Source organism: Urocampus carinirostris, chromosome 18 (genome assembly GCF_059441175.1).
Source record: "Urocampus carinirostris isolate Australia breed hairy pipefish chromosome 18, RoL_Ucar_1.0, whole genome shotgun sequence".
NCBI classification, from domain to species: domain Eukaryota; kingdom Metazoa; phylum Chordata; class Actinopteri; order Syngnathiformes; family Syngnathidae; genus Urocampus; species Urocampus carinirostris.
Window position 1 is genome coordinate 31,356,837 of NC_142366.1, and position 144,179 is coordinate 31,501,015.

At 38.6% G+C, this 144,179-nt stretch overlaps 5 protein-coding genes across 8 annotated transcripts; 1 reads left to right on the forward strand and 4 right to left on the reverse strand.

The window, feature by feature from the left end:
• Positions 1-2,350: 2,350 nt before the first annotated feature.
• Positions 2,351-21,209, reverse strand: LOC148348814 (copine-3-like). Its single transcript, XM_088322667.1, has 16 exons — positions 21,149-21,209; positions 18,271-18,454; positions 16,329-16,511; positions 13,797-13,871; positions 13,647-13,718; positions 13,497-13,577; positions 10,909-10,998; positions 8,513-8,611; positions 8,358-8,444; positions 8,224-8,283; positions 8,024-8,157; positions 6,170-6,224; positions 6,051-6,102; positions 5,064-5,197; positions 4,748-4,984; positions 2,351-2,924 (listed from the first exon to the last, which is right to left on the reverse strand). The coding sequence occupies exons 2-16, from the start codon at positions 18,427-18,429 to the stop codon at positions 2,814-2,816; spliced, it is 1,629 nt and encodes a 542-aa protein (XP_088178793.1). The 5' UTR covers positions 18,430-18,454; positions 21,149-21,209; the 3' UTR covers positions 2,351-2,813.
• On the reverse strand, positions 21,160-39,267 carry LOC148348815 (copine-3-like). Of its 3 annotated transcripts, XM_088322669.1 has the most exons (16): positions 39,187-39,267; positions 38,773-38,933; positions 37,419-37,598; positions 37,270-37,344; positions 36,012-36,083; positions 34,291-34,368; positions 34,137-34,226; positions 32,116-32,214; positions 30,645-30,728; positions 30,519-30,578; positions 30,319-30,452; positions 28,224-28,278; positions 28,093-28,144; positions 27,892-28,025; positions 26,369-26,602; positions 24,127-24,252 (listed from the first exon to the last, which is right to left on the reverse strand). In XM_088322669.1, the coding sequence occupies exons 2-16, from the start codon at positions 38,926-38,928 to the stop codon at positions 24,145-24,147; spliced, it is 1,611 nt and encodes a 536-aa protein (XP_088178795.1). In that variant the 5' UTR covers positions 38,929-38,933; positions 39,187-39,267; the 3' UTR covers positions 24,127-24,144. The 3 variants fall into 3 exon arrangements, with proteins under 3 accessions (XP_088178796.1, XP_088178795.1, XP_088178794.1); XM_088322670.1 differs by lacking the exon at positions 24,127-24,252 and adding an exon at positions 21,160-21,254 and having other exon boundaries at positions 38,773-39,267; XM_088322668.1 differs by having other exon boundaries at positions 38,773-39,267.
• Positions 39,268-42,257: 2,990 nt separating this feature from the next.
• LOC148348816 (dual specificity calcium/calmodulin-dependent 3',5'-cyclic nucleotide phosphodiesterase 1C-like) lies at positions 42,258-66,263 on the reverse strand. Its single transcript, XM_088322302.1, has 16 exons — positions 66,041-66,263; positions 63,473-63,526; positions 62,135-62,288; positions 60,328-60,441; positions 59,001-59,177; positions 58,797-58,863; positions 56,500-56,616; positions 55,268-55,408; positions 52,588-52,688; positions 50,656-50,784; positions 49,897-49,998; positions 47,296-47,416; positions 45,102-45,183; positions 43,815-43,932; positions 42,486-42,628; positions 42,258-42,421 (listed from the first exon to the last, which is right to left on the reverse strand). The coding sequence occupies exons 1-16, from the start codon at positions 66,117-66,119 to the stop codon at positions 42,258-42,260; spliced, it is 1,863 nt and encodes a 620-aa protein (XP_088178428.1). The 5' UTR covers positions 66,120-66,263.
• A 1,485-nt stretch (positions 66,264-67,748) lies between these two features.
• LOC148348817 (uncharacterized) lies at positions 67,749-73,416 on the forward strand. Its single transcript, XM_088322715.1, has 5 exons — positions 67,749-67,866; positions 69,661-69,769; positions 70,165-70,284; positions 71,739-71,817; positions 73,233-73,416. Exons 1-5 carry the CDS (start codon positions 67,754-67,756, stop codon positions 73,322-73,324), a joined length of 513 nt encoding a protein of 170 aa, XP_088178841.1. The 5' UTR covers positions 67,749-67,753; the 3' UTR covers positions 73,325-73,416.
• Positions 73,417-77,174: 3,758 nt separating this feature from the next.
• On the reverse strand, positions 77,175-88,543 carry rsu1 (Ras suppressor protein 1). Of its 2 annotated transcripts, none has more exons than XM_088322617.1 (9): positions 88,452-88,543; positions 88,274-88,387; positions 86,006-86,056; positions 84,407-84,527; positions 81,984-82,102; positions 80,554-80,636; positions 79,342-79,456; positions 78,652-78,784; positions 77,175-77,616 (listed from the first exon to the last, which is right to left on the reverse strand). In XM_088322617.1, exons 2-9 carry the CDS (start codon positions 88,380-88,382, stop codon positions 77,514-77,516), a joined length of 834 nt encoding a protein of 277 aa, XP_088178743.1. In that variant the 5' UTR covers positions 88,383-88,387; positions 88,452-88,543; the 3' UTR covers positions 77,175-77,513. The 2 variants fall into 2 exon arrangements, with proteins under 2 accessions (XP_088178743.1, XP_088178744.1); XM_088322618.1 differs by having other exon boundaries at positions 88,274-88,384; positions 88,452-88,540.
• Between the last annotated feature and the right edge of the window lie 55,636 nt (positions 88,544-144,179).

The following is a 144,179-nucleotide window of genomic DNA, read 5'->3' on the forward strand; positions in this document are numbered from 1 at the left end:
ACAAACGCGTGGATTATAATCTCCGCATCCGACTGAGACAGCATAGGGCAAGTTTTAGCAATGTTGCGAAGATTGAAAAAAGCTGTTCTAGTAATATTCTTCACGTGTGTTTGAAAGGACGGATTGGGGTCCAATATGACACTTTCATTTTTGACTGAGTCACTCTGGGTGATATTCCATTTGTCAATGTTCAGACGTTTTTGAGAACAAGTCTCGGCATTTTGATGGACCAATAACTAACATTTCGGTCTTTTCAGAGTTAAGGCGCAAGAAGTTGAGTGACATCCATTCTTTTATCTCAGTGAGGCAGGCCTCCAAATTTCCACAGTTTAGTGTGGCAGATTTCTCCATTGGAAGATATAGTTCAGTGTCATCTGCGTAGCAATGAAAACATTTTATTACACTTGCGAATTATGTCACCTGATGGAAGCAGGTAAATGCTGAAAAGAAGGGGGCCAAGTACTGAACCCTGCGGAACACCACAAATGTAAGTTTTATTGCATATTCCGAATATAATTGTTCCAGTATTTTTCAGTTATACATAATTAAAGAAGAAAATCAACGTTAATATAAATACTATTTTCTGGAGAAACAATACCATAACAACCACCAAAGTTCTACAATAAAGTGTTAAATGTGTGTGGCGGTAAATAAAATACCTTACAGGTCTGATTCGAAAAATGGAATCTTAAAATGAGATCGGCGTTAACGTGAACAACTATAACGCAGTGTGCAGAACTGCTGTGTAAACAACCTGACAGTACTTGTGTTTCAGTTACATTTTCCAAACAATGTAAGGCTTTGATCGTGCAATGATAGTTGGTCAGTTGGTTGGATCCCTTACCCACACGGGTCGTAGGGGCAGCAATTCCTGTGGTGTGTCCTGGGCAAGTACAGCCTGCTGGCGCCCATCCCTCTCCAGGCCAACATTTGTTCCCACCCGGTCTCGAACCGGGGACGTATTCAAATTTAATTTTCTACTATGAAAGCCGAGTGCAAATCACAGTGGTCAAAAGTCCAGAAACTCCCCTTATCTAAACAATGCTGAAATAAATAAAAACTTATGTGGTTAGTTATAGAAGCATAAACGCAATTCTGAACTAAATGTACGACACTTCTGATTAGCTTTGTGATTTGTGATGTATATTTGTAATGTTGTTGACAATTTTATAATAAAAACAGGTTCTCCCTCTAATTCTGCAGAGACGAAAACAAAGGGATCTGATGGAGTACGGGACAACACTGGCAGAAAGACCCCAACTGGTAATATATAGGAGGTAGATATTTTGAGGTGAGTGTAAAGCGTATGCCGTTGTGTAGTTGGACAATATTGGGCTCTCACAAAGGTGTGAGGGACGGCCAAATCAATATTCTTATTTCCTGAAATGGCGAGACACAATTAACTTCACCCATCCTTAAGAATGGAGTTCAGATACTGAAGAAAACGGACATGAATGATCTGCCTGCCGACAACGACGGAGGGAGCGAAAGTAAAAGCGAAGAAGGATACCACACGGACCAGCGCTTCCGAGCATGTTCCTGACCAATGCCAGATCCATCGTTCCCAAATATAGTGAATTTGAGCTGCGGATCGCCACTAACAGCTTCGTCCGTAATTGCAGTATTTTTGTCACCACGGAGTCTTGGCTTCCCCGACGCCGCAGTCCAACTAGCAGGATGCACGCTACGCCGGCACGACCGAGACGGAGACTCCGGTAAAAACAGGGGTAGGGGACTATGCGCTGTAATAACAGCAGAATCATTGACACACACTTTCTAGCAGTATTGGGTAGACCCTTCTATCTACCGAGAGAGCTTACTGTGGTCATTGTGATTGCCGTTTACGTTCCACCGGATGCTAACGTTAGAATAGCGCTAAATCTCCTGCTCGCTGCTATCAATAAACAGCAGCTCGCACACCCCGACGAAGCTTTGATCGTCGCCGGCGACTTTAATTAGGCATGCTTAAGGACTTTACTTCCCAAATTCATTCAATACGTGGACTGTGCAACCAGGGGGAAAAAACACTGGACCGCGTGTACAGTAACATCAAACATGCGAACATAGCTTCCCCCCTCCCTCCACCTAGCTGGATCCAACCATCTCTGTCTGTCCCTCACCCCCTCATACACCCCCTTCCGGAGAAAAACAAAGCCTGCAACAAGGACAATACAAACATCTTCTTTGTTCCATTATCTTCTTTGCTCTCTTCTATCCTCACTGTAAAATGTGAAACTGGAGTGCCACGTCCAATTTCGTTGTCACAATATGTTCAACCCATTTTATAACAATGATAATAAAGGTATATTCTATTCTATTCTATTTTACTTTTAGAGATGCGAGCTGAGGATTCACTTTTGCAAAAGTTAGACTTTTAGTTATTCAACCACAAAACAAATGTCAGTCATGTTATTCTACGAGAACATTATTAAACACATTGGCAAAATTCATAGTTTGACACATGAAACAGACAAGACATACCGTTTCATAGTTAAGTCTTCTGTTTTAGAGGACAGGACAAGGAGGCTTTTCGGTGTCTTCTATAGAATCAACCTTCCTACTAAGAATCTGTAGTTCCTGAAATGGAACATTGGAACATTGACCAGTCATAGATGGAACATTGACCAGTCATAGATGGTGATTGATCGATGGTGAAACTGTCCTAATGGACACCAGCGTACACCTTAAAACATTAATAGAGGCACGTGGTTTTTCTGACAAAAGATCATAAAATAAGACTCAATTGGCACTTCATTTTAAAAGAAAATAAAGAGTGCTTTTTGTGGCATCAGTCTGATTGGTTGTGCTAGTTTTCAAGGAGGCCCGGGATTATTGGGGGGCTTGAGGTCAAATGAGTTGAAGAAGGAGGCAACTTGGTCAGGTAACTCAGCCAGCACGCTTTGGGCGAGAGCAGCAGGTCCTGCCTGAAATCACAAAGTGAAAGCATAAAGACTTGCCCGGATGGTAAAAATAACAAAATTATATCGCCGTTAATGTGGACAGGAAGCCCCCGTGATCTGCCAAAAAAATAGGCTTCCATTCCATTTGGAAAAATGACTTTTTCCAGCCCTGGCTTGCAGCAATAATAGACCCGCATAACGGATCGCAGCCGCATGGGTGCTGTTCATTTTAGGACCCCACCCAAAGTAATAGTCCACTCAGGATAATGGATCATGGCCAAAACCCTGCATTTTTTTAAGGCGGGCCACAATGGCACGCTTTTGCTGCCGAACCATAATAAAGGGAAAAAATGGGTTGGCGCCACAGCCTTGCATTTCATTTTAGGCTGGTCAGAACGGAATGCTTCGCGACAAAAGTGGCTTCTGCCGGGGGCAGCAATATTAGATTGTGAATGATGAATATTGCGCCGGCCTGGTGCTGTTCAATGTAGGCGAAAAGCACGGAAAAACAGGGCTGCCATGCATTATACAAGTTTGTTCATTGGACCCCCGCTATCAGAAATAGTTGATAGGGGATAATGGATCATGGCCAAAACAGTGCAGTTCATTTAAGGCGGACCACGCTTTAGCTGCTCGAAACACCCACCCACCCCCCTCAAAAAAGCGCTTTGGCAGACCATGTTCTCAGCAAGCTGACCAGAGATAATGTATTGCAGCCAAAACCTTGCGTTTCATTTTAGGCTGTCCAGAAAAGTGGCTTCTGATGGTCGCCGCTTGCAGAAATATTGGTAAGGGCGTAATGGATCAGGTTGCACAAGTACAGTTCCGTTTGGGCGGATAATTAACACAAAAGAGATGCCATGCTCGACAATAGTACGCACTGAGGGTGCTCACTCGTAGCAATAGGCAATCAGGTGTAATGGATGGCAACCGCACAAATGTAGTTTTTGAACGGAGGGAACAGCAACAAAATGCCACCCAGTCTGACAAAAGTGGGTGCTGCTGGTACTCACTTAACTGATATGCAATTGGGTATAACGGATCGCAGCCGCACAAGTGTAGTTCACTTTTGAGTGGAGGGAACAACCACAAAATGCCGCCCAGTCTGACAAAATTGGGTGCTGCTGGTACTCGCTCAAGCGATATGCAATTGGGTATAACGGATCGCAGCCGCACAAGTGTAGTTCACTTTTAAATGGAGGGAACAGCAACAAAATGCCGCCCAGTCCGACAAAAGTGGGTGCTGCGGGTACTCGCTCAAGGGATATGAAATTGGGTATAACGGATTGCAGCCGCACAAGTGTAGTTCACTTTTAAACGGAGGGAACAGCAACAAAATGCCACCCAGTCTGACAAAAGTGGGTGCTGCTGGTACTCACTTAACTGATATGCAATTGGGTATAACGGATCGCAGCCGCACAAGTGTAGTTCACTTTTGAGTGGAGGGAACAGCAACAAAATGCCGCCCAGTCCGACAAAAGTGGGTGCTTGCCGGTACTCGCTCAAGCGATATGCAATTGGGTATAACGGATTGCAGCCGCACAAGTGTAGTTCACTTTTAAACAGGGGGGGACAGCAAAAAAGCGCTGTCAGGCCAGACAAAAGTGCACTATGCCGGTCCCCAGACCCACCGATACGCAACTGGTGACTGCTTGCAGCGATATGATATTGGGTATAATGGATCGCGGCATCATGACTGCAGTTCACTTTTTGGTGGATGGAATGGCCAAAAAAGGCTGACAGGTCAGAGAAAAATCCACTCTGCCGGCTCCTGCTTGCAGCAATATGCCATTCAGGATAATGTACTGCAGCCGCTAAATAGCGAGGGATTACAGTATAGCACTCACATTTTGGAACTGCCTGAAAGGAACAAACTGGACGATATCCCTCATGGCGGTCTCGCCCGAAGCCGAGCGCAGCAGCCCGTCGTCCGCGTCCAAGAACTCCATGGCGCCGAAGTCGGCCTTGCCCACTCCCACGATGATTACCGACATGGGCAAGCGCGAGGCTTTGACGATAGCGTCTCGGGTCTGGTCCATATCGGTGATCACGCCGTCCGTGATGATGAGGAGCACAAAGTATTGCTGGAGAACGACCGGGCGAAATTGAAATCACTCAAAAAGTTCTGTGAGCAAATTTCAAAGAATATAGAAGGAAACTCACAGAAGCAACCCGTTGCTGTAAGGCCTGGCGGGCAAATTGTGCGGTGTGGTTGATGACCGGGGAGAAGTTTGTAGGGCCATAGAGTTTCACTTGCGGCAAACACTGCTGGTAAGCCTGGATGACCCCTGCGATGCCTTCATGACACATACAAATATGAAGTGAAACTGACTCCGGAGCAAATTAGTACGGGAAATATGGCACTAAAATGGCATTTGCTATTGAAATATTTTAATGTTCTACCACTATACAAATTACCTATCTAGGAATTAAACAATGCAATTTATCTTCATAATACCATTAACAATAAGGATAACCTTTATACACCTAAAAGGTTTCCTTTGTTTTTTGATGTAATTTATGGTCTAAAAGATAGATAGATATCTAGATAGATAGTTGTCTAGATCCCTAGATAGTTGTCTAGATAGATGTATAGATAGATAGATATCTAGATAGTTGTCTAGATAGATAGATGTCTGGATAGATGTCTAGATAGGTAGATGTCTAGATAGGTAGATGTCTAGATAGATAGATGTCTAGATAGATAGATGTCTAGATAGATAGATAGATAAATATAGATAGATAGATGTCTAGATAGATAGATGTCTAGATAGATGTCTAGATAGATAGATAGATAGATAGATAGATAGATAGATAGATAGATAGATAGATAGATAGATAGATAGATAGATAGATAGATAGATAGATAGATAGATAGATAGATAGATAGATAGATAGATAGATAGATGGACGTGTTGATATAGATGAAAATAAATATAAATATAACTGATGAAAATATCACAAGAATATTATTCCCAAAATGTTCTTGTAATGCTGTTTTTTTATTCTAAATGTATGAAAAGAAAGCTGCTATTTTCTGCTGTGTTGAATTGTATTTTATTATTACTATTTTCAAGAAATATATTAACGGGTTCTGGAGAAAAAACGTTCGAACACCACTTTTTTTTTTACAATAATAAAATGAATTACCTTCACAAAACGGATTTGAAGGGTTGAAGTTAACCGCAAACTCGTGGCTGACCTGCAAAAAAAGGAATTTCATTTATCTGGTGTGACCTAGTGGGATATTGCAACCATGCTTTTCTCACCTGCCACGTAGGAGGAATTTGCGCTCCGAACCCCAACACGGGAAACATCTTATCACTAAAGATGTAAGGGAAATTATAGTTTGATTACAGTTTGAATGTGCCTTTGTATGATTTCATCCTCACAAGTGGCTAAAAGAAGATAAAGATTATATCCAGGTGCTGTTTGTATTCTTGTAACAATTGTATTCTTTTGGGGCCCGTTCACTATTAATCAAGATGGCCTTCGCTTTGGTGCTAGGAGGTGCCGGGAAGCCTGCTCAAGAGTTTTCCTCGCTACATTCCTTTCTTGTCTTTTCCTTACTGCTCATTTATTATGCTCACACGCCATCTAGCGTTTAAACAATCATTTAAACAATGTAATATCACCCAGAATGGCTCAGTTCTCCATTCGGGCCACGGTCCTGTGGAATGCTCTTCCCACTAAGATTCAATCTGCAACCTCAGTGGAACTGTTTAAAGCTAGGCTTAAAACACACTTCTATTCTATAGCATATGAATAACCTATATTTCATGTTGACAATACCTGTGTATTATTTGTGCAGTCCATTCTCAAAGGTTTCTTCATCTTCCTCATGTTGAGGTTTTTGAGTTTTTCCTTGCCCTCATGTAGGTTTTAGATCAGGGGATGGTGTCAAAATAGTCTGTGGTTTGCAATAGTCTGTGTAGCCCTTTGAGACTCTTAGTGATTAAGGGCGTCACACCTGACTTGACTTGTTTTCTGTCTAAACCAATCAGATTATTTTCCCGTATGCATGTGACTTTGCTTAAGCCAATCAGATGTGTTGTTCCACTCCTGAGCTTTCCAATAAATGAGTCTTTAGCCATAAGCGAAGTATGATTCCTTCCTGAGCCGATTTTGGAAGCACGCACCTCAGATGGAAGGGGCTATCAAAAACCTAAATTTCCGACTCAGAGTGTTTTCTTTTCTTCATCCGAATAATAAGTTTTAACCTTGATAAAGAGAAATACAACAGCAGTTTCAGTAAACAAATTGCACCGCATCCTTTCTTCTTCTATCAATCTATCTACCTTGGTCATATCCCTCAAGAGGTGTGACCGACAGCAAGACAAACACGTATACAAAAACAAGGAAAGAAAAAGAGGAAAAATTAGCAAAAACACAAAAAAATTGACCACGGCCAACCCAAATGCCCAAACAAGTTAAGCACCTCGGCACCCAAGTTGGTTACGCTTTCGTCCCTCCAGATGAACACCAGAAAGCGGCCATGTCACTCGGGTCAGGGTGACACAACACACTCTTTTGTTCAACAGCTTTCACTGGTTTACCCCTGCCGTATCATACAGGTGCCCAGCCCATCCCTTACAAGGCGTCCAAACATCCCACTATCCTTTCACAATCATTCCTATCACCAACAAGAGCTCTAGCTTCCATTATATTTAGACCTCTTTCCTGCAGAGCACTCATAACACCATCCATCCACGTCAATCACGGCCTTCCTCTTGGTCTCCTTCCATTTACTTCTGCTCTGTAGATCCTCTTCAACATTTGCTCCTCATCCATCCTCTCCATGTGTCCAAACCATCCGAGTACTCTCTTATCCACACGCTTGCTAGGTTCCACTACTACTCCAGTTCTGTTTCTCACAATTTCATTTCTCAATCTATCCAATCTTGTCACTCCTAACATCCATACTCATAATCTTGTTGCTCATCACTCTCCTCAGAGCACCCAAAGCCTTGCTTCCTTGATTCACGGCAAGGCAAAGAAAGGGGGGGCGGGAGATCGAAAGGTCTCGCAAACCCTAGTTGTAGGGTCACTAAATGTGAGAGGATGTGGAAGTAAAGCGACCGAGTGGAAAAAAGAGGAGATCGGAAGGATGCCCTCCTTCTTACCTGTCATAATCTTGGATGACATTCCCCACTGCCGTGATAGCCGAAAGGTACTCGTTATAGCCGTGAGGGTGGATGTAATGAAGGGAAGTCGGAGAGGTCGGATTCCCGTTGGAGCCCGTGAAGTCGATGGCGATCTGATTACAGTAAATAAAAATTAGAAGGATGCTATTGGAGCGACAAAGATGCAAAATCGAACTCACGGTGAAGTTAAACTGACAGCCGCCGAAAATGTAATCGAGGAACGTGTACTCCTTTACAATCTGCGAGAGTTGGTCACAAGGTGCAAAAATCACTCACAAAAATAAAGATAAGAGCAGATTTTGAAAACACAGACCTTGCATTGTTTGATGACGATAATACCAGAGTTTTTGTAGCTTTTCTTACTCTGCTTCTTCTTCCTATTGATGCATTCAAACTCAGCCTGAGGAGGGATAATGGAAAACATGAAACTGAAATCCACAATGTCGGGGGTGTGAGCGCCTAGCTTACCGCGTACGTTTGAGTCGCCTGCTGGATTTGGCTCAGCGTGGCCTGAAAGGATCCGATCAAGTTATGGGAGCCGTTGTTCTTGTAGTCAAAGCAATCGATCTACAAAAAAAAAGAAAAAAAACTGCTGGCATCGATATTTAAAAAATAAAATAAAATAAAAAATAAAGATGTCGCCAGTAAAGGATTTTATACGATTGACTACAAGTTACATGTATTCCATTTAATGTAATAAAGATATTTACTGACTGTGCTTTAATTCAATGTACAATAAATGGTCAGGGCAGGCTGTGTGAAATGATGTTTTGTCTAGGAGACTCATGATAACAGGACGCGTGGGTGAGCTGACGCAGAACGACCAGGCGCTGTTGTGGGAGAACCAGACATTTTAGCCCGCCCATGGGAGGAGCCGAAACGCTATCATGCGGGGAGAAGATGACCAATAAGAGAACGCTAAAGTTAGCTACAGATGACACATAGCCAATAGGAGAATAGTAGGATGTCTTTGCTTTGTTTATTGAAATGTATAAATGATCCTTGGCAATTCGGATGGGGGCCGTCTCCTGTTTAATGCACTTAGATCGGCTGTTAGAAAGGATAAACAACCCGCCCCCATGTGGAAATGCCGGCTCCTGGTCATTTTCTCCCTCAAAACGAGCGCGCATAATTGTAGGTCGTGTTTGGTTAATGGAGTCAGATAACTAATTCGAACATTTTGGTAAGCGGTACATTTTGATAGTTTAAATACCAACACCAGCTACTACGTTAAAAGGAAACTGATGCTACTGTTATTTACTTTAAAGTCATTCACTGCTGGCCAAATAAAATACATATCACGGGCACTCGTTGAGTTCAGTGCTTTATAAAACAAATACAGTAATCCCTTTTTTCCTGCAGTTAATAGGGACCAGTTCAACAGCAGGGCCCTACATATTTCACTGGTTTACCCCTGCCGCATCATACAGGTGCCCTGCCCATTTCCTTTCTTGTGTCCCGTTTCATCTGGAGGGACAAAAGCATGACCGACTTGGGTGCCGAGGTTCTTCACTTGTTTGGGTGTTTGGGCATTTGGGTTGGCCATGGTCCAAAACATTCTGTGTGTGATTTTTTTTTGCTACTTTTTTCCCTTTTTTATTTTATTTGTTTTTTTATGTGTCTGTCTCTGTCTATCGAGGAATATGACCAGGGTAGATGGGTAGATAGATAGATAATAGGGACCAGAACCCCAGCAATAGGCAAAAAAAACTGCAAAGTAATCACCCCTCCAGACCCATTTTTAGCAGGTGACCTGTCAGCCCCCACTCACAGCAATTGTCGACAGGGGATAATGGCTTATTGTTCATTTTAGGCAAAAAGAACTGAAAAGAAAGAGCTGTCACACTATTTATCTACATACCAAGGCCATATCCCCCTAGTTTGATGTGGCTAGAGTCAAGAACACACTCATATTCACCGAATATTCACTATGTGGGGTCTAAATCGACTTCTTACATGTTGAGGGAGAGCTATTTTAAAAATTGGCAAACGCTAAAAAAGATACACCAGGCATTCGACTTTTTACAACTGCAGTTGGAGAGGGGGGGGGCCATGAGAGGAGGAATTTACCCGCGCCCGTCTCCTGGCCCCGCTCCTTAACTCTGGGGGCCCTTGCCCCACCAAACCGTATTTTATTTAAGTAGAACAAAGACAAAGAAAGAAACGCCCCTTTGGGCGGTACCAATATTTTAAACAGAAACGTGATACCATCTGGTTAGAAATACACACTTTTGAGGAAATAGTTTAAGCCCACTTTACAACTCCACTTCGCTCTTCCCAGCATGACACTGAACATTAAGCCCACAGCACAACAAGGGGTGAGTTGCTGTGCCGTGCAACCCTTCATCAGGAGAGCCGACACACATGACACAAATTCTCTCGCTGGGCCCCCGCTCTCGACAATAGTCAACAGGGAATAATGGATCGCAGTTGAAACAGTGCAGTTCATTTTAGGCGGTACAATGGCAGGCTTAAGCAATCTGAAAAAAAAAGATGTGATCTGCCGGGCCCTGTTCTCAGCAATAGTCGACGTGGGATAATGGATCATGGCCACGAGGTCCCATTTTGTTTCCCGCCAGCCGGGAAGGCAGACCCCCTGACAAAAGTGCCTTCCAATCGCATCTATATGCGTTTGGGGATAATGTATAGCGGCTGAACAAGTACAGTTCCATTTTTGGTGGTCAGAACAGCAACAAAGCCGCAAGGCCTGACGATAATGCACACTACTGGTCCCCGATTGGGGATAATGGAATATTTTTGGATCAGAAATGCACTGAGGTTGTGAAGGTAGAGAGGGGTTACAGTGAAAATTTGATATTGCCTGGAAACTTTTGCCAGAAAACCTCAGCCAGCACCAGTCATACCTTGATAGATTTCTCCACATCACCTCCACAAAGTGCCTGAATTGGGATCTGACAAGGTTTCCAGACTGGATTCAGGTTGTATTTCACCACCTAATCAAACACACAATTAGTACAAAAGTCTTAAAAAAAACATTATAAAAACTAATGGAAAATCAAATTAACCACCGACTATTTTTTAATTATTTAGACGTCTTTTTGTCCCAAAAAAAAAAATCACATTTATATATTTTGTGATATAAAACCTGGAAAACTGTCGGTCATTATTTGGAAAATACCATATTATACAATTAAGAAAAACTGTGAAAATAATATCCATATTGTGGGCCACAGCATTACCTAAATTGTATTTAGCAATACAATATAGCAGGGGTCGGCAACCTATGACACGCGTGCCAGAAGTGGCACGTGAAGGGTTAATGCGAGATTACGGCAAAATAATCCTGATTATTTTTTCAAAATGCGCATTTTTACCTGAAATTTAAACATTTCCAGTTGTGCGCCGTGTTGTTTAGAGGCTTTACGGTAGCGCCCCTCCACTTCTGCTCCGTGTGCGACTCGCAGAAGAGAAATCCGTGTTTTGACCCAGCCGCAGAAACACCGGCGCGCGATAAATGAATGAATAATGACAGCTCCTTCAGCGAAAAAATCTCGTTCTTTGACTGACGACTGGGGGCTTGTTCAAAAAATAACTGTGCTGTTTGTGCATTATGCCTCGAGAGCGTCGTACTTCGCGCATCAAGTGTTAAACGTCATGACGAGATGAAACATGAACATAATTTCAAGGATTAGTCTGACATGGCGTAGACATTAAAACACGCTGTGTCCAGGTACGGCAAACAAACACAGACCCTAAAAACCTTTGTCACTGTTAAAAACACCACCGCTGAAGCAAGTTATCACATTGCTCACTGCATAGCAAAGCACGGAAAAACATTTATATCTGAGACCAAATCAGTTGTCATTTCTGTTGCACTTATTTTCAAGTAGCCTTCTGCCTTGTTGCTGTTATTTCAAGTTTTGATATTTTCTGCAAGAAGATATCATTGATGAATGGTATGGTAGCTGTCCATATCAATTGTTTTTGACTGTAATTCATTGTTGATAAAGAATGGTTGATTCAGGTTGATTCTTGTGGTAAAAAGTTGAAGTCATGGATATCTACAGGCCTCTCCACATGTTGCTCACTTTATTTTTTTAGTTTATTGATGAACAAGAATAGTGGAAGATAAATTGGTCAGTTATACGATTTCAATGTCTATCCATGTTGTATACTCGGACTGGTGTAAAATGACAGCTCTGTTGGATATAAAAAAAAAAATCGTTGTGCGAGTCATTAATCTCGCAGTGTTTGACCTTGTTTGACCTGTGAAAAGTGATGGGTCCCGGGGACTCGCATGCTCAAAAATCTATGGGTCCCAACAGAGATCAATGGGTCCCCAAAATTTAGTGTTAAATGTAAATCTGCGACAAATATATAAATAAATATATACATCTATATATTCATTCAGTTTTAATCATCACACTTAATTGATAATACAAAGCAGTTATCACTTCGATTTTTCAGTTCACAAAAATATTGTACATTATACAAAATAATATTGCTGATATGTTAGTCTATATATTCATGCAGTTTTAATCACTTCAGATTTTTCAGTTCATATATTCTTGGTAATGCCTTCTCAAGGTCCAATTGCAGCAACGGAATTTCCATAGCTAATTTGTGGTTTTCATTGTCGTCATGCCGATCCAATGTGCTTTTCTGAAAGTTCTATTGCGAAATTATTTATGCAATTCAGTTTTTTTGTCACGCTGGGTGCACGCATCACAGAACATGTAGCCCCAATTATCATCCTCCTCATAGCGTAACCAGGAATAAAATTGAGTCCATTTTGGCAGAAAAGTCCTTTTCTTGCTAGGAGTATTCTTTTGTTTATGTTCTTTTGTCGAATCGTTTGCTTCAAAACACGTGTTTTCCTTGCCTTTGCGGTCTTCCGAAGAATTTCTCTGCCGTTTTTTCGTTCCGGAATTATTGTCGTTACCACTTTCTGTGTTATTTTTCGACTTATTACCGACACTCAAAAAATTACCATTTTTTTGTTGATTTGCACCTAATACCAACTGTTTTTACGGAGGCATACTTCTCTCTTACTCGACAACCACCAAAACAATGACGTCATCTCGAAGCAACGAGATCTTGTTTGCCGAGATCGGCGCGAGACCAAAACAACAATGGCGGATCTGCCTGACGAAAAGTTTGGAGTGCGGTAAATCTTTGTTCAAAAAAAGTAATCGGGTAATAATGACAATTTGGTGTCAAAAAATCCCGGGGACCCGCGTTAATTTGACTCAACGTGTCCCCAGCAAAAATGATGCGTCTCGGACGCAGGGACGCGGGCAAACGAGAACACTGATCTTGATGTGGCACACTGATTTACAAGGAAATTTGGAAGTGGCACTCCTCACCGAAAAGGTTGCTGACCCCTGCAATATAGGAACTAAAATGCAACCATTGTTAATTTATCCCCCCCCAAAAATCAACAGATTAATCAAAAATAACTCTAATATGAGGCTAACTCTACCCCGTATACCTCTGTCCTGTGAGCTAACCGCCATCCAGTTTCCGTCTCCTTGTAGAATTCCAGAAATGGGTCGGACTTGCCAAAAAAGCTCTGAGGTTTTCAAGCAAACACGTTACTTATGGTTTCATTTTTGGGATGTTCAATTTGGAAAAAGCATACCATCTTGTCCAGTTTGCGAGCTGCCATTTCAAAGCGCACCACTCTGTTGTCTGTTCTTTCTTCTGCGTGGATCTGTTCATAGATTGATTGTGTTGATTGATAAGAATAATTTTCCTATTTAACACCCCTTCTCCGAAAAGGAATATTTACAGTCATGGTTCCAGCTCCAGCGGGTCTCTTATCTTTCATGACAAGCCGTTTGGTGTGATTCCTCGAAGACACGACCTATGGGGAAAGAATAGAATGATGCATTTTCTTCAAGTGTATAATAATTCACTGCTTGAGGTTGTGGTCGTTTAGCAGTGTCTGAAACTCATGAGAAAAAGTTAGCGGACACCGGGGCAGGCAAAGCTGAAAAGTTGCCTGCCCAGCCACAATGTTGCCTGCCCCAATTTTCACAACTTTCTTTTCTCTCCATTTTCCAACATTCATTTCTGGTACTGTGAATAAAAATAGTGTGACGATGAAATACAATCCGAACACAATAAGCCGACTCGTCGCAAAAAGAAAAAAAAAAACATTGTTGCCAAGTAATAAGGATTGATAATCAGAATATATAACAGAACAATTTAAAATTAAGTTTATTATAAATCTACTTATAACATTGCATGTATATGACGTGGCTGTTTTCCATCTTCCATCAGTATGTACCTGTATTGACTCATCTTCATTCATGCAATGTTTGCGTCGTCTGCTACAAGCCACGTGAACTCCTCTTTCCACGATGCTTTTAATGTACGTTTACGTTTCGTAGCGTCATAAATTGTGTTCGCTTCTTTTGAATCTTCTGGGGTTGAGGTTTCGGCTTGATTCCTAACCACTTTTCCATTTTTCCTGTGTTCTCTGTGCGTCTACTTTGGAAAATGATATGTAAATGCACGACCTTATTACGCTTCGGAGAGTCCGGAAGCACGAAGTTATTCGATGCAGGCTTCCCATTGGCTGCAGAGTACGCAAATTGCCGAACGAAACGAAATTTTCAAACCAAACAAAGATTTTTGAATCGGAATAATACAAACGTTTGTTTGAAAAAAAATCCTTCATTTTATTTTCTTTGGTTTTTTTTTTTCTTTTTCTTGAAAAAGTTGTGGGCCACCCGGGTGGAGACGTTTTGTCAAAGTCAAAGTTGTTCGCCCGTCGTAAAAGATGCTTGCCCCGGAGCAGACGTTATTTCAGACACTGTCGTTTACAATGGAAATGAAGCGTATAAATTTGAAGAAGACACAGTGTGGAAGCCTGGAGGATAGCACTTCTCAAGATTTGCAAGCTTATTTCCATATTTTGGATAAATTCCAGCCAGCAACAAAATATAAAAGTGACTGAAAAGAGGAAATATCAGGTGTTGGTCAGAGCTGCTGTAAGTGGCAGGCATGAAAATGGGTCAGGGTGGGAAGGGTCTGGAGGAAATACCTTATTTATTTGTGTATAACGCGCACCCCTAATTTTTTAAAGAATATCAGCGTAAAATTTTGTTTGTCCTTTATTCCGCTCAAACTAAGCAATAAAAGTGACAAACTTTATTGAATACACGCAGCCATAATTCTAAAAATGTATTGACTATGAACACCATACCAACCATAAAATGTATAATTTATTCATTTCATGTCCCATCAAAGTCCGATTTGTTATAATAAACACCAAAGAATTGTACCCCTAGGCGTGCTTTATATCTTTCAGGACGACTTTCTTTTCTCTCCATTCTCCAACATTCATTTCTGGTACTGTGAATAAAAATAGCGTGACAATGAAATAAAATCTAATGGTCATTACACACTAATAAATACAGTAACTCCTGCCCGCGCAAACTACACTGGTTTTAATCCAGTCTGGGAAATGTCACGATATCCCTCTCCCAACCTCAAAACATTTTCTTTGCGGATCCATACAATTCAATTTTGCCTTAAAAATGGTGAATTTCTCCTAAAGGTGAGAGATATTTATGCCTGAAGTGTATAACATTGGCAGCCAGTGGAAGAAGCAACTAAAAGACCAGTAAAAGATTGCAAGAGCTTGAATTTGTCCAGTGTCTGATCCCCGCCAAGTGGCTAACATGAGTGGCTAGAGAAGGAAACAGTGAAAAAGGGTCAAAGATGACAAATGATATACGCCTGATAAATGGGACTCAGCGTGGAAGCCAGGTGAAACTGAAGAGCGGAGCAGCTAACAATAAACCAAAACCTGCAGCCAAGAGACTTACAGTGGCTAGAGAAGGAAATAATGGAAAACCGTTGTGAATGTCCGAATGATGAGAGTCGACGACTTTCACATGCAGGGCTCAGAGGTGGAAGGTAAGTGGCTGTTGAGTGCTAAAATCACCACAAACTGCCTTCGCAAAATCGTTATTCGTTCCTCCGTAGAAGCAAGATGGTAAAATGTATTTAATAGGGAAGATAAAGGGGTAGGGGAAAATAAGCATCTACTTCTGACTACCCCTTTTCAAACATGTTAAGTGACATTGTTTTTGTCCTATTTTTATTTTAATGTTCGAAATAAAAGTTTTCAAACAGGTTAGTTTCTTTAAAGGTTGTCCCTTGTTGTCATTACCAGTTTCTAAGCCGGTGACTCAAAAAAGAAAATCTACTTTACTTTTTACTCATCGTTTGAATAATTTTATTGAATCGAATGACGTATTTTAGGCCACCACACACGGGGGCTTTAATGCCAACGTTTGTAGAATCTCACCTGTCCCAATGTGCATTCCAGTTCCCCCAAGAAGTCAGCATCTCGCAGACTGCAGTTGTCGTTGTCGTCGATGTCAAATACTTCGAATTTCAACTTTTGCACCGTCTCAAAGTGGTAGTCGATGACGAATTCCTTGGAAAACTTCGGGTTCAGGCAGTTCATGATTCTCTCGGTGCGACCGATCTGGAACGAATAATGGATTTCGAGCGCCTCTTTTCACGGTTTCATGCAACGGGAATCAACACCGGAATAATTTTTATCTGAATATACATCAAGCTGCAGAATCCACTCTTTGGCGGCCATTTTGCTTCTTATTGACAACTGAAAATGAAATGTATATATATATATATATATATATATATATTATAATATATTGTATATATAAAATAATATAATAATATAATTTATAAATGTATAACACCCTATATATATATATATATATATATATATATATATATATATATATATATATACATATATATATATAGACATTTATAAATATATAATATCTTATAGATGTCTAGATAGATGTCTAGATGTCTAGAGGGAGACAGAGAGAGACAGAGAGAGACAGAGAGGGACAGGGAGAGACAGAGCGAGAGGGACAGCAAGAGAGAGAGTGAGAGAGAGCGAGAGAGAGAGAGAGAGAGAGAGAGAGAGAGAGAGAGAGAGAGAGAGAGAGAGAGAGAGAGAGAGCGAGAGAGACAGCGAGAGACAGATAGATAGAGAGAAAGAGAGAGATAGATATTGTAGGACAAAAGGGAAAACGGCAGTTTGTTCTGAACATGGATTAAGCTCTGTATTTTAAATAATAGTTTCATTTTTTAATGTATTAGTTAGAAAACATGAGCGCAATTATCAGCAAAATCTTGCGTCAAAAATAAATACAATGATTATTTTTGACAATACTTTTTGCTAAAAAGGGAAAAATAATACCTGTAATTAGCCGAATATTCTAATACCTGATACGTTTGCTTAGTGTAAATATGGTAATTATGTTATGAGTGGAAATGTTAAAGAGCAAAATAGGAAAAATAATACCTCAATTGTTTAAGAAGTTGCCCTTGGATGCGAGACAATAAGTACCGTAAATTCCGGACTATAAGCCGCTACTTTTTCCCCAAACGTTCAACCCTGCGGCTTATTCAGTGATGCAGCCAATTTATGTCATTTTTCTAACGGCCGCCAGCGGCGCTCGAGTGTTGCTACCATTAACTGCCCTGTCACAGGCAGAGTTTGGGATGAAAGCTATATTATTATTGTTAAAGCTTTGAAAACTCTCTCGGTGTACCGTCTTTCTTTGTAAATATGTGTAACCATGTATAATATGTATTTGCAACTGTATATTTTTGTAATGTATTTATTCGTAGTTATTTTGGACACTTATTCTGATAAGTCTTGCACTGATCAATTAAAAAGAAGGGGCGTAACAGACGCGGGGGATGACGGGAAGTGGGGACCGGTAAAGGTGAGTGTTTGTGGACACGGCAGACAATAGTGGATCTATATTTTTCCCACCCTTACCTTGGGAATATACACTTTTTTTCCTTGGATTACTTTTAACGGGACCCGGACTCTGCAGGTCTGCATCAAATCTTAACTACTGGTATCATTTTCCGTTAATTTGCCGGCTGTGGTTTATGAACTGTGTACTTTATGTTCGGTTAAAATCGCGGGACTCAAAGTAGGGGTTTGGGTTAATTTTGTGATTGTGTTACATGTTTTAAAGTGGGCGCGTGCGGCTTATATACAGGTGCAGCTTGTGTAAGTACAAAGGCGATTATCCTCTTAAAATGTGGTGGGTGCGGCTTATAATCAGGTGCGCTCTATAGTCCGGAATTTACGGTAACTGGGGTAAGAAGACAATTAACACTTAGTTACATTTGCCGTTTGTGATATATTTATGACTTAAGATTTATGACGGTAGAAACAATTGACTGACCTCCACCCAGGAGCTCCCAGACGTGCTCATGTACATCACGCACTGGGGGTCGGACTTGGACAGGACATCCATGTCCAGCAGATTCTCGCAGGAGATGCTCAAGGCCACCCTGGTGACACAATCCGGGACCCCGGACCCGGGGATTCTGACTCCTGCCATCGTGATGGATTCGCACGCACGAGACCTGAAAGAGGATGAGAACGAGGAAAGAAGTTAAAGCTGGGAATGGCCTATTGAATTAGGGTGCAGGAATACAGCTTTGGAAAATACCAGTGTCTGAAACTCGTGAGAAAAAGTTACTGGACACCAGGGCAGACAACTCTGAAAGGTTGCCTGCCTAGCCATAAAATGCCTGCCCCATTTTTCACAACTTTCCTTTCTCTCCATTTTCCAACATTCATTTCTGGTACTGTGAATAAAAATAGTGTAACAACGAAATAAAATCCAAACACAATAAGACGACTGACTCATCACAAAAAGAAACAAAAAAACATTGTTAGATAGATAGATAGATAGATAGATAGATAGATATAGATAGATAGATAGATAGATAGATAGATAGATAGATAGATAGATAGATAGATAGATAGATAGATAGATAGATAGATAGATAGATAGATAGATAGATAGATAGATAGATAGATAGATAGATAGATAGATAGATAGATAGATAGATAGATAGATAGATAGATAGATACTTTGTTCATCCCCGAAGGGAAATTCACATTTCCAGCAGCATCCCTGAGCTGAGAACAATCGAGAACAATCGAAAATAACACGGGAACTGTTGTTGCCAAATAATAAGGATTGATAATCAGAATATATAATTTAAAATGAAGTTTATTATAAATCTACTTATAACATTCATTGCAAGTATATGACATCGCTGTTTTCCATCTGCCATCAGTATGTACCTATATTCACTCGTCTTCATTCATGCAATCTTTAAGTTGGGTCGTCTGCTACAAGCCACGTGAACTCCTCTTCCACGATGCTCTTAAAGTACGTTTACGTTTCGTAGCGTCATCAATTTTGTGAGCTTCTTTTGAATCTTTCTTCTGGGGCTGAGGTATTGGCTAGATTCCTAACCACTTCTACATTTTTTTGTGTTCTCTGTGCGTCTACTATGCAAAACGACCTTATAAGGCTCGGGAAAGTCCGGAAGCACGAAGTTAGTCGATGCAGGCTTCTGATTGGCTGCCGAGTATGCAAATTGCCAAACAAACTGAAATTTCCAAATTGAACGAAGATTTCGAAATCCTATTAGTCGGCATCATATTTTTACATTTTTGACCCAAAGAGCCATAATAGTCAAGTCATGTTTATTTGTATAGCCATTAATGAAAAGGAGTCTCAAAGGGCAGCACAGACCACAGATTATTGCAAACCACAGACTATTATGACACTACCCCCTGATCTAAAACATACATGAGGGCAAGGGAAAAACTCAAAAACCTCAAGTCAAGTCAAGTCATGTTTACTTGTTCGGCCTTTAATCACAAGGACTCTCAAAAGGCTGCACAGACCACAGATTATTGCAAACCACAGACTATTATGACACCATCCCCTGATCTAAAACCTACATGGGGGCAAGGAAAAACTCAAAACCTCAGCATGAGGAAAATGAAGAAACCTTGAGAAGGGACCACACACGATGTAATCTTAAGAGAACCTACGTGAATTGTATTGATCCGAAATTTTTTGAGGTGGGGAAGAGGATATTGTGAGAGTTCCCAGACTGTTTAGTGTGTTTGAATTTGAATCAGTTAAATTCACGCCTCCATGAGTACTGTATTTATTCTGTTTAACGCGTATTAAATAATAGCAAATTATTTTGATTTTTTTTCGGGGTTAGAGAGTCATACCACATATCTTAAGACAAAGTTCAACATAAAAATAATATATTATTATTTAATCAATATATGTCTAACGTATGTCTTATTTTAATATATTTATGCTATATTGTGTTGCATTATTTTAATATTTAGTAGAACATTTTTATCAGATCATTGTACACATTGTATTCATTCATTGACTTCTTTGGGCAGAAATTTTAAATATTGGCAAATAAGAAAAATGAAAAAGAGAGAAAGAGAAAACGAGAGAAAGAAGTGTGCTCTATGTGCAGAGATCCGCCCACCCTATAGCTCACCCAACCAAATTATATGTATTGCACCTAACCATTGATTTTTCAGTGCAGCTTTGGCTTTCTCCGTGCCTGATCTACAAGTTTATATCCCCACCATACGGCATTTCACCAGTACAATGTCGTATCCCGGAGATCTACAGTAGCTCAATATTTAGTTTGGGGGCTTTGCCCTAGGCGACAACAAACCTAGCTACGCCACTGAGAATGGTATACTTTGAACCTGGACTAAATTCCATTTTTTTTGTCATTTTAGTGTACTTTTTGGCCTCTTTAAGTTAATGACTGTCGTACTTTCTGTGTCCGGTTTAGCCAAAATAGATATATTACATGTGAATAAACGAAATGTAACGACCGTTATTGTCAACTTTTCCTCAGTGTTATCTTAATTCGGCTATCACGTGACATTGCGAAAGCAGCTTTTGGAATCTCTGAGCTCATAATTCCAACTTTTTATGTAATATAATATACTTTTTACATAGTACATAAACAATATTAACAAGTTTTAGTAAAAAGGCACTGAAGTATTTAACTAAGAAAATGTAACTTTCCCTCGTGTGAAGTCAACTCGTTTCCCGTCTCGACAGTTGGGCTCACCCTTCGACGGGGATATATACAACGGGGACATTTTAGCAACATAGGTTGAGTTCTTTTAAGAAACACAATATTTAGTGCGACATAAAAATCCATAACTTATGGAATATTAATATAGTTTTTCGACTGTTAACTCACGTTAAAAAGCAGCGGCGAAGAAAAAAAGCTTCAGTCGTCGTGGGCGGTGCCCTCGGTGCGCTCGTTTTTCATCCCAGGGTGGTTTTACTCCACTTACATCGTTTCACTACACAGCAGGGAAAAAAATCCACTAGGAAAAATATTGACGAACAAACGCACCATAATTATTACACAAACAAACAAACAAACAAATAGTAAGAAGTCAACATTTCTAAGAAAGGACGTTGGTGTATTTAAAATAAGTGTAATTATTTAATGATATTTTAAAAATAAGAATAAAGTCAAGAAGTTCAAGCTTATATCAAATCTTATCAAATTACTCCAGCACCGCTAAAAAAGATCCGGTTAGAAAAATAAAATCGTAAAATAAAATATTTAAAGATAATTTCGTTTCCTGTTTTGTTTATTTTAAATGTGTTGGAATAGAATAGAATGATCTTTATTGTCATGATGCAATAGTACAGAACAACAAAATTATTTGATTTATCTTAAATGGGTTGTGTTGGTCTATATTTCTTTATTTATTTTCCTATTTTACAACTCATTTTCTAAAATTGAAGCACCGAAACAATAGTTGAAAGACTGAAAACGTGTATACTGTATTATAAAATAATAAAAACATTTAAAATGAGAAAAAAATGAAAAATCTTTAATAGCATATTCTTATATTGCATATTTCTTTATATTTATTGAACAAGAATATGAAATTGTATATATACAGAAATTATATACTATCAGGGTTGGGTAGGGTTACTTGAACTTGATTACTTTCAATTACTTTTGGATTACTCCAATACCAAATATGCTAATGAAAGACAAAAGCAACTAAATATGAATAAAATGATGACTCACAACACGTGGTAAGCTTTCTCTCCTGGCTTTGATCTCTTTGATCTCCGGCAAAACGAACATAAAATGCGACAGAAACCAAATGAAAATAAATCCAAACAGCTTGCCAACATCATTTTTGCCGTTCCATGTATTCCGTTACTCCCCAAGCCTGCACAAAATTTAGTCATTTTATTCGTATTTAGTTTATTTGGTCTTTTATTAGCATATTTGGTATTCTAGTAATCCTAAAGTAATTGAAAGTAATCAAGTTAAAGTTAGAATGTGTGTGTCGTGCCCCATTCTGACTGGAGGGCGATGACCTATCACCCTTCTCCCAAGCTTCAAAGGACTATTGGGAAATTTGCATCAACACGGCGCGGACCAATCAGCCAGAGGCTTGATCATGGGACGGGAACAGTTCATCGCTATGTGTCATAAAAGGGGCAACCCGGAAGCCCCCGTCGCTCTCTCCTACACACGATTGTAATTGGCAAGGAAGAAAGATGTGTTCAACCCTTTGATCCCGGTAAATAAATAAATATGTGGACTATACTCGGCTCAATCACTTCTCCGACTTCTGGGCATGCTCCAACTGTAAGGGTTTGGACAAGAAACGTGAAGTGTCTTCGGAGTTCAGATTTCAGTTTAAGAAATGTGAAAACCTTAGAATACAAACAGTTTGTGGTTGTGATGTTTCATGACACAATGAATATGCTTAGTTTATGAAAACCGGTTTTCAAAACTGTTGAGAACTGTACCTTGACTTATCAAAAAAATAAGATCAGGAGGTGGAGCGCTCGTCTAGGGATTAAGACACATGTGTCAAACATCCGGCCCAGGGGCCGGATTAGGCCCGCCTAGGGTATTAATCCGGCCCGCCAGACGTCACTGAGAGAAGCGAGAGAGAAATGAGCTGCAGTTTTAAATATGTCCGCCAGGTGTCGTCAAAGCCAGGTGGGACTAAAGCTCTATCTCTTTCGATCTCTCTGTTTCTTTTTTTTTTGTTATTTCAGTCCTTCTTTTTTAAATCTTTTTTTTTTCTTACTTTCTTACATTATCTTTCCATTTCTTCCACTCTCTCGCTTTCCCTTACTTTTTCACACTCACTCTTTCTCTCTTTGACTCTCTCCCTTTCACTTCTAATTGTTCTTTGTTCCTTTCTCTTCCTCTCTTTTTTCTATATTATGCTTTCTATACATCTCCCCTTTTCTTTCTCTTTCCCTCTCTCTTTCTCTCTCTCTATTTTTCTCTCTCTTTTTGATTATTTCAGTCCATCTGTCTTTTTTTTCTCTTTTTTTCTGTCTCTCTTACCTTTTCTTTCCTTTTCTTTCACTCTCTTGCTTTCCCTTTCTTTTTCACACTCACTCTTTTTCTCTATCTCTCTGACTCTCTCTCTTTCACTTCAATTTTTTTCTGTTTCTTTCTCTTCCCCTCTTTTTTCTATATTAGGCTTTCTCTATTCCTCTCCCCTTTCTTTTTCTTTCTCTCTCTCTGACTCTCTCCCTCTCTTTTTATTATATCAGTCCTATCTTTTTTTTCTCTTTCTTTCTTACCTTCTCTTTCCATTTCTTTCACTCTCTCGCTTTCCCTTTCTTTTACAGACTCACTCTTTTTCTCTCTCTCTCTTTGACTCTCTCCATTTCATTTCTAATTTTTCTGTTTGTTTCTCTCTTCCTCTCTTTTTTTCTATATTATGCTCAATCACTGTCTCTCTTTGTCTCTCTCTCTCTCTCTCTCTCTCTCTCTCTCTCCCTTGTTTTCTTTATCTTTCTCTCTTTCTCTTTGTCTCCCTCTCCCTTTCTTTTATATATACTAGGGTGGCCCCCGTGACATTTATTTCCTAGCATGTGGCCCTCAGCTAAAATGAGTTTGACACCCCTGGATTAAGAGGTCGCAGGTTCGATTCCCGGCTCCTCCGTGTTATATGTCAAAATGTCCTTGGACAAGACACTGAATCCCTAATTCCCCCAATAAGCAGGTTGGCGAGTTGCATGGCTGCACGGCCGCTATTGGTGTGTGAGTTTGTGAGAACGGGTAAGTGTGAAGCGCATTGTAAAGCGCTTTGGGAGGTCTTCAGTGACTTGAAAAGCGCTATAGAAATGCAGACCATTTTTTGCACATGCAAGAGAGAAGCATCATAGGCAAAATAATGATAAATAGAAGCTTTATTCACTGTTTACATTCGGAGGCTTCAACTTGTACGAATTAAAAAAGGACGAGACTTGCTCGGGCAGCTCGGCCAGGACGCTGTGCGTGAGAGCCACGCTGTTCCCCTGCGAAGACATTTCATCCTTTTCTTAATTTGTGCTTTGAATTCAGCTCAAATGTGTACAGCTGGTTCAAAATACGGCAGCGAGACCTTTGGCTTAGAAGGTTTGAGCATATACCCCAATTTTAGTTAACCGTGTCATGTTTACGATGTGACTTTAAGGTTCTGTTGCTATTCAGAGTTTGCATGGATTTGCCCCCTCTTCTTATCTTTCTGATTTAGTCATACCCGAAACAGAAAATCCGGGTCTACTTGTGCCCTTTTTTATCCTCCAAAATCCTGCAATTAGAACCATATACAGGGTAGGATATCGGGATCATACTCATATTTCATTCCTGCAGTCCAAATTATTAAAATTGGATGATTTAGTAAAATGTTTCACTTTACAATTGTTATTTAAGGTCAACAAAAACAGTGCCAGAAAACATCGAAGAATTATTCACCCGGAAAGAGGGGAGTTATAACTCAAGGGGCTGTAGTAAATTCAAAATCCCAAAGGTGAGAACCACCAGGAAAAGTGTGTGTGTGTCTGTGTGTGGAGTCAAACTTTGGAACAATTTACAAGACGAGTTCAAACGTTTGCTTTATTCCGATTTTCGAAATCTTTGTTCGGTTTGGAAATTTTGGAATTTGGCTTCTTTTGGAAATTTGCATACTCCGCAGCCAATCAGAAGCCTGCATCAAATAACTTCCGGACTTTCCCGAGCGTTATAAGATAATTTTTCAAAGTAGACGCACAGAGAACACAAGAAAAATGGATAAGTGGTTAGGAATCTAGCCAAAACCTCAGCCCCATAAGAAAAATTCAAAAGAAGTGAACATAATTTATGACGCTACAAAATGTAAACTTGCATTAAAAGCATCGTGGAAAGAGGAGTTCACGTGGCTTGGAGCAGACCACCCAACGCAAACATTGCATGAATGAAGATGAGTCAATACAGGTACATACTGATGGCAGATGGAAAATAGCGATGTGATATACATGCAATGAATGTTATAAGTAGATTTATAATAAACTTCATTTTAAAGTGTGGTTCTGTTATATATTCTGATTATCAATCCTTAATACTTTGCAACACTGTTGGTTTCTTTTTTTGTTTTTTTTGCGATGAGTTGTCTTATTTTGTTTTAAGTTGTGAAAAATGGGGCAGGCAACTTTATGGCTTGTGTCCGCTAACTTTTTCTCATGAGTTTAAGACATTGGTAATCTACTGCCACCTACTGATATGGATGAATGTTACAGTTAATTGGCTGATCAATGGAAGAAAGATATGCTATTTTGCAAAAATAAAATTAAAGCAATTTCCTGCAACAAACTAAATAAAGGGCTCATGGCACAATGCTTGAAAGACATTGCTCTAGCATCATCTATTGCAGCTTGGTCATCCTGGAAGGGGGATTACCTCATGTGCGGTCCCTTCTCAAGGTTTTTTTATTTTCCTCATGTTGAGGATTTTGGGTTTTTCCTTGCCCTCATGTAGGTTTTAGGTCAGGGGATGGTGTCAAAATAGTCTGTGGTTTGCAATAGTCTGTGGTCTGTACAGCCCTTTGAGACTTTGTGATTAAGGGCGTCACAAATAAACAAGACTTGACTCGACTTGAGGTTTTTGAGTTTTTCCTTGCCTGCATGTAGGTTTTAGATCAGGGGATGGTGTAGTAATAGTCTGTGGTTTGCAATAGTCTGTGGTCTGTGCAGCCCTTCGAGACTCTTTGTGATTAAGGGCCAAACAAGTAATGATGGCTTGACTTGACTTGAGGTTTTTGAGTTTTTTCTTGCACGCATGTAGGTTTTAGATCAGGGGATGACTTTTTATGATAAAGCACAATACTAATACTGTAAATGTGTTGAGGATTTGGGGTTTTTCCTTGACCTCATGTAGGTTTTAGATCAGGGGATGGTGTCATTATAGTCTGTAGTATGCAATAGTGTGTGGTCTGTGCAGCCCTTTGAGACTCTTTGTGATTAAGGGCCAAACAAGTAATGATGACTTGACTTAAATTGACTTGAGGTTTTTGAGTTTTTTCTTGCCCGCATGTAGGTTTTAGATCAGGGAATGACTTTTTATGGTAAAGCGCAATACTAATACTGTAAATGTGACATGACTTCACTGGCTACTCACGCAGAAACTCCTGAAAGGCACAAACTGCACAATGTCTCGTGCAGCAGCTTCCCCGGTCGGAGAAAGCAGAAGTTTGTCGTCGCTGTCCAGGAACTCCATTTCGCGGAAGTCGGCCCCGCCCACGCCGACGATGATGATGGACATGGGCAAACGGGACGCTTCCACGATGGCGGTTCGGGTCAGGTCCATGTCTGTGATGACGCCATCCGTGATGATAAGCAGCACAAAGTATTGCTGAACAAGAGAACGAAAACATCGGGAAATGTATCGGTGAGCTTTTGGGGATTTTCAGATACTGTAATTTCCGCACTAGAAGGTGCACCAGATTATAAGGCTGTCCCGTTTTTGCTCCAGTCTGTCTCCGGCTACGACCTGTTTTGATCCCGACCACGTCTGCTCTCCCGACCTGGCTAATGACCTGTTTTTGATCCCGACTACGTCTACTCTCCCGTCCCGGCTTATGACTCGTTTCCGACCCAGACCACACCTTGCTCTTCCAGTCCTGGCTACCGACCAGTTTTTCTGTCCCTGACACTGCCATCGCTCGCTACGGAAGATCCACATCTGTGTTCGGATCACTATCAGAGTACGAGAGCGACTTGCTTCCCGCGTCCAGCAAACATCGGTTCGCGGGGTCTGCCCTTCCTCTTTCTTTCGATAAAATTGTGAGAAAACGTTACGCGATTGGGTCTACCCTGTGTGCTGGTCATGACATTAACTGTATATTACCTATCTTAGCCTACTATCAAAATGACTATACAGTATATTGGATCCTGTGGAGAATGATGTACTATGTGACTAATCTGTTGTAGGATACCGCCTCAAGTTGAACGTCAATACACTATTATTGAAATCCAGTATGTTCCATTGCAAAGAGAAAAAAAATGCTTTTTTTTGCATCCAACGTTATGCAATTGCAAACAACCATCCATGTCCTTAGCAGTCTGGTAGTTTGTTGGGTCTAAAAACAACCATTTACATGTGGGAGAGCTATAAAAATTGGCTAACGCTAGAAAATACACCAGGCATGAGGCTTTTTGAGTTTTCTTTACAACTGCAGTTGGAGAAAGAACGAAAGTCAGAAGAGCAAGGATTTTACCTGCTTTCAGCTCGCTAGCCCAACTCTTTCTGAAAACCTCCCCCCTTCTGCGCTGTGTTTTATTGAAGTCACACGGGTGGAAAAGTACTGAGACAAAGACAAAAGACCACAGACCATCCCCCCTGGACACGTAAACAAAGACAGGAAGACTCGGTAACGCCAAAAGGCAACAAGAAACTCATTTAGAAATACACACCTTTGAGCAAATACCTTTAAGCCTACTTTACATCGTTAGGATTGGGTGCTGTTTCCATTGCTATCCGATTCGATCTCAGTTGCCACCATTGTAATGCAACTGTGGTCAGCAATTTTATCAACTGATCAATAGCTGCATGAATATGTTAACTTATTTCCAATTTTATATTATATATGGAGCTTTTTGGTGCGCCTAGTAGTCTGGAAAATAAGAAATTAAGGTACTTACTGCAGCTTTATTCTGGTAAAGGCTTTGCCGGGCGAAGTGGGCGACATGGTTGATAATTGGAGAGAAGTTGGTTGGGCCCCAAAGCTTCAACTGGGGCAGACATTGCTGATAAGCTTGAACCACGCCCTCGATCCCTGTAATTACACTTACTCACCTCTAGGAGCAGCACCATTTCGTGTGTTTTGAATGCACTTAACTTACCGTCACAAAACGGGTTTGAGGGATTAAAATTGATAGGGAACTCATGGGAAACCTGTGTGCATAATAGAAAATAAGGAAATATATTCCTGAGAGTACGTCTAAATAGTTGATCGAATCCATAAACCAACAACCTTCCATTCTAAAGGGATCTGGGCTCCAAATCCAAAGGCTGGGAACTTCTTGTTGCTACAGGGAAATTAACGCAAAAAATATCAATCATTAAAAAGCTAGTTTTAGAGAAATATTCAGTTTAGAAAGATGTATCCCAACAAAGATGTTTTATCACATTAAATTAGAGCAATTCGATAATCTTTGAATTTCTGATTCTTGATTGTTTTTGGGTTGTTTTAGGTTGTGTTTTCTTTTTAAATCTTATTAGTTTACCTTTTTTATTTATTATAGTTACTTAAAATCAGAAAAAAATCACAAATCAAAATGGTTCAAATTATTTGACATATTTTATACACTTGTTTTAAGAATTTGTCATGAACCAGGACAGGATCAGGACCCAAACGCGTGACGTTATCACACAAGGCTTTTATTTTACGGGTAATAGGGAGTCATGCACGTTAGGCAGCGGTCTGGCGTGGAAAGACAGGAAGCCAGAGGCCGACGAGATGGATTCCAATTGCCCGAGTTGATATCAGACAAATGGGGTCGATAGCGGACAGGACGGGACACAGACAGGATAGATAATGAAACAGGATATCGAAAATAAACAGGACAAACAAGACGGGAACGAAAACAGGAGAGAATAATAAACAGGACAAAAATGGACGGGAACGAAACTGGAAACTGAAATTAAACAGGACAAAAATAAACAGGAACGATACCGGACTGGAAACAGGAAAACAGGACAGAGTCAGAACCCACGTCTTGCGGGGCAGAGGTTCCTTGACGGACTGACAAATGGAAAGTGACAGGACTGGGTTTAAATAGCAGGGAAGCCAATCTATCAACGAGCCGCAGCTGGCAGCACACGGGCAGGCCCAATTGGGCCCCATGGCAACCATGACAGAAATGTTATCCCTCGTTTATTGGAGTTTGCTAAGGACCAAACCCCCCCCTCCCCAAGATATGAGAAAATCCAAGGGCCCCTGATCATTTTACCATGTGCCTGCTGGCCCCAGGTTGCGGCAATAGTCGACCGGGGATAGTTGATCCTGGCCGCACAAGTGTAGTTCATTTTGGTCGGGGAGAACGGAAAAAAAACACAAAAAATTGCTATCCGGGTCCACCTCTGAGCAATAGGGGATACAGCGGTTAATCATATCGAGTTAATTTTAAGCGGACCACAATGGCATGCTTTTGCAGCTCAAACCGAACAAAAAAGCACTTTGCTCTCAGAAATAGTCCACTGGGGATAATGGATCGCTGCCACAACCATGCATTTCATTCTTGGCTGGCCAGAACGGTAAGCCTCCTAACAAAAGTGGTACTATATATAATATTGATATATTATCAAAATCTAATGCATTAAAGGGACGGTGTGTATTATTTGACCTCTAGATGTCACATGTGCAGTATATATATATATATATATATATATATATATACATGTTCATGGATTTTGATTTCGATATAAGACAGTGTATTTTTTACCACTAGCTTGCGCTAAATAATACACACTATCCACTTATGTCACGGTTGCCATGGCGCTCAATTGGCCCCGCCCGTGGGGCCCCAGCTGCAGCTTGTTGACAGATTGGCTCCCTGTCAGTATTAAAACTCTGTCCTGTCAGTCCCATTTGGTCGGTCCTTCTGCGAATCTCCGTATTTACACGGCAAGCCCTTTTTCGCCTGTCCTGTGTTTATCTTCCGCTACGATCTGTTTCGATCAACACGTCTGCTCTCCCGTCCTGAATTACGACCTGTTTTGATATCGACCGCGTTTGATCTCCCGTCCCGGATAACGATCTGTTTTTTATCTCGACCACATCCACTCTCCTCTCCTGGCTTTCGACTTGTTTCTGATCTCGACCACGTTTTTGCTCTTCTATCCCGGCTACTGACCCGTTTTTTCCGACACCGCCATCGCTCGCCACGGAAGTCCCACTTCCGCGTCTGAGCAACCACCTCCCCGCGACCAGCGATCTATGGATCGCGAGTGCACTCCTTTCCCTTCTTCCCAATAAAACTGTGAGAAACGTTACGCGAGTGGGTCCTGTTTCCGTTCTGGTCCTGACAACTTAAGCCTTAAAAGCACTGGTTCGATGAGCAGCGGACCTGTCGTAGTCTTGAATGACGTTGCCCACTGCCCAGATTGCCGACAAGTATTCATTATATCCCTCGGGGTTGATATAATGGAGGGAACTGGGTAAATTGGGATCACCGTTGGAACCAGTGAAGTCAATGGCAATCTGGAGGTGGAGGACATCAACACCAGCATGACTGCAGCCATGATAGAATTACATTGTTTATCTTACGGTAAAATGAAGTTGGCACCCTCCCATGATATAATCCAGGAAGGTGTATTCCTTCTCCACCTGAAGAGGAGCATCGTCTTAGAATTCAATCAATTTAAGAAAAAAAGTGTCATTAAATGAAATCACCTGACAGCGCTTAATGTAAATCACCCCAGAGTTTTTATAATCTTTCTTCTTTAGCTTCTTTGGGTTCATGCAACTGAACTCAACCTGTCGAGAAAGGAAAAAAGGTACTTAAACCCGAGCGAGAGTCAGAATATTGTTTGACAAGTAAACCATACTTCCTTTCACATTGAAGGATTTTATACATTTGACTATAAAAGATTTTATACGATTGACTACAAGTTACATTAATTGAGCGCAATGAAAATTTTCACTGAGTGGGCTTCAGGTCACGCTGTTCCAAATGCGGAATGTTTCAGCTGGGGAATTTTGATAACAGGACTCTGACGAAGGACGGCAGGCATTGTTTTGATAAACGTTCTGCTGTTTTGAGTTTTTCCAGACATCGAGGCGAGGGGGTGGACCCCAAGTGGGGGCTTCCTTGACACGCCCATGGGAAGAGCCGGCACACCAGCTTGCGGAAAAAACGTGGGCCGAGAGAGAAGAGGCTTGACAGAGACTCAAGCGACACTAATTCGGCCATATTCGATGGAGTTTACTTAGTTAAATTGTTCAAGAAATTAAATTTGCCCCCGTGTGAAAATGTCGGCTTTTCTTGTTCATCTTTTCCATCAAGAAACGAGCGCTGTTGGAATTATTACTTTATCAATACACACTTACATTAGTAATCCGACTCCAATTTCTGACCTTCCCCAAACGCCACTCATCCAACAATACGCGCGCTCGTTCTGCAATAGAAAGGTATCAGGAAGCCGGAATTTCACACACGAGTGGATTTATTCCTAACACACAAATCTAATACAAGCAACTGGGTCTCGGGTCCCTCTCAATACAATCTTGTGCGTCTCTGTTCCCACCAGCAGGCGCACTTCCCATCTGAGTAGCCCAGCATTAATTTATACTATACAATATGCAACTAGCACAGCAACAATACATTCTAGCATAATTCTATTGGCTATGTGTATACTGCATTTGTCCTTAGCTCGCTCTAATTGTTTTTTCCTCCCCAGCAGGATAACGTGCAGGCCTCTGAGTCATCAACCTGTTCGGGTAGTCACCGTTTTGTTCTAGAACGGTTTGTTCTAATTCTTGCACCACACAGCCTGTTTTATCCGTCACGCGCTCATGCAGATAAGCAGCATCCTTTGATTCTCTTTAATGCTTGTATTTTGTTAGGTGAATGTAGGTTGTATTTGGTTCATGGAGTCAGATAACTAATTCGAACAATTTGGTAAACTGTACATTTTAATATTTCATTCCTAACAACATCATACTCTCAGAAGCACTACTATACTTTCACAGTAATACTCTCTCACACACACAATTATACTCTCATATAGTGTATAGTGGTGTTTTTGCATAGGTATGACTGTGTCTGTATGAGAGTATAGTTGTGCATTCGTGAGAGCAAGTATGATTTACTTCTCAAATAACTTCTCATGGACGAGAGCATAGTAACTAAAATGTTCCTCACAGGTGAGACGTGTGTTGCGGTCTGCATCTCGGCCAGCGTGGTCTTAAAACCTCCGATGAAACTGTGGGAGCCGTTGACGTGATGGTCATAACAGTCAACCTGAGCACAAAAATATTTCTTGAGCCCATGAGAATGAGAAAATGTTAGATTGGGTTCATCCAGTGCTTCTCAATGATTTTCTGTCGCGCCCCCCTCCTCGAAGAAGAAATCCTATCAAGCCCTCCCAAGAGTAGTGAGAACAGTCTGTTTGATGTTCATTGTTTTACGATGAATTGCCCCTCGATATGTTAAACTCCCCTACCCCAAATACTCTGTGACTGAATTGTTTGTAATCAAATAGAGGATCTGCTGAGGTTCTGATCAGATGGGAATCAGGCCCTGAACCGATTACATCTCCTCATGAGCTTAACGTTTAGGTCTGTTGTTTTATTCTCAGAAGTCAGTTGATAGACCTTACATGGGCTTAACACGTCACCTCTGTCCATGGCAAATCTTTCGGCATGTTTTGCTGGAAAAAAAAAATCAAGTTTCTGGAACATTTTTTGGGCTATTTACCTCATCCCTCTTTGCCTGTCTAGTCATTCATGTGAAATATTTTTTCTTGGGGTCACTTAAGTGCCCACTTAACTTCTTGTCAACACCTCATACTCAATGCACTTACTCTGTGGTATATGATATGAGAGTGCCAATGCTCCCTAGTGTAGTGGAGCTGCAATTGCACTTGATTCTGGGAAATGTTTTAAAAAAAAAAGGTTATTCATGGTCAAGCGCACCCGTGCCCACCTTGACAGACCCCAACGCCTCCACTTCTTGAGAACCACTGGGTTAATCTATAATATGTAAGATCAAAAAATACATTTCAAATACCGTAAAAAAAATATGACATTGTCTATCTAGCAAGGCAATTTTTGTACTTCCTGCCAATTCGATAGATGTCTAGATAGATAGATGTCAAGATAGATGTTTAGATAGATAACTAGATGTCTAGATGTCTAGATAGATAGATAGATGTCTAGATAGATGGATAGATAGATAGATGTCTAGATAGATAGATCCTAGATAGATAGATAGATATCTAGATGGATAGATGTCTAGATGGATAGATCTCTAGATAGATATATAGAGATAGATAGATGTCTAGATAGATAGATGTCTAGATAGATAGATAGATGTCTAGATGGATAGATGTCTAGATAGACAGATAGAGATAGATAGATAGATGTCTAGATAGATATATGTCTAGATAGATGTCTATATAGATAGATGTCTAGATAGATAGATAGATGTCTAGATAGATAGATAGATGTCTAGATAGATAGATAGATGTCTAGATAGACAGATAGATGTCTAGAAAGATAGATGTCTAGATAGATAGATGTCTCGATAGATGACTAGATAGATAGATAGATGTCTAGATAGATAGATGTCGAGATAGATAGTGGGATGTCTAGATAGATAACTAGATGTCTAGATAGATAGATAGATAGATAAATGTCAAGATAGATAGATGTCTAGAGAGATGCCTAGAGATAGATAGATAGATAGATGTCTAGAGATAGATGTCTAGAGATAAATGTCTAGTAGATAGAGATGTCTACATAGATAGATAGATGTCTAGTTAGATAGATAGAGATGTCTAGATAGATAGATACTTTATTCATCCCCGTAGGGGAATTCAAGGAGTTAGTAAACAATTTATGAGTTAAAAACTTGAGGATCTCTGGAAAAAAAATGATATTACACGGACAAAGTAAATGCAATACAAAGTTAGGGAAGAAATAAAAAGGAAAGAAGGCAGACCTTCACGTGATGACGCCGTGCAAAGACATTGACATTGCTCATCCAGGCTGGGCTGCTTGCGTTAAGTGAGGGAGCGTTGCCAGATGAAGAGAAATATTAGTAACGTTAGTCGCTTGCGTGATATTTCAAATGGAACATCCTGGCATTTTTCTGGAAGGGCGGGTGCAAGAAAGGGATGCGGTTGATAAACCTCACGACATCAATCACGCCATGGATTTTACCTTAATGGTGGTTTCGGGATTTCCTCCGCAGAGAGCTCGCAAAGATATGCGAAAAGGTCTCCAGGTAGGGTTGAGGTTATTATTTATCACCTATTTCAAAAATCATCTCGAATATCATATTTTAAAGGGATAAAGAGCTCTTCGACTTTTGTACCTCGGTCCGATGCGCCAGCTGCCATCCGGTGTCCGTCTGCTTGAAGAATTCCAGAAAAGGATCCGACCACCACAGAAACTGAAACACATATTGGTAGAAAAAGCCTCTTGTCGTATTAGATAGATGGATAGATAGGTAGATAGATGGATAGATACATAGATAGATACATATATAGATGTCTAGATAGATAGATGTCTAGATGCATAAATACATAGATAGATACATAGATAGATAGATGTCTAGATAGATAAATGTCTGGATAGATAAATGTCTAGATAGATAGATAGAGATAGATGTCTAGATAGATATATAGAGATAGATAGAGATAGATGTCTGGATATATATATAGAGATAGATCGAGAGATGTCTAAATAGATTTACAGATATATAGACGTCTAGATACATAGATGTCTAGATACATAAATACATAGATATATAGATAGATAGATAGAGATAGATGTCTAGATAAATAAATGTCTAGATAAATAGATGGAGATAGATGTCTAGATATATATATAGAGATAGATAAATATCTAGATAGATAGAGATAGATGTCTGTATATATATATATAGAGATAGATAGAGAGATGTCTAAATAGATTTACAGATATATAGACGTCTAGATACATAGATAGATGTCTAGATAGATAGAGGTCTAGATAGATAAATGTCTAGATAGATATAGATGTCGAGATAAAAAAATGTCCAGATAAATAGAGATAGATGTCTGGATATATATATAGAGATAGATCGAGAGATGTCTAAATAGATTTACAGATATATAGACGTCTAGATACATAGATGTCTAGATACATAAATACATAGATATATAGATAGATAGATAGAGATAGATGTCTAGATAAATAAATGTCTAGATAAATAGATGGAGATAGATGTCTAGATATATATATAGAGATAGATAAATATCTAGATAGATAGAGATAGATGTCTGTATATATATATATATAGAGATAGATAGAGAGATGTCTAAATAGATTTACAGATATATAGACGTCTAGATACATAGATAGATGTCTAGATAGATAGAGGTCTAGATAGATAAATGTCTAGATAGATATAGATGTCGAGATAAAAAAATGTCCAGATAAATAGAGATAGATGTCTAGATAGACAAATGTCTAGATAGATAGATAGAGATAGATGTCTAGATAGATATATACAGATAGATAAAAATCTAGATGGATATAGATGGATAGAGATAGATGTCTGGATATGTATATAGAGATAGATAGAGAGATGTCTAAATAGATTTATAGATATATAGATACATAGATGTCTACATAGAGAGATAGAGAGATGTCTAGATACATAGATAGATGTCTAGATAGATATATTGATATATAGATATATAGATGTTGAGATAGATATATAGATAGAGATATAGAGAAATAGAGAGATGGATACTTTATTCATCCCAGTAGGGAAATTCACACTTCCAGCAATATCCTTGTGTTGAAATATAAAATAAAATAAAGACATAGAATACAAAAATACCCAATATAACGTGTTGCGATGGAGTATTTAAACAGTGCTACAGAAAATACACACTATAATAAAAATAGGGTAACATGCAAATGTGGGGGTGGGGTTTAATGTGAGCTCCCACGGGTGGAGTTAAATAGCGTCATGGCAGGAGGAAGAAATGATCTGTTTTACGGCACGTGCTCTGTGTTTACATAACGCGATAATAATACGGGTACCTTTTTGTCAAGCCTACGGGCAGAAACCTCAAAGTTGGCCACTCTGGTGTCAGATATTTCCTCAGCGGAGATCTAGAATAGATAAAAAATAGGAATACAAAGTCAAAAAAGTTATAAATGAGAAACCCCATGAACTTGATCTGAGTTGATATAAAAATTTAATCATTATTTTTTTACATCAACAGGGTTATTTTTGGTGTTTTTTATTCAGCCTTTTGGACACTTTGCCCTTGGCTTTCTGTGAGATTTTTAGCCCACCCCATTTCCGACATGGCGACGGTGAATAAAAGAAGGAAAGTTGACTGTGAGGGCTGCCGCTTCCTGGACATGGAAATTGGAGTATTTTTTCACCAAAATCCGAAACAACTGTGTCTGCCTGATTTGCCAAAAGACTATGGCTGTTCTCAAAGAATATAATATCAAGAGGGCAGCACGGCGTTGAAGTGGTTTGCGCGTGTGCGGCAGATTTCTGAGGTCATGAGATCGAACCTCCTGTGTGGAGTTTGCATGGTCTACCCGTGCTTGCGTGGGTTTCCTCCGGGCGCTCCAGTTTCCTCCAACATTCCAAAAACATGCATGTCAGGTTGATTGTCCCTAGGTGTAGATGAGCAAGTGAGTTGTCTGTCTGTGTATGCCCTGCGACTGGGCATGATACTGGGTACATGATAGATAGATGTCTAGATAGATAGATAGATGTCTAGATAGATGTCTAGATAGATGTCTAGATAGATGTCTAGATAGATAGATAGATGTCTAGATAGATAGATAGATATATGTCTAGATAGGTAGATAGATAGTTAGATAGATAGATATATGTCTAGATAGATGTCTAGATGTATAGATGTCTAGATAGATAGATAGATACTTTATTCATCCCTGTAGGGAAATTCAAGGAGTTAGTAAACAATTTATTAGTTAAAAACTTCAGGTGACTTGTCTGTCTTTGTATGCCCTGTGACTGGCTGGCAACCAGTTCAGGGTGTCCCCTGCCCACTGCCTGACGATAGCTGGGATGGGCTACAGCACCCCCGCGACCCTACTGAGGATAAGCGGAACACGCTGACTGCAAAAAGCTAAATGGAACCGAACGTTGTGAAAAGGTGAAGCAACTGGAAGCTGTTTAACAACAGAGGTCGCAACGCTAATCGCCAAGTACCGTAAACCTTTCACGGAAGATGAATTTATTAAAGAATGCCAGGCTAAAAAGTCGTCCCTCGCACATAGTTGGCTTACCAAAGTCCGGACACCTCTGACTTACCGTGATAGTGCCACGACCTGCAGGCCTCCCATCTTTTAACACTAACGGCCGAGTCATCTCCTTGTTGGAAACGATCTATGCACATAAATCGCAACATGGCGTGATGACAAAAATGAAAAACATGACCCGAACGTGTCACGATCGCTCACCTGGCCTAGCGTGCATTCTAGCTCCCCGAGAAAATCATCGTCCCCAAGGTCGTAGGTGTCGTTGTCAATGTCATAGACGCAAAACTTGACCCGCTGCACCGTCTCGAAGTGATAGTCCATGACGAATTTCTTGGCAAACTTTGGATTCAGGCAGTTGAGGATCATCTCTGTTCGACCAAACTAAGGCACCGGAGAAGAAGACATAGATAGATAGATAAATAGATAGATGTCTAGATAGATAGATAGATAGGTAGATGTCTAGATAGATAGATAGATAGATATAGATAGATATAGATAAATGTCAAGATAGATAGATGTCTAGAGAGATGCCTAGAGATAGATAGATAGATGTCTAGAGATAGATGTCTAGAGATAAATGTCTAGATAGATAGAGAGATGTCTATATAGATAGATGTCTAGTTAGATAGATATATAGATGCCTAGATAGAGATGTCTAGATAGATAGATGTCTAGATAGAGATAGATCGGTAGATAGATGTCTAGATAGATAGATGTCTAGAGATGGATGTCTAGATAAATGTCTAGATAGAGATAGATAGATGTCTCGATAGATAGATGTCTAGAGAAAGATGTCTAGATAGATGTCAAGATGTCTAGATAGATGTCTAGTGATAGATGACAAGATAGATGTCTAGATAGATGGATAGATGTCTAGATAGAGATGCATAGATAGATAGATGTCTAGATAGAGATAGATAGGTAGATAGATAGATGTCTAGAGATGGATGTCTAGATAAATGTCTAGAGATAGATAGATAGATAGATGTCTCGATAGATAGATGTCTAGAGAAAGATGTCTAGATAGATGTCTAGAGATAGATGTCTAGATAGATGTCTAGTGATAGATGACAAGATAGATGTCTAGATAGATAGATAGATGTCTAGATAGAGGTCTAGAGAGATCCCTAGAGATAGATAGATAGATAGATAGATAGATAGATAGATAGATAGATAGATGTCTAGAGATAGATGTCTAGATACATAGATAGATGTCTCGATAGATAGATGTCTAGAGAAAGATGTCTAGAGATAGATGTCTAGATAGATGTCTAGTGATAGATGACAAGATAGATGTCTAGATAGATAGATAGATGTCTAGATAGAGGTCTAGAGAGATGCCTAGAGATAGATAGATAGATGTCTAAGATAGATGTCTAGATAGATGTCTAGATAGATGTCTAGATAGAGATAGATGGATAGATGTCTAGATAGATAGATGTCTAGATAGATAGGTAGATATCTAGATAGATAGATGTCTAGATAGATGTCGAGAGAGAAGAAGACATCACCAACTCGCGTTTGTTCGAAAACAATTGCCCTCGTTTCTTTGCACCTCGTGCCATCTCGAGCCAGTGGAGTTGATGTATAAGGCGCAGAGAGGGTCCGACTTGGAGAAGACGTCCATGTCCATGAGGTTCTCGCAGGAGATGGTGAGCTCCACCCTGCTCGGCCAGTAGGAGGTGCCAGTGGGGGCAGTCGCGGTTGCCATGACAACTCAGGAATGTGACATAAAACGTCAACAGCGGATATTTGGAAGAATTTATTAAATTGACACACTGGAACTAAGGTTGATTGGACTGAACTAGTTTATGAAACTAGTACAACTACAGTTTTATTTTGAAAAAACATTAGCTTGCGGGTAAATTGACACCAACGACAGCTGAGTGAATTTGGCAATATTTCACCAAACTCGCAGTCGAGGCATTAAAAAGTACATTCTTAACAAGTTCAAAATTTATGTACTTACTTATTTTTAACAACTTTTATGGATGTTGTCGGAAAAAAAGCCTTGTTTTGGGGGATACCAAGTCAAACACGACTGGGCTGGGAGAAGCTAGGCAAGAAGAAAGTGGGCGGGGCCACGCAAATAGTGTTTGACTAATTTTTTAATCATACTTAAAAAAAACTGCTGGTTTAATATCAGGATTTATGTTCTCAATTTTAATGTACTAAAACCTTTTAACAAAATAAATGAATAATAACTAAATATCGATGAAGTCACTTGACGGAACTAATTGTACGAAGGCGGATCTATTGATAACACTGTTTCGCACCGGTTACAATTTATCGAAGGAATACTATTTCGCGTGCCGTTTGCGATCCTAGAACTGGAAAACTGAGGCCAATGACAGCAACTATATTGTTAAAAGTTCCACATAAAACCAATTTACACTATAAACGAAATATGTTAGGAGGCTGACACTGTGTGAGTGGAATACTGTGGGGCGTTTATGGCGGAACTAACTGTAAACTATGTTTTGCACCGGTTGCTATTTGTTGACGGAACAGTACAAACCTGCAGTTTGCACGGATATCCTCCATTCATTATCTGCACCGCTTATCCTCAGTAGGATCGCGGGGGTGCTTGAGCCCCTCCCAGCCGAGGATATTGTGCTAAAAATTGTACATTAACATTCCCAAAAAATGATAAACATCGCTACATTAGTATTAATATGAAGATAGTTGTTTTACTTCATCTCCATAAACAAAATTACATTCAACTTTATTGCCAGTGTGAGATTTTTTTTAACCAAAATAACAAAGAACACAAATGTGCCAGTAGGTTAAGACAGAAGCAGATGAATAATAATCATAAGCCTTATTCACTGCTTACATTATGTATATATAAAAAATTAAGATGACGACAATAATAAAGTAAAGATTGAAATTGGACATGAACACGTTGTAAGACAACATCATTGCCTCTTAGATAATCTAGACTAACAATGTAATATAATCAAAGGATTATACTGTGTTTTGAGTTGGTGACAAAAAACTAAACATGGTTTACAAAATTCATTACTAATTATGCCCTGTCTGTGTCATTCCTTGCCTGTGATTGGTCTGTTGCCACATGTGGATGCCTGTGAGATACCATTGTGCGAAGTTGCTGCCACCTTGTGGGTGTTTTGGAGAACTACTTTGATTCAATCTGCACAACAGTCGGAGAGTTACGGTAATTTAAAGAGCACTTGAAAAATGGGGGCGCCGGCGCCCCCGTGGTAATAACAGTGTTAGACCTGAGGAAGAGTATGGATACTGTGTGAGAAGTGAATCATACTTGCGATCACATAAAACAAGATACACTCTTGCGCATACCCAACTATACTCTTATGCAGACAGTCATACGCATGCACAAATATTACTATACTCACTCATACACGCTATTACACTCTCTCACACATACTGAAATACTCTTATACACAACCTACTATACTTACTGACAGACACACGGACAGACACACGGACGGACACAGACAGACGGACACAGACAGACGGACACAGACAGACACGGAGGGACAGACACGGAGGGACAGACACGGACACGGACGCACACACGGAAGGACGGACACCGACGGACGGACACACGGAAGGACGGACAGAGACAGACGGACACAGACAGACACGGACGGACAGACACGGACACACAGAAGGATGGACACCGACAGACGGACACACGGAAGGACGGACACCGACAGAGGGACACAGACAGACGGACACAGACGGACACGGGACACGTACGGACACACAGAAGGACGGACACCGCTGGACGGACACACGGAAGGACGGACACCGACGGACGGACACACGGAAGGACGGACACAGACAGACACGGACGGACAGACACGGACACACAGAAGGATGGACACCGACAGACGGACACACGGAAGGACGGACACCGACAGAGGGACACAGACAGACGGACACAGACGGACAGGGGACACGTACGGACACACAGAAGGACGGACACCGCTGGACGGACACACGGAAGGACGGACACCGACGGACGGACACACGGAAGGACGGACACCGACAGAGGGACACAGACAGACAGACACAGACAGACGGACACTGACAGACAAGGACACGGACGGACACCGACAGACAGACGGACACACACACACACACACACACACACACCTGTCTCCTCTATTATACTCTCACACATATGACTGTGCTTTCATACACACTACTATGCTTTATGATACATAATGCTATACTCCCCCAAGATAGCATTTGCTGTGTGCTCTCTGCTGCAGAACACAATGGATACATTGGTATCAATAAAGACCGTTCGATTCCAAATCCGTTGAGCAGAGAACTAGCGTTAACCGAAGTCCGAAGTAGCAAGGTGTCTCTGTACCTGAATACGTTTACAAGAAAGATTTTATCGTAGTTAAAAAATCTTTGGTTGTGTTTGCGTCGCGATGTGGTGATGAAGAAGAAATATGTGCGCAAAAACTGCCTGACAGGCACGGAATGATTCATTTTTGTGGTGGACCTCTGGCGTCCTCTTTTCGGTAATACTACAAATTGACCCGATTATATCAAACTATATCCTAAAACTAACAAAAAAAAACCTTCACGCAAAAGAATAACATGGAGTTCACAGCCTAAAGAGCGTTTCCTGGGGTTGTCCCAGGGGCTCCTGCTGGTGGGACATGACCTGAACTGAGGGAAGCGTCCAGGAGGCATCCTTATCAGATGCCCGAGCCACCTCAACTGGCTGCTCTATATGCGGAGGAGCAGCGGCTGTACAGAGTCCCTCCTGGGACTCTTTGGAACGTAGACCGACTGGTAAATCAGGAGCTCTGCCTTTCGGTTTAATTCGTTCTTCACCAAGACGGACCGGCACAGGGTCTGCACGACGCTAGTCGATCTCCCGTTCCATCCTACCACCGCTCCCGACCAAGACCCTGAGATACTTTAACTCCTCCACTTGGGGCAGGATCTCAACCCCTACCCTGAAGGAAGCACGCCACCATTTTCTGAGGAACCGTGGTCTCAGACTTGGAGGTACCGATCTACTTCTTCATCTCATGAAGATTTTTTCCAGCATAAAGAAATTTCATGAAGTCGAATGGCTTTCCCTCTCGCATCAGAGGACCGTGTCTTTGTGGTCTTTGAGCGTGAAGCTCTGTAGTAGCTGATGCAATAGCTACGTCCTTTGAAGCAGGTGAGAGAGCAATCGGATTGAGGACCTGGGAACATATCAGAATGTCAGATCATGGACCAGCGCAGATTCATAACCAATCTCGTCTCTACCTATGGCCGCCTGAGTCTTCCACGCCTCTTTGTTGCGATGAATCTCGAGGTTCCAGGTGACCTTGAACATCTTCAAGTCCACAGGCGATAGACAACTGCCTTCGGAGGCCACAGGGTCCATGCTGGTTTTCTTCTCATCATCACTTTCGTGACTGTTGACCAAATGACATCATAGGCGGTTATTTCGCTCTCTTCGTGATTTTTTGTTTTACGTGTCTGCTTCTATCTTTGGTGTTTTTTGACCCGTTTGACAACTACACTTTGGTTGACTTTCTATCCTCTGGTTACGGGTTTTAACGCACAAAAATGCGTTTATTCGAGGAATCAACTCCTTGCCACTAAAGGATTTTACACATTTTACTATCGAGAGAGAAAAAAAGGTACTTAAAGCCGAGGAAGAGTAAGAATACTGTTTGACAAGTAAATCATACTTCCTTTCACATTGAAGGATTTTACACATTTTACTATAAAGGATTTTATACGATTAAATACACTGGTCTGAACTCAACCTGTCGAGAGAAAAAAAAAGGTACTTAAAGCCGAGGAAGAGTAAGAATATTGTTTGACAAGTAAATCATACTTCCTTTCACATTGAAGGATTTTACACATTTGACCATAAAAGATTTTATACGATTGACTACAAGTTACATTTATCAAGTGCAATGAAGATTTTCACTGAGTGGGCTTCAGGTCACGCTGTTCCAAATTCGGAATGTTTTGGCTGTGGAATTTTGATAACAGGAAGGACGTCCGGCATTGTTTTGAAAAATGCTGGCTGTTGTTTTGAGTTTCTCTAGACATCAAGGCGAGGGGGTGGACCGCACGTGGGGGCTTTCATTGGCACGCCCATGGGAGGAGCCGGCACACCAGCTCGCGGAAAAAACGTGGGCCGAGGAGGAAAAAGAAGATGGAGAGAGGAGGCTTGACAGAGACTCGAGCGACACGAATTCGGCCATATATTCGATGGAGTTCACTTAGCTAAATTATTCAAGAAATGAAATCTGCCCCCGTGTGGAAATGCCGGTCTCTTGTTCATTTTTCCTTCAAGAAACGAGCGCATATCGTTAAGAGAATGTAGGTTGTGTTTGGTTAATGGAGTCAGATGACTAATTCGAACAATTTGGTAAACGGTACATTTTAATATTTAAATTCCTAACACCCTGAAGAATTCTCGTGCCGGCGAATGATGAGGGGGCCCTATCGGGCTGCAGAGCCGGCGCTAAGGTGAAGGCTAAGCGGCTAGCATCGATATAAGCCTTCGGTATCGACAGACAAAATATGGATTCTTCCTTTCCGGCTGATGTTTTTTGTCACAGTACCCGAGTTTACCTGTAGCTCCTGATGTGGTCCAGTCCGGAGACGGGTTCCAACATGAGCGGCGTGACGATGGCCTGGATCATGTCACTCAAGACGCTGAAGGTGGGCTCCACGATGAAGTCGATGAATCCTGCCCCAGAGACCAGAGTTCAACTCGGCCGTACCCGAAGCGCTTCGTGGAGATTTCCCGGCCGCCATTTCGCAAACAACAACCCTCTCTCCCTCTTTCTCTTTTTTCATTCACTTCCTTCCTCTTTTTCTCCCTTTCTTCCACTTTCCCTTTCTTCCACTTTCCCTATTTCTTTCTCTAATTCCCTTGCTCTCTTTCTTTCTTTCTCTCTCTCCCTTTCCCTTTCGTCCTCCTTTTATTTCTCTCTCCCCCTCTTTCTTTTTTCTTTCTCCTATTTCCTCTCTCTTTTTCTCTTTCTTTCTCTAATTCCCTCACTCTATTTCTCTCTATGTTCTGTTCTCTCTCTCTCTTTCTTTTCCTTTTCTTTCTCTCATTTTTCTTTCTCTTTCTCTTATTCCCACTCTCGTTTTCTCTTTCTTTGTTTTACTCTCATTTCCTCTCTCTTTTTCTCTTTCTTTTTTTTCTCTTAGTCCCTCTCTCTTTTTATCTTTCTTTCTCTAATTCCCTTACTCTCTTACTCTCTTTCCTGTTCTCTCCCTGCTTTTCCCACCTCTCTCTTTATCTCTGCCTCTGTCTCTTTTTTATATTTCTCTTATTCCTTCTCCTTTCCTCTATCTTTCTAACCCTCCCCTTCTTTCTCTCCACCTCTTTTTACCTTTTCTTTCTTTCTCTTAATCTCACACTCTCTATCTCTTTTTCTTTTTTAATATTTCTCCCTCTCCATCTTTTCTTTCTCTCCCTCCCCCTTTCTTCCTGCCTTTTCTTCTCTTTCTCTCTTGCTTGTTTTCTTTTTTTCTCTAATTACTGCACTCTCTTTCTCTTTTCTTTCATAGTCTCTTTCTTTCTCATCCATCTCTTTCATTCTTTCTCTCTTTACTCCTTTCACTTTCTTTTTCATTGTTTCTTTCTCTCTCTCCCTTTCTTCCTTATTTCTTTCTCTGAATTTTTTCCTCTTTCTTTCTTTCTTTCTTTCTTTCTTTCTTTTCTCAATCCTAATTTCTCTCTCTCTCTTTCCTTTATGGTATCAATCTTTTAATCTCTCTTTCTCTCTTTCTTTCTTTCTCTTTAATCTGCTCGTCTGGCCCCCGTGAGAATTGTTTCCAGACTATGTGGCGCCCCAGCTAAAAACTCACACAAAAAAGTACAAACTATATCAAACCAAAACTTACCAATCTGCGACTGAGCCACTAATGTGGATTTTCGATCGCAGAGAGGCGAAAAGGGAAGGCCCAACTCGGCTTCTTTATCACCCTGGAAACAGAAACAAATTCAGACATCTTGCTTAAAAAAACTACATTTAAACGCCGTCCATGAGAGCTTAAAGGGACAGTGTGTAGTATCTGTTGCCTCCTAGTGCAGTGGTTAGCACGTAGGTAAGCATAAGATGTAGTCTTTAGCATGTAGCCCTTAGCATCTACTCGTTGGCAGGCAGGTATAAGATTTAGTCTTTAGCATGTAGCCCTTAGCATCTACCCTTTAGCAGGGAGGGATAAGATGTAGTCTTTAGCATCTAGACGTTAGCATCTACTCGTTGGCAGGTAGGCATAAGATGTAGTCGTTAACATGTAGCCGTTAGCATCTACTCGTTAGCAGGTAGGCATAAGATGTAGTCGTTAGCATGTAGCCGTTAGCATCTACTCGTTGGCAAGTAGGCATAAGATGGAGTCGTTAGCATGTAGCTGTTAGCATCTACTCGTTGGCAGGTAGGCATAAGATGTAGTCGTCAGCATGTAGCCGTTAGCATCTACTCGTTAGCAGGTAGGCATAAGATGTAGTCATTAGCATGTAGCCGTTAGCAGGTAGGCATAAGATGTAGTTGTTAGCATGTAGCCGTTAGCATCTACTCGTTAGCAAGTAGGCATAAGATGCAATCGTTAGCATGTAGCCGTAAGCATCTACTTGTTAGCAGGTAGGCATAAGATGTAGTCGTTAGCATGTTGCCGTTAGCATCTATTCGTTGGCAAGTAGCCATAAGATGTAGTCGTTAGCATGTATCCATTAGCATCTACACGTTAGCAGGTAGCTATAAGATGTAGTCGTTAGCATGCAACCGTTAGCATCTACTCGTTAGCAGGTGGCCATAAGATGTAGTCGTTAGCATGTAATCGTTAGCATGTAGTAGCATTACTATAGTTGTTTTCGTAGTTTTTCTGTTGTGTTATTACCGTAGTAGTGTTTTTGTAGTCTTTCTGTCGTAATACGTTGGTTGTAGTATTTTTGTATTACTCTAGTGGTATTTCGTCGTATATTTGCAGTACTTTTGTAGTATTTCCATAGTAAATTTTGTAATGATTTTTGTAGTTTTTATGTAGTATTATTGTCGTAGTATTTTTCTAGTACTATACTGTAATTCTGTTATAGTATTTATGTAGTAGTATTTTTGTAGTATTTCTGTCATAATACTTCTGTCGTTGTATTTTGTATTATTGTATTTACTGAACTGCTATTATAGTAATATTTCTGTATTTTTTAAGTACTTTCTTAGTATTATTTTTTTAGTATTTCTGTAGTATTTTAATAGTGTTAGTAGTATTTTTGTTAAAGTATTCTGTATTAATTATGTTGTAATGTTTCTGTAGTAGTATTTTTGTATTGTAGTGTTACTGTAGTAGTATTTTTTTCTATAGTATTCTTCTTTTCATAATGATATCCACATAAGATATCACTAAATTGAATATTCAGCTTTGTAGCAACTTTGTAGTACTTCTGTAGTATTTCTGTCATAGTACTAGTTACTAATTAGCGCAAAGGGGACCCAATATGCAATTTTAATTAAAAACGTATCATGCTGTTACTGTGTTACTACCAGGTTAAATATTGGAAGTGGGGTTAAACAGACTCAGTCAACCACTAAAACTAACAATTTTACAAGAAAATCACAATGAATGCAACATGCCATTAATACATCTAGTAACAGTCTATACTGTACTATATTTTCACCACCATGAGGCGCATCGTACTATAAGAGGCAGTTTCAGTTGTGGGTCACATTACTGTGTTTGACACACACATTGAACATGACAGAGACTTTAAAATTGAGTATTTCCTTACTCAAACGTGTCTTATCACCGTGTGATTTCCTCCAGCCAATCAACAAGGATCAGGGGGCTAGAACTGGTAACATCTCCTCGTGAGCTGAAATTCTGATCTTTTGTCTTTCATAGTGTGTATTATTCAGAGATGTTAGGTGATAGACCTAACACCACACTACTTTCAGTATCCGGTCGATGATGTTTCCTTTAATCCTCAAGGAACGGTAACAAGTGAATACAATTTGGTTGATTACCGCATTAACCGCCAATGACAAAAACAATGTGCGCCGTATAGTGGTGAAAATACAGTATTTTTTGTAGTGCATAGTACTTGTCTGAAAAACTCTTCCAGAAGGGATTTAGTCCAGCGTTGATGGAGATCCCAGCATTTGGCCGGATGGCTGATATCAGCAGTGTGTAGCAGCAAGGATAGAGCCTTCGGTTTGTCGATTCTAGGATTAGAGTAGCATGTGTTACTACAAAGCTTGTGATACAGTTTCATTCATTAATCGGAGGAAAGGATATATTTGAATGAAGTATTTACTTGCTGTATTCATAGGATGTTTGAATGAATCCTTTCATATCAGTACGTTCCCAGTCTTCTGATGAGTCAGCTATTATTTTATCATATAATCTTCAAAATACAGTTTTAAGAAGGAGTTCTCGTGAGTTTCTTTTTTTGCCTGTTTAAAGTTCATGTTCCTTCTCGCCAATCCACTCCCCTTTCCTATAAAAACTGTGGTCAGCCATTTTTCGATGCCCTTGGGTTGGAAAACGCTCTCCTGATCAGCCGGCCCAGAGTATAGTCTGTTTTATGTCATTTGGTAACTTTGTAACAAAAGTACTCAACTAAAATTTTTCTCTTCAAGCTTATTTTTCTTTGTCCGAATACACTGTCCAAATCCCAGAAGTATAACAGTTAATATTTGTTTTTCTTTTTTCGCCCTTTTTTCTGTCTTATTTTCTCTTTTCTTTTTCCTTTTTACTTCATTTTCTTTTTCTTATTTCTTTTTTCCTTTGTTCCTTTTTTTCTGTCTTTTTTCAGTTTTTTATTCCCTTTTTTATCTTCATTTCATTTCTTTTTTCCTTAACTTTTTTATATTGGTGTCTTTTTCCCTTTATTCTAATTAATTTTATTTCCTTTTTTATTTTGCAAAGGCTAAGCACAAAAGAAATAACATAATGTTGCATTTTATTCCCTTTCAGTCACCGTAGTTTGTATTCTTTGTGGTTTGTAGCACTCCCTTTCGGTTGTGCTACACAGAGACATCTAGAGGTCAAATATTACACAGTTTTCCTTTGAGTAAAAACACAGGGTCATTTTTAGAAACATGCAAGACACAGAATGTTTTGTTTGGATGATCCAATGTCAACTTAAATGGCTTACAATGACAAACAGAGTCATTGAGTCCAGAACATTAACAGACCCAAACTAAGTTGGGCACTAGATTTGTGTCAAAAACAATTTGACGGTATTTACAGGAACTATACACCTTTTCCATGACCAAATTCAAGTACTTTTCAAGGACTTTTAAAACCCATTTTCTAATTTCTCTTATCCAATTAAAAATCCGGGGGCGATGACTCTTCATGTGACCAAACCGTACAAACTAATGCGAGCTGCCGTTAATTACCAGGGAAGAAGAAATGCTACGGCAAAGGGAAGCCACGAGAGAGCGGTGTTGGCGTCATTTTTAAGCAGACTTTTTGAGAAACATGGCAACAGTTTCAAGCATTTCAAAACCCATTTTCTAATTTCTCTTATCCAATTAAAAATCCGGGGGCGATGACTCTTCATGTGACCAAACCGTACAAACTAATGCGAGCTGCCGTTAATTACGAGGGAAGAAGAAATGCTACGGCAAAGGGAAGCCACGAGAGAGCAGTAGTGGCGTCATTTTTAAGCAGACTTTTAGGAAAACACGGCAACAGTTTCAAGCATTTACAAGCACTTCACCTAGAAGCCACGAGAGAGCAGTGTTGGCGTCATTTTTAAGCAGACCTTTTGCAAAACACAGCAACAGTTTCAAGCATTTAGAAGCACTTCACCTAGAAGCCACGAGAGAGCAGTGTTGGCGTCATTTTCAAGCAGACTTTTTGAAAAACACGGCAACAGTTTCAAGCATTTACAAGCATTTCACCTAGAAGCCACGAGAGAGCAGTGTGAGCGTCATTTTCAAGCAGACTTTTTGAAAAACACGGCAACAGTTTTGAGCATTTACAGGCACTTCACCTAGAAGCCACGAAAGAGCAGTGTTGGCGTCATTTTTAAGCAGACATTTTGAAAAAAAAGAAAGAAAAACGGCAACAGCATTTACAAGCATTTCACCTATAAGCCACGAAAGAGCAGTGTTGGCGTCATTTTTAAGCAGACTTTTTGAAAACACGGCAACAGTTTCAAGCATTCACAAGCACTTCACCTAAAAGTCACGAGAGAGCAGTGTTAGCGTCATTTTTAAGCAAACTTTTTGAAAACACGGCAACAGTTTCAAGCATTCACAAGCACTTCATCTAGAAGCCATGAGAGAGCTGTGTTGGTGTCATTTTCAAGCAGACCTTTTGAAAAACACGACAACAGTTTCAAGCATTTACAAGCACTTCATCAAGAGACCACTAGAGAGCAGTGCTGGCGTCATTTTTAAGCAGACTTTTTGCAAAACACGGCAACAGTTTCAAGCATTTACAAGCATTTCACCAAGAAGACACGAGAGCGCAGTGTTGGCGTCATTTTCAAGCTGACTTTTTGCAAAAACCCGGAAACAGGTTCAAGCATTTGCAAGCACTTCACCTAGAAGCCACGAGAGAGCAGTGTTGGCGTCATTTTCAAGAAGACTTTTTGAGAAACATGGCAACAGTTTCAAGCATTTACAAGCACGTCACCTAAAACAAAATCCAAAGCTGGATATGAAAACGTGTCGGTATCTTTACTCACACTTCCGGCTGTTGCAGCAAACTTTTCATGACTTTGATTTGCTGAAAATGGCAGGACATGTCGGTGGCCAACACCATCTCCACCGCCAGGTTCCGCAATTCTCTGAACGGGCACAAAACAGGAAGAAATGGAAGAGCGGTGTCATGGCGGAATCCATCATTTAGTTCATGGGGTCAGTGTGTTTCCCCGATTTTAGCTAACCTGCGCTAAATCCCTGGCTGTTTAAGATTCACCGACATTCTCAACCCCTGAAATACAGCGAACGTACAAAGGACCAGAGAAGAAATATACTGTCTGTCACTTGTTGTCAGTCCGTCTGCGAACCTCAGTTTACTCTAGGCAAGCTTTTTGACCCTGACTCACTCCTGTTTTGGCTCCCGTCTGTTTCCCGGCTTCGACCCGTTTTTTTTTTTATCTTGACCACGTCTACTCTCCTTTCCTGGCTTGCGACTCGTTTACGACCCAGACCACGTTTTTGCTCTCCTGTCCAGGCTACTGACCCGTTTTTCCGTTCCTGACACCGCCATCGCTCGAAGTGCCCCTTCTGCGTTCAGAGCGAGTTGCTTCCCGTGACCAGTGATTACCGGATTGTGTGTGCGCTCCTTTCCCTTCTTCCCAAGAAAACTGAGAGAAACGTAACGCAAGTGGGTCCTGTCTCCGTTCTGGTCCTGACAATATATCCGTTTGCTTCAGGACCCCTGGTGTTTCTCTCTGATCTCGGGTTTCGGGTTCAACAGTAATCGTCGAATCGGCACTTACCTCCAGTCGTCTTTGGAAAAATTGACAAGGATGTTTTTGTCATGATTCTCCTGCAGGAGACGATATGCAGCACTGACATGGTGATGCTCCAGCACAGCTCGGTCATTATATAACATGGCTGTCTCTGACCTGAAAATTCACAATATTTGCGGTTATTAGAATTTTTTAAGAGTGTTGCAACTTAAACTCATAGAATTTAGATTGTATTAATTGATCCTATAAAGTAGGCTTAAATGTATTTGCTCAAGGTGTGTATTTCTAATCAGTTTGATGTTCCTTTTGGCCGTCTCCTAGTCATCCTGTCTTTATTTGAAGCCAGGGGGGGGGGGGGTGTGGTCTTTTGCCTTTTGTCTCAACATACCAGTACTTTTCCATGTCTTGTGGATTCAATAAAACATATTATTGGGGGAGGGGATATTTCATGAGGAAAATTCAGTTTGAAATGGATGTTTTTATTTTTATTTTATTTTTTTAGGATCCAAGTTAACTATGTTGTTATGAATAATATTGACTGTCTTTTTGCAATGTGTATCTCTCCTACGATATCTGAACCCTTTTTCCTTCATAAAATAAGAACAATAAACTTTCTTAATTTTCCTCATGTTGAGATTTTTGAGTTTTTCCTTGCTGTCTTGTAGGTTTTAGATCAGGGGATGGTGTCATAATAGTCTGTAGTTTGCAATAATCTGTGGTCTGTGCAGCCCTTTGAGACTCTTTGTGATTAAGGGCGTCACAAATAAACATGACTTGACTTGACTCATCCTGAGGATTTTGAGTTTTTCCTTGTGTCAAGAACCGGAACAGGATCAGGACCCAAACGCGTGATGTTTCTCACACAAGCCTTTCATTTTACAGGAAATGGGGAGTCATGCACGTTAGGCAGCAGTGTGGCGTGGAATGATAGGAAGCCAGAGGCCGACGAGATCGATACTAATTGCCTGAGCAGATATCGGACAGATGGGGTCGATACCGGACAGGACAGGACAGAAAGGATTGATATCAAAACAGGGTATCAAAATTAAACAGAACAAACTAGACGGGAACGAAACTGGAAACCGATATTAAACAACGGAAGAGACAGGATTGATATCAAAAGAGGGTATCGAAATTAAACAGGACAAACTAGACGGGAACAAAACTGGAAACCGATATCAAACAACGGGGCGGACAGGATTCATTTCAAAACAGGATATTGAAATTAAACAGGACAAACTAGACGGGAACGAAACTGGAAACTGATATCAAACAACGGGACAGACAGGATTGATATCAAAACAGGATATCGAAATTAAACTGGACAAACTAGACGGGAACGAAACTGGAAACCGATAACAAACAATGGGACAGGCAGGATTGATATCAAAACAGGATATCGAAATTACACAGGACGACCTAGACAGGAACATAACTGGGAACCGATATCAAAGAACGGGAGAGACAGGATTGATATCAAAACAGGGTATCGAAATTAAACAGGACAAACTAGACAGGAACATAACTGGGAACCGATATCAAAGAACGGGAGAGACAGGATTGATATCAAAACAGGGTATCGAAATTAAACAGGACAAACTAGACGGGAACAAAACTGGAAACCAATATCAAACAATGGGACAGACAGGATTGATATCAAAACAGGATATCGAAATTACACAGGACGAACTAGACGGGAACAAAACTGGAAACCGATATCAAACAATGGGACAGACAGGATTGATATCAAAACAGGGTATCAAAATTAAACAGGACAAACTAGACGGGAACAAAACTGGAAACCGATATCAGATTGGAAAATGGCCCGCGGACTGCATCTAAGTTATACAACTCGTTCTCATCAACTCTGGGTAAAAACACTCAGCATTTACCCTTGTCGTCATTCCGATGGAACGAGCGTAATCATCCCGTGAACCATTCGACAGAATCGGAAAATACCTTGTCTGAATATGAAAGTTGTTGGTTGTCCCCGTATGTTCGTAGTCATGAATGGCGGCCGCAAATATAATGGCGAAAATTTCCAATTCGGTTAACCAGTGCTGAAACAAAAGAGAGGAAAGAAGAAACGATACCACTCATGCGGGACTCATTCAGAATCATGTTTTGATTTTTCTACTTCAAAACTAAATAACACACTTAATGCTTTAAAACAAGGACCTCCAACATTTTGCTTTCATTCTGAAAAGAACAAAACACTACAACAATACTACAACAGTGTAGGGATTTTTCTAGCTTTTATTTTGAAAATCTTTAGGATTGAAACGAATTATTCTTTACTGCAATCAGTAAACGAATTCGCCTCTATAAATCTTTTTTTCTCTGAAGGACCCAAGAATTTTCTACACTGTTAAAAAAAAATTATTACTTTGAGTTATTTGAGTTCTGATATGAATTAGAAAATGTATTAAATGAACCAGGCCGATTGACATCGGACACACAATTTATTAACACAGAGAATGAATGATAGGGGGGTAGAGGGTAGCGCTGGAGATCATGGGAGTTTTCAGTACGTTTCCGCTATCATGCTAGCCGGTTTGGGGAGATTCCCTTGTCCAGAAAAAAAAAAACGCTCATTCCCAAAAACTAGCAAACATGGAGTTAAATCTGAAACCGTCCTCTTACTTGTTTTTATGGAGTGATTTGGTCTCATACTCTAAATGGTCGCAACATATGGCCCAGGTGCCGGATTCTAGGCCGCGCCATGTGGCCGACTTTTGATGAGTCAGCCAGGGAGGAGAAAAGGGACCCACTATTGCTCTGCCAATTTTTTTTATATGGAACAATAACGCTCAATCAGATCATGCCTCTATGGCTATGGTCTTCGATATCTGATACTCGCAGTATCAGGTGACGGTGTTTGAAATTGCTAAACTTGTTAGAAAGCCAAAGAAGTGAGAAATTTACGTAATGTTCTGTTTTAGAGAATGTCCCTCCAATCGACATAATTCCGTACTGTGAGAACATTATTTTATCAATGCATTGCCTTGGATGTTTTCATTACATTTCATTGTCATGTTATAGGATTTCATTATGGTTTGACATCACTGCTATTTCAAAATGACACGGAGTTTTCCCGTATTTTTGGTGGTTAATCTGTTCCATGACCACTCAAATTAAGTGAATTTCCGCTAAGTAGGAACAATAATTATATCATAACCCAAGGAATCTGTTTACTTGTATGGGAAACTGCCAAGAATCAATCAACAACTCCTAAGAATCAACAATATATGAGACACAATTGTGAAGTAGAACTGTATTTATTTCGACATTTTATATGATATTTACTAAACAAAAACGGAAAAGTAACCGTTTCAAAAACTAAATTAGCCGATTCCTGAAGTTCCCTGATGACTTCTGGTTGATCCAATGTTGACTTAAATGACTAACAATGACAAACAGAGTCATTAAGTCCCTGTATGAATGCACCTGCACTGTGATAGTCTCAGAGGTCTGTTTAAAGCGCAGAGACCATCATAAAGAACGAGGAACACACCAGGCAAGTCCAGGACAACGTTGTGGAAAAGTTAAAAGCAGGAATGAGATGCGAGAAAACTTCGCAACATTAAAACATTTCCTAGATGACTGTGTGAGCAATAATAAAAGTGGAGAGAGTATCAAACTACTGAAGACCTGGCCGTCCTGCTGAACTTTTGGCCCAAACAAGGAGAAAACTAGTCAGAGGAGCAACCAAGAGACCCATGATCACATTGGATGACCTGCAGGAGTGAACAACTACGGTGGGGCAATCTATGCATATTAGTCGTACTCTGTATACATCTGTTCTTTATGGAAGAGTGGCAAGAAGAAATCCCTTTCTGAAAGAATACCATAAAAAGGGCAGTTTGGCGTTTGGAAGAAGACATATGGGAGACACAACATGTGGAACAGGGTATTCTGGTCAGATGAGACTAAAATGGAACTTCTTGGCCTGAATGCAAAGCATTTCGTTTGGTGTAAGACGACCCTAAAAACACCATCCCCACTGTCAAACATGGGTGTGGCAGCATCATGCTCTGGGGTTGCTTTTTTCCAGCAGGGACAGGGACATTGTTAGAGATGATGGGAATGAAAGTAGAAAAAGGGAAAAAGAAGAAAAAAAAAAGCAGGAAATAATAAGAAAAATAGCAAAAAGCAAGAAAAAAGGGAAAACTAGGAAGAAAGAAGCAAAAATAGAAACAAATAAAACATAAAAGGTACAAAGGAGAAGAAAAGAAAAAGAAAAAAATAATAGGAGGTCTAAATATAATGGAAGCTAGAGCTCTTGTGGTGATAGAAAGGAGTGGAGAGGTGTTGTGAAAGGAAAAAAAATAATAAAGAAAGAAAAAAGAAGTAAAAAGCTATGAAAAAAGAAACAAAATAACAAAAATAAAAACGAGAAACATAGAGAAAGAATAAGAAGAAACCAAGCAGAATAAAATAATAATAAGAGTTAAAAGAAAATTAAAAAAAACAACAAAAACCCTAAAACCCTATATTTCCTCATTTAACGCGTATTCTGTCGAATCAGACTGCCAAGAAACGCGGTAATAATTTCAAGCATCCCCAAGCGCTGCACTCCAAATCCCGGCGTTTTCCCGGATTTCGAGCGCCCGTACAAACCCCTCACCCAGATACTTACAACCATTCCCGTTTTGAGAACTATGTAGTGGATGGTTTGCGTGACGTCGGCAGCGTGCGTCAGGTTGTGATAGGGGTTCTTGTTCTTGCTGTAACCCGCCTCCAGGGAATCGGCGAATAATATTAAAGCTGAAAGCGGGACCTGCATAAAAAGTCAAATCGAGTGTCAGGACCAGAACGGGGAAAGGACCCACTTGCGTTGCGTTTCTCACAAGTTTTACTAGGAGAAAGAGAAAGGGTTGCGCCCACGATCAGGTCGCTCTAAACGCGGAAGTCGGGAACCGAAAAACGGGTCAGTAGCCGGGACAGGAGAGCAAAAACGTGATCGGGGTCGGAAACGAGTCGTAAACCGGGAGAGGGGAGTAGACATAGTCAGGATCAAAAACGGGTCGAAGCCAGGAGCTAAAAACAAGTGGGAGTCAGGGTCAAAAAAGGCTTGCCTAGAGTAAACTGAGGTTCGCAGACGGACTGACAAAAGGCGACAGACAGGGGTGGGTTTGAATAGGGACAAGGAGCCAATCAGAGTCCGAGGAAGTAATCATGACATCAAGAGCATATTAGTCACGATTTACACCACGGACCCAGTTTGGGATTATGCCAATATTGGAAAGACCCAATAGGGCAGGGGTCTCCAAGGTGCCCCCCCCCTAAGGACAGACACCAGTGCTGGGTCATTGGGATTTACTAGTCATGTTTTTTTTTTCTATTTAACCCTGTTTTCAAGAATTAACCAGGTAATAACATAGTAACAACATAGTAATAACATGATAAGTAAAATAATCTATTGGTTATTATTTTTAGGTAATTAATTAAGAGAGTAGAATGAGAATCTATTTTTGTGTGTATTTATATTTTGTTTTACAGGAAATACAACAAACTTAATTCCAGATTGTTGGTTTTCTTTAGCTAGCTTTCTGATTGCTTTGTAGCAAGCTATCTTCCTTCCTTTTTAGCTATCTAGCTAGCTTTTTGTATGTGTTGGTAGCTCTCTAGCTAACATTCTACCTATTTTTTTGCTCAGAGCCTTCTACTAGTGATCCCAAGAGCCAAGAAGAAATCGGCAGGTTCGAGAGGGCTCTCAATTCGGGTATCGGTGCGGTGGAGAGTCGATCTACAAGTGGAACTATTTAATCTAGGCTTAAAACACACTTCTATTCTATAGGTTATTAAATAGATAAAGAATTCCCTAGTGTGTCCTGCGTTTGGGTCCGTCTAGTGTGATTGTTGGAGTACCTTGAAGCGGTTGATCAGGTCATATCTGGTGAGTAGCTCATAGAAGATGATTTTCAGGGCGTGCTCTCCACTTGCCTGATTCAGGGCAAATACGTCGAAGGACCACATGTCCACATGCTAAAATACACAAAATGAAAAAAAAGTACATCATAAATAAAGTACTACTAACAAGAAAAACTTTTGAAATACTACAACAGAAATACTACAAAATGACAAGGACGATAAAATCAAATTTAGGGCTTAAAACATGGACCTAATTTATATTTTTTTACTTCACCTTAGAAAAAAAATACTACAGTAATACTACTACAGAAATGCTATAAAAAATCAACAACAATGATATTACACAAAATACTGAAGAAATTCCACAAAAAATACGATGAAAATACTACAAAAGTACTACGATGGAAGCACTTGAAAATGACCTCCACAGTGATACTATACTACAGAAATACTACTACAGAAATACTACCAAAAATAAACAATAATGATACAACAGAAATTACTAAGGAAGTACCACAAAAATACGACAAAAGTACTTCAATGGAAACACTTGAAAATGACCTCCACAGTGATACTAAAATACAAAAATACTACTAAAGAAATACTACAAAATTAAACAGCAATGATACAACAGAAAATACTAAGGTAATACCACAAAAATACGATGGAAATACTACAAAAGTACTACAATGGAAACACTTGAAAAAGACCTCCACAGAAATACAAAAATACCAATACAGTAATACTTTAATACAAGAACACGACGACAGAAATACTACAAAAAATCAGCAAGAATTATATTACAAAAAGTACTAAAGAAATAGCATAAAAATACTAAAAAAATACTTAAAAAAAGTACTCCTATGGAAACACTTGAAAATGACCTCCAAAGAAATACAAAAATACTACTACAGAAATACTACAAAAAACAAACAACAATGATATAACAGAAAATACTAAAGAAATACCACAAAATACTAAGAAAATACGACAAAAGTACTTCAATGGAAACACTTGTAAATGACCTCCACAGTGATACTATAATACAAAAATACTACTATAGAAATACTACAACAAATAAACAACAATGATATAACAGAAAATACTAAAGAAATACCACAAAAATACGATGGAAATACTACAAAAGTACTATGATGGAAACACTTGAAAATGACCTCCACAGTGATACTATAATACAAAAATACTACTACAGAAATACTACAAAAATTAGACAACAATGATATAACAGTAAATACTCAAGAAATACCACAAAAATACTAAGGAAATACTACAAAAGTACTACGATGGAAACACTTGATAATGACCTCCACAGTGATACTAGAATACAAAAATACTACTACAGAAATACTACAAAAATTAGACAACAATGATATAACAGTAAATACTCACGATATACCACAAAAATACTAAGGAAATACGACAAAAGTACTATGATGGAAACACTTGAAAATGACCTCCACAGTGATACTACTGTATAATACAAAAATACTACTACATAAATACTACAAAAATTAACCAACAATGATATAACAGAAAATACTAAAGAACTCTTACAAAAATACTCAGAAATATGACAAAAGTACTTCTATGGAAACACTTGAAAATGACCTCCACAGTAATACTATAATACAAAAATACTACTACATAAATACTCCAAAAATTAAACAACAATGATAGAACAGAAATACTAAAGAAAAAACACAAAAATACTAAGGAAATACTAAAAAAGTACTAGGATGGAAACACTTGAAAATGACCTCCACAGTAATACTATAATACAAAAATACTACTACATAAATACTACAAAAGTTAAACAACAATGATAGAACAGAAGCACTAAAGAAAAAACACCAAAATATGATAGAAATACTAAAAAAGTACTACGATGGAAATTCTTGAAAGTGACCTCCACAGTGATACTGAAATACATATATACTACTACAGAAATACTACAAAAAATAAACAACAATGTACAACAGAAAATACTAAAGAAATACCACAAAAATACGATGTAAATACTACAAAAGTACTACGATGGAAAGTCTTGAAAATGACCTCCACAGCGATACTATAATACAAAAATACTACTACATAAATACTCCAAAAATTAAACAAAAATGATAGAACAGAAATACTAAAGAAAAAACACAAAAATATGATAGAAACACTAAAAAAATGACCTCCACAGTGACACTATAATACAAAAACCCGACGACAGAAATACTACATAAATACAACAACAGTACTTCACAAATTTTGGCTTCGAACTATACCTTAAGCAGCGTTATCACGTCCGGGGGATAAATGAAGCCGGCCATGTTGAAGGTTCTTCTATAGATCCTGTCGGGGAAATACACCATGAGCGGAACTTGCTTTATTGCTTTGAGTTCTTTGAGTTCTGATATGAATTAGTAGTTCCGAGAAAACGAATTCCATGAAAAATCCTAATATGGTTTTGAGCGGATAGTTAAGTGAACCTCTCGACAAAGATGCCGGCCTGCACGGCGTAGACGATACTGCGAAATCGGGGTTTGTCCTCGAATCGGCGAATGGCGTGGCAGCGTTGGCGGGTGAAGGTGGAAGCCAGCCAATCGCGGACCTCCGACGGCACCGATGCGATTCGGCTCAGGTCCTCGTCCCGCTCCAGCGCGTTTCTGGACACAAGGGGGAGACAGAGGGGCGTGAAAAGGTGCGGACCGCGCCCCGGATGCGGACCGGCGAGGGATGGGCTCTGGCGCGCAAGCTGAAGTTTTGAATATGTCCACTGGATTTTGCCTCTTTCTTTCCTTCTTTCTTCCCCCCCTTCTCTCTTTCTCTCTGTCTTTCTCTCTACTCCTATTTCTCTTTCTCTGTCTTTGTTTCTCTCTCTCTCTCTCTCTCTCTCTCTCTCTCTTTCTCTCTCTCTCTCTCTCTCATTCTCACGCTCTGTCTTTCTCATTCTTCCCTTTCTCCCTCTCTTTCTCTCGATTTATTTTTTCTTTCTCTCTCACTCTGTGTATTTTGATATTCTGTCCATCTCATTCCCTCACTGTTTCTCTCTATCTCTCTCTCACTCTCTCTCTCAGTTGCTGTCTTTTTCTTTCCTTTCTCTCTCCCTTTCTCTCTCTCAATGTTTTCTTTCTTTCTATCTCACTCTGTGTATTTTGATCTTCTCTCTCTCTCTTTCTCTTTGTGTTTTTCTTTCTGTTCTCCCTTGATTTCTTTTGTATCTTTCTCTCACTCTCTGTATTTTGTTCTTCTATCCCTCCCATTTCTCTCTCTCTCCTTTCTAATCTCTTTCTCTCTCTCTCTCTCTCTCTCTCTCTCTCTCTCTCTTTCTTTCAATTTGTCTCTCTTTCCCAATCTCTCTCTCTCTCTTCATTTTGTCCCTCATTCTTTTTGTCTCTGTGTTTTTTTCTATACTCTCTCTCAGTCTTTTCCTTTCATTTTTGTCTCTTTCTCTCCCCTCACTTCTTCTCTGTATCTCCTCTCTTTCACTCCAACTCTCTTTCTTTCTTACATTCCCTTTTTGTTTTCTCTTTTTTCTCTCTTTCTCTCTTAGGCCTCTTCATTCTTTGTCTTGCTTTGTTTACTCCTGCTTTCTCGTCTCTCCTTTACTTTCTTTTTCTCTGTGAATCCTTTTGCTGCTTTCTCCTGCGCTCTTTTTTTTCTCTCGTCCTCTCTTCACTATTTACCTGTTGTCTCTCTTTGTCTTTCTCTCTCTCACGAATGCACGCACGCTATCTCCCTCCCTTTTCTCAGTATCGTCCGGCGGGCGGGCCACAAAACCTAGACAAAAATTTCGGGGGGATGGAGACGACTCGCCTTCCGTCTTGAAAATAGACGCTCTCGAGGACGCAGGCGGCGTTTTCCAGGTTGGTCTTCAAATCGGCAAAGGAGGCCTCCCCTCTCTCCAGTTGCTTCACCAGACATCGTAACCTGGAATTCAAAGACATTTTGGCTCCTGTCGGGTGTGTCAAACTCATTTTAGCTCGGGGGCGCCACCCGGTGGAGAAAACACTCTGGCGGGGGCCGGACTAGGAGAACGAAAAGTCGGGAACCCTCAACAAGGGAGAAAGCTGTCTTCGTCCACCGTGAACACAAAAGCATGGCGTCTATGTAAAAAGCGACTCAACATACAAATCTTCCTCCACTCTATTCAAACTCGTACTGCTACTCCTGCTATTACGGGTCACCAATTCCCCCTGTCAGAATTCGGATCAGCTAGACTAATTTCCTGCGGCCCAGATCAGGCCCACCAAGGGATAGAATCTGGCCCGCGAGATTCAAGAGCGGAAAAAAAAACGGTTGAAATTTTGAATTTGTATGTTGGACGTCGCCAAGGCCATGTGCCACTTTCTGTCCGTCTGTCTTTGTCTATCGGTCCATCTTTCACTTTCTGTCTCGTCCATCTATTTTTATTTCACTCTCTGTTTATCTGTCTTTCTTTGTCTTTGTGTCTGTCTGACTGTCTCTGTCAGTCTGCCTTTCTCTCTCTGTCTCTGTCCTTATTTCTTTGTCAGTTTCTCTGTCTGTCTTTCTCCGTCTTTCTTTCTTTGTCCTTATCTCTGTCTGTCTTTCTCTCTCTGACTGTCTTTCTCTCTGTCTTGGTCTGTCTTTCTTTCTTTGACAGTCTTTCTTTCTTTGTCTGTCTGTTTCTCTGTCTGTCTTTCTCTCTCTGACTGTCTTTCTCTGTTTCTCCGTCTGTCTTTTGCTCTCTCTCTCTCTGTCTGTCTTTCTTTTTTTGTCTGTCTTTCTCTCTCTGACTGTCTTTCTCTCTGTCTAGGTCTGTCTTTCTTTCTTTGTCTGTCTGTTGCTCTGTGTGTCTTTCTCTCTCTGACTGTCTTTCTCTCTGTCTTGGTCTGTCTTTCTTTCTTTGACAGTCTTTCTTTCTTCATCTGTCTGTTTCTCTGTCTGTCTTTCTCTCTCTGACTGTCTTTCTCTGTTTCTCCGTCTGTCTTTTGCTCTCTCTCTCTCGGTCTGTCTTTCTTTTTTTGTCTGTCTTTCTCTCTCTGACTGTCTTTCTCTCTGTCTCGGTCTGTCTTTCTTTCTTTGTCTGTTGCTCTGTCTGTCTTTCTCTCTCTGACTGTCTTTCTCTGTTTCTCCGTCTGTCTTTCTCTCTCTCTCGGTCTTTCTTTCTTTTTTGTCTATCTTTCTTTCTTTGTCCGTCTTTCTTTGTCTCTGTGTGTGACTTTCTCTAGGCCTGCCTGTCTTTCTCTGCGCCTGTGCGTCTCTGTCAGTCATTCTTTCTATTTCTGTCTCTGTAGCTCTGTCTTTCTATTTCTGTCTCTACCTCTCTCTCTCTCATTGTCTCTGTAAGTCTGTCTGTCTTTCTCTCTCATCCGTCTGTCTTTCTGCCTCTGTCTTTCTCCTTGTTTGTCTGTCTCTGTCTTTCGTTTTTTTCCCCTCTCTGTCTCTTGTTCTCCCCTGGTTCTCATTCTCGTCCCCCCTTCTCTTTTCTACCCTCCCCCTTCCCTTTCTCTTTCCCTCATTCTCCCCCCCATCTCTCTTTCTCCTAAATCTACCTGTCCGGCCCACTCCAATGTGGCCCCTGGGCTCCAATGAGTTTGGCAGCATTTGGACTTACCTCCCCTCGAATCAGCTAACATACAATCGAGTAATGGTAATGTACCTGATAGCAGTTCTCTCCATTGCGTCCGGCGCCTCGGGAGTGGGTAGTTCATCCGCCAGGATTTTCTCAAAATTGTTAAGGTCAATCAACTCCGAGTTTTTCCCATCCGAGGTTTTTCCCTGAGCAGTGCAGAGGGAGTTCTGAGAGCGGGATCCTGGACAATTCGTGAGAAACGAATGAATAAAAGACGGATCTGGTTCTAAGAGATGTAGAGAGGGAGGGAGATAGGGGCGGGGAGAGGGGGGTAGAAAGACAGGTACGGATAGAGAGAGGTAGGTAGAAAATTAGAAAGAGGTAGAGAGAAAAGTGTAGATACCTGTAGAGAGAGGGGTAGCTACTGTTGACAGAGAAATATAGAAGGAGAGAGATTAATATTCAGGGAGAAAGAGAAAAATAGGTAGAGTGGTAGAGAGAGAGAGAGGTAGAGGTAGAGAGAGAGAGAGAGATGGGGCAGAGAGGTAGGGGGAGGAAGGGAGAAAGAGGGAGAGCGAGAGTGAGACAGAGAGAGAGGTAGAGGTAGAGAGAGAGAGAGATGAGAGGCAAGGGTAGAGATGTTGGGACAGATAGATAGGTATGAGAGAGAGAGATAAAGAGAGAGAGAAAGAGAGCAGTAGGTACTGTTGTCGGAGAAATATAGAAGGAGAGAGATTCATATGCAGAAAAAGAGAAATAGGTAGAATGGTAGATAGAGGGGCAAACGAACAGGTAAAGTAGAGAAACAGAAAGAAGAAGGTAGATAGGTAGAGAGAGGTAGCTAGAGCAAGAGATAGAGAGAGGTAGGTAGAGCGAGAGAGATGGAATGGTGAAGTAAGGGGAGGGAGAGAGAAAGAGGGGAGAGGGTAAGGGAGAAGGAGAGAGGCAAGGGTAGAGATGTAGGGACAGGTAGATAGGTATGAGAGAGAGAGAGATTGGTAGAGAGGTAAGGAGAGAGGTAGAGAAAGATAGAAAGAGGTAGAGAGGGATGGGGAGAGAGAGAGAGGTAAAGAGGGACAGGTAAAGATAGAGAGAGAGATTAGTAGAGAGGTAAGGAGAGAGGTAGGGAGAGATACAGTATATATAAGGGTAGAGAGGGGTAGGGAGAATGAGAGAGGGATAAGGAGAGAGAGAAAGAGAGAGCAAAAATAGTAGAGTGATAAGGAGAGAGGTAGATAGAGATACAGTATATATAAGGGTAGAGTGGTGGAGAGGGATAGGGAGGGGGATAATGAGAGAGAGAAAGAGAGAGATTAGTCGAGAGGTAAGGAGAGAGATAGAGAGAGATACAATATACATGAGGGTAGAGAGGGATAGAGAGAGAGAGAGAGAGAGAAAGGTGGATGGATGGCTAAATCAACATACGTGCAAAGCGAACCAGCGGCTGGCAGTTCCCATCATCCTTTGCCTCGTCTGCAACTGAAATGAGACAAATTTGTCATTCGTTCCAATTCCCAAAGTATTTTTCAGGGGGACCGGAGAGTGTGTTCCAACTACATGGGAATCACACTTCTCAGCCTCCCTGGTAAGGTCTATTCAGCGGTACTGGAGAGGAGGGTCCGTAAGGAAGTAGAATCTCGGATTCAAGAGGAGCAGTGTGGTTTATGTCCTGGCCGTGGAACAGTGGACCAGCTCTACACAGTCTGCAGGGTCCTTAAGGATGCATGGGAGTTTGCCCGTCCGGTCTACAGGTACATGTGTTTTGTGGACTTGGAGAAGGTATTTGACCGTGTTCCTCAGGAAGCCCTGTAGGGGGTGCTTCGGGAGTATGGGGTACACAGCCCAGATAAGACTGTGCGGTCCCTGTATGCCCAGTCCTGGCAGTAAGTCGGATTTGTTTCCAGTGGGAGTTGGACCAAGGCTGCCCTTTGGCACCGGATCTGTTCATAACCTTTATGGACAGAATTTCTAGGCACGGCCTTAGGGTAGAAGGGGTCCGGTTTGGCTGCCTCTGGATTGCATCCCTGCTGTTTGCAGATGAAGTGGTACTGTCGGATTCATCAAGTCGTGATCTTCAGCTCTCACTGGAGCAGGTCACAGTTGAGTGTGAAGCGGCCATGATGAAGATCAGCACCTCCAAGTCTGAGACCACAGTTCTCTTCTGGAAAAGGGTGGCATGCTGTTTCTAGGTTGGGGAAGAGATCCTGCCCCAAGTGGAGGAGTTCAAGTATCTTGAGGTCTTGTTAGGGAGTGTGGTTAGGATGGAACTGGAGATCGACAGACGGGTCGGTGCAGCGTCTGCCGTCATCGGACCCTGCACCGGTCCGCCTTGGTGAAGAACGAGCTTAGCCGAAAGGCAGAGCTCCTAATTTACCAGTCGGTCTACGTTCCTACCCTCAACTATGGTCATGAAGTCTCGGTCATGACCGAAAGAACAAGATCCTGGATACAAGTGGCTGAAATGAGATTCCTCTGCAGGGTGTCTGGGTTCTCCCTTAGAGATAAGGTGAGAAGATCAGTCATTGTTGTGGTTTATTGGAGTCGGGCTTGACATAAGGAGAACATATTAGTTTAAAACGGGAAATTCCAGGCTTGTTTCTCCCGAGTTTAAATGTCAGCGAGTGTTATTAATAAAAACACTCGTTTGGTTTGGATTACCTCGCGAAATAACAACATTCCCCTGACAAGCTGATAAGGGTTTAGATGTCAGGCCGACCCCTAAGGTGAGAAGGTCATCTGGGAGCCACTGCTCCTCCGCATGGAGAGGACACAGTTGAGGTGGCTCGGGCATCTGATAAAGATGCCTCCTGGATGCCTCCCTCGGGAGGTCTTCCGGGCATGTCCCACTGGAAGGACGACCTAGAAAATACTGGAGAAACTACGTCTCTTGGCTGGCCTGGGAACGCCTCTGGATCCTGTCGATTAAGTTGGATGAAGTGGCTGGGGATAAGGAGGTCTGGCCTTCCTTGCTGAGGCTGCTGCCCCTGCGACCCGTGTCCCTTCGAGATAGTGAGGCAAACGCTAGGACTCAACGAACCGGCTCCCGCGGGTCATTCCCGAGAGCCGGTTCGCCGAGCCGCTTGGTTCCCCGATGACGCGTCACTCAAGACCACTTGATTAGTTCTAAGGAGTCCCTAAGCTCAGCACCCTGACGACAACCCACAACAAACACAAATCGCTCCATTCCCTTCTCTCCCGAGCGCCATAGAGCAAAAGTACCCGTTGGAAAATTGGTGATTTAGCGCTCGACGAGAAAAAAAAAAAAAAATCACGATTTTTGAGGTCAATCATTTCGAGGATCATTGAAATAACTGATGTCAAGGAAAAAAATCAAAGGGGGCCGCATGCAAAAAAGAAGGAAAAAAGAAAGAGAAAATGAAAAAAAAGTCAAAGAAAGAAAGAAAAAAAGACAAACGAAAAGAAAAATGAAAAGAAATGGGAAAAAAGAAATATAAAGGAGAAAATGAGAAAAGGACATAGAAGAAAGGAAAATAATTTAAAAAAAGAAAAAGAATAAAACAAGTAGAAAATAGGGGGTGAGAAAGGACAAAATGAAAAAAGAAACAAAGGTTATAAAGGAAAAAAGCAAATAAGAAAAATGAGAAAAGGAATGAAAGAGGAAAAATTCAGAAAAAGAATTAAAATAGATGAAAATGGAAAAACAGAAAAAAGGAGGGGTCAAAACAAAAAAGTAGTAAAAAAAAATAAACGAAACGATGAAATTAAAAAATAAAAGGGAATAAAGAAAAAAAGATAGAAAAGGCAAGGAAAAATAGAAAAAAAAAATAAAGAAAGAAGAAAACAGTCAGAAAAAGAGAAAAAAGAAGTAAAAAGAATCATGCAAAAAAGGAGTGAAAAGGAAAAAAAATAAACCAACAAGAAAAAAAGGAAACTAAAAGCAAGGAAAAATAAAACAGAAAAAGAGAAAAACAAGAAGAAAAAAAAAAAGAAAAAAATAGTAAAAGCAAATTCATAAACACATCATTTTCTTACCTATGGTGAAACTGAATCCGTCGATACTGAAGGTGGCGCTCCGGCACTTCTTAAATCCCTCTTTCCTGAAAATTGGCATTGTTCCGAGCGCCTCCGGTTCAAAAATGGTCTCTTCATTCTTCCAAGAGTCTCTCTTCTACAAATTGTCTTCTTGCTCTCTACTCTGATTAGCACGCTCCTCCCTTCTTCGCTCATCCCCTGCTCATTTGCCTTATTTTGACTCCACCTTCTGGGGAAAAAAAAATAAAAAAGGAAGTAGAAAGGGAATAAGGAATATGAAGGAAAAAGAAATAAAGAAGAAAAAATACACGAATAAAGAAAAAGTCAAAAAACAAACAAAACAAATCAAAAAGGCAAAAATAAGGAATAAATGAGGAAAAAAAGGAAAATGGATAGAAGAGGTAAAAATGGGAAAAAGGAAAGAAAAATGGGGAAAATGATGAAATGAAAAGAAAGAAAAACCTAAGAAAAAGAAATAAAGAAGAAAAAATACACGAATAAAGAAAAAAGCTAGAAGAGTCAAAAAAACAAACTAAACAAATAAAAAGGCAAAAATAAGGAATAAATGAGAAAAAAAGGAAAATGGTTAGAAGAGGTAAAAGTGGGAAAAAGGAAAGAAAAAATGGGGAAAATGATAAAATGGAAAGAAAGAAAAACCTAAGAAAAACAAAATAAAGAAGAAAAAAGGTTAAAAAAAGAGAAATGAAAAGAAAAGAAAGAAGAGACCAAATTGGATGAAATTGAAACAACAAAAGGAAAATAAGAAAAAGAGAGAGAAAAATAATGATAAAAGAAAAAAGAACAAAAAGAAAGAAAATATAGAAAGAAACAATGGTGAAAAGAAAAAAAGAAAAGAAAAAGAAAAATGGGGAGAAAAATAAAGGAAAAGGGAAGAAAAAATGTGAAAAAGAAAGAAAAAGGGAAAAAGAAAGAAAAAAATGTCTTGTTTTTTTCCTTTCTCACAAATAAAGGAAAAAGGGTATCAGGAAAGAAAAATGAAAAAGGAGAACACAACTAAAAAAGAAGATAAAGCAAGAAAAGACAAAAAAGAAGAAAAAACAGAAGAAAATATTGAAAAAAGAGACAAAAAGAAGAAAAATGAAAAACTAAGAAATTAGAAGTAAAAACCTAGGAATAGAATACACAAAAGAATAAAAAGAAAAGGGGAAGAAAACCACAAATCAACAAGAGAAGAAAAAGGTAAAAAAACAAATGAAAAAAAAAGCAAATGAAAAAGTAAAGACTCGGAAAAAAGAAGTTTGAAAAGCGAAAAGCAAGGAAAAAGTCACAAAAGGATAGGGAAAAAAGAAACAAAAGAAGAACCAATTAAAGAGAAAAAGGAAAATAAAGATTATGTAAAAAGAAACAAAAGAAGAAAGGTAAAGAACCAATGAAGAAAAAACAAAAAAAAGTAAAAACTCAGAAAAAGAAGTAAAAAAAGAAAAGCAAGGAACAGAAGAAGAATAAAACAAAAAAGCAAGAAACTAGAAGCCCAAAAAAATAAAGACACAACTTAAAAAATAGGGAAACAAAGAAAAAAGCTTGTGTGTTGCACTTCTTACTGTCTCTTTAAGAGCCCCTCTTTGAAGCCTCAAAGCCTTCCATTGTCCCATTTCAATCCAATTAGGAGGAAAGCACATGACACTTCCGGGTCCCGGGATCAAACCGAGCCTCCTTCCTCTCCGAGCGTTTCCGCCGACATTTTCCCGCATCATGAACTCTGCGTACATTGCGTTTTGGTTTGTTACTTTGTTCCTGGTGGCGAGCGGCGGCGCTCGACAGAGTGCTCTCTCCGGACCTCTGCATGCCCAATGCCGGGTAGAATGGTGAGTTACTTCTTCGCCAAATAAGGGAAATACTGAGCGGCTGAAGTACTGCGAATGAACGTAGTAGTACACAGAAATTTCTTTGGAAATATATATATATATATATATATATATATATATATATATGTTTTCAACACTACATTTGATATTTAGTTTTGTAGTAGTGTTATTTTGTAGTATTTCTCGAGTATTTCCTACGGGGTAATTTTGTAGATAATAGTAGAATTTTTGTAGTATATCTGTAGAACTTTTGTAGTAGTTTTATTTTGTAGTATTTCTTTAGTATTTCCCAAGTAGTGTTTTTGTAGTATTTCCTTGACAGTAATTTTGTAGTACAGGATTTTCCATGGTGGAATTTTTGTAGTATATTCGTAGACCGTTAGTAGTATAACTGTAGGATTTTGGTAGTATTTCTCTAGTATTTCCTTAGTAGTCTTTTTGTAGTATTTCCTTGACAGTCATTTTGTAGTACAGGATTTTCCATGGTAGATTTCTTGTAGTATATTCGTAGAACGTTTGTAGTATAACCGGTAGTACTTTGGTAGTATTACAGTAGTTTTATTTTGTAGTATTTCTCTAGTATTTCCCAAGTAGTCTTTTTGTAGTATTTCCTTGACAGTCATTTTATAGTACAGGATTTTCCATGGTAGAATTTTTGTAGTATATTCGTAGAACGTTTGTAGTCTAACCGTAGTACTTTGGTAGTATTACAGTAGTTTTATTATGTAGTCTTTCTCTAGTATTTCCCAAGTAGTCTTTTTGTAGTAATTCCTTGACAGTCATTTTGTAGTACAGGATTTTCCATGGTAGAATTTTTGTAGTATATTCGTAAAACGTTTGTAGTATAACCGTAGTACTTTGGTAGTATTACAGTAGTTTTATTATGTAGTCTTTCTCTAGTACTTCCTAAGTAATGTTTTTTTTAGCATTTCCTTGACAGTCATTTTGTAGTACAGGATTTTCCATGGTAGAATTTTTGTAGTATATTCGTAGAACGTTTGTAGTATAACTGAAGTACTTTGGTAGTATTACAGTAGTTTTATTTAGTAGTATTTCTCTAGTATTTCCCAAGTAGTCTTTTTGTAGTATTTCCTTGACAGTCATTTTGTAGTACAGGATTTTCCATGGTAGAATTTTTGCAGCATATCTGTAGAACGTTTGTAGTACTACTGTAGTTGAATTTTTTTGTTATATTTCACTAGTATTTCCCTAGTAGTCTTTTGTAGTATTTCCTTGACAGTACAGGATTTTCCATGGTAGAAATTTTGTAGTATAACTGTTGTACTTTGGTAGTATTATAGTAGCATTTCTGTTTTAATGTTACTGTAGTAGTATTTTTGTAGTATTTCTGACGTTATATTTCTGTTATATATTTTTGTATTATAGTATTACTGTTGGGGTAATTTGTAGTATTTCTATAGTATTTATTTTGTAATATTTTTCTAGTATTCCTTAATTTTTTTGTAATATTACGCTAGTTGTATTTTTGTAGTATTTACATCATAATATATCTGCAATATAATTGATGTATTTTAGTGGTATTTTTTAGTATTTCTATAAAAGTATTTCCATGGTAGTAATTTGTTAGTATTCCAGCTGTATTTTTATAGTATTTTCTGCAGTAGTTTTTTTTGTAGTATAAAGTATTCCTGAGGTATTTCCATGGTAGTATTTTGATAGTTTTCCTGTTGTATATTTATAGTATTTCTACTGTAATATTTTTGTAGTACTTATATAAAGTATTCCTGAGGTATTTCCATGGTAGTATTTCCATTGTTTTTTTATCTGCTCCAGGTATTTTGGAATACCGTGCGGTATCGTTAGCAAATCCCTGGTTTCACAAATCAGGAAGTGGGAAACAATGGCGGGATGCCGCCAAGGTGGACAACGCTGCTTGTACAAGGTTCGTACTCACATTTTTAGGAAGTATTTCACTGAAAATGTACATACCAGGAACCAATTCAGGGTGTCCCCCGCCTACTGCCCGATGGCAGTTCACATAGGTTACCCTAGATGTGAAAAATTGACTTGACGCATTCATTTTCGTTGCAGTCTCTCAGGCCTGAAAATATTTGGCTAGGATCACAAACTTTTCAAAGCAATCAGGTAGATCGCTCTAGAGGTGAAAATGCATATTGTATTTCCCTGGCGTGTCTCTGTGTGCTATTCAAATCAGTTTAATGATCTGAGAAACCTTCGTAAGTGCTAAATATACAAAACGGAATAATACCTTCTCATTCGTAGTACTTTGTTGCTTCGTTCTGTGTAACGGTATACTGCGATACTTGTACTTTGCAGTTAGTATCGGCCTCGGCGCACTTCATAGGTGCCAAGCACGTCTCTCCGGTGGAGAGATACACCGACGTCCTTCATTTCCGCATGCTTCCTTCTTCCCTCCGGGCCTTCTGTCGCGTTTCGGTAAGTTGCCGCTCGCCCGCCAACCCGTGTCATAATGGCACCGGCGGGGTTTCTCTCAAGATCGTTGGAGATGCACAAGGGGGCAAATTCAACAAAAAAAAAATTAATAATCTCACGGCGCCCAACCTGGTACATTAAAGAGAAGAGGGAAAGAGAACAAGGGAGACGGAGTAGGAGAGAGAGAGAGAGAGAGAGAGAAAGACGGGGAAAAAGAGAAAGGAATAAAGAGAGAAAGATAGAGAGTAAGGGAGACTGAGTAAGAGAGAGAGAGAGAGAAAGTCAGAGAGAGAAAGAGAAAAAGAAAGAGTAAGAAAGAAAGAAAAGAAAGAGATAAGAGAAAAAGAAAGAGTATGAAAGAAAGAAAGAAAGAAAGAAAGAGAGAAAGACAGAGTAGAAGAGAGAGAGAGAGAGACAGATAGAGTGAGAGAGAAAGACGGGAAAAAAGAGAAAGGAATAAAGAGAGACAGATAGAGAGTAAGAGAGACAGAGTATGAGAGAGAGAGAGAGAGAGAGAAAGAAAGAGAGAGAAATAAAGAGAAAGAAAGAAAGACAGGGAGAAAGACAGAGAGAGAAAGAGACAGAAAGACAGAGAAAGACAAAAAGAGAAAGGAATAAAAAGAGAAAGATAGAGAGAAATTAAGGGAGACAGAGTAAGAGAGAGAGAGAGAAGGTAAAGGATACAGAAAAAGGAAAAAAGAGAGAAATTAAGAGAGAACACAATAGAGGAAAAAGGGAGAAAAAGGGAGCGAAAAGGAGGAAAAAAGAAAAGACAAAAAAAGAAAAAGAAAGGAATAAAGAGAGAGGGAAAGAGAAAAAGGGCAAACACAAAAAGAGAAGGAAAAAGAGAGAGGGGGGATAAAACAAGACAGAGAGAACAAGGGAGACGGATTCAGCGAGAAAAAGAGAAAAGGTTAGAGATACAGAAAAGGGAGAAAGAGTGGCAAAAAAAAAGAACAGAGTGAAGAGAGCGTGACAGAGAGAGAAATGGAGAATAAAGGAGCAAGAAAAAGAAACCGAAAGAAAAGACAAAGGAACAAAAAGAGAAAAGAAAATGAAAACAAGAAAAAAATCAAAAGAATGAGGAAAAAGAAAAAAAGTGAGCATACAAGAGTGGGAAAGAAATGCAGGCAGTGGAAAAGAAAGGCTGAAAAAAAGAAGGAATGAGCAAAAGAGAAAGGTGAGAGTGAGAGAGAGCGAGAGAAAAACAGGAAAAAGAGAAAGGGAGAAAAAAGAAAGACGGCAAGAAAAAGAGAATTAGATAGTAAAAGAGAGACTGGTGCGTGTGGTGCCTGGCTTTGTCGACATCAAGTGAACATATTTCAAACCGCAGCTTATTTTTCTCTTGTGCTTCTCTCGGTGTGGGCCGGCTGTGGTCTGGGACAGGTCTATGGCCGTCACGTCATTCCTAATATTTGGAATTTGGTGTAAATGTTCCGTCTCCGTTGTGTTTTAAGGCCATGTCCATCTCGGAGAGCTGGTACGTGGTTAAAGACCACGGTGCAAACTACTGCAACCTCTACAATCTCATCGAAGGTGAGGCCATATTGATACACTCATACCTCTGACGTAGTTCCAGTTGCTACCACTAGAGACCGCTCAACGCCAGCATCAGCTCGTCCCGGTTTCCCGCCATAGACACTCTTGCGTTGTCGTTTTAGCGCGTCAGTCTCGCAGTTCAGAAGTCCCAGGTTCCGATCCAGCGACTAGCCTGGCCTCCCTGGACAGAGTTTGCACGTTATCGCTGTGCCTGAGACTGGAAAACTATTTTCTTTGACGGGACAACGAAGAAATCTGGGTCTTGTTCCAGGTTTTATCCGTTGTTCATTAAAACGGCAGCCTCCCGGGATCTTTGGATTTTCACCTGTCCTCTTGGGTGCGATGATAGACACTGATGACGACACTGTACAAACAAATGCCGGACGCCGTTAATCCAAGGGAAGAAGAAACGCAGTGGCAGAGCGTAGCCGCCACAAAGCAGTGTCTGCGGCATTTTTCAACAGACTAGCGAGTCACACTGTCGTGAGTACTGATGTGACTCAGCTGTGCCTGCTCCCGATCAGTATTTGTACCCAGTCCTTCCTGTCCCCTTTTGTCAGTCCGTTTGCGAACCTCAGTGAATACTAGGCAAGCCTTTTTGGACCCTGACTCCCACTTGTCCTGTTTTTTGTTCCCGTCTGTTCCGGCTTCGACTTGTTTTTTTATCCTGAGCACGTCTACTCTCCCGTCCCGTCTTTCGATCTCTTTTTTTGTCCCTGACCACGTCTTTTCTCCTATTCTGGCTTACGACTCATTTTCGACCACATTTTTGCTCTCATGCCCCCGCTTTCGAACTCTTTTTGTCCCCGACCACGTCTTCTCTGCTATTCTGGCTTACGACTCGCTTCCAACCCCGACCACGTTTTTGCTCTCATGTACCGGCGTTTGACCTCTTCTTGCCCCCGACCACGTCTTTTCTCCTATTCTGGCTTACGACTCGCTCCCGACCCTGACCACGTTTTGGCTCTCCTGTCCCGGCTATTGACCCGTTTTTCCGTCCCCGACACCGACATCCACTTCCGCGTTCAGAGCTACCTGCTTCTTGTGTCCAGCAATCACCAGATCGTCGGCGCAACTCTCTTTCTTCCAATAATACTTGTGAGAAACGCAAGTGGGTCCTGTCTTGACACATACTTCCAAGAAACATGGCAACAATTTCAAACATTTTCCTGACTTTGACAAAACAACATTAGAATTCTAAGGATTTCAAGCACCCGTACGAACCCTGAATAACATACGTATATTTTGCTCGTTTAAAATTGTGTAATGGACAAATCCATTAGTCAGAGGTATCACTGTAATTCGAAGGCTTAACTTCGAATTGTCCAATTTTTGAGCAACAACTATTACTTATAACAACAGATGAATAGGGAAGTAACAAAAATCCCAAAGCTACCATTTTGTTTTCACAGGAAGCCGCCTGACTGAGGTCCAGGGTTACAGGGAAATCACCAGCGACTTTCTTTGCACCCAACGCTCTACAGCCAACTGCACAATCTTTTGACTCACTGGTCCTTTAGTGCAGCCAAAATGTCAAAAGAGCCATAATGCATAGCAAAAATGACACTATTTTAGAGGCACAGATTAAAAGCTTATATAAAGAAGGCAAAACAAATGCATACATCCATATATCAGGGGTGCTATACTCATCTGAGATCAGGGGCCACATGCTAGAAGAAAGCACTTTTGCAGGAGCCAGACTAAAAGATTCAAGAGAAAGAAAGAAAGAGGAGAAAAATTGAAAGAAAAAGAGACAGAAAAAGACAGAGAGGAGAGTGACATAGAAAAAGAGGGAGAGAGAAATAAGGAGAAAGAGAGGCAGAGGAAAAAAAGAGACGGAGAGAAGAGGTGACATAAAGAAGAGACATGGAAAGAAAAAGAGAGATGCAATAAGAAAGAAAAAGTGAGAGAAGGAACGAAATAATAAAGGGACATAAAAATAGACAAAAAGAAAGAAAAAGAGACGCAGAGAGAAAGAAAGAGGTAGAGAGAAATAAGGAGAAAGAGAGGCAGAGAAAAAAGTGACAGAGAGAAGAGACAAAGAAAGAAAAAGAGAGATGCAATGAGAGAAAGAAAGAGTGAGAGAGAAAGAAAGAGTGAGAAAAAAGAGAGAAGACAGAAAGGAGAGTGACAGGGAGAGAAAGAGGGGGAGAGAAATGAGAGGCAGAGAAAAAAAAAGAGAGAAGAGGTGACAGACAGCAACAGGAAGAAGAGACAAAACAGAGAGACGCAAGAGAGAGTGGGAAAGAGAAAAAGAAAAAAAGAGAAAGAGAAAAGAATGAGAAAGAAAGAGCAGGTGACACAGAGAGTGAATAAAAAAGAAAGGCTTGGGGAGTAACGGAATACATGGAACGGCAAAAATGATGTTGGCAAGCTTCTTGGATTTTATTTTCATTATGTTTGTCGCATTTTAAGTTAGTCTTGCCAGAGATCAAAGCCAGGAGAGAAAGCTTACCACGTGTTGTGAGTCATCATTTTATTCATATTTAGTTTCTTTTGTCTTTTATTAGCATATTTGCTATTGGAGTCATCCAAAAGTCATTGAAAGTAATCCAGTTAAAGTAACCCTACCCAACCCTGCCTAGCACCATGAGATGGATGATGGTTTTGGTCAGATGAAGGTGAAGGCCCAACCTGGATGTCCTCGGCAGTCGAGCGGCGAGGAACCCTCAAGGCTGGAGATCTGGAAGAGATGAGGACCATCGAATGCAGTGTTTTGAAGCCGTCGCTGGAATAAGCTGGGACTGGATCAGAACCTGTTCGATCATGTGCCGGCCGGTATTTGGCCCGGTGCTGCTCATTCAACTGGACCTCTTGCCTGCTTGGCTGGCCTCATGTGAGCCAGACCTCTTGTCAGCTCGCTGGCTTCTTTCAAACAGAATTGCGAAGTGGCAGGCACCCTGGCTCCCGTCTGGCCAGGAAGGAGTTGTCACGCCGCTCTTTGATTTGAACATGCAAAATCAGGTCCTACCAACCCACATTCACCCAGTATCTGCCAGATAATTAAATCAATGTCATTAATTTAAAACATTCAATTCACATGTTTCGACATTTTTTGATCAGCTTGACATTGCAAAAAACAGGTCTGCCCGAAAGTGGAATCCCATACAGTATTATAATCGTCAGAAGGATTACTATACCGATATGTTTTTGACCATACGTTTTATTAATATGCATTCATTAAAATAGAATAATATAAAATAGCAAAAATCAAAGTGTGAGGTTTCACTCAACAAACCACAAAGCTAAGATTAGTTATAACTAAGAAAAACGTATGATACAATAAACTACACAAGCAAATTATTTGAAGTGTAAGCAGATGAATGTTCTCGAGTCCAGAGTTGTAAATATTCCGGAATTACTCTTAACCCGGGTAAGAAAAAGTAAATGTATTCCAAAATAAATAAGAAAATGTTCTATTGACCCTTTTGCCACGTTGCAGAACGAGAATCATGACGGACTACAGAAAGCACGAGAGGTCGGCCGATTATCCGGATCGATATTTGGGAAATTGACAGACATCGGTATCTGCATTTTTATTCCTTAGATGAGTTGATTATAAGGTTTCTTGCCTCCCCTCCTTCTCTATTGTCGCTATCCACCCCACGCCTTCTGATTGGATAGGCAACGGGGGGGCGGAGCCATCAAGGCAGGAATAATAAGGGAGCTACAGCTCAGCTAACTTGTTCCTGAAAAGTGATTGGGGGATGGCGTAAAAAGTGTAGTTGACTTGCTTTAGGGAGACACATACAGATGGGGACTGATAGATTAGCTCTTATCATAACATTAGTTTGCCAATCAAGCATGTGTGTTTGTGATTGAGACAATAAAAAGCAGGTTAAAGTGAAAGTCTGAGTAATTAGCTGTTAGCATAACACGAGTTCATCAATTTGGCTCTAAAACAGGAGTGCCCCGTTGATATTTAGACGCACTATTTGTTTTAAGTTAATTTAAGACATGTTTGTTGTATTTTGTTTGTTTATTAAAAAAAAATCAGGGAGCTATTTTAGTTTTTTATGTACATTTATACAAGATTCTGCTAAGCATAATTTTATCTCCTGCACTGTTAGTTTTTGGTTTTAAGTGACAGATTACCTATTTTAATTATGTTAAAATTCTAATTTATTAAATGTAAAAGGTTTCAGTCTCATAGTGCTATGTAAGTCTTATTCTTTTCGTATTATTAAAAATTTCTTACGCCAATTTTAAAACTTTTACAGCAAATGAATATCGGCTATTGGCCTCCTCTCAAAACTAATAACCGGAATTGGCCCTGAAAAACTCATATCAGTTGATCCCTGGAAAGCACCATTTGGAGAGACCGTCGTTGGGTGTTGCCCCAAAAAATACGCAGAGAGAAGATATGGCAAAAAGGGAACGCCATTTATTGCATTCTGTTTTTAAATCATCACCTGTGTATGGGGATACTCCATTTACAATATTGTGGTAGGGATCGAGTGGACTGAAGTCAGGCAGACTGGAGGCTTTGGTAACATAAGTAGCTAGCATTGCTAATCTTATCTTCAGTTTCTCTAAACAGTGCTTTTTTACTTTCCGTCGAGGTGAGCTACCTCATCCGATAGCTGCACAATATTGGTTTGACTAGTCATTGCCATTAGTGTTGAATATCAAAGCTTTTTGTTGTTGTTTTTGTTTACCGTTTCCTGGTTTCGTCCACGGTTCACTAAGGTTTACCGCCGTCCGTCATGGTGTCGTCACATGTCTGCAAAGGGTCAATAGAATCAATGTTTTCAAGAAACTTGACTTGTTAATTATGAGAAGAAGTGCATACGTGAAACGCGAGATCTACAATGAGGCCGACCGTAGGGGAAGATGATATACTGTATCAATCACCGCGGTGACCTGAAGCGCTTGGAAAGTGATCGAATATACACCAAAAAAAAAAATCGTGATGAAATTAACGGTTTCAAAAATGTTGATTTTGACAATACGTCTCACCCGCGTGATCTCTGTCCCTCACTCACTCACTCACTCACTCATTCAATTTCTCACTCGTCCTAACTCACTTGCTCACCATTACTCTCACACTCCCTCATTCACCATATATTAGATATAGAAATAAAGATAGATATAGAGATATGGACAGAGAGAGAGCGATAGACAGATAAACAGATAGAGAGATAGACAGATAGAGAGATATAGACATAGAGATAGTTAGATAAAGAGAGAGAGAGAGCAATAGACAGACTGAGGGATAGAGAGATAGATATATAGATAGAGATAGACAGAGAGAGAGAGATAAACAGTTAGAAAGACAGATAGAGATATAGACAGATAGACAGAGAGATAGACAGATATATATATATATATATATATATATATATATACTGTATATATAGATAGAGATAGATAAATAGAGAGACAGAGAGAGATAGGGAGATAGACAGAGAGAGAGCGAGAGATAGAAATATAGACAGATACAGAGATAAGACAAATAGATGAATATATATCTATATTCAAATGAAAGTAAAAATGTCGAAAGGCCGATGTAACAGTTTTACAATGCCTCCATGTGACACTTTCTCATTAAAGACGAATAACGGGAAGGTTTTGGAAAAAACGAAGACAAAAGTCTTGGAGAGAAGTTCCCGTAAAGCAGTCGATTGTTTTGAAATGAAGCTGGCGAAGGCACATGCAGTTTGTCCGTCTAAAAATGAGCCAGACGGAGCGTCTCATTTGTTCCTGGCCGCCAAGGGTTTGCGGCTCATCTTCTTGCTCTTGTCGCTGTTCTTCTTGGGTGGTTCCGGGTTGGCCTGCATGTGTCGGCCGTAGAGACTAAAAAGGGGGGAAAAGGAAACTTTATTTACGAAGAACAGATTGTGTTCGAATAGTTCAATCCTAACTCATCCAAATATGTTGGTTTGATAAATATTTCGCTTGCATCGAGGCTATGCAGCATATGAGGCCACATGAAAGAGAGAAAAAAAGAAAGAGTTAAATGAAGAGAAAGGGAGAAAGAGGGAGAGAAAGAAAGATAAAACAAAGATAGAGAAAAAGGGAGATGGAGGAAGCAAATGAAAGAGAAAGAAGACAACAAGGAGAGAAAGAGAAGGAGATAAAGAATTGGAGACAGTGAGAAAGAATTTGATAAAGAAAGAGAACAACAAAGAGAAAAAGATAGAGAATTTTAAAAAAAGAAAAAAGAGAGACAGTTTGTTCAAGTTTCCTGCAACCTTGTTTGAGTGACCTGGTTTCTTCAGTAAACGAAGGTGTTTGCTTCTTAGGTCGAAATGTATGCCGTAGGGGCGCTACAGAATCAGTGATGGATCAAAAGAAAAAAAGAGTGAAAGAAAGGGAGAAAGAGAACTCAAAACACAGAAAAATAAAGTAATTGAGAGAGCTAAACAGAGAAAGAAAGAGAAAGAAACGGATAAAGACAGAAAAGTAGAAAGAGAACGTGAGTGAGAAAGACAAAGAAAATAACAAAGAGGAAGAAAGAGTGAGAGAATGAGACAGTGGAAAAAGAAAAAGACAAGAGATGGAGATAAAAAGAGTGAGAGATTGAAACAGTGAGGGAAAGAAAGCGAGAGAAAAAGACAAAGAGAAAGAGAAAAATAAAGAAAAACAGAGAAAGAGAGACTGTAAGAGAGGGATAAAAAGAGGAAGAAAAAGAGAAAAAGAGATAAAGATAGAAAGAAGGAACAAGAAAGAGAAAGTGAGTGAAAGATAAAGAAAACGACCGAGAAAGAGAAAGAAAGCCAAAGAAAGTCCGAAAGAAAGAAAAGAAGAAGCGAAATCTAGCGAAGCTGTACGAGTGAGGGAAAGGCATTTCTAACAATTGGGTGCAGTGTACTGTAGGTGTATCCCTACTATTTGTAGGTCTCGGAGCGAACGTATTCGAAAACGTGGGAGACCCCCAATTGGAACTGGTCGGAGATGGGAGTCACCCAGGGATTGTTCTCCGCTTTGAAGACTTGCTTGGGTCCCGTCAGGTCCAGGTGACCTGCGAGAAAATCCAAAGGCACCATACTTACAAAATGTCTCCGTCACATAGGTGTCAAACGTGCGTGGCTGAATTTAGGCATTTTTCAAGCACTTTCAAGCCCACATTTTCCAGAAATCCAGCAGTGATCAGAAGAATTTTTTGGGGGGCTGAATTTGATGACGAAAGTAAAGTTTATCTTTGTGTTTTCTTTTAGCTGTTCCGATCCACGACCTTTTTGTGTCAATGGGCTGCTATAAACTGACATGAATTCTGCCATTCTGTTTCTACAATGCACACGCAACTTCAATAACTCTCAGGTCCCAAACGTCTCTTCTATTTTTTTTTTTTGCTTTAATCCCAAAACAATACAAAACAATTTTATGGAGATCATTTTGTTTCATGAAAATCAAAAAGAGAGTTGGATAGCCTGAATTCCAGACCTCCACTGATGTTATTTAAAAGCTAAACTCAAAATCTTGGATTTCACGTAGAAGAAGTCTGTGCTGTACAAATTATCAAATGAACCTTATCCTGAATCGAAATCCTCATTTTAAAGAAACGGAAATCCCAATTACCAAGTTCCGGAGGTAGTACTGTCAGTCGATTGCCCTGGATGTGAAGCTCCTTGAGTTGAACCAAATCTCCGATATCCTTCGGCAGTGAGATCAGATCGTTGTCCCGTAGGCTCAACTGAAGAAGACGGAAATGCGGTTTCGATCAAATAACCACGACGTCGACAAAAGACTAAAATGAATTCATCAGGACTTAGCTTGAATATAAAAATCGGGAATGCGAAACAAAATACAGTAATCCCTTGCCTTACTGTGTTTTACTTATTGCAGTTTTCCATTGGACATTGTGTACTGCATTCCGATTGGCTGAACAGAGGAAGACGCTTTCTATCGCCAACAAAGTTGGATTCTCAACCTGCTAAACTTGCTTTAGAGCCACAATCGGGTCTTTGGCGTTCCCTAATGCTTGGTCAAAAATGTTTGATAATGCAAAAATATGGTTTATGTAGGCCAGAACCGGAAGGAAAATGAAGTTTTTCATTACACAATGGTGATAAAAGTATCATGTAAAATGGATCAGTTGTGGATTATTTTTAAAATTATAATTTCACAGTAAAGAAGTTATTTGTAAAAAATGTTTACCTTTATTTGTTAAATAAATACTTAAGCCTGTCAATTGGCTTCGTTCTTGTGTAGTGTGTAAAAAGCCAACACTTTTATTTTTTAGTAGATAAGTTAATATTTTAATATATATATTTCCTGTGTTTTCAAGGATCCGCTTTAAAACATATGAAATTACTATAATTAATTATGTTTTATTATTTTTGATAATATTTCGTTAAAAAAACAAAAATCTGAGGATCCAAAGTGAACTGAGCCAGAAGAACTGGTTTTCTAAATAGAGCTGTCTTCTTGGTTGCTACCGGTACGCCATGATGACAAGCCACTAGAGCAGGCGTGTCAGTGTCACTTTCATCCACCTTTTTCAATTTTTCTTCATTTGTTGGGTGGTTTATCAAACCAGACCTTCAAGAAACATGACAGTGGCAACAATTTTACGCATTTTCAGTTGAAGACTGAAATTCGAGTCTTTTCCATGCCTTGAAAACAAAGAATTTAAGCATTTTCAAGGATTTCAAGCACCTGTACGAACACTGAGTGATAATCTTCTCTGTCGTTCTCAAGGGTCCTTAAATGGGACATTAAAAGTTGATTGACAGTTCCTCCCGCTGTCACAACACAAGTTTCATGACATAGCTTTTGCGTTTAACTTACTATTTGGAGCTTGGTCATCTTTCCAATATCGGCTGGCAGGACTTCAAAATCATTATCGCTCAGATAAAGAGCACGAAGGGTTGCTGTGGAACAAAAATCAAGATCATCATCAGAGACCCGTCTGAAAGGTATTTCTCAAAGGCAATATCACTAAAATCGAGGAACGGGACGATATGCTTTGCTCACAATTCGCATCACAAGAGTAGCTTTGTAACCTGAAACATTTGTAAGTAGAGACGCCTTTTCAACGGAAATGCGCTAATCCGTTCCAAGCCGCGCAAAACTATGATAACTTACCGGTTCATCGATTACTGCGATTCTTTGACTAAACAGGTATCGAAACACTAGCCAGCGACAACCGGTCTGAAGGATTTTATACATTTGACTATAAAGGATTTTGTACGATCAAATACAAATTACATTTGATGCAAAAGATATTTGCTGGCGGGGCTGTGGTGCGAGGTCAGTGCAACCTAGTGGAAAATATTGTTTACAGGAATGGTGGGAACAGGACGTGAGGCTGATAATGTGAATTTCCCTACGGGGATGAATAAAGTATCTATTTATCTATAAGATAATCCGCGCATCCAGACGCGGAGGGGCTCTGATGACGGAGGACGGCAGGCAATGTTTAGAGAAACGCTCTGCTGTTTTGAGTTTTCCAGACATCGAGGCGAGATGGTGGAGCCCACGTGGGGCTTCCCTGGCACGCCCATGGGAGGAGCCGGGACACCATCTAGCAGAAAGATGTGGGCCGAGAGTAGAAGGCTGGAGGACTTGAAGAGAGGTTCGCCAGAGACTCCGACGACACTAACTCGACTAATTCAGCATTATCTCCAGACAGAAGAGCAGCTTCAGCGACAGACTGCTGTCACTGTCTTGTACCAGGGACAGACTGAAGAGATCTTTTCTTCCTCATGCCATGAGGCTCTTTAACTCCACCCAGACAGAGTAAAGGCCCACATTAAACCACACCCCTACATTGCATATTACCGTACTTTTATTGCAGTGTGTATTTTATGTAGCACTATTTAAATACTCTATACAACACGCTACAGTGGGTATTAGCACGTCACATTGGGTATTTGTATATTTTATTCCTTTTGCTTTATTATTGTATTGTTCTCAGCTCAGGGATGCTGCTGGAAATGTGAATTTCCCTGCGGGGATGAATAAAGTATCTATCTATCTAATTCGGCCATTTTCGATGGAGTACACTTAGTTAAATTGTTAAAGAAATTAAATCTGCCCCCGTGTAAAAATGTCGGCTATTCCCTCAAGAAACAAGCGCGCATTGATGGTTGAATGTAGGTTGTGTTTGGTTAATGGAGTCAGATAACTAATTCGAACAATTTGGTTAACGATACATTTTAATATTTAAAACCTAACAGGTCCAAGAAATGTTTGTGTTTGCACGGATATTCACTCACTGAGGTAGAAGAAGTTTCCAGGCAAGGAATTGTGATTCAAGTTATTGTAGGTGAGGTCCAGAACTTCTAGCGCGGGCAAAGAACCAAACCCTCGTGGCAAGTTGCATAGACGGTTCATCCTGCACAAAAATATCAGCAGTTCTTTTATCAAAGACACGGGAAGGACAGTTATACATTCACTTACTCCCTGCTACACGTGAATAACCATGGAGATGGAGCAAAGTAAGATAAAAGGGGTTTTGTGGGCCAAACAGGGTTTGTACTCCTTTTTCATGCCCTAATTCAAGCACTTTTAAAGCCAATTTTTCTGGTACCATTAAAAGAAAGAATCTGGTGTGAATCATGTGGTTGTCAGGACCAGAATGGAGACAAGACCCACTTGCGTTACGTTTCTCTCTGTTTTATTGGAAGAAGGGAAAGGGTTGCACCCACGATCTGGTGATTGCCGAAAGCAGGTCGCTCTCAACGCGAAAGAGGGACTTCCGTGGCGTGCGATGGCGGTGTCTGGAACGGAAAAACGGGTCGGTAGCCGGGACAGGAGAGCAAAAACGTGGTCGGGGTCGGAAGCGAGTCGTAAGCCAGGAAAAGAAGAGTAGACGTGGTTGAGGACAAAAAAGGTCGAAAGCCGGGACGGGAGAGTAGACGTGATCAGGATCAAAAGCGGGGTCGAAGCCGGGGACAGACGGGAGCAAAAAAACGGTTGGGGTCAGGGTCGAACAAAAAGAGGCTTGCCTAGTGTAATCTGACCCTGTTTAGGTGTGGCATGCACCGGTCTCCTTAGCTCAAACCCTTAGGGGGCGATGACGCTTCACAGGACAACGCCATATTAACTAATGCCAGCTGTAGTCTATCATGAGGGTAGAAGATATGCAATAGCCAAGCAAAGCCAGTAGAGAGCAGCGCAGGCGTCATTTTTAAGCAGACTTGTTGACAAACATGGCAAAAATTTCAAGCGCATTTACAAGCGCCTTATCCCAAATTTAAGCACTTATCAGTCCTTGAAGAAACAACATTAGAAATCAAGCATTTTCAAGGATTTCAAGCACTTGTACTAACCCTATAGTAATGCATATATTTCTCTGATAACAAGCCCACAATAGAGTTATTCTCTGTGCTATAACGTCCACATTCTTTAGACAATACAGCATTCTTGTAGTACAGTTCTGTGGTATTTCTGTAATATTTCTGTAGTAATATTTTTGTTTTATAGTATTACTGTGGTATTAATTAGTAGTATTACCGTATTATTTTTTAGAAATACTCTAGGTTAATTTTTGACGTATTTTGCTGGATTTATTGGTAGAATTTTAGTTTAGTATGTTGTTATTTTTGATGTACTCTTCCATGTGTAGGGTAGTATATTTTTTTAAGTATTTCTGAAGTAGTGTTTCTGTATATTATTATTGCTGTAGTATTTTGAAGTATTTTAGTCGAATTTTGTTATTACTGTACATGTATTTTTGTACCATTTCTGTATAAGTATTTTTGCAGTATTCCTGCAGAATTTTGTAGTATTTCTGTAGCAGAATTGTGATATTATAGTATTACTGCAGTATTTCTGTAGTAGTATTTCTGTATATTATTACTCCCTGTAGTATTTTGAAGTATTTCAGTCAAATTTGGTAATTATTATTGTAGATGTATTTTTGTACCATTTCTGTATAAGTATTTTTGCAGTATTTCCGCAGAATTTGCAGTATTTCTCTAGAATTTTGATATTATATTATTACTGTAGTATTTCTGTAGTAGTATTTTGCAGTATTTCTGTATGATAGTATTTTGCAGTATTTCTGTATGATAGTATTATTGCTGTAGTATTTTGGTAGTATTTTGTATTATTACTGTAGCTGTATTTTTGTAACTTTTTGTGGTAGTATTTTTGAAGTATTTCTGCAATATTTTTTTGTAGTATTTCTGTCGACTTTTGTTATTATGACTGTAGATGTATTTTCGCACCATTTATGTATAAGTATTTTTGTAGTATTCCCACCGTATTTTGTAGTATTTCTCTAGCAGAATTCTGACATTATAGTATTACTGTACTATTTCTGTAGAAGTATTTTTCAGTATTTCTGTATTATAGTATTATTGCTGAAGTATTCTATATTATTACAGTAGATGTGTTTTTGTAACTTTTTGTGGTAGTATTTTTTAAGTATTTCTGCAATATCTTTGTCGTATTTCTGTGGACGTATTTGTGTAGTAACGGTGTAAAGATATTCTGTCCAGCCCTTTAAGACTTTTTGTGATTAAGAGCGTGACAAATAAACATGACTTAACAGCTAATAAACACCTTGCAATATAACGTTTTCAAACTATATAAAGACAAAAACACTTGTGAACCTGGTGCAAATGAGGTACTTGTACATACAGTCCCAAAAAAAGCATATTTTGTACGTATGAAATATGTATGTGTAATATACCCAAGATTAAGGTGTTTCAACTTCTGAAGGCTGCTTAATTGAATTGGCAATTCTTCGATTTGGTTGTTGAACATGTTGAGAACCTCGAGATTTTTCAACTCGGATATATTAGGAGGCACCGCTGGAAAACAAGAAATGAGCTTAGTTATACATATAGAAATATGCTTTAAAGCACAGGTGTCAAACAGGCGGCCGGCGGGCCAAGTCAGGCCCGCTAAGGGATTGAATCCGGCGAGACAACACTCAGAGAAGCGCAAGAGAAAAACAAGCTGCAGGTTGAAATAGGTCAACTTGATGTTGCCAAAGCCAGGTGCCTCTGACAAAGACACTGTACTTGTATTTATTTATTTCTCTCTCTCTTTTCCACCCCTTTTCTCCCACTCTGTCTCTTTCACTCTGTGTGTCTCTCTTTTTCTCTTCCTTTGTTGCTCTTTGTATCTTTCTCTGTGTCTTTTAACCTCTTTTGCTCTAACTTCCTTTTTTCCTTTTCACTCTTTTATCTTTCTCTCTTCATACCCTTCGTGCTTTCTTTTCTCTTTTCTCTCCTTCTGTCTTTCTATTTCTCTTTGGATTTCTTTCTTCCTCTCTCTTTCTTTTCCCCCTCTCACGACTTTTTATCTTTTGTTTCTCACGATCTCTCCCTCTCTCTCTTCTTCTTTCTTTGTCCCGTCGTCTCTCCTTTTCCCTCCCTCTTTCTCTTATTTCTTTATCTCTCTTTTTCTTTCTCTTTAATCTACAAGTCCAGCCCCCGACAGAATGTTTGTTCTATCGTGTGGCCCCAGAGTTAAAATGAGTTTGACACCCCTGCTTTATAGGGTTTAATTCAAAGTATGCTGAGACAATAAATTATACATTGGACATCCACTACACAGCATCATCTCCAAACAGAAGAGCAGCTTCAGCGACAGACTTCTGTCACAGTCTTGTTCCACGGACAGACTGAGGAGATCATTTCTTCCTCATGCCATGAGGCTCTTTAACTCCACCCGGGGGAGTAAAAGCCCACATTAAACCCCAACCCCACATTTGCATATTACCCTATTTCTATGACAGTGTGTATTTTCTGTAGCACTATTTAAATACTCGTTATATTGGGTGTTTTTGTGTTCTATATCTTTATTTTATTATTTTATTTTTCAACACAAGGATACTGCTGGAAGTGTGAATTTCCCTATGGGGATGAATAAAGTATCTATCCATCCATCTATCTATCTATCTACATCAAACAACAAAAACGTTTTAGTCTTGTTCGGGGCCCCCCGTCTATTTGCAGGGTTTACTGTTGATTACAGAGACGGTGATACCTCGACATAAGAATGTATGCATGGAATGTTTTTCTAAATAACTTCTACATTTCTCATTACATCATAAATAAATCAGTCCAAAGGAATCTTGGCCATCAAGCCCCTCCCCCTGTGCTAAAGATGTGCTAAAATTTGACAAAAACTCCACCGCGGGCTCCAAAATCGTCAACAAACTGCATCAAATTTGTGATACCGAACAAAAAAAAAAAAAAAAAACACATTAAACGAATGAAATCAAGTATAAACGCTCGTACAGCAATATTGTTATTTAACAAATGACAAAATAAGAGCTTACCTGTGAGTTTGTTGTGACTCAAAACCAATTGAGTGATGTTAGACAATGTGACTAGAAAGACAAGAATATAGTTAAATACAGGTCCAAATTATGAATATGTTTAAAATCTAATGCGATAAAGTAATACTGTGCATACAAAGATACATCTTATATTTTGTGCTATACAAAATACTAATATATTTTGTTAGATAATCTAATCTAAAATTATAACAAAATCCCAATTTTTGTCTCTGTGTGTACAAAAATTTCGACAAATCCAACAAAAACAATACAAAAATATACTGCAAAAATACAAATACAGTAATACTAAAACATACTACAGATATGCTACAAACATTCTACTACCCAAGTACTAAAAAAATACTGCTATGGAAAAACTACAAAAATAATACTGGAGCAACAACTAAACTGCATCAATAAAACTACAGTAATACTACAAAATATGACTGAAAAAAATACTTCATGGAACTACTACAAAAATTTCGAAAAATGCAACAAAAATGCTACTAAAAATATACTACAAAAATACAAATACAGTGATGGTAAAACATATTCAGATGTGCTACAAACATTCAACTACCCAAGTACTACAAATATACTGCTATGAAAAAACTACAAAAATAATACTGCAGCAATAATACAACAAAACTGCATAAATAAAACTACAGTATTACTACAAAATATGACTGAAAAAATACTACATGGAACTACGACAAAAATATTCGAATGCAAATATTTCGACCAATGCAACAAAAATACAACAATAAATATACTACAAAAATACAAATACAGTAATACCAAAACATACTCCAGATGTGCTACAAACATTCTACAACACAAGTACTACAAAAATACTGCTATGGAAAAATTACAAAAATAACACTGCGGCAATAATACAACAATACTGCATAAATAAAACTACAGTAATACTACAAAATACAACAGAATATGACTGAAAAAAATACTACACGGAACTACAACAAAAATATTCGACTGCAAAAATACTACAAAAATTTTGACAAATGCAAAAAAAAATACTACAAACAAGAAAAACTACAGTATTACTAAAACACACAACAGATATACTATAAACAGTCTACTACCAAGGCACTACAAAAATACTGCTATGGAAAAACAACAAAAATAATACTGCAGCAATATTACAAAAATACTGCTTTGGAAAAACTACAAAAATAATACTGCAGCAATAATACAACAATACTGAATAAATAAAACTACAAAATACTACAAAATATGACTGAAAAAATACTACATGGAACTACAACAAATATATCGGACTGCAAAAATCCTACAAAAGTTTCGACAAATGCCACAAAAATTCTACAACAAATATCCTACAAAAATACAATACAGTAATACTAAAACATACTCCAGATGTGCTACAAACATTCTACTACCCAAGTACTACAAAAATACTGCTATGGAAAAACTACAAAAATAATACTGCAGCAATATTACAAAATACTGCTATGGAAAACTACAAAAATAATACTACAGCAATAATACAAAAATACTGCATAAATAAAACTACAGTAATACTACAAAATATGACTGAAAAAAAATACTACATGGAACCACTACAAATATATTGGACTGCAAAAATCCTACAAAAGTTTCGACAAATGCAACAGAATTTCTACAACAAATATCCTACAAAAATACAATACAGTAATACTAAAACATACTCCAGATGTGCTACAAACCCAAGTACTACAAAAATACTGCTGTGGAAAAACGACAAAAATTATACTGCAGCAACATTACAAAAATACTGCAAATATAAAACTACAGTAATACGACAAAATACTACAAATATTCGACTGCAAACATTCTAGTACAGTAATTCCCAAAAATTCAATACATTTTTTGTGGTGTAACAGGGTCCTAATAAATTTTGATGATTTAATCGAGAGCCTTCCAAAACCAATTAAATGAAACAAAAACAAATATAAATCGTCTGTCCCTGTGTGCCCTGCGATTGGGTGGCAACCAGTTCAGGGTGTCCCCTGCCCACTGCCCGAATTTAGCTGGGATGGGCTCCATCACCCCCGCGACCCTACTGAGGATAAGCGGTGCAGATAATGGATGGAGGGAACTATTTCCAGGATAAGCCCCCGACTCCAAATAGCAGCCCAACCCCGAGTTTAACAGATACGAGGAAAACGACATGACCTACCGACTATCCTTCCATTTTTCACTTAATAAGCTTTCAAAAGTTTGAAAGTAAATCGAATTAATTGTTCTTACATAGCCCGGGAATATCCAGCATATTGGAAATTCCTCTGTCACACATTTCAACGTCGGGAAGGTTCTTTTCCCGACTCTCGTCCACGATTTTCTTTAAAGACTTCGACATTTCTGCTGGAAAACAACAGTTTTAAAAAAATTATTCTTGTAACTGAGAAAATAGAAATGACAAACTTACTGTTGGAGTAAAATTCGTATAAAAGTACTTTAAAAGCGTCGAACGGTTCCTGCGACTATTACTGGGGTGAAATTCCCTCTACCAAATAAGGATATGGAAAGCGACAATTCTTTCTTCTTCGAATACACTTTACGTGGGTAATAATGAATTGTTGCCCTCTACAGGCAAAATACGTAAATGCAGACATTGGTGTAAATATTACAGTATTTTCTGCTGTACTTCTTTCGTAGTATTTCTGGTGTAATATTTATGTACTATCATTTTTGTATTATAGTATTTTGTAGTACTGTATTCCTATAGATCTTTGTCGCATTTTTTGTAGTATTACTGTTGTGTAGTTTTATGTTTTCAGTATTTCAGTAGTAATTCCGTAGTATTTCTACAGTAGTTTTTTTGAGGTATTTACATAGTATATTTTTTGAAGTACAGTAGATCTGTTTTTTGTCGTACTACTACTGCTGTAGTTTATAGTATTTCTGTCTTAATATTTCAGTAGAAGTATTTTTGTAATATTTCTGTCATAATTTTTCTATAGTGGTATTTTCGTATAGTATTATTACTCTAATGGTATTTCCGTAGACATATTTGTGAAATATTTCCAAAGTAGTCATAATGTTGTAGTATTGCTGTAAGATTACTGTGGTTTTATTTTCGTGATATTTTTGTAGTATTTCTGCAGTCAGATTTGTGTAGTATTTCTGTAGCAATTCATAGTATTACTGTACTTTTGTAGTATTTCGACAGTTGTATTTTGTAGTATTTGCATAATATACTTTTTTTAGTGCAGTAAATCTGTAGTATTTCTGTCGTATTATTATAGTTGTATTTTATAGTAAATCTGTGTGAATATTTCTGTAGAAGTATTTTTGTAACATTTCCGTCGTAATATTTCTGTAGTAGTATTCTCATATTATAGTATTTCTGTAGACATAATTGTGAAATATTTCCAAAATAGTCATAATGTTGTAGTATTGCTGTAGGATTACTGTAGTTTTATTTTGGTAGTATTTCTGCAGTCAGATTTGTGTGGTATTTTTGTAGCAATTCATAGTATTAGATAGATAGATAGATAGATAGATAGATAGATACTTTATTCATCCTCGAAGGGAAATTCACTTTTCCAGCAGCATCCCTAAGCTGAGAACAATCGAAAATAACTGAGAACAATCGAAAATAACACGGGAGCTGCTGGAGTGGCTGCCATTCGTGACGGCGCCGGAGAAACGATTCAATTTGAATCATGTACAACAAACAAACAAAATATTTATGTTTCAATAAGTGGAGTGTTAATACCCCCCTTACGTAATTTTTCGATATTTTTGACATAATAACCCCTTTGTTTTTTTTCCACATTTTCGACACACTACCCCCCCTTATGTATTTTTCCATATTTTCGACATACTAACCCCTTTGTTTTTTTTCCATATTTTCGACACACTACCCCCCCTTACGTATTTTTCGATATTTTCGACATACTAACCCCTTTGTTTTTTTTCAACATTTTCGACACACTACCCCCCCTTACGTATTTTTCGATATTTTCGACATACTAACCCCTTTGTTTTTTTTCCATATTTTCGACACACTACCCCCCCTTACGTATTTTTCGATATTTTCGACATACTAACCCCTTTGTTTTTTTTCAACATTTTCGACACACTACCCCCCCTTATGTATTTTTCCATATTTTCGACATACTAACCCCTTTGTTTTTTTTCCATATTTTCGACACACTACCCCCCCTTACGTATTTTTCGATATTTTCGACATACTAACCCCTTTGTTTTTTTTCCACATTTTCGACACACTACCCCCCCTTACGTATTTTTCCATATTTTCGACATACTAACCCCTTTGTTTTTTTTCCATATTTTCGACACATTACCCCCCCTTACGTATTTTTCCATATTTTCGACATACTAACCCCTTTGTTTTTTTTCAACATTTTCGACACACTACCCCCCCTTACGTATTTTTCGATATTTTCGACATACTCACCCCTTTGTTTTTTTTCAACATTTTCGACACACTACCCCCCCTTACGTATTTTTCGATATTTTCGACATACTAACCCCTTTGTTTTTTTTCAACATTTTCGACACACTACCCCCCTTACGTATTTTTCGATATTTTCGACATACTCACCCCTTTGTTTTTTTTCCACATTTTCGACACACTACCCCCCCTTATGTATTTTTCCATATTTTCGACATACTAACCCCTTTGTTTTTTTTCCATATTTTCGACACACTACCCCCCCTTACGTATTTTTCGATATTTTCGACATACTAACCCCTTTGTTTTTTTTCCACATTTTCGACACACTACCCCCCCTTACGTATTTTTCCATATTTTCGACATACTAACCCCTTTGTTTTTTTTCCATATTTTCGACACATTACCCCCCCTTACGTATTTTTCCATATTTTCGACATACTAACCCCTTTGTTTTTTTTCCACATTTTCGACACACTACCCCCCCTTACGTATTTTTCGATATTTTCGACATACTCACCCCTTTGTTTTTTTTCAACATTTTCGACACACTACCCCCCCTTACGTATTTTTCGATATTTTCGACATACTAACCCCTTTGTTTTTTTTCAACATTTTCGACACACTACCCCCCCTTACGTATTTTTCGATATTTTCGACATACTAACCCCTTTGTTTTTTTTCCACATTTTCGAAACACTACCCCCCCTTATGTATTTTTCCATATTTTCGACATACTAACCCCTTTGTTTTTTTTCCATATTTTCGACACACTACCCCCCCTTACGTATTTTTCGATATTTTCGACATACTAACCCCTTTGTTTTTTTTCCACATTTTCGACACACTACCCCCCCTTACGTATTTTTCCATATTTTCGACATACTAACCCCTTTGTTTTTTTTCCATATTTTCGACACACTACCCCCCCTTACGTATTTTTCCATATTTTCGACATACTAACCCCTTTGTTTTTTTTCAACATTTTCGACACACTACCCCCCCTTACGTATTTTTCGATATTTTCGACATACTCACCCCTTTGTTTTTTTTCAACATTTTCGACACACTACCCCCCCTTACGTATTTTTCGATATTTTCGACATACTAACCCCTTTGTTTTTTTTCAACATTTTCGACACACTACCCCCCTTACGTATTTTTCGATATTTTCGACGTACTCACCCCTTTGTTTTTTTTCCACATTTTCGACACACTACCCCCCCTTATGTATTTTTCCATATTTTCGACATACTAACCCCTTTGTTTTTTTTCCATATTTTCGACACACTACCCCCCCTTACGTATTTTTCGATATTTTCGACATACTAACCCCTTTGTTTTTTTTCCACATTTTCGACACACTACCCCCCCTTACGTATTTTTCCATATTTTCGACATACTAACCCCTTTGTTTTTTTTCCATATTTTCGACACATTACCCCCCCTTACGTATTTTTCCATATTTTCGACATACTAACCCCTTTGTTTTTTTTCCACATTTTCGACACACTACCCCCCCTTACGTATTTTTCGATATTTTCGACATACTCACCCCTTTGTTTTTTTTCAACATTTTCGACACACTACCCCCCCTTACGTATTTTTCGATATTTTCGACATACTAACCCCTTTGTTTTTTTTCAACATTTTCGACACACTACCCCCCCTTACGTATTTTTCGATATTTTCGACATACTCACCCCTTTGTTTTTTTTCCACATTTTCGACACACTACCCCCCCTTATGTATTTTTCCATATTTTCGACATACTAACCCCTTTGTTTTTTTTCCATATTTTCGACACACTACCCCCCCTTACGTATTTTTCGATATTTTCGACATACTAACCCCTTTGTTTTTTTTCCACATTTTCGACACACTACCCCCCCTTACGTATTTTTCCATATTTTCGACATACTAACCCCTTTGTTTTTTTTCCATATTTTCGACACATTACCCCCCCTTACGTATTTTTCCATATTTTCGACATACTAACCCCTTTGTTTTTTTTCAACATTTTCGACACACTACCCCCCCTTACGTATTTTTCGATATTTTCGACATACTCACCCCTTTGTTTTTTTTCAACATTTTCGACACACTACCCCCCCTTACATATTTTTCGATATTTTCGACATACTAACCCCTTTGTTTTTTTTCAACATTTTCGACACACTACCCCCCCTTACGTATTTTTCGATATTTTCGACATACTCACCCCTTTGTTTTTTTTTCCACATTTTCGAAACACTACCCCCCCTTATGTATTTTTCCATATTTTCGACATACTAACCCCTTTGTTTTTTTTCCATATTTTCGACACACTACCCCCCCTTACGTATTTTTCGATATTTTCGACATACTAACCCCTTTGTTTTTTTTCCACATTTTCGACACACTACCCCCCCTTACGTATTTTTCCATATTTTCGACATACTAACCCCTTTGTTTTTTTTCCATATTTTCGACACACTACCCCCCCTTACGTATTTTTCCATATTTTCGACATACTAACCCCTTTGTTTTTTTTCAACATTTTCGACACACTACCCCCCCTTACGTATTTTTCGATATTTTCGACATACTCACCCCTTTGTTTTTTTTCCACATTTTCGACACACTACCCCCCCTTACGTATTTTTCGATATTTTCGACATACTCACCCCTTTGTTTTTTTTCCACATTTTCGACACACTACCCCCCCTTATGTATTTTTCCATATTTTCGACATACTAACCCCTTTGTTTTTTTTCCATATTTTCGACACACTACCCCCCCTTACGTATTTTTCGATATTTTCGACATACTAACCCCTTTGTTTTTTTTCCACATTTTCGACACACTACCCCCCCTTACGTATTTTTCCATATTTTCGACATACTAACCCCTTTGTTTTTTTTCCATATTTTCGACACACTACCCCCCCTTACGTATTTTTCCATATTTTCGACATACTAACCCCTTTGTTTTTTTTCAACATTTTCGACACACTACCCCCCCTTACGTATTTTTCGATATTTTCGACATACTCACCCCTTTGTTTTTTTTCCACATTTTCGACACACTACCCCCCCTTACGTATTTTTCCATATTTTCGACATACTAACCCCTTTGTTTTTTTTCCATATTTTCGACACACTACCCCCCCTTACGTATTTTTCGATATTTTCGACATACTAACCCCTTTGTTTTTTTTCCACATTTTCGACACACTACCCCCCCTTACGTATTTTTCCATATTTTCGACATACTAACCCCTTTGTTTTTTTTCCATATTTTCGACACATTACCCCCCCTTACGTATTTTTCCATATTTTCGACATACTAACCCCTTTGTTTTTTTTCAACATTTTCGACACACTACCCCCCCTTACGTATTTTTCGATATTTTCGACATACTCACCCCTTTGTTTTTTTTCAACATTTTCGACACACTACCCCCCCTTACATATTTTTCGATATTTTCGACATACTAACCCCTTTGTTTTTTTTCAACATTTTCGACACACTACCCCCCCTTACGTATTTTTCGATATTTTCGACATACTCACCCCTTTGTTTTTTTTCCACATTTTCGACACACTACCCCCCCTTACGTATTTTTCCATATTTTCGACATACTAACCCCTTTGTTTTTTTTCCATATTTTCGACACACTACCCCCCCTTACGTATTTTTCCATATTTTCGACATACTAACCCCTTTGTTTTTTTTCAACATTTTCGACACACTACCCCCCCTTACGTATTTTTCGATATTTTCGACATACTCACCCCTTTGTTTTTTTTCCACATTTTCGACACACTACCCCCCCTTACGTATTTTTCGATATTTTCGACATACTCACCCCTTTGTTTTTTTTCCACATTTTCGACACACTACCCCCCCTTATGTATTTTTCCATATTTTCGACATACTAACCCCTTTGTTTTTTTTCCATATTTTCGACACACTACCCCCCCTTACGTATTTTTCGATATTTTCGACATACTAACCCCTTTGTTTTTTTTCCACATTTTCGACACACTACCCCCCCTTACGTATTTTTCCATATTTTCGACATACTAACCCCTTTGTTTTTTTTCCATATTTTCGACACACTACCCCCCCTTACGTATTTTTCCATATTTTCGACATACTAACCCCTTTGTTTTTTTTCAACATTTTCGACACACTACCCCCCCTTACGTATTTTTCGATATTTTCGACATACTCACCCCTTTGTTTTTTTTCCACATTTTCGACACACTACCCCCCCTTACGTATTTTTCCATATTTTCGACATACTAACCCCTTTGTTTTTTTTCCATATTTTCGACACACTACCCCCCCTTACGTATTTTTCGATATTTTCGACATACTAACCCCTTTGTTTTTTTTCCATATTTTCGACACACTACCCCCCCTTACGTATTTTTCCATATTTTCGACATACTAACCCCTTTGTTTTTTTTCCATATTTTCGACACGTTACCCCCCCTTACGTATTTTTCCATATTTTCGACATACTAACCCCTTTGTTTTTTTTCAACATTTTCGACACACTACCCCCCCTTACGTATTTTTCGATATTTTCGACATACTCACCCCTTTGTTTTTTTTCAACATTTTCGACACACTACCCCCCCTTACGTATTTTTCGATATTTTCGACATACTAACCCCTTTGTTTTTTTTCAACATTTTCGACACACTACCCCCCCTTACGTATTTTTCGATATTTTCGACATACTCACCCCTTTGTTTTTTTTCCACATTTTCGACACACTACCCCCCCTTATGTATTTTTCCATATTTTCGACATACTAACCCCTTTGTTTTTTTTCCATATTTTCGACACACTACCCCCCCTTACGTATTTTTCGATATTTTCGACATACTAACCCCTTTGTTTTTTTTCCACATTTTCGACACACTACCCCCCCTTACGTATTTTTCCATATTTTCGACATACTAACCCCTTTGTTTTTTTTCCATATTTTCGACACATTACCCCCCCTTACGTATTTTTCCATATTTTCGACATACTAACCCCTTTGTTTTTTTTCAACATTTTCGACACACTAACCCCCCTTACGTATTTTTCCATATTTTCGACATACTAACCCCTTTGTTTTTTTTCAACATTTTCGACACACTACCCCCCCTTACGTATTTTTCGATATTTTCGACATACTCACCCCTTTGTTTTTTTTCCACATTTTCGACACACTACCCCCCTTATGTATTTTTCCATATTTTCGACATACTAACCCCTTTGTTTTTTTTCCATATTTTCGACACACTACCCCCCCTTACGTATTTTTCGATATTTTCGACATACTAACCCCTTTGTTTTTTTTCCACATTTTCGACACACTACCCCCCCTTACGTATTTTTCCATATTTTCGACATACTACCCCCCCTTACGTATTTTTCGATATTTTCGACATACTCACCCCTTTGTTTTTTTTCAACATTTTCGACACACTACCCCCCCTTACGTATTTTTCGATATTTTCGACATACTAACCCCTTTGTTTTTTTTCAACATTTTCGACACACTACCCCCCCTTACGTATTTTTCGATATTTTCGACATACTCACCCCTTTGTTTTTTTTCAACATTTTCGACACACTACCCCCCCTTACGTATTTTTCGATATTTTCGACATACTAACCCCTTTGTTTTTTTTCCACATTTTCGACACACTACCCCCCCTTACGTATTTTTCCATATTTTCGACATACTACCCCCCCTTACGTATTTTTCGATATTTTCGACATACTCACCCCTTTGTTTTTTTTCAACATTTTCGACACACTACCCCCCCTTACGTATTTTTCGATATTTTCGACATACTCACCCCTTTGTTTTTTTTCAACATTTTCGACACACTACCCCCCCTTACGTATTTTTCGATATTTTCGACATACTAACCCCTTTGTTTTTTTTCAACATTTTCGACACACTACCCCCCCTTACGTATTTTTCGATATTTTCGACATACTCACCCCTTTGTTTTTTTTCAACATTTTCGACACACTACCCCCCCTTACGTATTTTTCGATATTTTCGACATACTAACCCCTTTGTTTTTTTTCAACATTTTCGACACACTACCCCCCCTTACGTATTTTTCCATATTTTCGACATACTAACCCCTTTGTTTTTTTTCAACATTTTCGACACACTACCCCCCCTTACGTATTTTTCCATATTTTCGACATACTAACCCCTTTGTTTTTTTTCCATATTTTCGACACATTACCCCCCCTTACGTATTTTTCCATATTTTCGACATACTAACCCCTTTGTTTTTTTTCAACATTTTCGACACACTACCCCCCCTTACGTATTTTTCGATATTTTCGACATACTCACCCCTTTGTTTTTTTTCAACATTTTCGACACACTACCCCCCCTTACGTATTTTTCGATATTTTCGACATACTAACCCCTTTGTTTTTTTTCAACATTTTCGACACACTACCCCCCCTTACGTATTTTTCGATATTTTCGACATACTCACCCCTTTGTTTTTTTTCCACATTTTCGACACACTACCCCCCCTTATGTATTTTTCCATATTTTCGACATACTAACCCCTTTGTTTTTTTTCCATATTTTCGACACACTACCCCCCCTTACGTATTTTTCGATATTTTCGACATACTAACCCCTTTGTTTTTTTTCCACATTTTCGACACACTACCCCCCCTTACGTATTTTTCCATATTTTCGACATACTAACCCCTTTGTTTTTTTTCCATATTTTCGACACATTACCCCCCCTTACGTATTTTTCCATATTTTCGACATACTCACCCCTTTGTTTTTTTTCCACATTTTCGACACACTACCCCCCTTACGTATTTTTCCATATTTTCGACATACTAACCCCTTTGTTTTTTTTCCATATTTTCGACACACTACCCCCCCTTACGTATTTTTCGATATTTTCGACATACTAACCCCTTTGTTTTTTTTCCACATTTTCGACACACTACCCCCCCTTACGTATTTTTCCATATTTTCGACATACTAACCCCTTTGTTTTTTTTCCATATTTTCGACACATTACCCCCCCTTACGTATTTTTCCATATTTTCGACATACTAACCCCTTTGTTTTTTTTCAACATTTTCGACACACTACCCCCCCTTACGTATTTTTCGATATTTTCGACATACTCACCCCTTTGTTTTTTTTCAACATTTTCGACACACTACCCCCCCTTACGTATTTTTCGATATTTTCGACATACTAACCCCTTTGTTTTTTTTCAACATTTTCGACACACTACCCCCCCTTACGTATTTTTCGATATTTTCGACATACTCACCCCTTTGTTTTTTTTCCACATTTTCGACACACTACCCCCCCTTATGTATTTTTCCATATTTTCGACATACTAACCCCTTTGTTTTTTTTCCATATTTTCGACACACTACCCCCCCTTACGTATTTTTCGATATTTTCGACATACTAACCCCTTTGTTTTTTTTCCACATTTTCGACACACTACCCCCCCTTACGTATTTTTCCATATTTTCGACATACTAACCCCTTTGTTTTTTTTCAACATCTTCGACACACTACCCCCCCTTACGTATTTTTCCATATTTTCGACATACTAACCCCTTTGTTTTTTTTCCATATTTTCGACACATTACCCCCCCTTACGTATTTTTCCATATTTTCGACATACTAACCCCTTTGTTTTTTTTCAACATTTTCGACACACTACCCCCCCTTACGTATTTTTCGATATTTTCGACATACTCACCCCTTTGTTTTTTTTCAACATTTTCGACACACTACCCCCCCTTACGTATTTTTCGATATTTTCGACATACTAACCCCTTTGTTTTTTTTCAACATTTTCGACACACTACCCCCCCTTACGTATTTTTCGATATTTTCGACATACTCACCCCTTTGTTTTTTTTCCACATTTTCGACACACTACCCCCCCTTATGTATTTTTCCATATTTTCGACATACTAACCCCTTTGTTTTTTTTCCATATTTTCGACACACTACCCCCCCTTACGTATTTTTCCATATTTTCGACATACTAACCCCTTTGTTTTTTTTCAACATTTTCGACACACTACCCCCCCTTACGTATTTTTCGATATTTTCGACATACTCACCCCTTTGTTTTTTTTCAACATTTTCGACACACTACCCCCCCTTACGTATTTTTCGATATTTTCGACATACTAACCCCTTTGTTTTTTTTCCATATTTTCGACACACTACCCCCCCTTACGTATTTTTCGATATTTTCGACATACTAACCCCTTTGTTTTTTTTCCACATTTTCGACACACTACCCCCCCTTACGTATTTTTCGATATTTTCGACATACTAACCCCTTTGTTTTTTTTCAACATTTTCGACACACTACCCCCCCTTACGTATTTTCGATATTTTCGACATACTCACCCCTTTGTTTTTTTTCCACATTTTCGACACACTACCCCCCCTTATGTATTTTTCCATATTTTCGACATACTAACCCCTTTGTTTTTTTTCCATATTTTCGACACACTACCCCCCCTTACGTATTTTTCCATATTTTCGACATACTAACCCCTTTGTTTTTTTTCAACATTTTCGACACACTACCCCCCCTTACGTATTTTTCGATATTTTCGACATACTCACCCCTTTGTTTTTTTTCCACATTTTCGACACACTACCCCCCCTTATGTATTTTTCCATATTTTCGACATACTAACCCCTTTGTTTTTTTTCCATATTTTCGACACACTACCCCCCCTTACGTATTTTTCGATATTTTCGACATACTCACCCCTTTGTTTTTTTTCAACATTTTCGACACACTACCCCCCCTTATGTATTTTTCCATATTTTCGACATACTAACCCCTTTGTTTTTTTTCCATATTTTCGACACACTACCCCCCCTTACGTATTTTTCGATATTTTCGACATACTCACCCCTTTGTTTTTTTTCAACATTTTCGACACACTACCCCCCCTTACATATTTTTCGATATTTTCGACATACTAACCCCTTTGTTTTTTTTCAACATTTTCGACACACTACCCCCCCTTACGTATTTTTCGATATTTTCGACATACTCACCCCTTTGTTTTTTTTCCACATTTTCGACACACTACCCCCCCTTATGTATTTTTCCATATTTTCGACATACTAACCCCTTTGTTTTTTTTCCATATTTTCGACACACTACCCCCCCTTACGTATTTTTCGATATTTTCGACATACTAACCCCTTTGTTTTTTTTCCACATTTTCGACACACTACCCCCCCTTACGTATTTTTCCATATTTTCGACATACTCACCCCTTTGTTTTTTTTCCATATTTTCGACACACTACCCCCCCTTACGTATTTTTCCATATTTTCGACATACTAACCCCTTTGTTTTTTTTCAACATTTTCGACACACTACCCCCCCTTACGTATTTTTCGATATTTTCGACATACTCACCCCTTTGTTTTTTTTCCACATTTTCGACACACTACCCCCCCTTACGTATTTTTCCATATTTTCGACATACTAACCCCTTTGTTTTTTTTCCATATTTTCGACACACTACCCCCCCTTACGTATTTTTCGATATTTTCGACATACTAACCCCTTTGTTTTTTTTCCATATTTTCGACACACTACCCCCCCTTACGTATTTTTCCATATTTTCGACATACTAACCCCTTTGTTTTTTTTCCATATTTTCGACACATTACCCCCCCTTACGTATTTTTCCATATTTTCGACATACTAACCCCTTTGTTTTTTTTCAACATTTTCGACACACTACCCCCCCTTACGTATTTTTCGATATTTTCGACATACTCACCCCTTTGTTTTTTTTCAACATTTTCGACACACTACCCCCCCTTACGTATTTTTCGATATTTTCGACATACTAACCCCTTTGTTTTTTTTCAACATTTTCGACACACTACCCCCCCTTACGTATTTTTCGATATTTTCGACATACTCACCCCTTTGTTTTTTTTCCACATTTTCGACACACTACCCCCCTTATGTATTTTTCCATATTTTCGACATACTAACCCCTTTGTTTTTTTTCCATATTTTCGACACACTACCCCCCCTTACGTATTTTTCGATATTTTCGACATACTAACCCCTTTGTTTTTTTTCCACATTTTCGACACACTACCCCCCCTTACGTATTTTTCCATATTTTCGACATACTAACCCCTTTGTTTTTTTTCAACATTTTCGACACACTACCCCCCCTTACGTATTTTTCGATATTTTCGACATACTCACCCCTTTGTTTTTTTTCAACATTTTCGACACACTACCCCCCCTTACGTATTTTTCGATATTTTCGACATACTAACCCCTTTGTTTTTTTTCAACATTTTCGACACACTACCCCCCCTTACGTATTTTTCGATATTTTCGACATACTCACCCCTTTGTTTTTTTTCAACATTTTCGACACACTACCCCCCCTTACGTATTTTTCGATATTTTCGACATACTAACCCCTTTGTTTTTTTTCAACATTTTCGACACACTACCCCCCCTTACGTATTTTTCCATATTTTCGACATACTAACCCCTTTGTTTTTTTTCAACATTTTCGACACACTACCCCCCCTTACGTATTTTTCCATATTTTCGACATACTAACCCCTTTGTTTTTTTTCCATATTTTCGACACATTACCCCCCCTTACGTATTTTTCCATATTTTCGACATACTAACCCCTTTGTTTTTTTTCAACATTTTCGACACACTACCCCCCCTTACGTATTTTTCGATATTTTCGACATACTCACCCCTTTGTTTTTTTTCAACATTTTCGACACACTACCCCCCCTTACGTATTTTTCGATATTTTCGACATACTAACCCCTTTGTTTTTTTTCAACATTTTCGACACACTACCCCCCCTTACGTATTTTTCGATATTTTCGACATACTCACCCCTTTGTTTTTTTTCCACATTTTCGACACACTACCCCCCCTTATGTATTTTTCCATATTTTCGACATACTAACCCCTTTGTTTTTTTTCCATATTTTCGACACACTACCCCCCCTTACGTATTTTTCGATATTTTCGACATACTAACCCCTTTGTTTTTTTTCCACATTTTCGACACACTACCCCCCCTTACGTATTTTTCGATATTTTCGACATACTCACCCCTTTGTTTTTTTTCAACATTTTCGACACACTACCCCCCCTTACGTATTTTTCGATATTTTCGACATACTAACCCCTTTGTTTTTTTTCAACATTTTCGACACACTACCCCCCCTTACGTATTTTTCGATATTTTCGACATACTCACCCCTTTGTTTTTTTTCCACATTTTCGACACACTACCCCCCTTATGTATTTTTCCATATTTTCGACATACTAACCCCTTTGTTTTTTTTCCATATTTTCGACACACTACCCCCCCTTACGTATTTTTCGATATTTTCGACATACTAACCCCTTTGTTTTTTTTCCACATTTTCGACACACTACCCCCCCTTACGTATTTTTCCATATTTTCGACATACTAACCCCTTTGTTTTTTTTCAACATTTTCGACACACTACCCCCCCTTACGTATTTTTCCATATTTTCGACATACTAACCCCTTTGTTTTTTTTCAACATTTTCGACACACTACCCCCCCTTACGTATTTTTCGATATTTTCGACATACTCACCCCTTTGTTTTTTTTCAACATTTTCGACACACTACCCCCCCTTACGTATTTTTCGATATTTTCGACATACTAACCCCTTTGTTTTTTTTTAACATTTTCGACACACTACCCCCCCTTACGTATTTTTCCATATTTTCGACATACTAACCCCTTTGTTTTTTTTCAACATTTTCGACACACTACCCCCCCTTACGTATTTTTCCATATTTTCGACATACTAACCCCTTTGTTTTGTTTCCATATTTTCGACACATTACCCCCCCTTACGTATTTTTCCATATTTTCGACATACTAACCCCTTTGTTTTTTTTCAACATTTTCGACACACTACCCCCCCCTTACGTATTTTTCGATATTTTCGACATACTCACCCCTTTGTTTTTTTTCAACATTTTCGACACACTACCCCCCCTTACGTATTTTTCGATATTTTCGACATACTAACCCCTTTGTTTTTTTTCAACATTTTCGACACACTACCCCCCCTTACGTATTTTTCGATATTTTCGACATACTCACCCCTTTGTTTTTTTTCCACATTTTCGACACACTACCCCCCCTTATGTATTTTTCCATATTTTCGACATACTAACCCCTTTGTTTTTTTTCCATATTTTCGACACACTACCCCCCCTTACGTATTTTTCGATATTTTCGACATACTAACCCCTTTGTTTTTTTTCCACATTTTCGACACACTACCCCCCCTTACGTATTTTTCCATATTTTCGACATACTAACCCCTTTGTTTTTTTTCCATATTTTCGACACATTACCCCCCCTTACGTATTTTTCCATATTTTCGACATACTAACCCCTTTGTTTTTTTTCAACATTTTCGACACACTACCCCCCCTTACGTATTTTTCGATATTTTCGACATACTAACCCCTTTGTTTTTTTTCAACATTTTCGACACACTACCCCCCCTTACGTATTTTTCGATATTTTCGACATACTCACCCCTTTGTTTTTTTTCCACATTTTCGACACACTACCCCCCTTATGTATTTTTCCATATTTTCGACATACTAACCCCTTTGTTTTTTTTCCATATTTTCGACACACTACCCCCCCTTACGTATTTTTCGATATTTTCGACATACTAACCCCTTTGTTTTTTTTCCACATTTTCGACACACTACCCCCCCTTACGTATTTTTCCATATTTTCGACATACTAACCCCTTTGTTTTTTTTCCATATTTTCGACACATTACCCCCCCTTACGTATTTTTCCATATTTTCGACATACTAACCCCTTTGTTTTTTTTCAACATTTTCGACACACTACCCCCCCTTACGTATTTTTCGATATTTTCGACATACTAACCCCTTTGTTTTTTTTCAACATTTTCGACACACTACCCCCCCTTATGTATTTTTCCATATTTTCGACATACTCACCCCTTTGTTTTTTTTCCACATTTTCGACACACTACCCCCCTTATGTATTTTTCCATATTTTCGACATACTAACCCCTTTGTTTTTTTTCAACATTTTCGACACACTACCCCCCCTTACGTATTTTTCCATATTTTCGACATACTAACCCCTTTGTTTTTTTTCCATATTTTCGACACATTACCCCCCCTTACGTATTTTTCCATATTTTCGACATACTAACCCCTTTGTTTTTTTTCAACATTTTCGACACACTACCCCCCCTTACGTATTTTTCGATATTTTCGACATACTCACCCCTTTGTTTTTTTTCAACATTTTCGACACACTACCCCCCCTTACGTATTTTTCGATATTTTCGACATACTAACCCCTTTGTTTTTTTTCAACATTTTCGACACACTACCCCCCCTTACGTATTTTTCGATATTTTCGACATACTCACCCCTTTGTTTTTTTTCCACATTTTCGACACACTACCCCCCCTTATGTATTTTTCCATATTTTCGACATACTAACCCCTTTGTTTTTTTTCCATATTTTCGACACACTACCCCCCCTTACGTATTTTTCGATATTTTCGACATACTAACCCCTTTGTTTTTTTTCCACATTTTCGACACACTACCCCCCCTTACGTATTTTTCCATATTTTCGACATACTAACCCCTTTGTTTTTTTTCCATATTTTCGACACATTACCCCCCCTTACGTATTTTTCCATATTTTCGACATACTAACCCCTTTGTTTTTTTTCAACATTTTCGACACACTACCCCCCCTTACGTATTTTTCGATATTTTCGACATACTAACCCCTTTGTTTTTTTTCAACATTTTCGACACACTACCCCCCCTTACGTATTTTTCGATATTTTCGACATACTCACCCCTTTGTTTTTTTTCCACATTTTCGACACACTACCCCCCCTTATGTATTTTTCCATATTTTCGACATACTAACCCCTTTGTTTTTTTTCCATATTTTCGACACACTACCCCCCCTTACGTATTTTTCGATATTTTCGACATACTAACCCCTTTGTTTTTTTTCCACATTTTCGACACACTACCCCCCCTTACGTATTTTTCCATATTTTCGACATACTAACCCCTTTGTTTTTTTTCCATATTTTCGACACATTACCCCCCCTTACGTATTTTTCCATATTTTCGACATACTAACCCCTTTGTTTTTTTTCAACATTTTCGACACACTACCCCCCCTTACGTATTTTTCGATATTTTCGACATACTAACCCCTTTGTTTTTTTTCAACATTTTCGACACACTACCCCCCCTTACGTATTTTTCGATATTTTCGACATACTCACCCCTTTGTTTTTTTTCCACATTTTCGACACACTACCCCCCTTATGTATTTTTCCATATTTTCGACATACTAACCCCTTTGTTTTTTTTCCATATTTTCGACACACTACCCCCCCTTACGTATTTTTCGATATTTTCGACATACTAACCCCTTTGTTTTTTTTCCACATTTTCGACACACTACCCCCCCTTACGTATTTTTCCATATTTTCGACATACTAACCCCTTTGTTTTTTTTCAACATTTTCGACACACTACCCCCCCTTACGTATTTTTCGATATTTTCGACATACTCACCCCTTTGTTTTTTTTCAACATTTTCGACACACTACCCCCCCTTACGTATTTTTCGATATTTTCGACATACTAACCCTTTTGTTTTTTTTCAACATTTTCGACACACTACCCCCCCTTACGTATTTTTCGATATTTTCGACATACTCACCCCTTTGTTTTTTTTCAACATTTTCGACACACTACCCCCCCTTACGTATTTTTCGATATTTTCGACATACTAACCCCTTTGTTTTTTTTCAACATTTTCGACACACTACCCCCCCTTACGTATTTTTCCATATTTTCGACATACTAACCCCTTTGTTTTTTTTCAACATTTTCGACACACTACCCCCCCTTACGTATTTTTCCATATTTTCGACATACTAACCCCTTTGTTTTTTTTCCATATTTTCGACACATTACCCCCCCTTACGTATTTTTCCATATTTTCGACATACTAACCCCTTTGTTTTTTTTCAACATTTTCGACACACTACCCCCCCTTACGTATTTTTCGATATTTTCGACATACTCACCCCTTTGTTTTTTTTCAACATTTTCGACACACTACCCCCCCTAACGTATTTTTCGATATTTTCGACATACTAACCCCTTTGTTTTTTTTCAACATTTTCGACACACTACCCCCCCTTACGTATTTTTCGATATTTTCGACATACTCACCCCTTTGTTTTTTTTCCACATTTTCGACACACTACCCCCCCTTATGTATTTTTCCATATTTTCGACATACTAACCCCTTTGTTTTTTTTCCATATTTTCGACACACTACCCCCCCTTACGTATTTTTCGATATTTTCGACATACTAACCCCTTTGTTTTTTTTCCACATTTTCGACACACTACCCCCCCTTACGTATTTTTCCATATTTTCGACATACTAACCCCTTTGTTTTTTTTCCATATTTTCGACACATTACCCCCCCTTACGTATTTTTCCATATTTTCGACATACTAACCCCTTTGTTTTTTTTCAACATTTTCGACACACTACCCCCCCTTACGTATTTTTCGATATTTTCGACATACTCACCCCTTTGTTTTTTTTCAACATTTTCGACACACTACCCCCCCTTACGTATTTTTCGATATTTTCGACATACTAACCCCTTTGTTTTTTTTCAACATTTTCGACACACTACCCCCCCTTACGTATTTTTCGATATTTTCGACATACTCACCCCTTTGTTTTTTTTCCACATTTTCGACACACTACCCCCCTTATGTATTTTTCCATATTTTCGACATACTAACCCCTTTGTTTTTTTTCCATATTTTCGACACACTACCCCCCCTTACGTATTTTTCGATATTTTCGACATACTAACCCCTTTGTTTTTTTTCCACATTTTCGACACACTACCCCCCCTTACGTATTTTTCCATATTTTCGACATACTAACCCCTTTGTTTTTTTTCCATATTTTCGACACATTACCCCCCCTTACGTATTTTTCCATATTTTCGACATACTAACCCCTTTGTTTTTTTTCAACATTTTCGACACACTACCCCCCCTTACGTATTTTTCGATATTTTCGACATACTCACCCCTTTGTTTTTTTTCAACATTTTCGACACACTACCCCCCCTTACGTATTTTTCGATATTTTCGACATACTAACCCCTTTGTTTTTTTTCAACATTTTCGACACACTACCCCCCCTTACGTATTTTTCGATATTTTCGACATACTCACCCCTTTGTTTTTTTTCCACATTTTCGACACACTACCCCCCCTTATGTATTTTTCCATATTTTCGACATACTAACCCCTTTGTTTTTTTTCCATATTTTCGACACACTACCCCCCCTTACGTATTTTTCGATATTTTCGACATACTAACCCCTTTGTTTTTTTTCCACATTTTCGACACACTACCCCCCCTTACGTATTTTTCCATATTTTCGACATACTAACCCCTTTGTTTTTTTTCCATATTTTCGACACATTACCCCCCCCTTACGTATTTTTCCATATTTTCGACATACTAACCCCTTTGTTTTTTTTCAACATTTTCGACACACTACCCCCCCTTACGTATTTTTCGATATTTTCGACATACTCACCCCTTTGTTTTTTTTCAACATTTTCGACACACTACCCCCCCTTACGTATTTTTCGATATTTTCGACATACTAACCCCTTTGTTTTTTTTCAACATTTTCGACACACTACCCACCCTTACGTATTTTTCGATATTTTCGACATACTCACCCCTTTGTTTTTTTTCCACATTTTCGACACACTACCCCCCCTTATGTATTTTTCCATATTTTCGACATACTAACCCCTTTGTTTTTTTTCCATATTTTCGACACACTACCCCCCCTTACGTATTTTTCCATATTTTCGACATACTCACCCCTTTGTTTTTTTTCAACATTTTCGACACACTACCCCCCCTTACGTATTTTTCGATATTTTCGACATACTAACCCCTTTGTTTTTTTTCAACATTTTCGACACACTACCCCCCCTTACGTATTTTTCGATATTTTCGACATACTCACCCCTTTGTTTTTTTTCCACATTTTCGACACACTACCCCCCCTTATGTATTTTTCCATATTTTCGACATACTAACCCCTTTGTTTTTTTTCCATATTTTCGACACACTACCCCCCCTTACGTATTTTTCGATATTTTCGACATACTAACCCCTTTGTTTTTTTTCCACATTTTCGACACACTACCCCCCCTTACGTATTTTTCCATATTTTCGACATACTAACCCCTTTGTTTTTTTTCCATATTTTCGACACATTACCCCCCCTTACGTATTTTTCCATATTTTCGACATACTAACCCCTTTGTTTTTTTTCAACATTTTCGACACACTACCCCCCCTTACGTATTTTTCGATATTTTCGACATACTCACCCCTTTGTTTTTTTTCAACATTTTCGACACACTACCCCCCCTTACGTATTTTTCGATATTTTCGACATACTAACCCCTTTGTTTTTTTTCAACATTTTCGACACACTACCCCCCCTTACGTATTTTTCGATATTTTCGACATACTCACCCCTTTGTTTTTTTTCCACATTTTCGACACACTACCCCCCCTTATGTATTTTTCCATATTTTCGACATACTAACCCCTTTGTTTTTTTTCCATATTTTCGACACACTACCCCCCCTTACGTATTTTTCGATATTTTCGACATACTAACCCCTTTGTTTTTTTTCCACATTTTCGACACACTACCCCCCCTTACGTATTTTTCGATATTTTCGACATACTAACCCCTTTGTTTTTTTTCCACATTTTCGACACACTACCCCCCCTTACGTATTTTTCGATATTTTCGACATACTCACCCCTTTGTTTTTTTTCCACATTTTCGACACACTACCCCCCCTTATGTATTTTTCCATATTTTCGACATACTAACCCCTTTGTTTTTTTTCCATATTTTCGACACACTACCCCCCCTTACGTATTTTTCGATATTTTCGACATACTAACCCCTTTGTTTTTTTTCCACATTTTCGACACACTACCCCCCCTTACGTATTTTTCCATATTTTCGACATACTAACCCCTTTGTTTTTTTTCCATATTTTCGACACATTACCCCCCCTTACGTATTTTTCCATATTTTCGACATACTAACCCCTTTGTTTTTTTTCAACATTTTCGACACACTACCCCCCCTTACGTATTTTTCGATATTTTCGACATACTAACCCCTTTGTTTTTTTTCAACATTTTCGACACACTACCCCCCCTTACGTATTTTTCGATATTTTCGACATACTCACCCCTTTGTTTTTTTTCCACATTTTCGACACACTACCCCCCTTATGTATTTTTCCATATTTTCGACATACTAACCCCTTTGTTTTTTTTCCATATTTTCGACACACTACCCCCCCTTACGTATTTTTCGATATTTTCGACATACTAACCCCTTTGTTTTTTTTCCACATTTTCGACACACTACCCCCCCTTACGTATTTTTCCATATTTTCGACATACTAACCCCTTTGTTTTTTTTCCATATTTTCGACACATTACCCCCCCTTACGTATTTTTCCATATTTTCGACATACTAACCCCTTTGTTTTTTTTCAACATTTTCGACACACTACCCCCCCTTACGTATTTTTCGATATTTTCGACATACTAACCCCTTTGTTTTTTTTCAACATTTTCGACACACTACCCCCCCTTATGTATTTTTCCATATTTTCGACATACTCACCCCTTTGTTTTTTTTCCACATTTTCGACACACTACCCCCCTTATGTATTTTTCCATATTTTCGACATACTAACCCCTTTGTTTTTTTTCAACATTTTCGACACACTACCCCCCCTTACGTATTTTTCCATATTTTCGACATACTAACCCCTTTGTTTTTTTTCCATATTTTCGACACATTACCCCCCCTTACGTATTTTTCCATATTTTCGACATACTAACCCCTTTGTTTTTTTTCAACATTTTCGACACACTACCCCCCCTTACGTATTTTTCGATATTTTCGACATACTCACCCCTTTGTTTTTTTTCAACATTTTCGACACACTACCCCCCCTTACGTATTTTTCGATATTTTCGACATACTAACCCCTTTGTTTTTTTTCAACATTTTCGACACACTACCCCCCCTTACGTATTTTTCGATATTTTCGACATACTCACCCCTTTGTTTTTTTTCCACATTTTCGACACACTACCCCCCCTTATGTATTTTTCCATATTTTCGACATACTAACCCCTTTGTTTTTTTTCCATATTTTCGACACACTACCCCCCCTTACGTATTTTTCGATATTTTCGACATACTAACCCCTTTGTTTTTTTTCCACATTTTCGACACACTACCCCCCCTTACGTATTTTTCCATATTTTCGACATACTAACCCCTTTGTTTTTTTTCCATATTTTCGACACATTACCCCCCCTTACGTATTTTTCCATATTTTCGACATACTAACCCCTTTGTTTTTTTTCAACATTTTCGACACACTACCCCCCCTTACGTATTTTTCGATATTTTCGACATACTAACCCCTTTGTTTTTTTTCAACATTTTCGACACACTACCCCCCCTTACGTATTTTTCGATATTTTCGACATACTCACCCCTTTGTTTTTTTTCCACATTTTCGACACACTACCCCCCTTATGTATTTTTCCATATTTTCGACATACTAACCCCTTTGTTTTTTTTCCATATTTTCGACACACTACCCCCCCTTACGTATTTTTCGATATTTTCGACATACTAACCCCTTTGTTTTTTTTCCACATTTTCGACACACTACCCCCCCTTACGTATTTTTCCATATTTTCGACATACTAACCCCTTTGTTTTTTTTCCATATTTTCGACACATTACCCCCCCTTACGTATTTTTCCATATTTTCGACATACTAACCCCTTTGTTTTTTTTCAACATTTTCGACACACTACCCCCCCTTACGTATTTTTCGATATTTTCGACATACTAACCCCTTTGTTTTTTTTCAACATTTTCGACACACTACCCCCCCTTACGTATTTTTCGATATTTTCGACATACTCACCCCTTTGTTTTTTTTCCACATTTTCGACACACTACCCCCCCTTATGTATTTTTCCATATTTTCGACATACTAACCCCTTTGTTTTTTTTCCATATTTTCGACACACTACCCCCCCTTACGTATTTTTCGATATTTTCGACATACTAACCCCTTTGTTTTTTTTCCACATTTTCGACACACTACCCCCCCTTACGTATTTTTCCATATTTTCGACATACTAACCCCTTTGTTTTTTTTCAACATTTTCGACACACTACCCCCCCTTACGTATTTTTCGATATTTTCGACATACTCACCCCTTTGTTTTTTTTCAACATTTTCGACACACTACCCCCCCTTACGTATTTTTCGATATTTTCGACATACTAACCCTTTTGTTTTTTTTCAACATTTTCGACACACTACCCCCCCCTTACGTATTTTTCGATATTTTCGACATACTCACCCCTTTGTTTTTTTTCAACATTTTCGACACACTACCCCCCCTTACGTATTTTTCGATATTTTCGACATACTAACCCCTTTGTTTTTTTTCAACATTTTCGACACACTACCCCCCCTTACGTATTTTTCCATATTTTCGACATACTAACCCCTTTGTTTTTTTTCAACATTTTCGACACACTACCCCCCCTTACGTATTTTTCCATATTTTCGACATACTAACCCCTTTGTTTTTTTTCCATATTTTCGACACATTACCCCCCCCTTACGTATTTTTCCATATTTTCGACATACTAACCCCTTTGTTTTTTTTCAACATTTTCGACACACTACCCCCCCTTACGTATTTTTCGATATTTTCGACATACTCACCCCTTTGTTTTTTTTCAACATTTTCGACACACTACCCCCCCTAACGTATTTTTCGATATTTTCGACATACTAACCCCTTTGTTTTTTTTCAACATTTTCGACACACTACCCCCCCTTACGTATTTTTCGATATTTTCGACATACTCACCCCTTTGTTTTTTTTCCACATTTTCGACACACTACCCCCCCTTATGTATTTTTCCATATTTTCGACATACTAACCCCTTTGTTTTTTTTCCATATTTTCGACACACTACCCCCCCTTACGTATTTTTCGATATTTTCGACATACTAACCCCTTTGTTTTTTTTCCACATTTTCGACACACTACCCCCCCTTACGTATTTTTCCATATTTTCGACATACTAACCCCTTTGTTTTTTTTCCATATTTTCGACACATTACCCCCCCTTACGTATTTTTCCATATTTTCGACATACTAACCCCTTTGTTTTTTTTCAACATTTTCGACACACTACCCCCCCTTACGTATTTTTCGATATTTTCGACATACTCACCCCTTTGTTTTTTTTCAACATTTTCGACACACTACCCCCCCTTACGTATTTTTCGATATTTTCGACATACTAACCCCTTTGTTTTTTTTCAACATTTTCGACACACTACCCCCCCTTACGTATTTTTCGATATTTTCGACATACTCACCCCTTTGTTTTTTTTCCACATTTTCGACACACTACCCCCCTTATGTATTTTTCCATATTTTCGACATACTAACCCCTTTGTTTTTTTTCCATATTTTCGACACACTACCCCCCCTTACGTATTTTTCGATATTTTCGACATACTAACCCCTTTGTTTTTTTTCCACATTTTCGACACACTACCCCCCCTTACGTATTTTTCCATATTTTCGACATACTAACCCCTTTGTTTTTTTTCCATATTTTCGACACATTACCCCCCCTTACGTATTTTTCCATATTTTCGACATACTAACCCCTTTGTTTTTTTTCAACATTTTCGACACACTACCCCCCCTTACGTATTTTTCGATATTTTCGACATACTCACCCCTTTGTTTTTTTTCAACATTTTCGACACACTACCCCCCCTTACGTATTTTTCGATATTTTCGACATACTAACCCCTTTGTTTTTTTTCAACATTTTCGACACACTACCCCCCCTTACGTATTTTTCGATATTTTCGACATACTCACCCCTTTGTTTTTTTTCCACATTTTCGACACACTACCCCCCCTTATGTATTTTTCCATATTTTCGACATACTAACCCCTTTGTTTTTTTTCCATATTTTCGACACACTACCCCCCCTTACGTATTTTTCGATATTTTCGACATACTAACCCCTTTGTTTTTTTTCCACATTTTCGACACACTACCCCCCCTTACGTATTTTTCCATATTTTCGACATACTAACCCCTTTGTTTTTTTTCCATATTTTCGACACATTACCCCCCCCTTACGTATTTTTCCATATTTTCGACATACTAACCCCTTTGTTTTTTTTCAACATTTTCGACACACTACCCCCCCTTACGTATTTTTCGATATTTTCGACATACTCACCCCTTTGTTTTTTTTCAACATTTTCGACACACTACCCCCCCTTACGTATTTTTCGATATTTTCGACATACTAACCCCTTTGTTTTTTTTCAACATTTTCGACACACTACCCACCCTTACGTATTTTTCGATATTTTCGACATACTCACCCCTTTGTTTTTTTTCCACATTTTCGACACACTACCCCCCTTATGTATTTTTCCATATTTTCGACATACTAACCCCTTTGTTTTTTTTCCATATTTTCGACACACTACCCCCCCTTACGTATTTTTCCATATTTTCGACATACTCACCCCTTTGTTTTTTTTCAACATTTTCGACACACTACCCCCCCTTACGTATTTTTCGATATTTTCGACATACTAACCCCTTTGTTTTTTTTCAACATTTTCGACACACTACCCCCCCTTACGTATTTTTCGATATTTTCGACATACTCACCCCTTTGTTTTTTTTCCACATTTTCGACACACTACCCCCCTTATGTATTTTTCCATATTTTCGACATACTAACCCCTTTGTTTTTTTTCCATATTTTCGACACACTACCCCCCCTTACGTATTTTTCGATATTTTCGACATACTAACCCCTTTGTTTTTTTTCCACATTTTCGACACACTACCCCCCCCTTACGTATTTTTCCATATTTTCGACATACTAACCCCTTTGTTTTTTTTCCATATTTTCGACACATTACCCCCCCTTACGTATTTTTCCATATTTTCGACATACTAACCCCTTTGTTTTTTTTCAACATTTTCGACACACTACCCCCCCTTACGTATTTTTCGATATTTTCGACATACTCACCCCTTTGTTTTTTTTCAACATTTTCGACACACTACCCCCCCTTACGTATTTTTCGATATTTTCGACATACTAACCCCTTTGTTTTTTTTCAACATTTTCGACACACTACCCCCCCTTACGTATTTTTCGATATTTTCGACATACTCACCCCTTTGTTTTTTTTCCACATTTTCGACACACTACCCCCCCTTATGTATTTTTCCATATTTTCGACATACTAACCCCTTTGTTTTTTTTCCATATTTTCGACACACTACCCCCCCTTACGTATTTTTCGATATTTTCGACATACTAACCCCTTTGTTTTTTTTCCACATTTTCGACACACTACCCCCCCTTACGTATTTTTCCATATTTTCGACATACTAACCCCTTTGTTTTTTTTCCATATTTTCGACACATTACCCCCCCTTACGTATTTTTCCATATTTTCGACATACTAACCCCTTTGTTTTTTTTCAACATTTTCGACACACTACCCCCCCTTACGTATTTTTCGATATTTTCGACATACTCACCCCTTTGTTTTTTTTCAACATTTTCGACACACTACCCCCCCCTTACGTATTTTTCGATATTTTCGACATACTCACCCCTTTGTTTTTTTTCCACATTTTCGACACACTACCCCCCTTATGTATTTTTCCATATTTTCGACATACTAACCCCTTTGTTTTTTTTCCATATTTTCGACACACTACCCCCCCTTACGTATTTTTCGATATTTTCGACATACTAACCCCTTTGTTTTTTTTCCACATTTTCGACACACTACCCCCCCTTACGTATTTTTCCATATTTTCGACATACTAACCCCTTTGTTTTTTTTCCATATTTTCGACACATTACCCCCCCTTACGTATTTTTCCATATTTTCGACATACTAACCCCTTTGTTTTTTTTCAACATTTTCGACACACTACCCCCCCTTACGTATTTTTCGATATTTTCGACATACTCACCCCTTTGTTTTTTTTCAACATTTTCGACACACTACCCCCCCTTACGTATTTTTCGATATTTTCGACATACTAACCCCTTTGTTTTTTTTCCAAATTTTCGACACACTACCCCCCCTTACGTATTTTTCGATATTTTCGATATACTAACCCCTTTGTTTTTTTTCCATTTTTTCGACACACTACCCCCCCCCCTTACGTATTTTTATATATTTTCGACATACTAACCCCTTTGTTTTTTTTCAACATTTTCGACACACTACCCCCCCTTACGTATTTTTCCATATTTTCGACATACTAACCCCTTTGTTTTTTTTCAACATTTTCGACACACTACCCCCCCTTACGTATTTTTCGATATTTTCGACATACTCACCCCTTTGTTTTTTTTCAACATTTTCGACACACTACCCCCCCTTACGTATTTTTCGATATTTTCGACATACTAACCCCTTTTTTTTTTTTCAACATTTTCGACACACTACCCCCCCTTACGTATTTTTCGATATTTTCGACATACTAACCCCTTTGTTTTTTTTCCAAATTTTCGACACACTACCCCCCCTTACGTATTTTTCGATATTTTCGATATACTAACCCCTTTGTTTTTTTTCCATTTTTTCGACACACTACCCCCCCCCTTACGTATTTTTATATATTTTCGACATACTAACCCCTTTGTTTTTTTTCAACATTTTCGACACACTACCCCCCCTTACGTATTTTTCGATATTTTCGACATACTCACCCCTTTGTTTTTTTTCCACATTTTCGACACACTACCCCCCCTTATGTATTTTTCCATATTTTCGACATACTAACCCCTTTGTTTTTTTTCCATATTTTCGACACACTACCCCCCCTTACGTATTTTTCGATATATTCGACATACTAACCCCTTTGTTTTTTTTCCACATTTTCGACACACTACCCCCCCTTACGTATTTTTCCATATTTTCGACATACTAACCCCTTTGTTTTTTTTCCATATTTTCGACACATTACCCCCCCTTACGTATTTTTCCATATTTTCGACATACTAACCCCTTTGTTTTTTTTCAACATTTTCGACACACTACCCCCCCTTACGTATTTTTCGATATTTTCGACATACTCACCCCTTTGTTTTTTTTCAACATTTTCGACACACTACCCCCCCTTACGTATTTTTCGATATTTTCGACATACTAACCCCTTTGTTTTTTTTCAACATTTTCGACACACTACCCCCCCTTACGTATTTTTCGATATTTTCGACATACTAACCCCTTTGTTTTTTTTCCAAATTTTCGACACACTACCCCCCCTTACGTATTTTTCGATATTTTCGATATACTAACCCCTTTGTTTTTTTTCCATTTTTTCGACACACTACCCCCCCCCTTACGTATTTTTCGATATTTTCGACATACTAACCCCTTTGTTTTTTTTCCACATTTTCCGACAAACTACCCCCCCTTACGTATTTTTCGATATTTTCGACATACTAACCCCTTTGTTTTTTTTCCACATTTTCGACACACTACCCCCCCTTACGTATTTTTCGATATTTTCGACATACTAACCCCTTTGTTTTTTTTCCACATTTTCGACACACTACCCCCCCTTACGTATTTTTCGATATTTTCGACATACTCACCCCTTTGAGTTTTTTCCACATTTTCGACACACTACCCCCCCCTTACGTATTTTTCCATATTTTCGACATACTCACCCCTTTGAGTTTTTTCCAAATTTTCGACACACTACCCCCCCTTACGTATTTTTCGATATTTTCGATATACTAACCCCTTTGTTTTTTTTCCATTTTTTCGACACACTACCCCCCCCCTTACGTATTTTTCGATATTTTCGACATACTAACCCCTTTGTTTTTTTTCCATATTTTCGACACACTACCCCCCCTTACGTATTTTTCGATATTTTCGACATACTAACCCCTTTGTTTTTTTTCCACATTTTCGACACACTACCCCCCCTTACGTATTTTTCCATATTTTCGACATACTAACCCCTTTGTTTTTTTTCCATATTTTCGACACATTACCCCCCCTTACGTATTTTTCCATATTTTCGACATACTAACCCCTTTGTTTTTTTTCAACATTTTCGACACACTACCCCCCCTTACGTATTTTTCGATATTTTCGACATACTCACCCCTTTGTTTTTTTTCAACATTTTCGACACACTACCCCCCCTTACGTATTTTTCGATATTTTCGACATACTAACCCCTTTGTTTTTTTTCAACATTTTCGACACACTACCCCCCCTTACGTATTTTTCGATATTTTCGACATACTCACCCCTTTGTTTTTTTTCAACATTTTCGACACACTACCCCCCTTACGTATTTTTCGATATTTTCGACATACTAACCCCTTTGTTTTTTTTCAACATTTTCGACACACTACCCCCCCTTACGTATTTTTCCATATTTTCGACATACTAACCCCTTTGTTTTTTTTCAACATTTTCGACACACTACCCCCCCTTACGTATTTTTCGATATTTTCGACATACTCACCCCTTTGTTTTTTTTCAACATTTTCGACACACTACCCCCCCTTACGTATTTTTCGATATTTTCGACATACTAACCCCTTTGTTTTTTTTCAACATTTTCGACACACTACCCCCCCTTACGTATTTTTCGATATTTTCGACATACTAACCCCTTTGTTTTTTTTTCAAATTTTCGACACACTACCCCCCCTTACGTATTTTTCTATATTTTCGATATACTAACCCCTTTGTTTTTTTTCCATTTTTTCGACACACTACCCCCCCCCTTACGTATTTTTATATATTTTCGACATACTAACCCCTTTGTTTTTTTTCAACATTTTCGACACACTACCCCCCCTTACGTATTTTTCGATATTTTCGACATACTCACCCCTTTGTTTTTTTTCCACATTTTCGACACACTACCCCCCCTTATGTATTTTTCCATATTTTCGACATACTAACCCCTTTGTTTTTTTTCCATATTTTCGACACACTACCCCCCCTTACGTATTTTTCGATATTTTCGACATACTAACCCCTTTGTTTTTTTTCCACATTTTCGACACACTACCCCCCCTTACGTATTTTTCCATATTTTCGACATACTAACCCCTTTGTTTTTTTTCCATATTTTCGACACATTACCCCCCCTTACGTATTTTTCCATATTTTCGACATACTAACCCCTTTGTTTTTTTTCAACATTTTCGACACACTACCCCCCCTTACGTATTTTTCGATATTTTCGACATACTCACCCCTTTGTTTTTTTTCAACATTTTCGACACACTACCCCCCCTTACGTATTTTTCGATATTTTCGACATACTAACCCCTTTGTTTTTGTTCAACATTTTCGACACACTACCCCCCCCTTACGTATTTTTCGATATTTTCGACATACTAACCCCTTTGTTTTTTTTCCAAATTTTCGACACACTACCCCCCCCTTACGTATTTTTCGATATTTTCGATATACTAACCCCTTTGTTTTTTTTCCATTTTTTCGACACACTACCCCCCCTTACGTATTTTTCGATATTTTCGACATACTAACCCCTTTGTTTTTTTTCCACATTTTCGACACACTACCCCCCCTTACGTATTTTTCGATATTTTCGATATACTAACCCCTTTGTTTTTTTTCCATTTTTTCGACACACTACCCCCCCTTACGTATTTTTCGATATTTTCGACATACTAACCCCTTTGTTTTTTTTCCATATTTTCGACACATTACCCCCCCTTACGTATTTTTCCATATTTTCGACATACTAACCCCTTTGTTTTTTTTCAACATCTTCGACACACTACCCCCCCCTTACGTATTTTTCGATATTTTCGACATACTCACCCCTTTGTTTTTTTTGCACATTTTCGACACACTACCCCCCCTTATGTATTTTTCCATATTTTCGACATACTAACCCCTTTGTTTTTTTTCCATATTTTCGACACACTACCCCCCCTTACGTATTTTTCGATATTTTCGACATACTAACCCTTTTGTTTTTTTTCCACATTTTCGACACACTACCCCCCCTTACGTATTTTTCCATATTTTCGACATACTAACCCCTTTGTTTTTTTTCCATATTTTCGACACATTACCCCCCCTTACGTATTTTTCCATATTTTCGACATACTAACCCCTTTGTTTTTTTTCAACATTTTCGACACACTACCCCCCCCTTACGTATTTTTCGATATTTTCGACATACTAACCCCTTTGTTTTTTTTCAACATTTTCGACACACTACCCCCCCTTACGTATTTTTCGATATTTTCGACATACTAACCCCTTTGTTTTTTTTCCACATTTTCGACACACTACCCCCCCTTACGTATTTTTCGATATTTTCGATATACTAACCCCTTTGTTTTTTTTCCATTTTTTCGACACACTACCCCCCCCTTACGTATTTTTCGATATTTTCGACATACTAACCCCTTTGTTTTTTTTCCACATTTTCGACACACTACCCCCCCTTACGTATTTTTCGATATTTTCGACATACTAACCCCTTTGTTTTTTTTCCACATTTTCGACACACTACCCCCCCTTACGTATTTTTCGATATTTTCGACATACTAACCCCTTTGTTTTTTTTCCACATTTTCGACACACTACCCCCCCTTACGTATTTTTCGATATTTTCGACATACTCACCCCTTTGAGTTTTTTCCACATTTTCGACACACTACCCCCCCTTACGTATTTTTCCATATTTTCGACATACTAACCCCTTTGTTTTTTTTCCATATTTTCGACACATTACCCCCCCTTACGTATTTTTCCATATTTTCGACATACTAACCCCTTTGTTTTTTTTCAACATTTTCGACACACTACCCCCCCTTACGTATTTTTCGATATTTTCGACATACTAACCCCTTTGTTTTTTTTCAACATTTTCGACACACTACCCCCCCTTACGTATTTTTCGATATTTTCGACATACTAACCCCTTTGTTTTTTTTCCACATTTTCGACACACTACCCCCCCTTACGTATTTTTCGATATTTTCGACATACTCACCCCTTTGAGTTTTTTCCACATTTTCGACACACTACCCCCCCTTACGTATTTTTCCATATTTTCGACATACTAACCCCTTTGTTTTTTTTCCATATTTTCGACACATTACCCCCCCTTACGTATTTTTCCATATTTTCGACATACTAACCCCTTTGTTTTTTTTCAACATTTTCGACACACTACCCCCCCTTACGTATTTTTCGATATTTTCGACATACTAACCCCTTTGTTTTTTTTCAACATTTTCGACACACTACCCCCCTTACGTATTTTTCGATATTTTCGACATACTCACCCCTTTGTTTTTTTTCCACATTTTCGACACACTACCCCCCCTTATGTATTTTTCCATATTTTCGACATACTAACCCCTTTGTTTTTTTTCCATATTTTCGACACACTACCCCCCCTTACGTATTTTTCGATATTTTCGACATACTAACCCCTTTGTTTTTTTTCCACATTTTCGACACACTACCCCCCCTTACGTATTTTTCCATATTTTCGACATACTAACCCCTTTGTTTTTTTTCCATATTTTCGACACATTACCCCCCCTTACGTATTTTTCCATATTTTCGACATACTAACCCCTTTGTTTTTTTTCCACATTTTCGACACACTACCCCCCCTTACGTATTTTTCGATATTTTCGACATACTCACCCCTTTGTTTTTTTTCAACATTTTCGACACACTACCCCCCCTTACGTATTTTTCGATATTTTCGACATACTAACCCCTTTGTTTTTTTTCAACATTTTCGACACACTACCCCCCCTTACGTATTTTTCGATATTTTCGACATACTAACCCCTTTGTTTTTTTTCCACATTTTCGAAACACTACCCCCCCTTATGTATTTTTCCATATTTTCGACATACTAACCCCTTTGTTTTTTTTCCATATTTTCGACACACTACCCCCCCTTACGTATTTTTCGATATTTTCGACATACTAACCCCTTTGTTTTTTTTCCACATTTTCGACACACTACCCCCCCTTACGTATTTTTCCATATTTTCGACATACTAACCCCTTTGTTTTTTTTCCATATTTTCGACACACTACCCCCCCTTACGTATTTTTCCATATTTTCGACATACTAACCCCTTTGTTTTTTTTCAACATTTTCGACACACTACCCCCCCTTACGTATTTTTCGATATTTTCGACATACTCACCCCTTTGTTTTTTTTCAACATTTTCGACACACTACCCCCCCTTACGTATTTTTCGATATTTTCGACATACTAACCCCTTTGTTTTTTTTCAACATTTTCGACACACTACCCCCCCTTACGTATTTTTCGATATTTTCGACGTACTCACCCCTTTGTTTTTTTTCCACATTTTCGACACACTACCCCCCCTTATGTATTTTTCCATATTTTCGACATACTAACCCCTTTGTTTTTTTTCCATATTTTCGACACACTACCCCCCCTTACGTATTTTTCGATATTTTCGACATACTAACCCCTTTGTTTTTTTTCCACATTTTCGACACACTACCCCCCCTTACGTATTTTTCCATATTTTCGACATACTAACCCCTTTGTTTTTTTTCCATATTTTCGACACATTACCCCCCCTTACGTATTTTTCCATATTTTCGACATACTAACCCCTTTGTTTTTTTTCCACATTTTCGACACACTACCCCCCCTTACGTATTTTTCGATATTTTCGACATACTCACCCCTTTGTTTTTTTTCAACATTTTCGACACACTACCCCCCCTTACGTATTTTTCGATATTTTCGACATACTAACCCCTTTGTTTTTTTTCAACATTTTCGACACACTACCCCCCCTTACGTATTTTTCGATATTTTCGACATACTCACCCCTTTGTTTTTTTTCCACATTTTCGACACACTACCCCCCCTTATGTATTTTTCCATATTTTCGACATACTAACCCCTTTGTTTTTTTTCCATATTTTCGACACACTACCCCCCCTTACGTATTTTTCGATATTTTCGACATACTAACCCCTTTGTTTTTTTTCCACATTTTCGACACACTACCCCCCCTTACGTATTTTTCCATATTTTCGACATACTAACCCCTTTGTTTTTTTTCCATATTTTCGACACATTACCCCCCCTTACGTATTTTTCCATATTTTCGACATACTAACCCCTTTGTTTTTTTTCAACATTTTCGACACACTACCCCCCCTTACGTATTTTTCGATATTTTCGACATACTCACCCCTTTGTTTTTTTTCAACATTTTCGACACACTACCCCCCCTTACATATTTTTCGATATTTTCGACATACTAACCCCTTTGTTTTTTTTCAACATTTTCGACACACTACCCCCCCTTACGTATTTTTCGATATTTTCGACATACTCACCCCTTTGTTTTTTTTTCCACATTTTCGAAACACTACCCCCCCTTATGTATTTTTCCATATTTTCGACATACTAACCCCTTTGTTTTTTTTCCATATTTTCGACACACTACCCCCCCTTACGTATTTTTCGATATTTTCGACATACTAACCCCTTTGTTTTTTTTCCACATTTTCGACACACTACCCCCCCTTACGTATTTTTCCATATTTTCGACATACTAACCCCTTTGTTTTTTTTCCATATTTTCGACACACTACCCCCCCTTACGTATTTTTCCATATTTTCGACATACTAACCCCTTTGTTTTTTTTCAACATTTTCGACACACTACCCCCCCTTACGTATTTTTCGATATTTTCGACATACTCACCCCTTTGTTTTTTTTCCACATTTTCGACACACTACCCCCCCTTACGTATTTTTCGATATTTTCGACATACTCACCCCTTTGTTTTTTTTCCACATTTTCGACACACTACCCCCCCTTATGTATTTTTCCATATTTTCGACATACTAACCCCTTTGTTTTTTTTCCATATTTTCGACACACTACCCCCCCTTACGTATTTTTCGATATTTTCGACATACTAACCCCTTTGTTTTTTTTCCACATTTTCGACACACTACCCCCCCTTACGTATTTTTCCATATTTTCGACATACTAACCCCTTTGTTTTTTTTCCATATTTTCGACACACTACCCCCCCTTACGTATTTTTCCATATTTTCGACATACTAACCCCTTTGTTTTTTTTCAACATTTTCGACACACTACCCCCCCTTACGTATTTTTCGATATTTTCGACATACTCACCCCTTTGTTTTTTTTCCACATTTTCGACACACTACCCCCCCTTACGTATTTTTCCATATTTTCGACATACTAACCCCTTTGTTTTTTTTCCATATTTTCGACACACTACCCCCCCTTACGTATTTTTCGATATTTTCGACATACTAACCCCTTTGTTTTTTTTCCACATTTTCGACACACTACCCCCCCTTACGTATTTTTCCATATTTTCGACATACTAACCCCTTTGTTTTTTTTCCATATTTTCGACACATTACCCCCCCTTACGTATTTTTCCATATTTTCGACATACTAACCCCTTTGTTTTTTTTCAACATTTTCGACACACTACCCCCCCTTACGTATTTTTCGATATTTTCGACATACTCACCCCTTTGTTTTTTTTCAACATTTTCGACACACTACCCCCCCTTACATATTTTTCGATATTTTCGACATACTAACCCCTTTGTTTTTTTTCAACATTTTCGACACACTACCCCCCCTTACGTATTTTTCGATATTTTCGACATACTCACCCCTTTGTTTTTTTTCCACATTTTCGACACACTACCCCCCCTTACGTATTTTTCCATATTTTCGACATACTAACCCCTTTGTTTTTTTTCCATATTTTCGACACACTACCCCCCCTTACGTATTTTTCCATATTTTCGACATACTAACCCCTTTGTTTTTTTTCAACATTTTCGACACACTACCCCCCCTTACGTATTTTTCGATATTTTCGACATACTCACCCCTTTGTTTTTTTTCCACATTTTCGACACACTACCCCCCCTTACGTATTTTTCGATATTTTCGACATACTCACCCCTTTGTTTTTTTTCCACATTTTCGACACACTACCCCCCCTTATGTATTTTTCCATATTTTCGACATACTAACCCCTTTGTTTTTTTTCCATATTTTCGACACACTACCCCCCCTTACGTATTTTTCGATATTTTCGACATACTAACCCCTTTGTTTTTTTTCCACATTTTCGACACACTACCCCCCCTTACGTATTTTTCCATATTTTCGACATACTAACCCCTTTGTTTTTTTTCCATATTTTCGACACACTACCCCCCCTTACGTATTTTTCCATATTTTCGACATACTAACCCCTTTGTTTTTTTTCAACATTTTCGACACACTACCCCCCCTTACGTATTTTTCGATATTTTCGACATACTCACCCCTTTGTTTTTTTTCCACATTTTCGACACACTACCCCCCCTTACGTATTTTTCCATATTTTCGACATACTAACCCCTTTGTTTTTTTTCCATATTTTCGACACACTACCCCCCCTTACGTATTTTTCGATATTTTCGACATACTAACCCCTTTGTTTTTTTTCCATATTTTCGACACACTACCCCCCCTTACGTATTTTTCCATATTTTCGACATACTAACCCCTTTGTTTTTTTTCCATATTTTCGACACGTTACCCCCCCTTACGTATTTTTCCATATTTTCGACATACTAACCCCTTTGTTTTTTTTCAACATTTTCGACACACTACCCCCCCTTACGTATTTTTCGATATTTTCGACATACTCACCCCTTTGTTTTTTTTCAACATTTTCGACACACTACCCCCCCTTACGTATTTTTCGATATTTTCGACATACTAACCCCTTTGTTTTTTTTCAACATTTTCGACACACTACCCCCCCTTACGTATTTTTCGATATTTTCGACATACTCACCCCTTTGTTTTTTTTCCACATTTTCGACACACTACCCCCCCTTATGTATTTTTCCATATTTTCGACATACTAACCCCTTTGTTTTTTTTCCATATTTTCGACACACTACCCCCCCTTACGTATTTTTCGATATTTTCGACATACTAACCCCTTTGTTTTTTTTCCACATTTTCGACACACTACCCCCCCTTACGTATTTTTCCATATTTTCGACATACTAACCCCTTTGTTTTTTTTCCATATTTTCGACACATTACCCCCCCTTACGTATTTTTCCATATTTTCGACATACTAACCCCTTTGTTTTTTTTCAACATTTTCGACACACTAACCCCCCTTACGTATTTTTCCATATTTTCGACATACTAACCCCTTTGTTTTTTTTCAACATTTTCGACACACTACCCCCCCTTACGTATTTTTCGATATTTTCGACATACTCACCCCTTTGTTTTTTTTCCACATTTTCGACACACTACCCCCCTTATGTATTTTTCCATATTTTCGACATACTAACCCCTTTGTTTTTTTTCCATATTTTCGACACACTACCCCCCCTTACGTATTTTTCGATATTTTCGACATACTAACCCCTTTGTTTTTTTTCCACATTTTCGACACACTACCCCCCCTTACGTATTTTTCCATATTTTCGACATACTACCCCCCCTTACGTATTTTTCGATATTTTCGACATACTCACCCCTTTGTTTTTTTTCAACATTTTCGACACACTACCCCCCCTTACGTATTTTTCGATATTTTCGACATACTAACCCCTTTGTTTTTTTTCAACATTTTCGACACACTACCCCCCCTTACGTATTTTTCGATATTTTCGACATACTCACCCCTTTGTTTTTTTTCAACATTTTCGACACACTACCCCCCCTTACGTATTTTTCGATATTTTCGACATACTAACCCCTTTGTTTTTTTTCCACATTTTCGACACACTACCCCCCCCTTACGTATTTTTCCATATTTTCGACATACTACCCCCCCTTACGTATTTTTCGATATTTTCGACATACTCACCCCTTTGTTTTTTTTCAACATTTTCGACACACTACCCCCCCTTACGTATTTTTCGATATTTTCGACATACTCACCCCTTTGTTTTTTTTCAACATTTTCGACACACTACCCCCCCTTACGTATTTTTCGATATTTTCGACATACTAACCCCTTTGTTTTTTTTCAACATTTTCGACACACTACCCCCCCTTACGTATTTTTCGATATTTTCGACATACTCACCCCTTTGTTTTTTTTCAACATTTTCGACACACTACCCCCCCTTACGTATTTTTCGATATTTTCGACATACTAACCCCTTTGTTTTTTTTCAACATTTTCGACACACTACCCCCCCTTACGTATTTTTCCATATTTTCGACATACTAACCCCTTTGTTTTTTTTCAACATTTTCGACACACTACCCCCCCTTACGTATTTTTCCATATTTTCGACATACTAACCCCTTTGTTTTTTTTCCATATTTTCGACACATTACCCCCCCTTACGTATTTTTCCATATTTTCGACATACTAACCCCTTTGTTTTTTTTCAACATTTTCGACACACTACCCCCCCTTACGTATTTTTCGATATTTTCGACATACTCACCCCTTTGTTTTTTTTCAACATTTTCGACACACTACCCCCCCTTACGTATTTTTCGATATTTTCGACATACTAACCCCTTTGTTTTTTTTCAACATTTTCGACACACTACCCCCCTTACGTATTTTTCGATATTTTCGACATACTCACCCCTTTGTTTTTTTTCCACATTTTCGACACACTACCCCCCCTTATGTATTTTTCCATATTTTCGACATACTAACCCCTTTGTTTTTTTTCCATATTTTCGACACACTACCCCCCCTTACGTATTTTTCGATATTTTCGACATACTAACCCCTTTGTTTTTTTTCCACATTTTCGACACACTACCCCCCCTTACGTATTTTTCCATATTTTCGACATACTAACCCCTTTGTTTTTTTTCCATATTTTCGACACATTACCCCCCCTTACGTATTTTTCCATATTTTCGACATACTAACCCCTTTGTTTTTTTTCCACATTTTCGACACACTACCCCCCCTTACGTATTTTTCGATATTTTCGACATACTCACCCCTTTGTTTTTTTTCAACATTTTCGACACACTACCCCCCCCTTACGTATTTTTCGATATTTTCGACATACTAACCCCTTTGTTTTTTTTCAACATTTTCGACACACTACCCCCCCTTACGTATTTTTCGATATTTTCGACATACTCACCCCTTTGTTTTTTTTCCACATTTTCGACACACTACCCCCCCTTATGTATTTTTCCATATTTTCGACATACTAACCCCTTTGTTTTTTTTCCATATTTTCGACACACTACCCCCCCTTACGTATTTTTCGATATTTTCGACATACTAACCCCTTTGTTTTTTTTCCACATTTTCGACACACTACCCCCCCTTACGTATTTTTCCATATTTTCGACATACTAACCCCTTTGTTTTTTTTCCATATTTTCGACACATTACCCCCCCTTACGTATTTTTCCATATTTTCGACATACTAACCCCTTTGTTTTTTTTCAACATTTTCGACACACTACCCCCCCTTACGTATTTTTCGATATTTTCAACATACTCACCCCTTTGTTTTTTTTCAACATTTTCGACACACTACCCCCCCTTACATATTTTTCGATATTTTCGACATACTAACCCCTTTGTTTTTTTTCAACATTTTCGACACACTACCCCCCCTTACGTATTTTTCGATATTTTCGACATACTCACCCCTTTGTTTTTTTTCCACATTTTCGACACACTACCCCCCCTTATGTATTTTTCCATATTTTCGACATACTAACCCCTTTGTTTTTTTTCCATATTTTCGACACACTACCCCCCCCTTACGTATTTTTCGATATTTTCGACATACTAACCCCTTTGTTTTTTTTCCACATTTTCGACACACTACCCCCCCTTACGTATTTTTCCATATTTTCGACATACTAACCCCTTTGTTTTTTTTCCATATTTTCGACACACTACCCCCCCTTACGTATTTTTCCATATTTTCGACATACTAACCCCTTTGTTTTTTTTCAACATTTTCGACACACTACCCCCCCTTACGTATTTTTCGATATTTTCGACATACTCACCCCTTTGTTTTTTTTCCACTTTTTCGACACACTACCCCCCCTTACGTATTTTTCGATATTTTCGACATACTCACCCCTTTGTTTTTTTTCCACATTTTCGACACACTACCCCCCCTTATGTATTTTTCGATATTTTCGACATACTAACCCCTTTGTTTTTTTTCCATATTTTCGACACACTACCCCCCCCTTACGTATTTTTCGATATTTTCGACATACTAACCCCTTTGTTTTTTTTCCACATTTTCGACACACTACCCCCCCTTACGTATTTTTCCATATTTTCGACATACTAACCCCTTTGTTTTTTTTCCATATTTTCGACACACTACCCCCCCTTACGTATTTTTCCATATTTTCGACATACTAACCCCTTTGTTTTTTTTCAACATTTTCGACACACTACCCCCCCTTACGTATTTTTCGATATTTTCGACATACTCACCCCTTTGTTTTTTTTCCACATTTTCGACACACTACCCCCCCTTACGTATTTTTCCATATTTTCGACATACTAACCCCTTTGTTTTTTTTCCATATTTTCGACACACTACCCCCCCTTACGTATTTTTCGATATTTTCGACATACTAACCCCTTTGTTTTTTTTCCACATTTTCGACACACTACCCCCCCTTACGTATTTTTCCATATTTTCGACATACTAACCCCTTTGTTTTTTTTCCATATTTTCGACACATTACCCCCCCTTACGTATTTTTCCATATTTTCGACATACTAACCCCTTTGTTTTTTTTCAACATTTTCGACACACTACCCCCCCTTACGTATTTTTCGATATTTTCGACATACTCACCCCTTTGTTTTTTTTCAACATTTTCGACACACTACCCCCCCCTTACATATTTTTCGATATTTTCGACATACTAACCCCTTTGTTTTTTTTCAACATTTTCGACACACTACCCCCCCTTACGTATTTTTCGATATTTTCGACATACTCACCCCTTTGTTTTTTTTCCACATTTTCGACACACTACCCCCCCTTATGTATTTTTCCATATTTTCGACATACTAACCCCTTTGTTTTTTTTCCATATTTTCGACACACTACCCCCCCTTACGTATTTTTCGATATTTTCGACATACTAACCCCTTTGTTTTTTTTCCACATTTTCGACACACTACCCCCCCTTACGTATTTTTCCATATTTTCGACATACTAACCCCTTTGTTTTTTTTCCATATTTTCGACACACTACCCCCCCTTACGTATTTTTCCATATTTTCGACATACTAACCCCTTTGTTTTTTTTCAACATTTTCGACACACTACCCCCCCTTACGTATTTTTCGATATTTTCGACATACTCACCCCTTTGTTTTTTTTCCACATTTTCGACACACTACCCCCCCTTACGTATTTTTCGATATTTTCGACATACTCACCCCTTTGTTTTTTTTCCACATTTTCGACACACTACCCCCCCTTATGTATTTTTCCATATTTTCGACATACTAACCCCTTTGTTTTTTTTCCATATTTTCGACACACTACCCCCCCTTACGTATTTTTCGATATTTTCGACATACTAACCCCTTTGTTTTTTTTCCACATTTTCGACACACTACCCCCCCTTACGTATTTTTCCATATTTTCGACATACTAACCCCTTTGTTTTTTTTCAACATTTTCGACACACTACCCCCCCTTACGTATTTTTCGATATTTTCGACATACTCACCCCTTTGTTTTTTTTCCACATTTTCGACACACTACCCCCCCTTACGTATTTTTCCATATTTTCGACATACTAACCCCTTTGTTTTTTTTCCATATTTTCGACACACTACCCCCCCTTACGTATTTTTCGATATTTTCGACATACTAACCCCTTTGTTTTTTTTCCATATTTTCGACACACTACCCCCCCTTACGTATTTTTCCATATTTTCGACATACTAACCCCTTTGTTTTTTTTCCATATTTTCGACACGTTACCCCCCCTTACGTATTTTTCCATATTTTCGACATACTAACCCCTTTGTTTTTTTTCAACATTTTCGACACACTACCCCCCCTTACGTATTTTTCGATATTTTCGACATACTCACCCCTTTGTTTTTTTTCAACATTTTCGACACACTACCCCCCCTTACGTATTTTTCGATATTTTCGACATACTAACCCCTTTGTTTTTTTTCAACATTTTCGACACACTACCCCCCCCTTACATATTTTTCGATATTTTCGACATACTAACGCCTTTGTTTTTTTTCAACATTTTCGACACACTACCCCCCCCTTACGTATTTTTCGATATTTTCGACATACTAACCCCTTTGTTTTTTTTCCATATTTTCGACACACTACCCCCCCTTACGTATTTTTCGATATTTTCGACATACTAACCCCTTTGTTTTTTTTCCACATTTTCGACACACTACCCCCCTTACGTATTTTTCCATATTTTCGACATACTAACCCCTTTGTTTTTTTTCCATATTTTCGACACACTACCCCCCCTTACGTATTTTTCCATATTTTCGACATACTAACCCCTTTGTTTTTTTTCAACATTTTCGACACACTACCCCCCCTTACGTATTTTTCGATATTTTCGACATACTCACCCCTTTGTTTTTTTTCCACATTTTCGACACACTACCCCCCCTTACGTATTTTTCCATATTTTCGACATACTAACCCCTTTGTTTTTTTTCCATATTTTCGACACACTACCCCCCCTTACGTATTTTTCGATATTTTCGACATACTAACCCCTTTGTTTTTTTTCCACATTTTCGACACACTACCCCCCCTTACGTATTTTTCCATATTTTCGACATACTAACCCCTTTGTTTTTTTTCCATATTTTCGACACATTACCCCCCCTTACGTATTTTTCCATATTTTCGACATACTAACCCCTTTGTTTTTTTTCAACATTTTCGACACACTACCCCCCCTTACGTATTTTTCGATATTTTCGACATACTCACCCCTTTGTTTTTTTTCAACATTTTCGACACACTACCCCCCCTTACATATTTTTCGATATTTTCGACATACTAACCCCTTTGTTTTTTTTCAACATTTTCGACACACTACCCCCCCTTACGTATTTTTCGATATTTTCGACATACTCACCCCTTTGTTTTTTTTCCACATTTTCGACACACTACCCCCCCTTATGTATTTTTCCATATTTTCGACATACTAACCCCTTTGTTTTTTTTCCATATTTTCGACACACTACCCCCCCTTACGTATTTTTCGATATTTTCGACATACTAACCCCTTTGTTTTTTTTCCACATTTTCGACACACTACCCCCCCTTACGTATTTTTCCATATTTTCGACATACTAACCCCTTTGTTTTTTTTCCATATTTTCGACACACTACCCCCCCTTACGTATTTTTCCATATTTTCGACATACTAACCCCTTTGTTTTTTTTCAACATTTTCGACACACTACCCCCCCTTACGTATTTTTCGATATTTTCGACATACTCACCCCTTTGTTTTTTTTCCACATTTTCGACACACTACCCCCCCTTACGTATTTTTCGATATTTTCGACATACTCACCCCTTTGTTTTTTTTCCACATTTTCGACACACTACCCCCCCTTATGTATTTTTCCATATTTTCGACATACTAACCCCTTTGTTTTTTTTCCATATTTTCGACACACTACCCCCCCTTACGTATTTTTCGATATTTTCGACATACTAACCCCTTTGTTTTTTTTCCACATTTTCGACACACTACCCCCCCTTACGTATTTTTCCATATTTTCGACATACTAACCCCTTTGTTTTTTTTCCATATTTTCGACACACTACCCCCCCTTACGTATTTTTCCATATTTTCGACATACTAACCCCTTTGTTTTTTTTCAACATTTTCGACACACTACCCCCCCTTACGTATTTTTCGATATTTTCGACATACTCACCCCTTTGTTTTTTTTCCACATTTTCGACACACTACCCCCCCTTACGTATTTTTCCATATTTTCGACATACTAACCCCTTTGTTTTTTTTCCATATTTTCGACACACTACCCCCCCTTACGTATTTTTCGATATTTTCGACATACTAACCCCTTTGTTTTTTTTCCATATTTTCGACACACTACCCCCCCTTACGTATTTTTCCATATTTTCGACATACTAACCCCTTTGTTTTTTTTCCATATTTTCGACACGTTACCCCCCCTTACGTATTTTTCCATATTTTCGACATACTAACCCCTTTGTTTTTTTTCAACATTTTCGACACACTACCCCCCCTTACGTATTTTTCGATATTTTCGACATACTCACCCCTTTGTTTTTTTTCAACATTTTCGACACACTACCCCCCCTTACGTATTTTTCGATATTTTCGACATACTAACCCCTTTGTTTTTTTTCAACATTTTCGACACACTACCCCCCCTTACGTATTTTTCGATATTTTCGACATACTCACCCCTTTGTTTTTTTTCCACATTTTCGACACACTACCCCCCCTTATGTATTTTTCCATATTTTCGACATACTAACCCCTTTGTTTTTTTTCCATATTTTCGACACACTACCCCCCCTTACGTATTTTTCGATATTTTCGACATACTAACCCCTTTGTTTTTTTTCCACATTTTCGACACACTACCCCCCCTTACGTATTTTTCGATATTTTCGACATACTCACCCCTTTGTTTTTTTTCAACATTTTCGACACACTACGCCCCCTTACATTTTTTTCGATATTTTCGACATACTAACCCCTTTGTTTTTTTTCAACATTTTCGACACACTACCCCCCCTTACGTATTTTTCGATATTTTCGACATACTCACCCCTTTGTTTTTTTTCCACATTTTCGACACACTACCCCCCCTTACGTATTTTTCCATATTTTCGACATACTAACCCCTTTGTTTTTTTTCCATATTTTCGACACACTACCCCCCCCTTACGTATTTTTCGATATTTTCGACATACTAACCCCTTTGTTTTTTTTCCACATTTTCGACACACTACCCCCCCTTACGTATTTTTCCATATTTTCGACATACTAACCCCTTTGTTTTTTTTCCATATTTTCGACACGTTACCCCCCCTTACGTATTTTTCCATATTTTCGACATACTAACCCCTTTGTTTTTTTTCAACATTTTCGACACACTACCCCCCCCTTACGTATTTTTCGATATTTTCGACATACTCACCCCTTTGTTTTTTTTCAACATTTTCGACACACTACCCCCCCTTACGTATTTTTCGATATTTTCGACATACTAACCCCTTTGTTTTTTTTCAACATTTTCGACACACTACCCCCCCCTTACATATTTTTCGATATTTTCGACATACTAACCCCTTTGTTTTTTTTCAACATTTTCGACACACTACCCCCCCTTACGTATTTTTCGATATTTTCGACATACTAACCCCTTTGTTTTTTTTCCATATTTTCGACACACTACCCCCCCTTACGTATTTTTCGATATTTTCGACATACTAACCCCTTTGTTTTTTTTCCACATTTTCGACACACTACCCCCCCTTACGTATTTTTCCATATTTTCGACATACTAACCCCTTTGTTTTTTTTCCATATTTTCGACACACTACCCCCCCTTACGTATTTTTCCATATTTTCGACATACTAACCCCTTTGTTTTTTTTCAACATTTTCGACACACTACCCCCCCCTTACGTATTTTTCGATATTTTCGACATACTCACCCCTTTGTTTTTTTTCCACATTTTCGACACACTACCCCCCCCTTACGTATTTTTCCATATTTTCGACATACTAACCCCTTTGTTTTTTTTCCATATTTTCGACACACTACCCCCCCTTACGTATTTTTCGATATTTTCGACATACTAACCCCTTTGTTTTTTTTCCACATTTTCGACACACTACCCCCCCTTACGTATTTTTCCATATTTTCGACATACTAACCCCTTTGTTTTTTTTCCATATTTTCGACACATTACCCCCCCTTACGTATTTTTCCATATTTTCGACATACTAACCCCTTTGTTTTTTTTCAACATTTTCGACACACTACCCCCCCTTACGTATTTTTCGATATTTTCGACATACTCACCCCTTTGTTTTTTTTCAACATTTTCGACACACTACCCCCCCTTACATATTTTTCGATATTTTCGACATACTAACCCCTTTGTTTTTTTTCAACATTTTCGACACACTACCCCCCCTTACGTATTTTTCGATATTTTCGACATACTCACCCCTTTGTTTTTTTTCCACATTTTCGACACACTACCCCCCCTTATGTATTTTTCCATATTTTCGACATACTAACCCCTTTGTTTTTTTTCCATATTTTCGACACACTACCCCCCCTTACGTATTTTTCGATATTTTCGACATACTAACCCCTTTGTTTTTTTTCCACATTTTCGACACACTACCCCCCCTTACGTATTTTTCCATATTTTCGACATACTAACCCCTTTGTTTTTTTTCCATATTTTCGACACACTACCCCCCCTTACGTATTTTTCCATATTTTCGACATACTAACCCCTTTGTTTTTTTTCAACATTTTCGACACACTACCCCCCCTTACGTATTTTTCGATATTTTCGACATACTCACCCCTTTGTTTTTTTTCCACATTTTCGACACACTACCCCCCCTTACGTATTTTTCGATATTTTCGACATACTCACCCCTTTGTTTTTTTTCCACATTTTCGACACACTACCCCCCCCTTATGTATTTTTCCATATTTTCGACATACTAACCCCTTTGTTTTTTTTCCATATTTTCGACACACTACCCCCCCTTACGTATTTTTCGATATTTTCGACATACTAACCCCTTTGTTTTTTTTCCACATTTTCGACACACTACCCCCCCTTACGTATTTTTCCATATTTTCGACATACTAACCCCTTTGTTTTTTTTCCATATTTTCGACACACTACCCCCCCTTACGTATTTTTCCATATTTTCGACATACTAACCCCTTTGTTTTTTTTCAACATTTTCGACACACTACCCCCCCTTACGTATTTTTCGATATTTTCGACATACTCACCCCTTTGTTTTTTTTCCACATTTTCGACACACTACCCCCCCTTACGTATTTTTCCATATTTTCGACATACTAACCCCTTTGTTTTTTTTCCATATTTTCGACACACTACCCCCCCTTACGTATTTTTCGATATTTTCGACATACTAACCCCTTTGTTTTTTTTCCATATTTTCGACACACTACCCCCCCTTACGTATTTTTCCATATTTTCGACATACTAACCCCTTTGTTTTTTTTCCATATTTTCGACACGTTACCCCCCCTTACGTATTTTTCCATATTTTCGACATACTAACCCCTTTGTTTTTTTTCAACATTTTCGACACACTACCCCCCCTTACGTATTTTTCGATATTTTCGACATACTCACCCCTTTGTTTTTTTTCAACATTTTCGACACACTACCCCCCCTTACGTATTTTTCGATATTTTCGACATACTAACCCCTTTGTTTTTTTTCAACATTTTCGACACACTACCCCCCCTTACGTATTTTTCGATATTTTCGACATACTCACCCCTTTGTTTTTTTTCCACATTTTCGACACACTACCCCCCCTTATGTATTTTTCCATATTTTCGACATACTAACCCCTTTGTTTTTTTTCCATATTTTCGACACACTACCCCCCCTTACGTATTTTTCGATATTTTCGACATACTAACCCCTTTGTTTTTTTTCCACATTTTCGACACACTACCCCCCCTTACGTATTTTTCCATATTTTCGACATACTAACCCCTTTGTTTTTTTTCCATATTTTCGACACATTACCCCCCCTTACGTATTTTTCCATATTTTCGACATACTAACCCCTTTGTTTTTTTTCAACATTTTCGACACACTAACCCCCCTTACGTATTTTTCCATATTTTCGACATACTAACCCCTTTGTTTTTTTTCAACATTTTCGACACACTACCCCCCCTTACGTATTTTTCGATATTTTCGACATACTCACCCCTTTGTTTTTTTTCCACATTTTCGACACACTACCCCCCCTTATGTATTTTTCCATATTTTCGACATACTAACCCCTTTGTTTTTTTTCCATATTTTCGACACACTACCCCCCCTTACGTATTTTTCGATATTTTCGACATACTAACCCCTTTGTTTTTTTTCCACATTTTCGACACACTACCCCCCCTTACGTATTTTTCCATATTTTCGACATACTACCCCCCCTTACGTATTTTTCGATATTTTCGACATACTCACCCCTTTGTTTTTTTTCAACATTTTCGACACACTACCCCCCCTTACGTATTTTTCGATATTTTCGACATACTAACCCCTTTGTTTTTTTTCAACATTTTCGACACACTACCCCCCCTTACGTATTTTTCGATATTTTCGACATACTCACCCCTTTGTTTTTTTTCAACATTTTCGACACACTACCCCCCCTTACGTATTTTTCGATATTTTCGACATACTAACCCCTTTGTTTTTTTTCCACATTTTCGACACACTACCCCCCCTTACGTATTTTTCCATATTTTCGACATACTACCCCCCCTTACGTATTTTTCGATATTTTCGACATACTCACCCCTTTGTTTTTTTTCAACATTTTCGACACACTACCCCCCCTTACGTATTTTTCGATATTTTCGACATACTCACCCCTTTGTTTTTTTTCAACATTTTCGACACACTACCCCCCCTTACGTATTTTTCGATATTTTCGACATACTAACCCCTTTGTTTTTTTTCAACATTTTCGACACACTACCCCCCCTTACGTATTTTTCGATATTTTCGACATACTCACCCCTTTGTTTTTTTTCAACATTTTCGACACACTACCCCCCCTTACGTATTTTTCGATATTTTCGACATACTAACCCCTTTGTTTTTTTTCAACATTTTCGACACACTACCCCCCCTTACGTATTTTTCCATATTTTCGACATACTAACCCCTTTGTTTTTTTTCAACATTTTCGACACACTACCCCCCCTTACGTATTTTTCCATATTTTCGACATACTAACCCCTTTGTTTTTTTTCCATATTTTCGACACATTACCCCCCCTTACGTATTTTTCCATATTTTCGACATACTAACCCCTTTGTTTTTTTTCAACATTTTCGACACACTACCCCCCCTTACGTATTTTTCGATATTTTCGACATACTCACCCCTTTGTTTTTTTTCAACATTTTCGACACACTACCCCCCCTTACGTATTTTTCGATATTTTCGACATACTAACCCCTTTGTTTTTTTTCAACATTTTCGACACACTACCCCCCCTTACGTATTTTTCGATATTTTCGACATACTCACCCCTTTGTTTTTTTTCCACATTTTCGACACACTACCCCCCCTTATGTATTTTTCCATATTTTCGACATACTAACCCCTTTGTTTTTTTTCCATATTTTCGACACACTACCCCCCCTTACGTATTTTTCGATATTTTCGACATACTAACCCCTTTGTTTTTTTTCCACATTTTCGACACACTACCCCCCCTTACGTATTTTTCCATATTTTCGACATACTAACCCCTTTGTTTTTTTTCCATATTTTCGACACATTACCCCCCCTTACGTATTTTTCCATATTTTCGACATACTCACCCCTTTGTTTTTTTTCCACATTTTCGACACACTACCCCCCTTACGTATTTTTCCATATTTTCGACATACTAACCCCTTTGTTTTTTTTCAACATTTTCGACACACTACCCCCCCTTACGTATTTTTCGATATTTTCGACATACTCACCCCTTTGTTTTTTTTCAACATTTTCGACACACTACCCCCCCTTACATATTTTTCGATATTTTCGACATACTAACCCCTTTGTTTTTTTTCAACATTTTCGACACACTACCCCCCCCTTACGTATTTTTCGATATTTTCGACATACTCACCCCTTTGTTTTTTTTCCACATTTTCGACACACTACCCCCCCTTATGTATTTTTCCATATTTTCGACATACTAACCCCTTTGTTTTTTTTCCATATTTTCGACACACTACCCCCCCTTACGTATTTTTCGATATTTTCGACATACTAACCCCTTTGTTTTTTTTCCACATTTTCGACACACTACCCCCCCTTACGTATTTTTCCATATTTTCGACATACTAACCCCTTTGTTTTTTTTCCATATTTTCGACACACTACCCCCCCTTACGTATTTTTCCATATTTTCGACATACTAACCCCTTTGTTTTTTTTCAACATTTTCGACACACTACCCCCCCTTACGTATTTTTCGATATTTTCGACATACTCACCCCTTTGTTTTTTTTCCACATTTTCGACACACTACCCCCCCTTACGTATTTTTCGATATTTTCGACATACTCACCCCTTTGTTTTTTTTCCACATTTTCGACACACTACCCCCCCTTATGTATTTTTCCATATTTTCGACATACTAACCCCTTTGTTTTTTTTCCATATTTTCGACACACTACCCCCCCTTACGTATTTTTCGATATTTTCGACATACTAACCCCTTTGTTTTTTTTCCACATTTTCGACACACTACCCCCCCCTTACGTATTTTTCCATATTTTCGACATACTAACCCCTTTGTTTTTTTTCCATATTTTCGACACACTACCCCCCCTTACGTATTTTTCCATATTTTCGACATACTAACCCCTTTGTTTTTTTTCAACATTTTCGACACACTACCCCCCCTTACGTATTTTTCGATATTTTCGACATACTCACCCCTTTGTTTTTTTTCCACATTTTCGACACACTACCCCCCCTTACGTATTTTTCCATATTTTCGACATACTAACCCCTTTGTTTTTTTTCCATATTTTCGACACACTACCCCCCCTTACGTATTTTTCGATATTTTCGACATACTAACCCCTTTGTTTTTTTTCCATATTTTCGACACACTACCCCCCCTTACGTATTTTTCCATATTTTCGACATACTAACCCCTTTGTTTTTTTTCCATATTTTCGACACGTTACCCCCCCTTACGTATTTTTCCATATTTTCGACATACTAACCCCTTTGTTTTTTTTCAACATTTTCGACACACTACCCCCCCTTACGTATTTTTCGATATTTTCGACATACTCACCCCTTTGTTTTTTTTCAACATTTTCGACACACTACCCCCCCCTTACGTATTTTTCGATATTTTCGACATACTAACCCCTTTGTTTTTTTTCAACATTTTCGACACACTACCCCCCCTTACGTATTTTTCGATATTTTCGACATACTCACCCCTTTGTTTTTTTTCCACATTTTCGACACACTACCCCCCCTTATGTATTTTTCCATATTTTCGACATACTAACCCCTTTGTTTTTTTTCCATATTTTCGACACACTACCCCCCCTTACGTATTTTTCGATATTTTCGACATACTAACCCCTTTGTTTTTTTTCCACATTTTCGACACACTACCCCCCCTTACGTATTTTTCCATATTTTCGACATACTAACCCCTTTGTTTTTTTTCCATATTTTCGACACATTACCCCCCCTTACGTATTTTTCCATATTTTCGACATACTAACCCCTTTGTTTTTTTTCAACATTTTCGACACACTAACCCCCCTTACGTATTTTTCCATATTTTCGACATACTAACCCCTTTGTTTTTTTTCAACATTTTCGACACACTACCCCCCCTTACGTATTTTTCGATATTTTCGACATACTCACCCCTTTGTTTTTTTTCCACATTTTCGACACACTACCCCCCTTATGTATTTTTCCATATTTTCGACATACTAACCCCTTTGTTTTTTTTCCATATTTTCGACACACTACCCCCCCTTACGTATTTTTCGATATTTTCGACATACTAACCCCTTTGTTTTTTTTCCACATTTTCGACACACTACCCCCCCTTACGTATTTTTCCATATTTTCGACATACTACCCCCCCTTACGTATTTTTCGATATTTTCGACATACTCACCCCTTTGTTTTTTTTCAACATTTTCGACACACTACCCCCCCTTACGTATTTTTCGATATTTTCGACATACTAACCCCTTTGTTTTTTTTCAACATTTTCGACACACTACCCCCCCTTACGTATTTTTCGATATTTTCGACATACTCACCCCTTTGTTTTTTTTCAACATTTTCGACACACTACCCCCCCTTACGTATTTTTCGATATTTTCGACATACTAACCCCTTTGTTTTTTTTCCACATTTTCGACACACTACCCCCCCTTACGTATTTTTCCATATTTTCGACATACTACCCCCCCTTACGTATTTTTCGATATTTTCGACATACTCACCCCTTTGTTTTTTTTCAACATTTTCGACACACTACCCCCCCTTACGTATTTTTCGATATTTTCGACATACTCACCCCTTTGTTTTTTTTCAACATTTTCGACACACTACCCCCCCTTACGTATTTTTCGATATTTTCGACATACTAACCCCTTTGTTTTTTTTCAACATTTTCGACACACTACCCCCCCTTACGTATTTTTCGATATTTTCGACATACTCACCCCTTTGTTTTTTTTCAACATTTTCGACACACTACCCCCCCTTACGTATTTTTCGATATTTTCGACATACTAACCCCTTTGTTTTTTTTCAACATTTTCGACACACTACCCCCCCTTACGTATTTTTCCATATTTTCGACATACTAACCCCTTTGTTTTTTTTCAACATTTTCGACACACTACCCCCCCTTACGTATTTTTCCATATTTTCGACATACTAACCCCTTTGTTTTTTTTCCATATTTTCGACACATTACCCCCCCTTACGTATTTTTCCATATTTTCGACATACTAACCCCTTTGTTTTTTTTCAACATTTTCGACACACTACCCCCCCTTACGTATTTTTCGATATTTTCGACATACTCACCCCTTTGTTTTTTTTCAACATTTTCGACACACTACCCCCCCTTACGTATTTTTCGATATTTTCGACATACTAACCCCTTTGTTTTTTTTCAACATTTTCGACACACTACCCCCCCTTACGTATTTTTCGATATTTTCGACATACTCACCCCTTTGTTTTTTTTCCACATTTTCGACACACTACCCCCCCTTATGTATTTTTCCATATTTTCGACATACTAACCCCTTTGTTTTTTTTCCATATTTTCGACACACTACCCCCCCTTACGTATTTTTCGATATTTTCGACATACTAACCCCTTTGTTTTTTTTCCACATTTTCGACACACTACCCCCCCTTACGTATTTTTCCATATTTTCGACATACTAACCCCTTTGTTTTTTTTCCATATTTTCGACACATTACCCCCCCTTACGTATTTTTCCATATTTTCGACATACTCACCCCTTTGTTTTTTTTCCACATTTTCGACACACTACCCCCCTTACGTATTTTTCCATATTTTCGACATACTAACCCCTTTGTTTTTTTTCCATATTTTCGACACACTACCCCCCCTTACGTATTTTTCGATATTTTCGACATACTAACCCCTTTGTTTTTTTTCCACATTTTCGACACACTACCCCCCCTTACGTATTTTTCCATATTTTCGACATACTAACCCCTTTGTTTTTTTTCCATATTTTCGACACATTACCCCCCCTTACGTATTTTTCCATATTTTCGACATACTAACCCCTTTGTTTTTTTTCAACATTTTCGACACACTACCCCCCCTTACGTATTTTTCGATATTTTCGACATACTCACCCCTTTGTTTTTTTTCAACATTTTCGACACACTACCCCCCCTTACGTATTTTTCGATATTTTCGACATACTAACCCCTTTGTTTTTTTTCAACATTTTCGACACACTACCCCCCCTTACGTATTTTTCGATATTTTCGACATACTCACCCCTTTGTTTTTTTTCCACATTTTCGACACACTACCCCCCCTTATGTATTTTTCCATATTTTCGACATACTAACCCCTTTGTTTTTTTTCCATATTTTCGACACACTACCCCCCCTTACGTATTTTTCGATATTTTCGACATACTAACCCCTTTGTTTTTTTTCCACATTTTCGACACACTACCCCCCCTTACGTATTTTTCCATATTTTCGACATACTAACCCCTTTGTTTTTTTTCAACATCTTCGACACACTACCCCCCCTTACGTATTTTTCCATATTTTCGACATACTAACCCCTTTGTTTTTTTTCCATATTTTCGACACATTACCCCCCCTTACGTATTTTTCCATATTTTCGACATACTAACCCCTTTGTTTTTTTTCAACATTTTCGACACACTACCCCCCCTTACGTATTTTTCGATATTTTCGACATACTCACCCCTTTGTTTTTTTTCAACATTTTCGACACACTACCCCCCCTTACGTATTTTTCGATATTTTCGACATACTAACCCCTTTGTTTTTTTTCAACATTTTCGACACACTACCCCCCCTTACGTATTTTTCGATATTTTCGACATACTCACCCCTTTGTTTTTTTTCCACATTTTCGACACACTACCCCCCCTTATGTATTTTTCCATATTTTCGACATACTAACCCCTTTGTTTTTTTTCCATATTTTCGACACACTACCCCCCCTTACGTATTTTTCCATATTTTCGACATACTAACCCCTTTGTTTTTTTTCAACATTTTCGACACACTACCCCCCCTTACGTATTTTTCGATATTTTCGACATACTCACCCCTTTGTTTTTTTTCAACATTTTCGACACACTACCCCCCCTTACGTATTTTTCGATATTTTCGACATACTAACCCCTTTGTTTTTTTTCCATATTTTCGACACACTACCCCCCCTTACGTATTTTTCGATATTTTCGACATACTAACCCCTTTGTTTTTTTTCCACATTTTCGACACACTACCCCCCCTTACGTATTTTTCGATATTTTCGACATACTAACCCCTTTGTTTTTTTTCAACATTTTCGACACACTACCCCCCCTTACGTATTTTCGATATTTTCGACATACTCACCCCTTTGTTTTTTTTCCACATTTTCGACACACTACCCCCCCTTATGTATTTTTCCATATTTTCGACATACTAACCCCTTTGTTTTTTTTCCATATTTTCGACACACTACCCCCCCTTACGTATTTTTCCATATTTTCGACATACTAACCCCTTTGTTTTTTTTCAACATTTTCGACACACTACCCCCCCTTACGTATTTTTCGATATTTTCGACATACTCACCCCTTTGTTTTTTTTCCACATTTTCGACACACTACCCCCCCTTATGTATTTTTCCATATTTTCGACATACTAACCCCTTTGTTTTTTTTCCATATTTTCGACACACTACCCCCCCTTACGTATTTTTCGATATTTTCGACATACTCACCCCTTTGTTTTTTTTCAACATTTTCGACACACTACCCCCCCTTATGTATTTTTCCATATTTTCGACATACTAACCCCTTTGTTTTTTTTCCATATTTTCGACACACTACCCCCCCTTACGTATTTTTCGATATTTTCGACATACTCACCCCTTTGTTTTTTTTCAACATTTTCGACACACTACCCCCCCTTACATATTTTTCGATATTTTCGACATACTAACCCCTTTGTTTTTTTTCAACATTTTCGACACACTACCCCCCCTTACGTATTTTTCGATATTTTCGACATACTCACCCCTTTGTTTTTTTTCCACATTTTCGACACACTACCCCCCCTTATGTATTTTTCCATATTTTCGACATACTAACCCCTTTGTTTTTTTTCCATATTTTCGACACACTACCCCCCCTTACGTATTTTTCGATATTTTCGACATACTAACCCCTTTGTTTTTTTTCCACATTTTCGACACACTACCCCCCCTTACGTATTTTTCCATATTTTCGACATACTCACCCCTTTGTTTTTTTTCCATATTTTCGACACACTACCCCCCCTTACGTATTTTTCCATATTTTCGACATACTAACCCCTTTGTTTTTTTTCAACATTTTCGACACACTACCCCCCCTTACGTATTTTTCGATATTTTCGACATACTCACCCCTTTGTTTTTTTTCCACATTTTCGACACACTACCCCCCCTTACGTATTTTTCCATATTTTCGACATACTAACCCCTTTGTTTTTTTTCCATATTTTCGACACACTACCCCCCCTTACGTATTTTTCGATATTTTCGACATACTAACCCCTTTGTTTTTTTTCCATATTTTCGACACACTACCCCCCCTTACGTATTTTTCCA

Bases quoted from the DNA above. Each gene is read 5' to 3' on its own strand.
- LOC148348816 (XM_088322302.1), bottom strand. From the start codon at position 66,119: ATGCCAATTTTCAGGAAAGAGGGATTTAAGAAGTGCCGGAGCGCCACC. The intron at 62,289-63,472 runs GTATGTTGATTT...CGAATTGTCCAG, and splicing joins GCCGCTGGTTCGCTTTGCAC to GATCCCGCTCTCAGAACTCC. The intron at 50,785-52,587 runs GTATTTTCCGAT...GTGAATTTTCAG, and splicing joins AACTTTCATATTCAGACAAG to GTCAGAGACAGCCATGTTAT.
- LOC148348814 (XM_088322667.1), bottom strand. From the start codon at position 18,429: ATGGCAGGAGTCAGAATCCCCGGGTCCGGGGTCCCGGATTGTGTCACC. The intron at 16,512-18,270 runs GTCAGTCAATTG...TATTCGTTCCAG, and splicing joins CTGGGAGCTCCTGGGTGGAG to ATCGGTCGCACCGAGAGAAT. The intron at 13,719-13,796 runs GTAAATATTCCT...ATCTATGAACAG, and splicing joins CTGGAGCTGGAACCATGACT to ATCCACGCAGAAGAAAGAAC.
- LOC148348817 (XM_088322715.1), top strand. From the start codon at position 67,754: ATGAACTCTGCGTACATTGCGTTTTGGTTTGTTACTTTGTTCCTGGTG. The intron at 70,285-71,738 runs GTAAGTTGCCGC...TTGTGTTTTAAG, and splicing joins GGGCCTTCTGTCGCGTTTCG to GCCATGTCCATCTCGGAGAG. The intron at 71,818-73,232 runs GTGAGGCCATAT...TTGTTTTCACAG, and splicing joins CCTCTACAATCTCATCGAAG to GAAGCCGCCTGACTGAGGTC.
- LOC148348815 (XM_088322669.1), bottom strand. From the start codon at position 38,928: ATGGCAACCGCGACTGCCCCCACTGGCACCTCCTACTGGCCGAGCAGG. The intron at 30,579-30,644 runs GTGATTTCATTT...GCTCCTCTTCAG, and splicing joins TTTACATTAAGCGCTGTCAG to GTGGAGAAGGAATACACCTT. The intron at 28,279-30,318 runs GTCCGCTGCTCA...ATTTCCCTGTAG, and splicing joins GTCATTCAAGACTACGACAG to CAACAAGAAGTTCCCAGCCT.
- rsu1 (XM_088322617.1), bottom strand. From the start codon at position 88,382: ATGTCGAAGTCTTTAAAGAAAATCGTGGACGAGAGTCGGGAAAAGAAC. The intron at 86,057-88,273 runs GTAAGAACAATT...TTGTCTTTCTAG, and splicing joins GCTGGATATTCCCGGGCTAT to TCACATTGTCTAACATCACT. The intron at 84,528-86,005 runs GTAAGCTCTTAT...CTTGTTTTCCAG, and splicing joins GAGTCACAACAAACTCACAG to CGGTGCCTCCTAATATATCC.